The sequence below is a fragment of the Mixophyes fleayi genome, chromosome 12 (assembly GCF_038048845.1).
Source record: "Mixophyes fleayi isolate aMixFle1 chromosome 12, aMixFle1.hap1, whole genome shotgun sequence".
NCBI classification, from domain to species: domain Eukaryota; kingdom Metazoa; phylum Chordata; class Amphibia; order Anura; family Limnodynastidae; genus Mixophyes; species Mixophyes fleayi.
Window position 1 is genome coordinate 22,585,271 of NC_134413.1, and position 144,179 is coordinate 22,729,449.

General features: G+C 39.2%; 2 protein-coding genes across 4 annotated transcripts; one reads left to right on the forward strand and one right to left on the reverse strand.

Moving 5' to 3' along the window:
- Positions 1 to 2,747: 2,747 nt before the first annotated feature.
- Positions 2,748 to 5,760, reverse strand: SIX6 (SIX homeobox 6). Its single transcript, XM_075193092.1, has 2 exons — positions 5,009 to 5,760; positions 2,748 to 3,398 (listed from the first exon to the last, which is right to left on the reverse strand). The coding sequence occupies exons 1-2, from the start codon at positions 5,578 to 5,580 to the stop codon at positions 3,236 to 3,238; spliced, it is 735 nt and encodes a 244-aa protein (XP_075049193.1). The 5' UTR covers positions 5,581 to 5,760; the 3' UTR covers positions 2,748 to 3,235.
- Positions 5,761 to 39,292: 33,532 nt separating this feature from the next.
- On the forward strand, positions 39,293 to 99,028 carry C12H14orf39 (chromosome 12 C14orf39 homolog). Of its 3 annotated transcripts, none has more exons than XM_075193331.1 (18): positions 39,293 to 39,343; positions 47,653 to 47,707; positions 47,844 to 47,900; positions 52,022 to 52,148; positions 63,922 to 64,011; positions 71,915 to 72,102; positions 72,477 to 72,519; positions 74,938 to 75,058; positions 79,267 to 79,337; positions 81,103 to 81,239; positions 81,392 to 81,480; positions 85,439 to 85,509; positions 85,591 to 85,643; positions 88,480 to 88,544; positions 88,745 to 88,944; positions 90,938 to 91,064; positions 97,576 to 97,630; positions 98,568 to 99,028. In XM_075193331.1, exons 2-18 carry the CDS (start codon positions 47,659 to 47,661, stop codon positions 98,762 to 98,764), a joined length of 1,740 nt encoding a protein of 579 aa, XP_075049432.1. In that variant the 5' UTR covers positions 39,293 to 39,343; positions 47,653 to 47,658; the 3' UTR covers positions 98,765 to 99,028. The 3 variants fall into 3 exon arrangements, with proteins under 3 accessions (XP_075049432.1, XP_075049433.1, XP_075049431.1); XM_075193330.1 differs by lacking the exon at positions 39,293 to 39,343 and adding an exon at positions 39,952 to 40,023; XM_075193332.1 differs by lacking the exon at positions 47,653 to 47,707 and having other exon boundaries at positions 39,299 to 39,343.
- Positions 99,029 to 144,179: the final 45,151 nt, after the last annotated feature.

A 144,179-nucleotide genomic window follows, 5' to 3' on the forward strand; every position in this document is an offset into this window, starting at 1 on the left:
AATCCACAAAGTGTATCTAATGTGTTTATGGTGAGTGGCTACTGGGTAAAAGCTAACGGAGCCTGATCCTTCTAGGCAGTTAATTGGATGCCTCAATGGTAAAAAAATTAAAAGCTCCCTTTTTTTAACATACAAATCATCTGCAGATTTATAAGGGCTTAACAGATGTCATTCGTCTTTCTAAATTGCCAGCTTATGTTCCTGATATAAAAAATGTAGAAATAGCACAGCAGGGAGACAAAATAAAATAATGGTTAATGTTGCTCGTGAAGGTTGATTTCAATGCAAATATTCAACTGGCGGAAATAAAAACCAAATATTTTATTCTGGGGTGGGGAAGCAGTGAATATGTTTGAAACAGCCACTTTATTATGAATGTTACTAAATGAGCTATTAACCTCCCTCCCCAAGCCCTCTCCTATAGAGTTTCATACATTTACAGGTAATTAGTGATGTCCTCAGTTGAAGTGTTTGGCAGAAAGGGAACACAAACCTCTAATCGCTTTCGTGTGCATTATTCACCCTTAGCTGTTTTTACAGGGAACCTTGCACAGTAACAACTGTTGTAGCTACTGCACAGTGAATACACTTTACAATTTTATACTCACACTTTAGAGGGCTCTACTGTCCCCAGCTGCATTAGGCAAGGCTGGTCTCAACCTGTAAGACTGCCTTTTCTTTGGCTAAATCAATCTGTTGACAGCTAACTCATTTTTCCCCTGAAAACTTATTAGCCATTCAGCCTCACAAAACACTCTGAGCCCCCTTTTGTCCAGAAGAGGACTCCAAACCCCATCATTAGCGCTTATTACCCTGAGCAGTTTGACAGCCCCATAGACTGCTTACAAGACGTCCCATTCATGTCTGCCCAGATCTGCCCCGGCTTTGAAAAGAAACGGAAATATTCCACCATGTTTCAAGCTGAATAGAGAGAGGGGGGAGACGTTGCCTTTCTCCACTCTCCTTCACATTTACTTTTGACACAATATTTTTTCTTTTTGTTTAAAAGACACACACTCACAATGCACGCACACACACACACACACAATACACACTTTGACTACCTTTCGGCAATTTGCAGGACTGTTGACTGTCAACAGCAATATTCCTGCTCAGCCACATGAATAGAATAATGAAATGTTTTGCCACTATCGTGGATTTGTTAGGGATCTTCTCTACGCGACATCAAATCGCGTGGAACCTATTTATTGTCAATCAAAAAAAAAACAAAAACATATGAGCATTGGATTTCACTTACCTGTGGAAAGCATGTTTTTAAGGACAACAGCACTTACAATATATTTTAATATGTTTCACTATGTTTTCTAATTATATTATATTTCTGTTTACATCCACATGTTGGTACTTCGTGGGTTAAGCAAAATAATAGGCAATGGATCTTTCTGCTGGTAACCATCTTTACAAAATCCTTTAATATTTTAATTGATAGCCCTCCTAGTATAGAGGAGACACTACCTGTGAGAGGTCCATGTACCTGGTCTCCTCTGCATATTTCAAATGTGGGGCAGCCACGAAAACAGACGCAGGAATTTGATTAAGCAGTGAAGGGGGATTCCACACTCAATGATGTATGTTTTCTTTGTCTTTCCGTCTGACTAAGCATTCTTCCATCCACAGACAGATATGTGGTAGCATGCTGATTATTAACACGCTTTTTAAACATTGAACGGGACACGAAACTAGCTTTCCAGTGTATTAATTGTTAATTTACTTGGGATTCTCATCAGAATAAGCTCAGTCAGTAATTAAGCAAAAAAACCCAGAACAAGTCTGTGTTCAAAGTGCTGCTATAAACAATATTCACACATTTGTTTAGTATGCTGCTATGTAGGTGTTAATAAAGGGCTCGATTATTGTAAGATATAATTGGAAACATTGTTATTAATCATTTTGACAGCAGGTGTTTTTGGTGGAACAGAAATGCTATTATATAGATTATTATTTTTTTAAATAACCAACATATCATGCGGATAAGCATCAAATACGCAACAATGTATGTATGTAGTATTATTTTTTATTTATTATTATTATTATTTATTATTATTTTTATTATTATACCACGTGTGCTTATTTAAGATTCCCAAATCAATGTTGCATAATAAAATAGACATGTTAATAAAATATCTGGCAATACAGAACGTGGAAATCGCTAAATAGCTAAAATATTACCAAAAGGCTAGAGCAAGGTGGTTTTTCTTTATCTAATAGTTACATTTTATTTGCTGACGAAAAGAAGGCATGTGCCAATAGCTCATTTTTTCCGCCTCAGACCACTTGCAGTGATTTTTAATGTGATTGGTTGGATATTTTACATGTATGTAGTACTGAATGAAAATAATGAATATATATGTTGGATTCAATCATTAACCCAACTTCAATTCCGTAAGGTTTGTTGTTTGTCTTGTACTAACAGGACAAAAATTAGGGAAATACGTCTCCATAAATCCACTGCTCTATTCCAATAACCATAACTTTGAAATAAAATAGCAGAGTGGGAACACACGAAAAACTCACCCCATATTCCGAGTATGTTACCAGGTGGTCACTAGTGGCTGGTCGGCAGAGTGTAAAATGTATCGAGTGTCTTATATGCACTAACTATATATAACTATATATATATATATATATATATATATATATATATATATATATATATATATATATATATATATATTCTTATAGTAGGTGTGGAAATATAACAAAAAAATGCTCATTAAAAATGAAAAGATGCTCACCACATATTTTATTTTAGCTTCTTCAGTGGATCCATAGATTTGGCGCACATGCGTCCACAAGTCACCTGCGCACATAAAGACAAGCAAAGGAGGTCTAACATTGGCAATCCCTTAAATAAGTCATCATATAATATATAAAAACAAACTTGAAAGTAAAGCGAAAAAAATAATATAATAGCGTCTTTTTCATCATGAAATACCCACAGAACGTATAGGGCAGGCGCTCAGACACTTGGCAACTTGGCATTTGAGGCATTATCGAAGGTCCTCAAAAAGTAATGGTGTGATAGGCCTTACAGTCTTCTACTGTGAGCTGTAAGCAATTAATAATATGAGGAGTGCGACATTATGATCATCACTCCTAGATATTGTGACAGCCCCTGTGTGACCCCGTGGCCAAGGCTGTAATGCTTAGTCAGGCACTGTTCTGAGTTTGATCTCCTGGTTTTTTTTTTGCTGCGTTAAGTATGCCCCATAGGTCAGATGTCACATTCACTGTCGCTGGATGTGATGGAAATGGCAGAGGTGGCTGCTTTGCTGGACAGGCTAGCTGCAGGACTTGAGGCTGAACCCAACTGTTCCCCTCGTTCGTCTGGGCCCAATGAGCGTCCAGATCCCTGGGACAAGACCTGCTGCTGCAGCCTGACAAAACACAACAGGAGGGGACAGTCACCATAAGCCACAGAACATTTTAAGACAGGACTCTACTTGCACTTCAATGGCTTTATCTTACATAGAACCATGCTGCGTATTGTGATACAATATTGAAGTTTAGCTGATCAATAACATCCCAATAATTGACAACATACACACATTTCACCTGTGACTTCTAAGACATGTTAAATAAATATAGATGTGCATAAATTATATCAATAGAACGATAAAAAAAAATCTGAGGATATTCGTGAGGCATGTTACTGGGTCATGATCTTGACAGTAAACTCAGTGTATGCAAAGAGATGGCCTTGCATTTTCCTTACAACAGATATGTAGATGCTATGTGCTTCAGAAACCTTAATGTGTATGAAATAATTAGATGGCCAGCAAAACACTATAGATAAATGGATGAAATTGTCTGTATAATGTATATGTTAATGACCACCACAGTACATGTTATATGGGCTACGAGGGTATGTATAGGTAAGCAGTATTAAATGTATATGAAGAGGTGTAGATATATGTGTGTGTGTGTATCTCTATATACATATATATATATATATATATATATATATATATATATATACGAACACACACATGTACACATTGTTTCACCTACTTCTAAGACACTAGTCTAAGGCCAGATAGGTATAAATATTGAAATGAAAAATAATTTCTTACAATATTCATAAATTAATAGGATTACAGAAAAGATTGATTCACTTATATTCCATTCACTTTAATGCAAATAGATTAGGTGCAAACACAGAGCGATTATTTTTTTTTACAAAAACTGTATGTGACATGACAATGTATCCAAAAAAAATGAAAAATTCAGCTGTCCAAAGGATAAATGGTCTACAAAATGGTAAATATGGAGTTGACAGCAAACCATTGGTATAGCGCATGTTCCGTGTAGTTTAGTAGAATCAGTATCTTCCAGTATCAGCTTTGCTTAATATATAAATAGATACGTTCATATCCTTCATACTGTCAATTTACTTAGGTTTGAGTATATATATATATATATATATATATATATATATATATATATATAAAATTTGTGTTTTAAATATTTCCAGATCTGCTAATTAGATGTTAGTATTGGATATTGAGCCAAGTTAAGATACTGAACTACTTGTAATTTTATTGTGGAATTTATTCTATCCTGATGAAAGGATTATCAAACTGATTATAAAAATGAAAATATGTGAGAAGTGTAAGAAACAAAAACAACGTAATTGCAATAAATAAAAATAAAACACGTTAAAAAAAAACTATGCTTCTAAAGAGAAAGAGTAGATTGAAATCTGTCTATTATATGTTCATACTGTCTTTTAAACTATCATCTAAATAATTTGAAGACCCAGGCAGTATGCATATATAATATAAAGGAAAGTAAATATTACGAAGAAAATGCATAGTGTTTTTAAATCATATCATATTGCTATTGTTTTTAAATGGAATCTGATTTTACTAATCACGTTGTGGATATAAACATGTTATTTACTGGAAGAGGGGTACATTTTTATTTCCATATAATATACACAATAATGTGCCAACAGTGCACAACTGTGTAGTCATTTTTGTCATACCTGTTCTTGGCTGCTGCTGCTCGGTCTCTTTGCCTTCGGTTTTTGAACCAGTTTCCTACTTGTGTTGGTGTAAGTCCAGTTGCCTGGGCTAGTTCTCTCTTTTTGCTGGGGTTTGGATAAGGGTCCTGTAGATACCATTCCCTAAGCAAATGCCGTGTTCGTTCTTTAAAGCAATGTGTCTTCTGCTCTCCATCCCAAATAGTTCTGGGAAGTGGGAACTTCTTCCTTACTCTGTACTTGTCTACTGGTCCCAAGGGTCTACCCCTCAGCTTCTCTGCTTCCTGGTAGTGAGCTTCCAACCACAAAGCCTGGAGCTTGGTATGGGATTCCTTGGTGAATTTGTGGTTTTCCAAAATGTGGTACAGTTCTCTGAAGTTGCCGGTGTGAAACGCCACAATCGCCCTGGCACGGAGCACAGACTCATTTTTATTGAGGGCCTCACAGGCTGCAGGGGCCACTGGCAAAGACCAGAGAAAGCGACCTAAGCGCTCAATGTCCCCACTCTCCTCCAGGGTCTCACACACCCCAGCAACCTGCTGGGGGCTGAAGTTCAGAATAGGCAGCTGAAACATTGGCGCTGCTTTTATCGCAAGCACGACAGTGCTTGACGCAGAATCCAATATAGACCAGGAGACAACACGAAACGGCAAGGAGAACCTCCTTGGTGATGATCTCTGGATGCACTTGCTAACTCCAAGAGCCAAGCTAAGGTATCACAGTCGATCTTCTGTTAAAGGAAAGAAGCTGCCCTGAGCCAACAAACGATTTTCTATTGGACTTGGCAGATTGGCTGCTGGGTTGCCATGGGTTCTTGTCAATCAGTGTCAGCCTTTGCCAATCAAAGACAAGGAAGAGGGAGATGTTTCAGCACCTCCCAGGGCTCGACAGCGCCCAGCGTTCTGCTTTCCCATCTACTGTCCCAATGCACAGGGAATGCACATCCATGCCTGGATCATTTTATGTGATACACACGCTGCACATAGAAATGAAATTAGATATAACACCTAAAGCATTTCCCATCTGAGGAGCAACTGGCATCCAATTAGAAAGGTGACCGTGCTACTGAAAATCTACTGTAATAAAGCCTTATGTGGTACAGACAAATGCTAGCGTCATATGTGCTGTCCGTTAAATGTGCTATCAGAACCATTACTACGGTAGGCAAGCATTGAATCAATTGTATTACACCTTGCTACAAACTGAGATCTTATAGATTATTCCATGTTTATTCTATACAAGAACCGTGCACTACAATGTCAGTGTATCAGCCTACATACAATCCTATACAAATACTTTGCAAGTCTATGGTACTGCATTTGCATAGTTGCATTGGTTTAGATTTCCTTTTTACTGAAGGCACCTTCGTGTATCCTCAGCTCTGACACTTGAGTTGTTGAGCCATGTAAAATATTATCAGTTTAATGTTCAAAATGTATTTTTCGGCTGAATGGCGCAGAGTAAAACCGAGAATAGCCAGAGAGAGTGAGAAGTCATTTGTAGGTCAACATACATAAAAAAAAAAATGTTGCGCAGCAGGGGAAAGGAAAAATCAAAACCTTTAACCCTTCGATAAGAACAAGGAGTCTCAGCGTTTCTTTGGCAGGCAGGGGTTAAAAATAAAGCCAGGATAATTCATTTAGCACAGCGTAAAGAAGATTAGCCACATCTGAGTAAATAAAAGGGAATTACAGAGCAATTCGCCCCAATAGTGACAATGAAGATGACATTCACCATGAAAAAGTAGGAGACGTGTCTTTTTTATTTATGATTGGTTTTGAGACCAAACAATGTACATTAATGCAGTAAACACATATACAATATTTGTGTGCATAAGAATTAAAGTATACATGCTATCTATTTTGTGTAACACAGAAAGAATGTGAAAAGCGACCTTTCCTATACACTGCATCCAATATGCTATATCGCTTTTGCCCTTTTCAAAGCAATTGTTAAAGATTATGTCAAGAATAGTCTTTCGTATGATAGGAGCTGCATCTTCTGTTGACTTGTAACGAATATAGAAACATCTACACAATTTCTACACTCCGACCTACAAAAGGAAGGAAGGGATCTAAGCCTATTATTTGCATCCTATGTAGGCATCATGATTCTTTCTATTTCCAATGCATTATGTCAAGAATGTTCTTTATTTTTGCCTCTCAGAACGTGGCTTTTTCAGATAGACCATTGCTTATGCCACAGAAGATATGAAAGGAAAAAAACAAAACACCCCCTCTCTCTGGATGAAAGCAGCAATAGCAAGGAGATATGCAAGCGTCTTTTATTTAGTATCAAGAACAATTTGTCTTTTGCTCGTGAAGATTTGGTAAATAAGAAGGCAGATAGATACCGCAGATGGTTGGAGGTGTCGGGTCGGATTAGGATACGCCTCAGTACAGTGCTAAGATCATTCTGACGGAAAACCCTGATATTATTTTCACAGATCCATGCAGTTCACTTGAAAAAAAAACCTCCGAGCCATTTACATCATTTATGGGAGGCTCACAGCTAGCGGTATGAAAATGCTTTCAATACTGCTCATTTTCATAAAATCAGACAGCAGAGCCACAAGATCCCATGCAAAACATCCGGATTTTTTAGTGGCGTTAATCAAATGTTGCAAATGTGTAAAGGTTCCCTTTTATCTTCTGAGCTGCTAGAGAGCTTTGAGACAAAATTATTTGGAAATGGAATGTGATAATTAAACAATTTGTAAAATCTGAGATGCAGCTAAACTAATCGGGATGGAATTATTTTAAAAATGATAGTATTAAACCAATATGTCTTATTAATTGAAATGAGCAATTCCCATAAATGTCTCTCAACCGGATTCCCACCATAAACTGATGCTTCCTGTAGACATTTCGCCCTTACTTAGGGGTGCACACAGATATATATATATATATATATATATATATACATATATATATGTAGATATAAAAAAAATATGAATCTGTCGCATAAAGCTGAGTCGGTACTGCATTATGCTAACCAGGCGATGCAAGCACACATCGGCATATGCCCCACTTATACATGTTTGCATAATTGTGCTGATTAAAACGCTATGTGACTTCCAAGCGTAAATTTTGTACTGCAGAATAGAGAAAACTAAAATCCTTCCGACCTCACGCTATTGTTATTTTTTTCTGACGCTATAAACCACAGCAATGTGAAAACAAATTGCGCTTTCAGCAAACACAATATAAATATTTGCACGGTGAGCTGATTATTACATTTTGACATTATATTAATGTCTGCTGACATCTTAGAAAAATGCATAATACAGTACACAAGGCCTCATCTGAAGACACCGATAATAATTAGATGTACAGATAAGGAAATGTCCTTCAATCTCTGCGATGATATGCTTATCAATGCACATCTGGATACTGAGAGTGTCAGTTAGGGAACTTACTATGGAATTTTACAAATATAGTTAAATGATTCATTTATTGAAGGTCAACGTTCTATAGAACGTTTGCTGGAAACAGAGATGTGCATTAGTACAGTGAGTTAAGATTGCCCCTGATGTATCCCCAGCGTTGCTGAATCGCTTGCACAGCCTGACCTAGCAACTGACACACAACAGCATTACTTATTTATGCCTGCTTATAATAGTCTGCTGCTGCATAATAGGACACGGATGATTGAGAAACATTGTATTCGTTGAAGTAGTAGTGAATCCATTGCATTGATACTATATTCTTATCTAAATCTGGACCTATTGGATTAAATCGTAATAGATCCATGGTCATCTACAATGTTGTACCAGCCTACTGCATGAATTATATTGTTGTATATGTCATGTAACCGAACAGATAGGGTTAAATATTACATTTGCTACAAGATGTGAAATCTTGTTACATAGATTAAAATATAGAATCTTAATTTGCACCTCTTTTTACAAGTCATTCTACAGTTCACAACACAAGCACATAACTATGTAGGGTACCGATATGTCTTGGGGGTTCAGTAATTATTTCATGTTACCCCATTTGATCTTTGATCAGCCGGGGAAGTGCATTACATTGATGTTGATGAGCAGGAACATTAAGACAGAATTATTGCTAAATATAGAAGTCCAAAATTATTATTACAGTTATGCTCCATCTAAGCAACTTTTCGCATAAAATACTTTTGAGGGGTACAGCTTGTATATATTATTGCAAATCTAACGTTGAATTAATGCTTATACCTCAAAAATAATAATTGGCGCTTAAGAAGTAATAAGCAAAGGTGATATTTGAAGACAAAAACGGCTAAGGTTTTATTAAAGCAGAAAAAAGCAACATATGGTTTTCCAAGTATTCTGTTCTACAAATCACAAATTTGCTATAGTAATATGCTTAGATACTTCCTGAAGGATGTTCCCTACACTAAATTGCTATTGCTCAGCACAGCTCGTGGAATCGGCTTCTAGCCTTATTCCCCATAATGTTCAATCAGTTCTTTTTAGCTACTAAAGTAGTACAGCCAATCAAGAAGCTATCTTGAGCAGTACCCCATTAGTGACACACAAGCGTTGCTTTTTAATAACTAGAGTTCATCATAGGTAACATTTCATTCTTAAATACACATGTAAACAGGCTGATGTGAATTATACAGCAATGGGATGCCATGTCAATAAAGAACCAGTATTCCCCACAATACAATTTATTATATAAATTCTGCAAATTCATTTTATTTTCTTTCAAATTCCAAAATGTCTATAAATAAGGATGGGAGACTTAAGCTTCGTTGCCTGATCTTGGAGTCTCATTCCCTATGAGCCTCTGAAGGTGTTCCTGTGTTTCCAGCTCCTGCTGATTCCTGTTGTTCGTTTGTGGTTTCCAAACCACTTCAACTCTCGTGTTTCATCATGACTGCACCAGCTGATTCCTATCCGCTGCCTCCGTGCTTCTACAGTTTCCAAACCACTTCAACTCTCCTGTGTTTCATCGTGACTGCACCAGCTGATTCCTATCCGCTGCCTCCGTGCTTCTACAGTTTCCAAACCACTTCAACTCTCCTGTGTTTCATCGTGACTGCACCAGTTGATTCCTATCCGCTGCCTCCGTGCTTCTACAGTCTCCAAACCACTTCAACTCTCCCGTGTTTCATCGTGACTGCACCAGCTGATTCCTATCCGCTGCCTCTGTGCTTCTACAGTATACTGCTCACCTCAAACTCTCCCGTGTTTCATCGTGACTGCACCAGCTGATTCCTATCCGCTGCCTCCGTGTATCTGCAGTGTCCTGCTCATCGCAACCCTCCAGTACTCATCGTGTCTGCAGCCAGCCGATCCGCTGTCTCCGGGCTTCTACAGCGTTCCTGCTTGTGTCAACTCGCCTGTCTGCATCGGATCAACGCTCCGCTGCTTTCATCTCAGCTAGACCGCCTCAACTCTCCCGTGTTCTCCAGGTGTCCAGTTCTATATACTACTGCTTCCTGAGTATTGTGTACATCCCTGCTGGTCTACCTAGCGTGCGCTGCACCTACTTGGTTACCGCTTCCACCCTCCTGGGACTTCGCATCCTGCCGGCCTCCAGCCGTTCAGGTATCCCTGCACCTCTCTCTGACAGCCTGCTCTCCTGAACCACGGTATGCATACTTCTCATTGACTGTGCTGGTGTATTGCATATCTAGCTGGACTGAGTTGTTCTCCTCCGGAGTTTCCTATCCACTGAGACTATTGCTATCATTTGACTGTGTTACCGTTTAGCCTGGATAGTTCTCGTGACTTTGTATATTTGTGCAGTGCTGCTCAGTTATTATTATTGTGTGCATATCATCGTGGGATCAAGTTCAGTGTGCCCGCGTATACTCTGCATTGCATTTATCTCCCCGTGCTCCTCCTCACTTATATATTTCAGTGGTACAACTTGCTAGAGGCAGACCACTGTTCCCTGTTTTCTGAGTCACCAGTTTCCAGTATCCTTTCACATAGCAGTGGTACAACTTGCTAACGCAGACCACTGACTCCCCGGATACCTTCACCTGGATTCCATTCCTTCACGCAGACAGCGGTACAACTTGCTATATGCAGACCGCTGACTCTCATCACCTCCTCGTTACTCCTGGACATTCCTCCTCACTATAGCAGTGGTACAACTTGCTATACGCAGACCACTGACTACCCTCACGTTTCCTTGTCCATCCAGTTCCTCGTGTACAGTTATCTACCTATTACCAGTGCTGCTAGTCATAGACTTTCCTCGAGCATTCTCTTATCATCTGCTGTCTCCTGTTCCGTGATCACCCCGCTACCAGAGTACCATATTACCACCTATACTGCTCTGATAAGTCTATCATCTGGTGATACCTGGGTAAAGACTCCTAGTGCCCGTGACAGAAATGGATATATTTATCAAATGTGAATACTATTATTTTGATATTGGGGCTGGAGGGAGGCCTAATTTTAAAACGTGGGTGCTATATTGATTTAACACCAGGGCTGGTTGGAGTTTTCTAACTTTCATGTACTCTTTTTTTTCCAAATAGGGCCCCCAACATTCCAGGACAAGCAGCAACTGATCTAAAGACACCAGCAGCCACAAGTGGTGAAAGTGACAAGACAGGTGGGAGAGACCAGGACAGTCTTCCAACTGCCCTAACTGCCTCACAGGTCTTATTTCCAAACCCACAATAGGTTTCATTGCAGCCCCCACGCCTATATACCTCATTGCCACCCTCCCCCACAGGTCTCATTGCAGCCCCCCACACCCCCAATAGGTCTAATTGCAGCCCTCCCTTCCCCATAGGTCTCATTGTAACCCCCCTCATAGCTCTAATTCCTTCCTTCCTTTCTGTGTAGGACTCATTGCAGCCCCTCCTCCCCGAAAAGCATCCTTGCAGGGCCCCCTCTTCCCTCGTAGGTCTAATTGCAGCTCCCCTCCTGCTGCATAGGTTTCATTGCACCCACCCTTCTCCCCCAAAAGTCACATTGCAGCCACCCTCTTCTCCCCCAAAGGTCACATTGCAGCCACCCTCTTCTCCCTCATAGGTCTCATTGCAACCACGCTCCCCCCTATAGGTCTCATTGCAGCCAACCTTCTGCCCCATAGGTCCCATTGCAGACCGCCCTCCCAATAGGTCTCACTACAACCTCCTCCCCTAGGTATCATTGCAGTCCATCCCTTCCCCATAGCTCTCTTTGCACTAATGTCTATCAATATATGGATATACACACACTTCACTATAGGTCTTATTGCTGTCCTCCTGCTCCACCATAGGACTAATTGCAGCTCCCTTCCTCCCCCATAGGTTTCATTGCAGCCCTCCTCCTGGTGTTTGTCCTTATGCTTTGTGACATATTAAATATATGGGCAGATGAAAAAAGTGCCAAACATCACAATAATACCTTCTAAAGAAATAAACTTATTCTAATTATGGCAATAGTATCACACTCAAGAAATGGTTCGTTAATATAAATACATTTATTAATACCTTCTAAAGAAAGTAACTTATTCTAATTATGGCAATAGTATCACACTCAAGAAATGGTTCGTTAATATAAATACATTTATTATTAAAATAAACAAATTCTAAAAATGATATTCCATAGAAAACCATTTAGAATATATGTAAAACAGATCTATGTTAGATATGAGACCTAGAACAACTTCATTCTGGAGGAAAAAAACTATATTCGACAAGAATGCAATGAACGACTGTACAATGATTTGGAAAAGTTCCGTGTTAGATTATAAATAAATTCCTCTGTGTGTAGAAGTAAATCCAGATGTTCAATACTCCATCTTTTAAAAGCAGGTATCAATAGTGATGGTAGCAGGTTTCGATTGAAGCGCATTAGATACCTGTGTCATAAGAATGCATAGGCTGATGCGGTTCCACCCTTTGTTGCTACTGTGGAACTGAATCAGATTATACTTTCTTATAGCTATAAGAAAGGCCAGCGCTGGCAATTCTACTAGCCTGACCTCCTTGGAGTTTTGAAGGCAAGTTAATATAATTTACCGTTATAGAACTTAAACGGTTAATATCCATTTAGCGGATTTGTACTTTTCCTAGACGATGGTATAATTTAACGCCATCAGCCAGGAGAGACTGACGCAGTGAGTCTTTTTGGCCGAAGAGGCTGTCATGTTATTGACATGAAGCAATCATGTGAGTCACATGATGTGACCCTTCCATCTAATGATGCACCTCCCTGCTGCTTCAATTCTGATGATGTAAACGGATGCGATCAGCCAGATGTTTCCAATAAATACTGCTTAGAAATAGTATATACTTTCCCTTTAATATATATATATATACATACAATGTTCTTCCCAGAAAATGTTGCCAGCAGGGTGGCATTATGAAATAACCGAGTTAGGCCAGTGTAATAGTTAGCAATAATAATTGTTGGATGTTATTGGAAACACTTATATTATTTATAAAGACTATAGCGGTTATTGCCCACTTGCTGGCTAGACTGGACATAGTTATATTTATAAAAACTTTTTAATGCATGTTCAGCGATCGATTCAAGGACAGCTGGTATTTCTTACAACAAAACACAGATGTGACTACCCTGTGTTGTTTATCAGTTTCCTGCATCTATTGACCCCCTTGGACAGTTGTTAGGAAGTAAGAACAAGCCAATGAATGCCATTGTAGCACATGATGTAGACAGTACAATAAGGGTCACAGGTAACGAGCACAACATGGTGAAGAGCCCACACTTATATTATTTATAAAAACTCTGCAGGTTATTGCCTGATTGCCGGCTGGACACACTTATATTTTTTTAAGAATTTATAAAAAAAATTATGCCTGGCTTAAGAGACTCTGCAACCCTGATCTGATTGGTGATCCGCGGTCTAGCACACTCTGCTGGCTGCAGTGCTCAAGCAGTGCCTATTATAATAGGAAAAACAATGGTGTTGGATGGCTGGAGCTGTGCTGGACAACTCACACAGGTCTGCACTCTCTAACTCTATGCACAGATGTGTTCCCGCCTTCCAATATGCGCCTTGTTTCGTAACATCACTCTAAAAGAGTGGCAGGGATCTTTGGTGCCTGTCACAGTAACGCAGATGCAGCACAACTCTGATGTAAGCCACTGGACACCTAGTGCCGGGTGGCAAGAAAAAACAGGGGAGAACATTGTATTAAAAAATACTGAGAGCCCTTTGGAAAAGGGAATTATAGTACAAAAGTATGTGTGTGCTTGTGCAATGTACACACATTTCTATACACACTTTCAGTGTGCATTTGGCTATGTGTACTTGAATTTGTTGTAAAGTGGCTCTTGAAATGGTTTGTCAAAGCGGTTTGAAAATACACAATGGGGCATATTCAATTTGGCGGTTTCCGCTGCGGAAAAACTATTACCGTAATAGTAAGCCAGATTTCAGCTCGCAGCTCCCTGAAATCCAGCGAGAAAAGTACCGTAATACCGGTATTTACGCGCACTATTACCGTAAATTTGTGCAGAGAGAACAGGTTCAAGCCTGATGAGTGTACATAGGACTGAAGACTGATTCGAATATGCATATCTATGCTATTGTTTTTAATTTGATTACTACACAATAGGTCAGCTGCTATTGTTGTGATTAAATACAGCTATTCATTGCTTATTACCTAATCGATTATTTTGAGTGTGAGAGGTGGTGCCTCCCACCACCACTTTTATGGTCTAAATTTTGTAGCAGCTCGGATACTGCTAACAGCCCCTACGCCCTAGGTTCCCAAAGTGTGCGCCACGGCTCCCAGGGGTGCCGAGGCACTGTCACAGGGGTGCCGTGGCCTGGAGGAGAAAAAGAAAACAACTTACCAATCCGGTAGCGCCCGGGACCTAGCATCCTCCGCACTCAATGTCGGGTGTAACGTCAACACGCCCAACATTCAGTGACAAGCGGCAGGAGAGAGGATGCTGGGTCCCAGGCACCAATGAATTGATAAGACAGAAGAAATAGAAGAAAGAAGGTCAAGCATGGTAAGTAAAGAAATGGAGGGGAATGGTAATAGGAAACAGCAATGGAGGGACAAAAGAATGAAGGAGGGGGCAGAGCGAGGATGCAGAGGGGGCAGAGTGAGTGGATGCAGAGGGGGCAGAGTGAGTGGATGCAGAGGGGGCAGAGTGTGTGGATGCAGAGTGAGTGGATGCAGATGGGACAGAGTATATGGATGCAGGGGCCACATAGTGTGTGGAGATGAAGGAGGGCACAGAGTGTGTGGAGATGAAGTGGCACCGTGTGAGTTAGCTGTAAATTATTCTTTGACAGAAATATAATTGAAAAAATATATAAAAACATTATTTTCCCTTGGATTTATGTGTATTATTTTTGCATAAAACTAAATAAGTATTTCTGCGCTGACCTAAATACTTAGTACGTTTTTTTTCCCCAGCTACTTATAAAACGGGACTGCTCAGTAATTATTTTGGAGGGGTGCCTTGAAAAAATGATGGAGACTCTAAGGGTGCCACGAACTGCAAAAGTTTGGGAACCACTGCCCTACGCTATACATTGGAATGTGCTTATGGTATATTTACGATTGTATCAGTGATAGGCGATCACCACTAAACTACAAGCGAAGCGCTATTTCATCACTTTTTGTAAAATATCTTAATATGTATAGTTTGGAGCAAAGAAGGGAAAGGGGGGACATGATAGAAACGTTAAAATATATCAAAGGTTTTAACAAGGTGCAGGAGGGAAACATTCTTCTAAGGAAGAGAAGTATTAAACCACGAGGACATGCACTGACACTGGAGGGAAGTAGGTTCAGAGTAAATTTGAGGAAAAATTACTTAATCGAAAGGGTAGCAGATAAGTGGAATAGCCTCCCATCAAAGGTAGAGCAATTTAAACATGCTTGGGATAGACATAAGGATATCCTTGCAAAGAACTAAGGATCGAATAGGGTTTGAGGTTACCATAGGTTAAAAAATGGGCAGACTAGATTATTATTATAATTTATTTGTTAGGCGCCACAAGGTATCCGCAGCGCCGCACACAGTACTAACAGTAGACTATACAGGGTGAAACCATACAGAACAATGAACAAAAAGTACCAATACTTCAGAAACTCCGGCCAGTCATATGCAGTAAAGACGGAGCGGAAGAACAGGTATGGAGACAGGAGGGGAGGGGGCCCTGCTCATACGAGCTTACATCCTAAGGGAGGGTAAACAGACCAGGCACAAGAGGAGCCAGTTGAGGCAATAGGAGAGAAGAGAGGACGAGCTAAAGGGAGGAGATGGGGGTTAAGTAGATGGTTGGTAGGCTTTGAGGAAGAGGTGAGTTTTGAGTGCACGTTTGAAGGAGCACAGAGTAGGAGAGAGACGGATGGAACGAGGGAGGTCGTTCCAGAGAAGGGGGGCTGCATGGGAAAAGTCTTGGATTCTGGAGTGGGAAGAGGTGATAAGAGTGGAGGAGAGGCGGTGGTCGTTGGCCGAGCGCAGGGAGCAGGCAGCAGTGTCAATGGAGAGGAGGTTAGAGATATAAGGGGCAGTAGAGTTGGAGAGAGCCTTGTAAGTGGTGGTGAGGAGTTTGAAAAGGATTCTGTAGGGGAAGGGGAGCCAGTGTAAGGCAAGGCAGAGAGGGGAGGCAGAGGAGGAGCGGCGTGAGAGGAAGATAAGTCTTGCAGCCGCATTGAGTATAGAGCGGAGGGGAGAGACGGGAGTGGGGGAGGCCAGTGAGGAGGAGGTTACAATAATCGAGGCGGGAGATGATGAGTGCGTGGATGATAAATGGGTCAAATGGTTCTTATCTGCAGTACAAGTCTATGTTTCTATGTAACATCCAAGTGTACACACATTCCTATTGCAAATCTGACCAAATGTAAACGTTAAAAATCTTCAAGCTTGCCCAGTCACCTCTTATTTTGTTCATTTAAATATTAAGCTTACAACTCTAGCATAGATTCCACCTAGTTACCTGTATTGACTGTCATCTTTAGGACTTTAGGATAGTGTTACACTTGAGGTTTTTCAGCTGCAATGGATATCTATAAAAACACAATTGCAGATCCTTTCAGCTGTGATTTTTTTTTTTTTTACTGACATGATTGTTGTGTAAAAATGACAAGTGGCACTACCTTAAGGGGCAGATTGAAGTCTAAAAAACAGCATTACATAGTATCTCAGAACGGCCGCGAGACACTACACGCAATTTTTTTTTGTGTGAAAGTACCGCTCACTTTTGCTCGTGCCCAATAAGCCCCTAAGTTTGCTTGCATGATACCACCATCTGTGTGGATAGATGTAGGCTGAGTGGTGTAAAAATGGTCAATCTCAAGTTATGCATAGTACATGACTAGTAAACTACATAAAGTTAGTGAAGGGAATTGTGGTCATTATGCATGTACCATTTGAACTATTACTGGTGGAAATACAACCAGGTTATTTCATTGTACTCCTGTAAACAAAAGTGGATAAAAAAAATTGCTCTATGACTAAAACATATTACAATACATATTTAATAGCTTTGTGTATACTTGATGTCACTTGAATATAATTTTAACTAATACAGGCACTTAGGGGTCTGAATATCGGCTTTGACCTAGGTTCTTTTTTAGAGACCTAGACCACTTTTAGTATTTTTCCTATTACAGTGGCTTCCGCATGTTTTTTCCACTTCTGTATTTAAGATACATCTGTATTCCTTTATTTCTTTTTTATATTATCTAAGCTTTACATAGTTCTTATGGTTATAGAAGTTTTACATATGCTGGTAACAATACTAAAGAATAAATATTATCCCCTTTATTATTACTACATCCACCATTCCATTCCACCTAATACCAAGGCTTTTCTACCTTTATTGATTGGTTTGAAAGTTAGACCTGGGGCTATGGACCAATGAGATGGAGTAGGGACGGCCTTCGGGGGTGGCTCTTTACTAACATAAATCCCGCCCCATTTGAACTGACTCTACTCTTGCTTTTTATCCTAAGGATGCCCCCGTTTGAGGGGTGAAACGCGTTGATTTGAAGGCATTTGCATTCTATATTCATTGATTTTATCATTAAATTTTTTGCTCAAATGGCATAATTTATATTAAAGGATTTGTTAGAAATACTTTATATAGAAGTCTTTTTAGTCCTGCATGAGGGTTACCTAACGGAATTAGGTTTTCCTGCCCTTACATGTATATTTATTGGGGAAGTTTCTGGAATTCGTTCCGCACAGTCCCACTTTGGCAGCCACATACATTATACATTTCAGAGTAATGCTGTTGTCCCTTATTCCCTTTTCCACCTATGGTGAGGCAGTATAATAATTGTGAAATGTGCCTTGATATTATCTTGTTCTGAAATGTGACTGAGGTATAAATTTTCTCTACATTCACTGCCCCTTAGAAAAGCAAAGTAATACCTGTCACTGTGAGTTGATTGCATCATTAAATAAATATGCAGACCCAATTATAATATTCATTATGGCATTGTACAAAATAGAAGAGCAAATCCTTGATCATTATTAGTCTGAAAAGCCAGATAATTTATTTTTTTCCTTTGCTATACACCCAACACCCTTGTTTAAAAAGCCCTCACTTCTTCTGTGCCAATACTATCCTTAATGTACTCCTTAACTCAATACAGGTTGTGCATTAAATGATTTAATGCTTGCCCCTTTCCTTGTGAATGCTTTTAATGCACACTATGGTTTTATCATGTCAAAACAATGATAATGTGTTCTCTGCTTTTAAAATTCCAAAAAGAGAACCTTTAATCCTAATATGTTCAACTTTCATTATGCCACACATGCTTTTTATCAAATGTAATAAATTGAGACAAAGGGAGGCGTTTGCTACATGTTTCTAAAAGAGGAAACAGGTATTTAGTTGGCAATCTGCAGAGTAAGGCTGCAAACAGAGTGACACATTTGTACAGTAGTTCACCTAAGTTAAAGAGATACAGGTGGAGGATATGTGTGACAAAATAATAGTAAAGAGTCTAATGTCATTTACATATTTTGAAGTGGTTTAAAAAACATATTTTCCACAGCAAGCAGCCTGACATGATGTGTCTACAACCAAACTGAGTACCTGCAACAAATTCCTTTTTAAAGGCAAGGTGGGAGTGTTATCTGTCCATCAAGTTAGGGCTGTGGGAGAAGTGTAAATCCTGTGTTTTCATTACTCAGTTGTGACCGATGCCACATAGTGTCCGGTGGCTAGGGAGTTGGTCTCTGTCAATCTAGCATTAGGGTCACATGAAAGAGTGTAGAACTCTATTATGTCAATTTACTTTACCATCCTGACTATAAAAGCAAAGTAAAAAAACAAGAAGGTATTCACCTGAATGTGCCCATGTCACAAAATATATATTAACAGTGTGTATTAATGGAAGCAACAATGCATGGGTTATGAGCACCAAAATACCACAAGATATAAAAGAAACTTATCAAGTAAACTGATTAAAACATCATGATTTGACAGCCAGGCTTGATGTAAGTGTAAATTGCATGCCACAATTTACATAGGATTCCGAGTACCATGTATCTTAAACCCGAGCGACTCAAAATACTATGCAAATTGCACAGACATACCTTTTATCTGCCTTACGGGCTTGTTTGCATGATACACTTAAGTGTCAGCCGCAGTTGCCCAGAAAGACAAATAAGTCACCAAATAAATAAATGTATAAAAAGAAAAATTCCCTAGGGAGATCGGGTCTGCGGCTTCACCCTTCTAGGTGTACCGAGCACCTGATAGCACTAGCGTTCTTCTCACACCCCTTGTGTTCCATCCATGGGAAGTGTCCATGTTATAAATATGAGTACTGCCGTAAGACCTCATTTTGCAACAGGAGCTCTTAGGAGCTAGTCTTGCATCATCTAGCAATGTTTTGTTTTTGTTTTGCAAAGGATCCTTGGATGCATTACAGATGAAGACACTGGATATAAGTGAGAAATAGAGAGGAAATGAGGCTAGTTCAGGGGCGTTTTTATTTAAATTAAAAGACATTTTTCCTTGGGTGCCAGGTCATGCAGGCACTTTTCATTCCCCAAGGGGCAGCATGACTGGCAGCCATGGGTATACTGGTGCTTGTAATACTAAAAGAGCCAGCATGCCCAGACACTTAATGGCAGCCGGGGCATACTGGGACCTGTAGTGCACCAGGCACAAATGCTCTATGATGATTAAATCATGATTATTCCCCCACACTCACTGCACAGGGTTTAGGGAAGAACCCTCTTGCTATCAGTAAAGGGCTAGGTACACCTAGGGGGGGTGGGGTCCACATTTTTATTGCGGACCCAATCTCCCTAGGAAATCCAGGTCCTGGCTGAACAGCCTGCGGCTGGTTTGGAATTATGGCAGAGAGACCCCACGCTGCAGGTTTCCCTGCTATAGCACCACCAGTCCTGGCTGGCAAAGCCTAGTTCTGAGAATAGTAAAATTGGGGGGAACCCAAGCTTTTTCTTTCCCCGATTTTGCCGGTACCAGCCTAGGTTGGCAGCTCTAGCGTTGGTTAGGCTGTTTGGAGGGGGCACACCATTTTTAAAAAAAAATTTTTATTTATTTCCTCTTTTTTTTAATACAGTAAGGTCTGTGCTGATAGTCATGGTCATCATCACCAGTACAGAACTTACACCAGGGGAAAGCACAGATATGTTTCCTAGAGACCTATCTGCTGTTACTTCCAACTCAGAATCAGTGGCGGATCCGGGGGGGGGGGGGGGCGATCGGGGCAACAGCTCCGTTCAGCAGTGACAGTATGCTGCCCGGCTGCTCTGATTGTGTTTTAAAGCACACTGTCTGAACGGACCTGCACATATTGTGCAGCCGCCGGCAACCTTAGAACACAGAAAGGGGACGGGGCCTAAATCGCCCCCCCTAAAATCGCCCCGGGTAGGGCAAATGTCTGGGTCCGCCCCTGCTCAGAATAGCAAGTAAAGAGCGCCTTTACTCTGCTAGAATTGCCCACTACCTTTCCCATTTTGCCTCTCTAAGCGTAGAGAGGTGCAAGAGTGAGATCCGTCTCAGTCTGAATGCAAATTGATTGTTGACTACTGCATATGCGCAGTAGCCAAAACACTTTTACCACTTCTGAGTTGGGCTTGCAGCCGACTCTACATGAGGCCCTAGGTGCTCATTCATACCCGTCTGCTGTTAACTCGCTTTTCATCCGTTAATCAACACCTGAAAATTGCTTTCAAACTAACATGAGGTTTCGTACGCGCTTGTTCCCATTGTTGCATTAAAATTTTTAGAACATAGCACGACCCATTTCTCATGCATTAATGTGCTGTACATCTACATGTAGAATGGAATTCTATTGGTAAAAGCAAAACACATGAAAAGCACAAGGAAATGTGTTAAAATTGTATCACTAATACATATCTAAAGCGAGCATTAGTGTTCTTCTCTATTTAACATTTTTGCGCATATGTATCAACAAGCCCTAAAAAGGCATTATTTTCTAAGAAAGAAAAAGGACAAAATGTGTGTCATGTACCCAGAAAGAAATGATGTACAGTCCAATGCCACAAACATAATATCTACCTCCAATGTTCATTGTTCAGGACATTTGTGCTAACAGCCACTTTAAGAGTGTGAACTACCCACATAATCTTTGAAATGTCCAGGGACAGGGTCAGAGAGTTTTTAAATCAAAGATCATGTTCTGTCTCCTTTTTAAGATACATGTTCATATTGCAGAACATGTGTAGTCCACTATGTGATGAAAATCAGTGGGTGATTTTTATTTTTTGTAGGCAGCCAAGCATTCACAGATAATGTTCTATGTTTACAGAGAAACAGATATATATCACTTTATTCTAGTCATGCTTTTTTTAATGTGATTATTAAAACCATTGTTTAGTAGCACAATTATTTATTAACATACATCCTTTGCAGCATCCATTGTGGCTAGAATAATTGAATGATTAATCACAGCCTTAATTTAGTTCAATTAGTTTTAACATATAGAAACTAGAAATTAGTGAAGACAATACGCGCTTCTTTAAACTAATGAAATATGTATAAGTAAATAGAAAGACAATTTTCTTTTGTAATCACATACACAGTGGTCTTAATTGTCCTGGCTGCAGTATTCAAATGATTTTGTTCACTTGTACACATTTCATTAATTTAAAGAAGAACCTCGTTTCCAGTCATTTCTAGTCTTTTAGTATTACAAGCACCAGTATTCCCTTCAGGTGCTGCAAGGTTTGAAAATGGAGGCTCAGGGAAATTTTTGAATGTGACCCCTTGAATATAAATTTATTTCAAATGCTAGGGACTCAGATACAGAAGATGTCTTGACGTTGGCAGATGAGCTTATTCCAATATAGCTATATCAGGCACAATATTCTCCTATGTGTGTATATGCTGACACATAGTGATTTATATATTGCTTCATTTTAGAGCGCCGGACTATATTTGCTTTGGTTCTCACATACACATTGGTCTTAATTGCCCTGTCTGCATTTTTCAAATAATTTTATTCACTTGTACACATTGCATTAAATTACAGAAGCGCACCTTGTTTTCACTAATTGATAACATATGGGTTTAGCAATATGATTACATGGAACTATTACATCACAGCTGTGAGTGATTTTTGTTAGCAGATCCCTATGAACCTGCTACATAAGTATCTAATTTAATTGGACTACTATCCAATAGATATACTCTTGTGTAGTACATAGTGTATATATATATATATATATATATATATATATATATATGAAACAATGAAAACACTTAGTTTTAACTAGAGATGGTCACTGACCCCCGTGTTTTGGTTTTGGATTCGGTTTTGGATGTGGATTACCGTCGTGTTTTGGTTTTGCAAAACCGCCATTGCGTGTTTTGGTTTTGGTTTTGTTTTGCTATTTTGTTGGAAAATCAATGTTTTTGGGCCTAAAATAACCCAATTTAGTGCTCTAACTGTTTTAGAGATAAGTACTCTAATTGTAGAGGTAATAAATCATCCAAAAAGCAGTTTAATTCTTCGTTGGTAGGCCTTCATTTATTCTACACACAAAACAGATTGTCTTTCTCTCCATCTATGCATATTGGCAATGCAGCCATCCTCTTTGGATGTATATTACACCCTACACTTATAGTTAAATATGTAAATAAATGGAAAAAGGCAGTTTGCTTTCTGTATCTATAGGCCCCCCTCCACTTGTTTAAAAAAACAAAAAATTCAGCCATTATAGACTGTACAATATTAATTGAAATGGACAAAGCCAGTTTGGTTTCTGCCTCTATAGGCCCCTCTCCACTTGTCAAAAATACAAAAAAATTCAGCCGTTATAGACTGTACAATATTAATTGAAATGGACAAAGCCAGTTTGGCTTCTGGCTCTATAGGCCCCCCTCCACTTGTCGAAAATACAAAAAAATTCAGCCGTTATAGACTGTACAATATTAATTTAAATGGAGAAAGCCAGTTTGGTTTCTATCTCTTTAGGCTCCCCTCCACTTGTATAAAATACAAAAAAATTCAGCCGTTATAGACTGTACAATTTTAATTGACATGGAGAAAGCCAGTTTGGATTCTGTCTCTCTAGGCCCCCCTCCACTTGTATAAAATACAAAAAAATTCAGCCGTTATAGACTGTACAATATTAAGAGAAATGAACAAAGGCAGTTTGAGGTCACTCTGTCTATGACACCCTACCCTTAAGGATAAATTGCAAAAACAGCAGCCTTTCAAGACGGTACGTGATATGGAAATGCCACAAGTCCCTTTCCTCTTTGGGGGTAGATTGCACCCTACACTTACATAGAAAGTTTTAAACAGATGTTATCGTCATCGTCTTCAGCTTCATCCTCACCAGTGTGTACGTCATCATCACAGACTATCAATTCATCGCCGCTTGAATCCGCCATTAGAGAACAGTCAGTGCTTGGATGTCTTGGATGGTGAAGGCCTTCCTCGTGGAAGATGTAGTTTATTTTTATAAACATCATTTTCTCCACATTTTTGGGAAGTAACCTTCTACGGCGATCACTGACTAAGTTCCCTGCTGTGCTGAACACTCGTTCAGAGTACACACTGGAGGGTGGGCAGCTTAGGTATTGCAAAGCAAGTTTGTACATGGGTTTCCAAATGGCCTGCTTTTCTTCCCAGTAAGGAAAGGGACTGTCTGACATTTCCATATCAATTACCTCTTGAAAGTAATCCTCCACCATCCTTTGCATGTTTATACTCGTATTGGATGGAGTTATGGGCAAAGTGACACATTTTTTTGAAAAATCCTTCAAACCAGCCCAGATGTTAAATTGTTCTGGTCTGCCCCCTGCCTCTTCCGTGCTTCTTTTTGGGAAATTAGATTTTTTACGAGCAGCAGCAGCTTGAGAAAGTGAAGGAGGACACGTCGTCAACCCGAGGCCCAGTTCAGCGGCCAACTTGCTGAGCAATAGCTCCTTGCAAAAGTTCACATCTCGCTCATTTACAAGTAAAGACTCAATGTAGGTTTTAAACCTTGGATCAAGCACAGTGGCCAAAACGTACTGATCCGAGTTCAAGATCTTAATAACTCGAGGATCATTGTGAAGCGAATTAAGTACTTGATCGACAAGGCCAACATACTTTGCTGAATTGCTTGCTTTCAGCTCCTCCTTCATTTTCTCAAGCTGCTTTTCCAATAGTCTAATTAAAGGAAAGACTTGGCTCAAACTAGCAGAGTCTGCACTCACCTCACAACTTCAAATGGTTTCAGCACCTTGCACAGGACTGAAAGGATTCCCCACTGTGCAAGAGTGAAATACATCACCTCTCCTTTCCCAATGTCATGGCTTCTGCAATATGCTTGGATGGCTTTGCGCTGTTCCTCCATCCTCTGAAGTATGTACAGGGTGGAATTCCACCTAGTTACCACCTCTTGCTTAAGTTGGTGGCAGGGCAAGTAAAACTGCTCTTGGAGCTGCTGTAACTCCTACATGCTGTGGCTGAATGCCTGAAATTTTACGGGCCACCGAAAGCATCTCCTGCACCTCACGGTTATTTCGTAGGAAGCTCTGCACCACCAAGTTGATGGTGTGAGCAAAACAGGGAATATGTTGGAAATCATCCAGCTGTAATGCGCGCACTATATTGTTGGCGTTATCAGAAATGACATATCCTGGGGAGAGTCCGAGTGGTATAAGCCATGCATCAATCACATCTCTGTTTGCGTAACAAATTGTCAGCCGTATGCCTGTTAGTGAAGCCGGTGATACAAAGAGTGGCCTGCCTGTGACAAATGTTACGTAGTGGTGTACATGCTGCTGCTGTTCCTGCTGGTGAATGACCAACCCAGTGGGCTGTCACAGTCATATAGTCTTTGGTTTGGCCACTTCCACTTGTCCACATATCTGTGGTTAAGTGGACAGTGGGCAGAATGGCATTTTTCAGCGCAATCTCTACATTTATACACACTTTTTGGTATACTTGTGGAATTGCTTTACGGGAGAAATGGTGTCGCGATGGAATTCTGTGACGCGGACACAAAACCTCAATTAACTGTGAAAAACCAGCTGCGTTTATTGTGGAGATTGGACGCAGATCTAACACTAAAATTGCAGCCATGGCGTCTGTGATTCGCTTGGCGACTGGGTGACTGCTGTCATATTTGCTTCCCCTCGCAAATGATTGTTTCACAGTTAATTGCTGAAATGTAGGACTGCTCATTTTCTTGACCTGCCTCTGGGATGACGATTCACCCCCAGCAGCAGCAACAGCAGCAGCAGTGGGACTAACGCTTTCTTCAGAGGAATCAATAATAGTGCAGGAGTCATCCAGCCTTAAGTGGGATGCCGGGCTAACTCCGAGCGCTACTGAGGATATTGATGAGGATGGTGTGGTGGGTGTATTTTGTAGCCGTCGGGATGTCGGTGACCGGAGGGTCTTAGCTGATGATGGCGTGCTTGTATTTTTTTGGGAAGAATTTTCAGCTTTTCCCAAAACTTTGCCATGAACTCTCGTTTAATGGCGTAACATAGACGAGGTTCCAAGATGGTTAAGGTCCCTCCCTCGACTGACTGTGGCTTGACATACACTACAAATGGCTATACAATTGTTGTCTGGATTTGGGTAGAAATAATTCCACACATAAGAAGTGGATTTTTTTGTTTTATGCCCAGGCATGACAATGGCCTTTTTCTTGTCACGTGCCAGAACTGCTGCCACTGTTGCAGGACTTACACAAACAACCTTATCCTCATCAACATCCTCATTAGCGCCCTCGTCGCCTACACAAATCTCCCCCTCATCCTCTTCTAATTCCAAAGTGGCATCCTCAATTTGGGTATCACCGGCTACACTCAGGCTATTAAGGCACACATCAGCAGAATGCTCACGATTAGACATCCCACTGTTGGATGGACTCTCCACAGGGATTGTTGTCATTTGTGAATCAGAGCAAACATTCTCCTCTAATGCCTTACTGTTATCTTGCAGCTCGGCTTTGACGCGTAACAGTAGTTGTGCACCAATTGTAGGCTGGGTAACTTTTTGGGATCTGCCACTAGTAGGCAAAGGTGAAGGCCTCATTCTCTCTTTTCCACTGCGTGTGTAGAATGCCATGTTTGCAATTTTTTTTTTATTGGCACTTAACTTTTGCTCAGTAACACTTCTTTTTCGCTTCAATACAGTAAAAAAAAAATGTTTTTGGATTTTTGCACTGATTTGGAAACACTCTGTTGTTTGATATCGCCTTGGCCAGATGACGTACCGGGAACACTAACATCAGGACTGGTGACAGAACCTGGTTGCTCATTCTGATCATATGTGGACTGCTTTGAATCCATTCTGAGCGCAAAGCACTTGTAGTGCTAAAAATTACTTGGTAGATACTGCTGACAGATATGACTTTTGACAGCCAGAAATATTTATGCACAATTATGGGGGACACCCCAAAAGCACTGAGGAGTGCTAAAAATTAGTTGGTAGATACTGCTGACAGATATGACTTTTGACAGCCAGAAATATTTATGCACAATTATGGGGGACACCCCAAAAGCACTGAGGAGTGCTAAAAATTAGTTGGTAGATACTGCTGACAGATATGACTTTTGACAGCCAGAAATATTTATGCACAATTATGGGGGACACCCCAAAAGCACTGGCGAGTGCCAAATATTAACAAAACAATAATAAACCTCTATCCTCCTCTCTTCTCTAGCGATTTTGGTTAGAGCAATTGCAAGAACAATATTGTATTCTCTGTCCCTGCTCTAATCAGCCTGTGACTACACCCTGCTCTCTCCCTCTGTCAAATGGCGATGGATTTCTGTGGAGGCGTGTATTTATAATAGACAAGTATGGCGCTTATACTCTAACAGATGAACAAAAGTATAAATTCCAAAAGCATACAGTCACTTTGAAACTTCCTAGAACGAACCAATTTAAGTCCAGAAAAGTATTGTCCCGTACAATATCCTCAATGTTCCCGAATTCAAAGTTCTCAGTTCATAGGAAAATAATATTTATCCTAGTATTATGTTCTCCACCGATGTTCATCCATACAAAAAATAAAAAGATCACATTACCATAGGTCAATACAATTCCCTATGATCAATGCATATATAGCACCAGTGTGGTATTAGATTTAAATTAATCACCACCGTGTGTAATAAATCACTTTTTCATTAGGTAATACACTTACATAAGAAGAGACTTCTTGTCCAAAGTAAAAGCATATATGGAACTCTTCAATAATTTTCACATTGATCTCTGGATTTTATCTCAAAGACAGCAAAAGAAGAGAAAAATGCTCCACATAGTCCATTATCCAAAATGATTCTATTTAATGTTTACACACCATAAAAACAAATAAATTAAGTACATAAGAGGATTGTCGCGGACGGTCCCGATAAAGCTGGACCCTTACCCTGTGTAAGATGGTATCAGGCGTGTAGGGAAACCTCTATGTCCCTCTCCATAGATCAGGAAGCCGGCTGGTTACCGTTCCACGCTCCACAACACTAGGGTTTCAGATTCCAAACCGTCTCAGGTAATCCGCGATTTTCCTCCTGGTCACCACATCTGCCGCCAACGCGTTTCAATTTTACAAAATCTTTATCAAGGCTGTGTGGTGAATACAATGGGCAAGTGTCACTCACCGGACTGTGAGTGCTACTTCTAAGGTAGCTAGGAACCATGTCCGTCCATTATAATGAGGTACTGCGCATGTGCAGTCCCTTTTAACCTTCAGTTCTGTTCCTTTAACTTAATTGGCTGATCAGGCAACACTCCCTATATTAAGCACCTGTGGTCAATACCACGTTGCCTGATCTTGGAGTCTCATTCCTCATGAGTCTCTGAAGGTGTTCCAGTGCCTGCTCGTGTGTTCAGCTGATGCTGATTCCTGTTTGCCGTTTGTGGTTTCCAGACCACTTCTATTCCTCGTGTTCCTAGTGTCTTCAGCAGCTGATTCCTATCCACTGCCTCCGTATATCTACAGTTACAGATTACTGCAAACTCTCCTGTGTTTCATTGTGACTCCAGCAGCTGATTCCTATCCGCTGCCTCCGTGTATCTACAGTTACAGATTACTGCAAACTCTCCCGTTTCATCGTGACTCCAGCAGCTGATTCCTATCTGCTGTCTCCGTATATCTACAGTTACAGATTACTTCAAACTCTCCTGTGTTACATCTCTACTGTTCCAGCTGATTCCTGTTAGCTACTTCAGCGTGTCTACAGAGTCCTGCTCGTCTCAGCGCTCCTGTCTGCATTCTACCTGCCGTCAGCTGACCCGCTGCCTTCTGCTTCTACAGTGTGTCCATTTGTGTCAACTTGCCTGTTAGCATCGAGTCTACGCTCCTCGGCTTCCAGCTCTGCTACATCGCTTCAACTCTCCCGTGGTCTCCTGCTGTTCAATTCGATATACTACTGCTTCCTGAGTATTTGCCGTCCTTGCTGGCCTACCTACAGTGCGCTGCACCTACCTGCCGCTTCCATTCTGCAAGGACTTCTCATCTCGTCTGTTCCCTGCCGCTCAGGTATCCCTGCAGCTATCTCTAACAGCCTGCTCATCTGAACCACGGTACGCATACTTCTCATTGACTGTGCTGGTGTATTGCATATCCATCTGGACTGAGTTGTTCTCCTCCGGAGTTTCCATCCTCTGAGACTATTGCTATTATTGACTGTGTTTCCTTTTGCTGGACTATTCTAGTGACTTTGCTTATCTGTGCAGTGCTGTTCATTCATTATTATTATTATTGTGTGCAGTTCAACGTGGGATCAAGTTCAGTGTACCCGTTTAGACTCTGCATTGCATTTATCTCCTCGTGTCCTTCCTCACATATATATTCAGTGGTACAACTTGCTAGAGGCAAACCACTGATTCCTGTTTCCCTGTGTCACCAGTTGCATATATCCTCTCACATAAGCAGTGGTACAACTTGCTACACGCAAACCACTGACTTCCCCGTTACCTTCACCTGGATTCCATTCCTTAACTACAGACAGCAGTACAACTTGCTATACGCAGACCGCTGACTTCCACCTCCTTATTACTCCTGGACATTCTTCTCACTATAGCAGTGGTACAACTTGCCGTGCCCAGACCACTGACTACCCTCACGTGTCCTTGTCCATCCAGATCCTCGTGTTCAGTTACCTATTGTTTACCAGTGCTGCTAGTCATAGACTTTCTGAGCATTCTCTAACCATCTGCTGTTTCCAGTTCCATTATCACCCTGCCATCAGAGTATCATATACCAACTCAACTGCTCTGATAAGACCATCAGCGGGTGATACTGGGTAAAGACTCCTAGTGCCCGTGACAGCAAGTCTTTAAAAAACACTTCCATTCAATCAGGGCTTCCCAAATTTGCATAGAGTTACTATGGTTACCCGTCCAAGCTCGGGTTATTATATTTGAAGATGATAAGTCCTGGAAACTTTATAAATGCCTTCTTAATAATCACAATATACCCCAATGAATCATTGGTTTATACATACATAAAACATCTAAAAGATTTAGAAACTTTGTCCCGATTAGCTCAACGTTGCCATGGCAACCCGTTAGAACCCGGGTTCAAGCATATAAAGTGAAAACCAAACATTTTAAATTTATCCTCTCAAAGGGGATATGTACATAATATATTTAAGCAAAGGACTTAAAATAGGGAACAAAACATATAAAAAGAATAGTACCAAATGAATGGAAAAAGATATGAATGGTTACCATGGTAACCCGTTAGATCTATACTACTCCACTTAGAAGGATTTCGGAAGATATCATTCCTCACATTTTTATCAACAATTCTTCAAAAATCCACACAATCTTCTAGGTTACACCTTATGTTGTACCATAAAGAAAAACCTAAACACTAAAATTCATGAAATCTACAACATTTGAAACTTCCTTATAAAAACCATTTAACTTCGAAGTCCAAATTTAAACCCTTCGGTATCAATGTATCCATTGAGTAAATAAATCTCATTTCTGTCTTAGCCAGTTCTTCTTTAGATTCTTTTTTCCTCCAATCCCCCCAGATCTTTTTAAGACCACAGAAATATTTAATTGATGAAACATTACATTCATGTTCCGTCTTAAAATGCAATGATAAGGAGTGTAAATCATATCCCTTTCTGATATTCCTTATGTGTTCCGCCCAACGTTCTCTCAATTTTCGGCTTGTTCTCCCTATATATTGTTTTTTACATTCACACTCTACTAAATAGATACAATTGTTGGTATTGCATGTGATAAAATCTTCGATGTTGTAAACTACCCCAGTGCTACTAGATTTCACTTCCACCCATTTGGAGGATTCAGATTTTACATTCCTACATACAATGCATGTACCGCATCTAAAAAAACCTTTAGACTTATTCAATGTTCTTTGGGGTTTAGAAGTTACACTTGTCACGAATCAGAGTAGAAATACAGCTGAGGAGTCATGGATAGGTGGAGAAAACAAACAATGTTTATTGCTGGTGAACAGTTGATGAGATAATATCTTGCAGAGTTTACCAGATATACAGCTGATGCAGGTAAATAGGAGGTGAGGTAATATTCCAGACAGCATGCACAGGGAAATACACGGATAAGTCCCAGGTACAAATAAGGAACAGGTCAGCAGATAGTATGCTGAGATAGATCCCAATGCAGCATACAATCACAGGAGCAGGGTAGGAGAAAGAATCACAAGGTGGAACCACAGGATATGACATCAGGATGACAACAATAACCAGCAATGACTGCTGGGAGGAACAGGTATATATATGGGGAATGAGACACACCCAGGTGCATGAGATAATTAGTGAACATACAGGTTAACTCCTTAAGCACAAGAATAATGCACAATAGCAGCACCTCTGGGGAAAAGAGGTACTGCTGGAACACAAAATAGAAATACAAATAATAGAATGACAAAAAGGCAGGAGCTGCCATGCAAAGCAGCATGTAATGCATACGCTGTAGGCAGATCATGACAGTACCCCCTCCCTTAAGGGCGGATTCCAGACCCCAATTACCAAAAATGTCTGAATTCATCGGAATCATAGTCCAGAATTGGGGGCCCGGCAGAAAAGTCCTCGTCCATGGGTGGATGGGCAAAGGAGACTATGCCAGCTGTCAGTTCAAGCTCTGTAGACCTTGCTCTCTTCTTTCGCTTTTTCTTTTTGCGAGAATTCCCTGGAACAGCAGTTTGAACCAATTGGGTGGAGCACAAAGAAAACTCTAGGCCAGGTGAGATGGGTGGACCTGCTGACAATACAGAGGCCCCATAACAAGGCATAGCGGGAGGTGTTGGTGAAAACTTGTTGATCACTGCCTCGACAAATAGTTGTAAGTCAGAAAGAATGGGGTGATCAGACTCAACAAAAGGGTTTGCCCATTCCATAGCCTCTCCTCTAAAATGTGTTAACAAAAACAAAACTTGCCTCTTTGGGTCACTGGCAAGGCTAGGTACTGAGGGGAAATAAGAAGCACAAAACCTCAGTAGAGCACTAAATTGAGAAAGGTGCCCCTCAAAGGTAGATGACAGCTCACACTTGGCACCCTTGGCAACGGATGGTTCGGACTTGGCAGCAGGCTTGACAGGAGACCCGGACTGGGTGGCAGGCTTGACAGCAGGCCCGGACTGGGCGGCAGACTTGGGAGCAGGCCCGGACTGGGCGGCAGACTTGGGAGCAGGCCCGGACTGGGCGGCAGACTTGGGAGCAGGCCCGGACTGGGCGGCAGACTTGGGAGCAGGCCCGGACTGGGCGGCAGACTTGGGAGCAGGCCCGGACTGGGCGGCAGACTTGGGAGCAGGCCCGGACTGGGCAGAAGGCTTGCCAGCAGGCCCGGACTGGGCAGAAGGCTTGCCAGGGACAGCGCTTTGAGAAGCCTGAGGGCAGACAGCGCTTTGAGAAGCCTGAGGGCAGACAGCGCTTTGAGAAGCCTGAGGGCAGACAGCACTTTGAGAAGCCTGAGGGCAGACAGCACTTTGAGAAGCCTGAGGGCAGACAGCACTTTGAGAAGCCTGAGGGCAGACAGCACTTTGAGAAGCCTGAGGGCAGACAGCACTTTGAGAAGCCTGAGGGCAGACAGCACTTTGAGAAGCCTGAGGGCAGACAGCACCAAGTGGTAACTCGGGCTGAACCGCATGGACTGGCAACTCGGGCTGAACCGCATGGACTGGCAACTCGGGCTGGACCGCATGGACTGGCAACTCGGGCTGGACCGCATGGACTGGCAACTCGGGCTGGACCGCATGGACTGGCAACTCGGGCTGGAGGGACAGAACCCCCTCTGGAGCAGACTGTAAGAGCAGCGCCCCCTCTGGAACAGTCGATAAGGGCAGCGCCCCCTCTGGAGCAGACTGTAAGAGCAGTGCCCCCTCTGGAACAGTCGGTAAGGGCAGCGCCCCCTCTGGAGCAGACTGGAAGGGCAGCGCCCCCTCTGGAGCAGACTGGAAGGGCAGCGCCCCCTCTGGAGCAGACTGGAAGGGCAGCGCCCCCTCTGGAGCAGACTGGAAGGGCAGCGCCCCCTCTGGAGCAGACTGGAAGGGCAGCGCCCCCTCTGGAGCAGACTGGAAGGGCAGCGCCCCCTCTGGAGCAGACTGGAAGGGCAGCGCCCCCTCTGGAGCAGACTGGAAGGGCACCGCCCCCTCTGGAGCAGACTGGAAGGGCAGAACCCCCTCTGGAGCAGACTGGAGCTCAGGAACAGAGACAGCGGCTGAAGACTCAAAACTGGACACAGTGGCAGGAGACTCGGAACCGGACACAGTGGCAGGAGACTCGGAACCGGACACAGTGGCAGGAGACTCGGAACCGGACACAGTGGCAGGAGACTCGGAACCGGACACAGTGGCAGGAGACTCGGAACCGGACACAGTGGCAGGAGACTCGGAACCGGACACAGTGGCAGGAGACTCGGAACCGGACACAGTGGCAGCAGGCTCCAAGCTGGAGGCAGATGATGTGACCTCAGAGCTGGAGACAGAGGCTGGCACCTCGGCACAGGAGACAGAGGCTGGCGCCTCGGCACAGGAGACAGAGGCTGGCGCCTCGGCACAGGAGACAGAGGCTGGCGCCTCGGCACAGGAGACAGAGGCTGGCGCCTCGGCACAGGAGACAGAGGCTGGCGCCTCGGCACAGGAGACAGAGGCTGGCGCCTCGGCACAGGAGACAGAGGCTGGCACCTCGGCACAGGAGACAGAGGCTGGTACCTCGGCACAGGAGACAGAGGGAATGGGTGCCTCAGGACAGGCGGCTGGAGCTGGCAGATTGGGTCTCTTCGCAGAGAACAGGAATGCTGGAGCATAAACAGATTTGGAGTGCCGAGAGGAAACAACAGGAGATGGTTCAGTAAGCTGACGTGGTCTACGGACAGGACAGTCCTGCAAGAAATGTGCATTGCTGGCACAGTAGAGACACAGTTTGTTGGTTACTCTGCGCTGTCGCTCCACTTCGGTCAGATGGGGGCGTGGCCCACTTGTGAACCGGGCATTAGTTAAACTGCAGTTGTTAGTTAAATGCAAATTTGACATGGTATTATTGCAAGGTGTTGGCGGCACGGATTCAGCAGCAGACAGGGTTGGCTGGGTCAAATCAACAGTGAAACCGTCTCTGATAGTCTCCTGAGTGGGTCCAAAAGCAAAGCGGAAAATCCGGCCAGCTGGGAGCGCAACAATATAATGTCCATTTGTAAGGTTTGTAGCAGGGGTAATTCCATGATTGGTAAAACAGACATGTTGCAAAAGACAAATGAAAACTTGATTGCAGCAAAAAAAAGTCCCAGAATAAAACAAAACTTTCACCTGACTCCAAAGCTGTTTTTTGGGCTGGTTATACTGTCACGAATCAGAGTAGAAATACAGCTGAGGAGTCATGGATAGGTGGAGAAAACAAACAATGTTTATTGCTGGTGAACAGTTGATGAGATAATATCTTGCAGAGTTTACCAGATATACAGCTGATGCAGGTAAATAGGAGGTGAGGTAATATTCCAGACAGCATGCACAGGGAAATACACGGATAAGTCCCAGGTACAAATAAGGAACAGGTCAGCAGATAGTATGCTGAGATAGATCCCAATGCAGCATACAATCACAGGAGCAGGGTAGGAGAAAGAATCACAAGGTGGAACCACAGGATATGACATCAGGATGACAACAATAACCAGCAATGACTGCTGGGAGGAACAGGTATATATATGGGGAATGAGACACACCCAGGTGCATGAGATAATTAGTGAACATACAGGTTAACTCCTTAAGCACAAGAATAATGCACAATAGCAGCACCTCTGGGGAAAAGAGGTACTGCTGGAACACAAAATAGAAATACAAATAATAGAATGACAAAAAGGCAGGAGCTGCCATGCAAAGCAGCATGTAATGCATACGCTGTAGGCAGATCATGACAACACTTATGACTAAAATGTCCTTTAGTGTTGGTGCTTTTCTATATATAAAGCCAGGGCGGTTTTTTATCGAATCTTCCAACTCCCTATCTTTTCTCAAAATGGGCCAGTGTTTTTTAATAACCCTTTCAACCTGTTTATAATAAGGATTGAATTTCATGATGAACGGAATGCCCAAATCCTTATGGATATCCCTCTTATTGGTACTCTGATTTGACTTAGGTATAAGAAGTCTATCTCGTTCTATATTCTGGACTTTGTCAATATTTAAATCTAATTTATCATTCTCATATCCCTTTCCTACAAATTGTTTTTTTAAAGAAAGAGCTTGTTGTTCATATCTTTTTCCATTCATTTGGTACTATTCTTTTTATATGTTTTGTTCCCTATTTTAAGTCCTTTGCTTAAATATATTATGTACATATCCCCTTTGAGAGGATAAATTTAAAATGTTTGGTTTTCACTTTATATGCTTGAACCCGGGTTCTAACGGGTTGCCATGGCAACGTTGAGCTAATCGGGACAAAGTTTCTAAATCTTTTTTTATGTATGTATAAACCAATGATTCATTGGGGTATATTGTGATTATTAAGAAGGCATTTATGAAGTTTCCAGGACTTATCATCTTCAAATATAATAACCCGAGCTTGGACAGGTAACCATAGTAACTCTATGCAAATTTGGGAAGCCCTGATTGGATGGAAGTGTTTTTTAAAGACTTGCCCATTGTATTCACCACACAGCCTTGATAAATATTTTGTAAAATTGAAACGCGTTGGCGGCAGATGTGGTGACCAGGAGGAAAATCGCAGATTACCTGAGACGGTTTGGAATCTGAAACCCTAGTGTTGTGGAGCGCGGAACGGTAACCAGCCGGCTTCCTGATCTATGGAGAGGGACATAGAGGTTTTCCTACACGCCTGATACCATCTTACACAGGGTAAGGGTCCAGCTTTATCGGGACCGTCCGCGACAATCCTCTTATGTACTTATTTTATTTGTTTTTATGGTGTGTGAACATTAAATAGAATCATTTTGGATAATGCACTATGTGGAGCATTTTTCTCTTCTTTTGCTGTCTTTGAGATAAAATCCAGAGATCAATGTGAAAATTATTGAAGAGTTCCATATATGCTTTTACTTTGGACAAGAAGTCTCTTCTTATGTAAGTGTATTACCTAATGAAAAAGTGATTTATTACACACCGTGGTGATTAATTTAAATCTAATACCACACTGGTGCTATATATGCATTGATCATAGGGAATTGTATTGACCTATGGTAATGTGATCTTTTTATTTTTTGTATGGATGAACATCGGTGGAGAACATAATACTAGGATAAATATTATTTTCCTATGAACTGAGAACTTTGAATTCGGGAACATTGAGGATATTGTACGGGACAATACTTTTCTGGACTTGAGTTGGATCGTTCTAGGAAGTTTCAAAGTGACTGTATGCTTTTGGAATTTATACTTTTGTTCATCTGTTAGAGTACAAGCGCCATACTTGTCTATTACTTTCAAAAGTTTTATCTATATACATACATAGATGGGTTGTATGCCAATAGACAGGGGCAGCTAAATACCAGTCAGCGCAGACATATCCATAATTTTATATAACGTGTATTTATAATGTTGAAGTATCGCGAGAACCGAGCCCCGACGACGTCACAATGACGTTCGGCCTCGATTCCGATTCGGAACGGGAGGGAGAGTACCGAGCTACTCAGCTCGGTACTCGGATACCCAAAGTTCGGGTGGGTTCGGTTCTCGGGGAACCAGACCCGCCCATCTCTAGTTTTAACATGCACTAAATATGAGCTCATATATTAAAAAATAATTTATTTCCCTCATTAATACCCTTCAGTGGGCCATACTAGGCTATCTGAAGTATCATATCTGAATACTTGACAAAAAGTTCTCGATGATTTTGGCAGTCGCAAAACCATTCTCCAACAGTGGGTTCATGCTGCTCTGCCATCCGTAGACATGGTCACCTCTAGATTCCTTTCTATGTTTCAAATGGATTGGTTGGAAACCACACATAACAAATAACCCCTGACTCACTGTTTACATGTTTGGGGAAATGCATACACACCCTCCCATCACATACAAAACTTGCTACCGAGAAATGCTTTCATTATATCTCCTGGTAGTCATATAAAAATCTGGAAAACCGCACTCTCATTGTCATTTAACTCCCCTGCCCATCACTTGGTTGACGCATGCACAGTAGAAAAAGTTACACCGATCTTAAGATATGTAAGTGTAAGCTGCATCCAACTCTACATGACCCCCATAATTGTGAAATAACTAGACATGGACACAACCACAGATACGCCTTTTAAGAGGCATATCTTTTGTGGGTAATTGAGGGCTGGTGCTATGCTGTGATAATGCTTCTGATTGGCTGATTGACTGGACAAGCAGCTAGTAGTTAAATCGTTGGCATACCAGCCATCTGTTCGCAGTCCTTAATTGACACTTCCATTTGGACTGTTGCAGGAAAGATTCCCATTTGTTATTTAAGGGGTAAAACAGATGTGTAGGTGTTTATATTTAATAAAATTTTATATGGAAAATGCGACTTTTGCATTTATTAACTATCAGGACAATATTATGTCTTCTGTATATGACAAACTGCATTACAATATTGTGCACAAACAGGTTAATGCAACTTTAGCATCTACTACTAATACTGTCAAGCCACATCTCTATGCTATCATGGGGGGTAAGTATACAACTATGTGCATCTGATTCAAATGCCACACATCTTGAGAAAATACTGCATGCTTTTGCCTCATCTGTGTTTTAAATAAAGAGAGCAAGGGACATCAGGGCTGTCTTCATAACATTTGAAGCACTTTTATGTGTTCAAAGGTTTTTACTACATTTGCCTAAATTAGCATAGAAATGTGCTTTTCTGTACAAAGTGCAAACCAAACAGATGCTTGTTTTCCACCAGCGCCATGGAAGTGTAGAAAAACAAACAATATGCAAGTAAACAAAAATGCCATTTTTTGGGATTCAAATGTTCCCCTGTGAAGGAGCAATCGCTCCTGAACACGCCACCTGTGATGTCATCATGGCTCATATTGGTGCATCTTTAAATGCAGGCTGCACATGCTCCGATTGGCGCATGTGCTCGCTGCATTTTCAGAGGCCAACTGCACCTGCACAATATTAAAGGCATGGCATTAGTGCTCACTTGGTGCAAAGTATCGCAGATCTACAGGGGGCCAGCAAAGCTGTACCCTGTCCCCCTTCTTTCTTAACTTGGTTTCTGTTGTAGAAATAGGAGCTACTTAGGCCATTGCTTAATTAACATGTCTTAAGACCAAGGCATCCTGTACGGAGACCCTGCCCATCTTTGGGGATGAACTGGGAGAAACACATGCTGTTCTCTTCACTTCACATGCAGGGCCATCTTTTCCATTGGGCACGATGGGCAGCTGCCCGGGGGCCCCACGGGCAAGGGGGCCCCATAGGCACGGGTCTTAATGAGAATAAATAATCCTGCAAAAGAAAAAAACCTTCAAGGGTCACTGAGCAAGTACATCTATCTATCTCTATATCTATATGTGTATCTGTATACATCTATATATCTATATCTAGGGGCCCCGGTGCACTGTTTTGCCCCGGGGCCCATAATGTTGTTAAGATGGCCCTGTTCACATGCTGGACACAGAGAAAGACACATCAGTTTTGGAAACTCCATTAATAAGCCAGTATTTATGGCTTACATATAGGAGCTGCAAATTCAATAACATATCATAGGAAATATTGTAAATTGTATTTTTGGGTGGTTTGTTATGAGACTTGTCATTACTGCTATTCAAGCTTGGTAAACTAATGTAAAATAATTAAAAATAGACATATTTGGATAATAAGAGCAAACAAATGCAGACAAGGTTGCACTTTCACCCAATCAATTCATCAGAGGACTATTGGGATTTGGGAGCGAGTTTTATTCAATTACGTTTTTTTGCAATGGACACAGCCATCAGCCATGTAACGAAGTTGGTCATCTTGTAATTTTAATCATGACTGGTCTATGATGGTTACTCAAAGTGAGAGGGGAAGTCTTAGCTAACATCATTCAAGATGTAATACGTCGCTTAATAAAAGCAGCTCAAATGTCAACCACGAGAAAGAAGAACGATTTCCGCCCTTCACCGTCATTTTATACGGACATAAATGACGCGGTGCCGTGCAGGTACTAGGGTCACGCCGCTCACCTGACTGACTGACCTATCAGTACACAGTGGGCATGAAGCGGTCTCCGTGCAGGTACTGGGGTCACGCCACTCACCTGACTGACTGATCTGTCAGTAGACAGTGGCGCGCGCACTAGCGGCTGTCACGTGACGGGGATCAAGCTTTCCCGCCTAATTCCATTTACCGCTCGTTCCGAGTGACCCACGCCCTGTACCTCACCTGAGGCTGTACCACGTGCTTACCGTGTGAATCCTCCCGTTCACTCCATTGCTTAGCTCCGGAAACTTATTCGGCTTCAAGGTGTGGACAGAGAGAGAGGGGGGGGGGGGGCATGTATAGTGGTCTATGGGAAGCTTTAGTACTACAGCCATCTGGTATGTGACAAGTTCCTATTGTTTTCACTATAAATTACATTTTGCAGTCATACTTATCGATTTAAGTGCATTTTATGGTCTAATGTCCCTTTAATTAAGATGCAGTAATGTTTCTGGACAGGTGATAATATTAGCTACTGTACACTAGGGGGGGGGTTAGAAGCCAAAAATGCTGGTATTGCTGTACATTAAAAAGTTAAAACCACCTATGGATGTTTTTGTTTAAGGATTTTATGTGCAGAATAACCCCTATACACTTTTATTTTTCTTTTTTTTACCATACCTCACAATATTTGAAATTAGGACAGGAGGCGTAACCATATTACCATGAGGGGCGTAATTGTGTCATGCTGTGAAGCACTAGGCTGCCCCTTATGCACCTCTCTTTCCATCCAAACACCTATACCAGTGTTGGCTAACCTGTGACACTCCAGGTGTTGTGAAACTACAAGTCCCAGCATACCCTTCCAGCAATAAGCTGCTATATATTGGCAAAGCATGCTGGGACTTGTAGTTTCACAAACACCTGGAGTGTCACAGGTTAGCCAACACTGACCTATACAATGCCATGTGCACCAGTTACAGGGGCGCACCTCTCAACTTTTCCACCTGCTGTTCAAGCATGTCCACTGCCGGGACAGACCACTAAAATGGGGACTGTAATTCTGCACAGTTGGGAGGTAACCTTTCTTATATATATTTGCCTACTCTCCCGGAATTTCCATGAGTGTTCCGAATTTTGGGGAATCTCCCTGGATCTTGGTGAAGGTGGGGCTTAATGGAAATTTCATAGCATGGTGGGGCTATGGTGACTTGATGGTGTCACCATGCCCCCTCCATACGTGTCCTAATGCTACTGCCATATTAAGGGGCCCAGCCATAGTGACTCCTCCTCTTTCTGCAGTCAGCCCTTCTGTGGTGTCACAAACGTGTTGGTGATGGCAGACTCCTTCCAGCTGGATTTTCTTTTTCCCTAATTGGAACATTCTGATGAGTGTTTTTTTTCCCTGGCTCTCAACAACTTCACATCTATATCATACTTCTCGAACACCCGGACGAGTAGGCATCCTCCTGGACTTGATGGATTTAATTACACAATTTTGCGTCATTAAGCCCTGACCCCTGCTATGAAATGCCGTGAATTTTGGCGTTTCCTAGCATAGCAGGGGGCTACTGTGACAGAATAGCAGCACCACACCCCCCCCTACCCCCTGTCACATGACCTCTCCTCCGGGAGATTCCGGAGGAGAGTTTGAAAAAGTCGGCAAGTGTGATCTGTATGGGATAAAATCTACATGCCTATTACTATCATCTATTTGGTAGCAGTCCTAATATACTTGCTTGAAGCAGTTTGTTCTTAATTTTTATTTGTTCTTGTGATATTAAAAATGTCTTCAAATAATGTGTTCAAATAATGTATTTCAAATAAACTACACAAAAGGATATTTATCCTTCTTTGTTACATGTTGCTGGAGATTGATACATGCTTCTAGGACTAAAGAGATTTCCAGGAAAGGCTGATTACCGACATGCTGATTTACTTCTATTGTATGTTCATATGAGTGTAAAATCGTCATCTACCACATGCATTTACAATCTAACAATATCACACTATTGTATATTTTTCCTTTGTTTGGGTATGTAACCAAAGAGCTATTCAGACAATTATTATACAGTACAACTAGCATTCTATGCTTATCAGCTTTTCAGTGTATGAAACACAGTGGTGTTGTCACTGTTTTTCACAATTGACACAAGTTGAATCGGTATGTGGAAAATTTGGAATTTAATCTACATGCTGTATTTTTATTTTTTTCTCTATTTGCTTGAGATATATTTTTACACAAACAACAACGATACATCTAAGTAAAATTACCAAACATTTATGAACTATAACAATTATTTATACAAGAAAGACATTTTATTACTTTTTTATACTGGATTTTATTTTTATTGTACATTATTTTTTCTTTTTGTGCATGTTACAAGAACATTAGCGCCGTTATTCTCTTCATTCTGTTATTATAATTCTATATTTGAGTTTTGTGGGTGTGACTCAGAGGTGACGTAGGCTGCATTTGTCCTTTTGGAGAGCATTTTGGTTTGGTTGTTTAAAGTTCATCAGTTTTGTGGGCAGATTCAGTTCTCAACAGCATTCTGAGCTGCTAAACATCACTGCGGCTGCACTTATTTATGGGTGCAATGCTACCTTAATATTACGGATTTTCCTGCGCATGGACTGCCAAGAAAAATCTGTGATGCTCCATCGTCGTGGAGTACGATTTTGTGACCATTCCACAGACATTCTGCTGCACATCACAGAAAATTGAATTGGCCCCTTGTAGACTTCAGCGCCAGTGAAAATCTGAATTACTTTTTTTTCACAATTATTACCAGTTTTCTCCACGATAATGGGAATTTTTTTTCCACAATTTCCCAGAATGGTGCTGATAGGAGTTACATTTCCCAGTAACAAGGAAAGGAAACAGTAAGTGGAAACACTGGGGGACAGCCATTGACAGAGGATTCAATGTTATCTCCCCTCACCTGAAGATGGTAGGAGCTTAAGGTCAGGAATTTACAGTGTGCTAGATCCTGTGTATATAGAAAATGTATGAAAGATAGGCTAGGGCAGTGGTTCCCAAAGTGTGTGCTGTGGCGCTGTCACAGGGGTGCCACAGCCAGGAAAAAAAAAATATATATCAATCCGACGGCACCCGGGACCCAGTATCCTCCTCTCTGTTGGCTCCTCACTGAATATGTCGGGCGTGATGATGTCACGCCCGACATTTAGCGAAAAGGGAACGGAGGAGGATGCTGGGTCCGAGGCGCCACAGGATTGATATTTTATTGTTGTTGTTGTCTTGTTGTTTTTCTTATTGTTGTTTTATTTTGTTTGTTCTTATTCCTCTTAATGATAGCTGTAAATTGTTCTCTGACAGAAATATAATTGAAAAAAATATATAAAAATATACTTTTTACTTTGGATTTATGTGTAGTATTTTTGCAAACAACTTTCTAAGTATTTCTGTCCTGACCTAAATACTTATTATGTTATTTTGAGCCAATTACTTATAAAATGGGACTGCTCGGTAATTATTTTGATGGGGTGCCGTGAAAAAATTATTGAGACCCTAAGGGTGCCGCGAACTTAAAAAGTTTGGGAAATTACTAAATTTTGGGGCATAACACAGAGCCGTCTTTACAAAGCAGATGCTTTAACAGGAAATGAACTTGCTGTACTTTTGTCATTCATATTATAATGTGATGGTTGTCACGGGCACTAGGAGTCTTTACCCAGTATCACCCGCTGATGGTCTTATCAGAGCAGTAGAGTTGGTATATGATACTCTGATGGCAGGGTGATAATGGAACTGGAAACAGCAGATGGTTAGAGAATGCTCAGAAAGTCTATGACTAGCAGCACTGGTAAACAATGAGAAGTATGCATACCGTGGTTCAGATGAGCAGGCTGTTAGAGATAGCTGCAGGGATACCTGAGCGGCAGGGAACAGGCGAGATGAGAAGTCCTTGCAGAATGGAAGCGGCAGGTAGGTGCAGCGCACTTGCAGGTAGGCCAGCAAGGACGACAAATACTCAGGAAGCAGTAGTATATCGAATAGAACAGCAGGAGACCACAGGAGAGTTGAAGCGATGTAGCAAAGCTGGAAGCCGAGGAGCGTAGACTCGATGCAACAGGCAAGTTGACACAAATGGACACACTGTAGAAGCAGTAGGCAGCTGGTCAGCTGACGGCAGGTAGAATGCAGACAGGAGCGCTGAGACGAGCAGACTCTGTAGACACGCTGAAGTAGCGAACAGGAATCAGCTGCTGGAGTCACGATGAAACACAGGAGAGTTTGCAGTAATCTGTAACTGTAGATACACGGAGGCAGCGGATAGGAATCAGCTGCTGGAGTCACGATAAAACACAGGAGAATTTGCAGTAATCTGTAACTGTAGATACACGGAGGCAGCAGATAGGAATCATCTGCTGGAGTCGCGATGAAACACAGGAGAGTTTGCAGTAACCTGTAACTGTAGATACACGGAGGCAGCGGATAGGAATCAGCTGCTGGAGTCACGATGAAACACAGGAGAGTTTGCAGTAATCTGTAACTGTAGATACACGGAGGCAGCGGATAGGAATCAGCTGCTGGAGTCACGATGAAACACAGGAAAGTTTGCAGTAATCTGTAACTGTAGATACACGGAGGCAGCGGATAGGAATCAGCTGCTGGAGTCACGATGAAACACAGGGGAGTTTGCAGTAACCTGTAACTGTAGATACACGGAGGCAGCGGATAGGAATCAGCTGCTGGAGTCACGATGAAACACAGGGGAGTTTGCAGTAACCTGTAACTGTAGATATACGGAGGCAGCGGATAGGAATCAGCTGCTGGAGTCACGATGAAACACAGGAGAGTTAGCAGTAATCTGTAACTGTAGATATACGGAGGCAGCGGATAGGAATCAGCTGCTGGAGTCACGATGAAACACAGGAGAGTTTGCAGTAATCTGTAACTGTAGATATACGGAGGCAGCGGATAGGAATCAGCTGCTGAAGACACTAGGAACACGAGGAATAGAAGTGGTCTGGAAACCACAAACGGCAAACAGGAATCAGCATAAGCTGAACACACGAGCAGGCACTGGAACACCTTCAGAGACTCATGAGGAATGAGACTCCAAGATCAGGCCACGTGGTATTGACCACAGGTGCTTAATATAGGGAGTGTTGCCTGATCAGCCAATTAAGTTAAAGGAACAGAACTGAAGGTTAAAATGGACTGCACATGCGCAGTACCTCTTAATAATGGACGGACACGGTTCCTAGCTACCTTAGAAGTAGCACTCACAGTCCGGTGAGTGACAATGGTACTGCATTCCCAAGATGACATAACTGCTATGTGCACAAGCCCTAAAAAAATGTACCTGTGATCGTACTGTACATAATTTTGTAGGCCCTAGTTATCCATCTTTTAAAATTTATGGGGTCCTACTTCACTATTTCTGGGCCCCTTCATAAGTTGTACCCCTGTGTAAAATCTAAAACTATCCCAAGCCACTAAAACAATGCCATATACCTTCCCTGCCAACCCATACCTTTCTCAACCTGGTAGTCCCATGGCATGTGTGACCGGATGGGCTTACTTCGTCTGTAGGAGGGAAGGAGGAACAGAGGGATGTTCTTCCTGCACAGTTTATCTTGGCTTCCTTCTCACATCAGTAACCAGCTGTTACTGACCACTCCTACTGGTGTTACCTTGCCAGCAGACACTCGCCGACTGCGCAATAGTTGTAGGAGAGTTCGGCTGCCACCACTGCTCCTTTGCAGCACCCAGAACCGCTTACTTCTGGGGTAGCTGGTATAATTGCTGTGATGCCTCTTTGCTGTGGGCTGGCAGGTGCCTCCTGACTGCTTACTATGGATCAGGCCTGGGTAGCGGGCAGAGTTTTGATGCAGAGATGCTGGGTTCAACACAGGACAATCGGAACAGATTAGAGTGTAAGCTATTATCTGTTGGTCACAGGATACAGCAGATAATAGTCGCAGGCAAAATCTTCAAACAGTGATGGTTTATTGCTCAGGAGTCCTGACAATTTTAATGTACTGGTGATCATCCAGAAGTTACAGGAAATTCTACAATACATGGTAAAACAGAGCTCCTTTTTATACAGATTCTGACACATATGTTGTCAGGGGGTAGCCCAGCCCCCTGATCCGACCAGGCAACGAAACATCAGATAATTTAACATCAGCATGTGATATTTCTCTAGATGTAGAGTTAATGCAATTTAACTTACAAAATTCACATAAATCTGTGATTTTTAACAAGGCAGGATACAGGTAACTACACCCTTCCTGTGCTTTCTAGCTGAAAAGACCTGTTGTCTACTGAGCTGAAAAGGTCTAATTAACATGGGGTCCTTTCTTCAGACAGTTGCAAAAACACATTACCTTCACACACATGTCTATTGCATCAGGAATCAGTACATTAGAAATATAACACAGTATCAAAAATCAGTACATTTATATAGAGCGGTGCACTGCACCCTTAATTAAAATAAAAATCTGCAATAAGTTATTTCTATGTGCTCCAGCCACAACATGTCTGTTGCTTATACTGGCATGACTCTCGCTGTGCACACAACATCTCTGAACATCTTTTCCTGGGCTTTCTGTTCACTGGTAGTAGCGAACAGAAAGTTAAAATGATGTTCAGAGCTTCTACTATAACTTATAAGTTAGAATGATGCTCAAAATTTTAACATTATCTTAAATAAGCCAGATTGCACAAAATGAAGGAACAATATGAAAAAAGAGTGACTACACAGAGAAAATGAGGACCACAGCTAAACTTAAATCAACTTGGATCTAAAGCGGTTACTGGACTACAACTTCAAACAACCACCTAAGACCTATTATAATGAGTTGTGTAGGCCAGTAACATCATGCATAAATACTCCTGATTCAGGAGGAATAGAGAGAATCTAATTCTTGGTCTTGCAGATTATGTACATTCATTGATGTGAGACCTTGCCCATACTCATTACCCTCTCCATTGTGATACAACCGTAATACTGCCACCCAACTTTTTACCATCTCCTTGTCAATGAGGATGACCTTCATCCTGGGCCCACTGACCTCTATCATTGTGACAAGATCGGTCTGATAACCACTATCTTCCCCATTTGTCACTTTGAAAATTTAAAGTGGAATGTGTGCATATGGACTGTTTAAGCATTATTTTGTGTTTCAATTTTATTACCATTCGCTGTGCAACTTTGGACTATGGACACACATTTTGATGAACAGAGGAATGCTATCATATTAAATATGCCAGGTGGGTTACAACTATTCATCCCATTCATTATATCAGACTACAAAATGGTGGCTTTGCTGACCTGAGGATAACCCTGCAGGGTGGGCTTTTCAGAATTGGAAAATTTTGTCCCTATAAAAAGGCATGCGGGAGAGAATTCTGGGTGTTCCTGGATTCTGTTAAGTTTGGTATTAGGAGTCCTGTCTCTTACCATATCTGAAGTGGTTCCTGATCCAGTTCCTGCTTCTGATGCCCATCTTTGCTGCTGCATCTTACTGCAAGGAATCTAAGCTCCAGCGGGAGTTGCTTGCAGAACTGTCCACCTTGAGCCTGCTGGAGCAGGGAGACTTGAGACCTTGGGCCTGATTCATTAAGGTTCTTAAATGAAGAGGATTCTTATTTCAGTCTCCTGGACAAAACCATGTTACATTGCAAGTGATGCAAATGAGTGTTTTGTTTTGCACATAAGTTAAATACTGACTGTTTTTTCATGTAGCACACACATATCAACTTTAAATTTTAGTGTACAAATAAGCTATCAAGTATTTGTTACTTGAGTGCCAGATCTGTGGACAACAATCTTTTGAAGAAGTTCCCACCAATGAATAGAAGGTTCTTGGGAACCTTTTTATAGCATTTTGCCTGGTTTGGTGAAAGCATATACACGAATAGTTCAAGATAGAACTCTTTTTCAAACAATTTAGGGCGTTTTCAGATATAATACAATATTAAACAAGCTTTGACCTTCTCAATATAGATCATATCTTGTGTTATTATATTGTGCTAAGAAATGTTGTTATTCATGTTAGCTTGGACTAGTTGGTACAAAAGATCCTATTCTATAAAACACTTAGGGGCATATTCAATTCCGATCCGATTCGCGGTAACGCGGAAAATGCGCACTACTGCAGGTAATACGGTATCGCAATAACGCGGATTTTCGTACGCAGACCAGAAAATCCACGTTATTGCGGTACCGCGGATTACGTTCGCGGCCGTTCCGGCGCGATCCCGCGAATCGGGGATCGGAATTGAATATGCCCCTAAGTGCTGTCAGAAGTATAGGTTTGGAAGACATCCTCTAGAATACAGATTTTAGACCAATTATTTTGGTTCAGTGGGTAAGTTGTAAGATATTCCTTTAAGCACATGGCTAAGGGACTTATCCACAACATGGACAATTCTTGGATGAATCAGCAATTTATGTCATTTAATGCCCGAGTTACTGTGAACAAGGTAAATGTTGATACCAACTGTTATGGCAGGCATTAATTACTGGAGGTTTAAGAAACTGCCTCTTTGTTGCAGTTCACTTTAATGACGCAAACAGTGTTTTGTTCAAAGCATGGACATATTTTAACATTATTTTGCAATTGTTGATATGGTGTACTCCAGTTGAACAGTTACACATTGTCCTTTTCATGCTCATTTGTGACAGATTTCACAATTTTCTTTAATATTTAATTTTCTTGATCATTGCAGTCGAAAATGAATAGGGAAGATTTTAGCGATTTTGACAAGCTTCTATTAGAACTAGGTATGTAAGAGATCTCAAACCCGTGCTCTTTGTTTCCTGTTTGTCTATTTGAATATATATATATATATATATATATATATATATATATATATATATATATATATATATATATAATTTATTGATATAAAATCTTTAGTTTTTCAGAATGAGCAAGAATCGCAGAATAAGGAAAATACTAAGGAAGTGATACAAGGTAAGTTTCAACTAAACAATTTCTGTGGATTAACAAAAACAATTTGTAAAGTGTATTTAGAATGAAGCTTGATTTACTGTAGTTTGCAAACCCATCAGCGCATAATTGCTGTAATTGGCCCTGATTTAGAGTTGAACATAAAGATGCACCGCTTTCATATGAGCATTTGCACACTTGTATTTCCATGTCTGTATTGTATGAGTGCATGCATCTTAAGATATGTGATCCTTAAATTTAACGTAAAGATGTGTCTGGAGCAAAGATGAGATATTATCATTAAATCAAAAAATTGTGCCAGGTTTATGTAAGTGCAAAATGTACTTCTTGTAGAAAATGTATTTCAAGATCTGTGTGTTTCAAACTAAGATGCATCTCAAAGGGGTGTGCTTAACTTGCATTTGCTGGCTATTACTGTACTACTGCACTTGCACATTAACGCCCCTGATCCATATCTCACAGCACAAGGGGCTGCAAATGTAAGATACATGTAACTCCATGCATCACTTTGCACAAAGATGCATTTTTACATTGCGCAACTTATTGCATGCGCAAGTGATGAGTTTACAATCTTAATTGTGTGATAATACTAGTTCTATGCTTGCAGTATGCATACTGAATGACCATTGTAAAAAAGACTATTAAGAATAACAGACGCATCAAGTGTTTCTCTGAAATAGTTTAAGTAAGGTAGTTAAAGTTATTCAGCAGAACCAGAATCAGTATCAAAGGAACATTTTTAAGATTGTTGGTCGATTTATTTGAAGCAAATCAAAGTTTAAGGATATTTTTAGAAGCCCTATTATCGATTCCTTCTAATGAGCAATCAATTTTCAATTTCATGTTTTGGTTCAGACAGGGAAAATATTTTGCCATCTTAAAGCTTCCTGACTGCCTAAGGCAGTGATAGGCAACTTACACACACATCAGGGGCCACATGGGTGGCCCTCTAACCTTCCACAGAGCCCCACATTACCCTTAATGTCTAATAAGTTTAAACAGTACATTTAATCAGAGGAAGTGACACCTAACTGTAAGAACATATTAGCAGACATTTTAATCAAGTTTTTCAAGCTATGCCAACACATCTGACACTAAAGCAGGAAGGGGCAACGTAGCTACAGGTGAAGGCTCGGAGGTCCGCCTGCTGCCCATCACTGGCCTCAGGTGTCATGCAGTTTCTCAGGGTTGTAGTGCATGTAAGGGTGACACAATTCTATAGGTGTAACCTGCACGTTTTAAGCTAGAAACTATATACCTATTTGTAATAAGAAGATACCAGTTTACAATCATATGTAATTGACATGGTAGATTCAGGGCCAGCCATTTTAGTATGCATGAAATGCTTTTGAAACATTAGAGGTAGATTTTGAATCGCAATGTTCAAAATATCTTAAACGGTAGTATATTTTGTGGATCCTATGTCAGTGAGTAGGATTAATGACACATGGAATCACTACACACCTGGAAACTGTATCAAGCATGTCCATATACCAAAGACACTATGCTCGTTCTTTGAAGATTATTTATATTCTGTACAGATCAACCATCCCTTATAACACTATCAGGAGTGGCCCAAACACTGGAATAATACTGGGCCTCCTTTAGGAGCAGCACAAAATTCTCTTTGGCAGTGCTGTGTACCTAGATTTACGCCAAAGCTCATAGATTAACAGAGCAAGATGGACACATTTGTAGAAGAGCAGAAGTTTAATCAGCTGGTAAAAGAGTAGGGGTGGTGAGGAATTTTTTTGCGTAGTACAAAGTAAGTGCACCTTTGTGCCTAGATTTCCAGAGTAGTGCAAAAATAAAATTTAATTTTGCAAAGCAAAGTTATTATGAGATCAAGTTTGGAAATAGTGCTTTTTTTTTCACCAAATGTTATTATTTTTTTAAGAAAATATAAGAGAGATACCGAATAAAGAAGAGGAAAGGGGTGGGATACAATGATATGTATATAATATGACCAGGCATATTAATATCTAAATAAGTCACAGCTTAGAAGAACGTTTTAGAGAAAAACAATATGTTATAATACAAGGAGGAAGGAAAATATTATGGGTTTAGCAGAGGGAGGAGACAGGGAAGGGGAATAATTAGCGACAAAATAAGGGTGGGACCAGACTTGGATGCAGGAATTCTCGGTAAATTGTATATTGATTGCCTTATATAGTTATATGTTGTTGATGAGGCATTATGATAAGAAAGCCATGCAGCCCTTGTTCTGTAGAAATATTTTGGAAGGTATACTATTAGTATGCCTAAGTTGATATAACTGCCAGATCTTACTGAATACAGGTAAAAGAAGTTGATGGAAGATTATTTTTTTTCGAGTTAGAGGCTATCAGGCCTTTGGTTGCATTTAAGATGTGCATGGTGAGCTTTGTAGTGTGTTTAGGTGTATCCGGAAGTGAGCGTTGAAGTAGAAAGTATGAGGGAAACACGGGCAGATTTACTCCAGTGATCAATTGAATAAGATTATGCCCATCCTGCCAAAACCTAGATAAGCTTGGGACAATACCACCAAACATGGGACAGGGTTCTTTCTATGCCGAAGTGCTTCCAGCTTTGCAAGTGGAGTTGGGATAAATAGCATGTGAATGTGAGGGAACTAAATACCATCTATTGAAGATTTTATAGGAATTTTCCCTTATTTTGACAGAAATTTGGCTATTTTTCCCTGATTTTGGACCATTTGGAAATCTCCAAGGTCTTCCCTATTTTTGCCTCCCATTTCAATTCAAGTGGAGCTTTAGCAGGTATAGGAAACCAGTGATCAGTCAAATGTGGAAAATAAGCCGGTAGAGGAAACCCTGTGTAAGCATAAGGTTTATAGTGGACATAGTTGTATATTAGATGTCTAATCTGCAAATACTTGAAGAAAGACTTTGAGCCTCCCAAGGAAGGAGCAAATGGAAAATGCATAGGGAAACTTCTAGGGTTAACCCGCTACATGCTTTAACTTTCCTGTGCTCTTGTAAGTACATTTTTACCTTATGAGTAAAAGTTTGTGAACACTCTTGATCTGTGGGAGTTCTTCTTTCTTAGTGCTCTGCTTGTTTGCACATATACACAATAATTTTAAGTTGGATTTACTCCCCATACCAGCGAAAGTGATCACTGAAGCCGATCTCCAGTAATGTGAGCCTCATGAACGGACATGCAACCCTATCAAAAGCCTTTTAGACAAAACCAGGGCAGTAGTTACATTGTTACTTGCAGCGTGACTTAGATCCACAGATCTTCTAGCGTTGTCTGCTGCTTGTCGAACAAATAGAAAACCAAGTTGGCCAGGATGAACTAGGGACAAGATGACAGAGGTAAATCTATTTGATAGGACCTTGGTGAACAATTTTAAGTCAACATAGAGGAGAGATATTGGTCTATAATTAGCGCATAAAGGAAGAAATCATGCTTTTCTTTTTAAGTTGTGTTCCTTGCTGTGGAGAGGAGTGCCACACTGCAAAAGGACTGTCCCAAAGTCCTTTAACTCTTGTCATTGAGTTAAGCAATAAATGAAGCTAAATCGAGCAGTATTAAGAGAAAAAGAGAAAAATTGATTTTAATGAAAGGGGTATCTTTATTAATTGGGGCATTTTTGTGTGTTTGAATAATCATTTTACACTGAGCAGCAAAGTGCACCTAGAAATACACTTCCTGTCCTATAAAATTATTGGACAAGACCCAATCTCTTCCACTTAGGAGTGGAATCGGCTGTGCGTCCCTATGCACAGTAAGGAACCCCACTAAAATGCATACAACTTTGCATTGACTGCAGTAATATGTCAAATGAGATTGTTTGTAAATTTGGTCTGACGATTAGCAATGATGATGTGTGATCATCATCCTACCATGTCTGAGCACCAAATTGTCAGATATTTCAGATTTGAACATACACTTGTTTGTTTGTGTGTGTTTAGTGAAAGCTGGCTGCTGGAGGGCAGACCTGGCATCCGCATTACCCTGTCTATGGGAACCTAAGGAGAATATCTGTATTGAGGGCTCCAGAACAAACACCTCTTCTGTATTATCTGTTCTGTGTATTTAGTATTATTAAATTGCCAATTTAAAACTCACGTTAATTTAGTCAATGGTTGTTTTTATAATTTATTTTCAATTCACAGACTATTCTGCTAAAACTTTGCATGAAAAACAACAGATATTTGCTCTACAAAAAGATATAGGCTTAAGTGAAGAAACTATTTTGGATTTACAAAAATACTTAGCGCAACCTTCACAGTTATCTCTGTTGTAAGTATGATCAATAATAACTAGCAAAAATACCTGAGTTAAAAAGTGTTATATTTAGGAGGGAATTTAATTAGCTGCAAAGTGTCTCCCAACATTTCCTGAGACACATTTGCTGATATTTTTACAGCAATATCTGCTCACTTTTCCTCATGCCCCATAGAGGTGCGAGGAAAAATGAGCGGATATTTATACCGTAGTAACGGTAGGAGTGCTCATCCGCAATGTTCTGAGGAACTTCGTGGCTAATTGAATTCCCCCTTAATATAGTATAGTAATAGCATAATTAGTAAATTGTCTTTTATAGTATAATTATTTTAAATATTTTTACAACGTATTTAAATATTTTTTTTTAAATATTTTATACAAAGTTTATTTGTGTCATTGTAAGAAATTTGCTTATCACATGAAACCAAACCACAAAGCGTGAGTTGTATTTTTGGAGATTAAGTGCTAGAGAAATATAGGGACTGTTGAGATGTAAAATATTGTCGATAAAGTCATTTTTGTTGTGAATTTGTTGGGACACTAGAAATTTCAGGAATAAGAGCATAAGTATTTGTGATGTGTGTAGCACAATGTGTGAGGTGCTGTAGCCTAGTACAAACTAGCATGTAATATCACATGGTGGATGTGAACGGACAAAAAAAACTCAGTTAATTGTTTTTTCAGTTTGACAATGTACAAATAACATAAATGTGTTAAATAAAATGGTGGATTAATTTGGCATCATCCTATTCCATTTGTATGGTCCAATTGTCTAGCAAGTAGAAAGTATCATACTGAGATTCCAGAGGAATTTGTTGACACGTCTCCAGTGTTTTGCCTATCACCAGATTATTGGTACTGTGTACTGTAATGCATGTACACAGACTGCAGTGGTGGGATTTTTTGCTTCATACAGTGTGTCGGATAAAGTAAGTCATAATGTATTGAAACTTTGCAACATCATTACATCGCTACAGGGTCATTCCACATCAAATCAACACAGGGTTTCAAACCGACAATTTCAGATTGTAATGAAACTTGGTATAATAAATGCTGTCATGGGTGTAAAGAAAATCCCCAAATACTAGCCTGATATGTGCATTGGTTTTGAAGTTATACACCTTTTAAAGTTGCACTTTTTTAGCGAAAAATTAGCTTTTAACGTTTTTTTAATTTACATTTGTAGCTCTTCTTATTACTACATATCACTACCATTTGGCACTGCTGCTTTGGATGAATGGTGCTACTTTATGTGTTGGAACTGGCTGAGGGCTTCATTTGTTTTTAGTATTTCTATTTCAGATAGGGTGTATATTCAACCTGTTGGAGTTAACGGATACACCTTACACAGAACATCTACCATAGTAATCCATAAAACATTTGGTTTCCTTGGATATGATAAAGATGGTGATGGACCAGCTGGATGGTGGAATGTCACTTTCACTTGATCAATGTTTTCATCTTTCTCCAGAATAAATGCAAGCCACCATTTGTTGTCATAGAGAATGATTACATACCCTCTGATGTCAGCAAGTGGGAGCTAATACTACATTATCTTGAGGAACTGAACAGTGACCCTCTGCTCTTTTCGAAGTGTCCCAAGTTGTTTTCTGCAGCTGGACCAAATTTTTGGCATTTCAGAAAATAATTTAAACATCCATTTTGAAACAGTTCTCAACCCCTTCTTATTAGAAGTATGATTAGCCTTTTTAAATGGGTTGAAATAATAAGTTACCTGTCACTTTCCTCCATCCTTATTCTTCTTGACTTCTCTAAACCAATTTAAACACCAACCACTGACAACACTGCTCTAAACCAATTTAAATACCACAGTAGGCTTGGACTGGGCTGCCAGGGATTTGGGGAAATAATTCCCATGAGACTCTACTGAGGGGTAAGAGGAGCCTGTGCTAAGCTCCAATTGGAGGAACATATCACATGCTCCTCTCACCCATGGAACTCAGCAGAAGCCTCATGGGCTGTGCTTTTTCTTCTCTAGCTGGCTGGGTGACTGAGGCTTCTTGAGAGTACAGTGTTGCTCCCAATCTGCTGTGTCTCTCCCTCCCAGCACCACTTCGCCAAGTTGCTATTCGTCCGTGCTCCTTTTACACATTCCCCCAGTCTGATACTCCATTGTAATTAAACACTCCGCTTTTTCAAATGTGACACGAATGGTCCAGGGTCAGGTAAGGTTTGGGTGGGCTTAAATTAGTGGCAAAGGGTCTTTTCTTCACTAAGTAAAGTCCACCCAAACCTAACCTGTCCATGTAAAAGGCAGGCCTATTCAACACAATTGAAGTGTTTTTCCACATAGAGTATCTTTCCATTTAAGTTTACACGCCTGTGCAGAAGTGGGAACCGGCGCTGTCTGTAAAATCTCATCACCAAACGCACCTGAAGAGGAACGTGCATTCCTCTAATGAACTCAACTGGAAACAATATTGTTTTGTTGATTTTCTCAGATATATAGTGCCTCAATAAACACTATTTTAAGGAATTGCTCAAAACTGAAAGCTCTTGCAGCAGATGATCCCATCATGATCCCAAAATAAAACTTTGGGGATTTATTAACAACAGTATGAAAAATTGATGTTTTTTTAAAAAATTCAAAATGTTTTTTTTTAGAAAATCAGAATTTTGATTTTGAAAATGTTACATGTTAAATTTTATTCAAACATAATGCTGTGTTATATATTATATTATAGCCTTTAAAAAAGAGGTTTAAAATGAGACTTTGCCCATCTCTCTAGCTCATTCGGGTGAGCTACAAATGCAATTTTAAAAAGCGTTAAAATCAAGTTTTTTGTTAAAGAAAACAGCTTTAAAGACATATAACTTCAAACCAGTGTACATATCAGCCTAAAATGTAAGGGTTTTCTTTAAACCCATGGCAGCATTTATTATACCAAATTTAATTGAAATTAGTGAATGTAAGTAATATTTTTTTCTAAAATTGTGTTGATTTGACGTGGAATAACCCTACAACTATTATAAGATACCCACTTATAATGGCTATTAAAGCACAGTATTGTTTCATTTCATGTATATTCTGGGTAGAGTTTTCTGTGTCTGTTCTTATATTGCATAGTGCTGTTTATTCTGTTCTGTGTCCTGGGTGTAATGCTCAGGATCTGAACTCAGTCTATATCTTGTAATAGTTGCAAATACCCTTTGTAAGGATTATCTATATAGATTGTAAATAGAAAGTTATTTTTTTGTATAGACAGAACTAATTATAATATCTCCAATATGGAACATATTGGAATATAGATATCTCCAAATAATATTTTATAACTAAAAATAACTTTGTTCATTACTCTAAAGACCTGAGTCATTAAGGAGAGCAAAGCATAAAAAAGGAGTAACTTTGCTACTGGACAAAACCATGTTGCATTGAAGGGGGAGATAAATTTAAAATGTGAGGACAGATTTATAGTTGGGGTAGGACATGTCCTAGATCAATTTTAAATTTCAGTGTATAAATAAAGCTATCAAGTATTTGTGTGCTAGATGAGAAAACAGGCAATATTTAACTTATGTGCAAAATAATAAACTAATTTGCACCCCTTGCATTGTAACATGGTTTGTCCCGGAGAACATTTACTTCTTGTTTTGCCTTACTTTCCTCAATGACTCAGGCCCTAAATGTGTAACTGTAAATACTAAAAAAATCATAAAACCTTTCAAGATACACCATTTCACCAATGCATAATATTATTATTATTATTATTATTATTATTATTATTAATGATAATAATAATGATAATATTAATTGTCAGTAGAAACCAAAACTTGAAGTATGTCTAGGCTCAAAAAAACTGTAAATACTAAAAAAATCATAAAACCTTTTGAGATACACCATTTCACCAATGCATAATAATAATAATAATAATAATATTATTATTATTATTATTATTATTATTATTATTATTAATAATAATGATAATATTAATTGGCAATAGAAACCAAAACTTGAAGTATGTCTAGGCTCAAAAAAACTGGGCTAGAGGTACAGAGGGTGATGGAATAGTAGAAGGAGAACACAAGGACATTTCTTGAAAAGAAACTTCTCCATACTCATTCTTCTGGAACTCTCTGCTGCTTTTGATAGTGTTGATCACCCTCTTCTCCGTCACACCCTTCACTCCATTGACCTTCATGACACAGTTCTTTCCTGGTTCACTTTCTTCCTATCAAACCACTCCTTTAGTGTTTCTACCTCTGGGACATCCTCCCCTCCACTCTCACTGTCTGTTGGGGTCCCACAAGACTCCGTTCTTCGCCTTTTACTTCTTTCATTGTACACCTCTTCTGTTGGGGCACTAATTTGCTCATTCGGCCTCCAATACCATCTCTACGCTGATGACACCCAAATCTATATCTCTTCCCCTGACCTCTCTCGTTCTGTACTATCTCTTGTAACCAACTATCTTTCTGCTATCTCCACATGGATGTCCCAACGGTACCTAAAGCTCAATATGTCCAAAACTGAGCTTATTATCTTCCCTCACTGTCAATAACACCACAATTTCTTGGTTTTCCAAGCCCACCGCCTATGTGTCACACTTGAATCCTACCCTCTGCTTTATTCCTCACATCCAGACTCTCTCCCAGTCCTGTCGACTCCTTAAAAAAAACATTGCCAGAATACGTCCTTTTCTTACTCAACCTGCTACCAAAACTCTTATCCATTCTCTCATCATCTCCCGTCTTGACTATTGCAACCTCCTGCTATCTGACATTCCTGACACCCATATATCCACACTTCAATCCAGCCAAAATTCTGCTGTAAGACTGATCTTCCTCTTTCACCGCTCCACATCTGCTGCACTACTTTGCAAATCCCTACACTGGCTCCCTGTGTCTTTCAATATCAAATTCATATTACTCACCCTTACCTACAAAACCCTCAACAACACTACCCCTGCATACATCTCAAATCTCATATCAAAATATTCTCCCTCCCGCCCTCTTAGATCTACCTCTCATCTTCATCTTGTCTCGTCTCTGGTAACCACTTCATACTCCCGTTTCCAAGACTTCTCCCGTACTGCTCCCCACTTATGGAATTCCCTACGCTCAGTCAGACTTTCCAAGACAGCCTTCATATCTTTAGAAGCTCTTTGAAAACGTATCTCTTTTTTAGAGGTGACCTTATCCTCGATAACACTATTCACACTAATGCACCCTCACAACTATCCCAATCTCCACACTAGCTCCTCTTGTTTCAGCTGTGCCCTCTTCCATTTAGAATGTAAGCTCTCTATAGAGCAGGGTCCTTCATACCCTTTGTTTCCATGTCTGCATTTATTTTGTCTACCTTGTATGTCCCTGTTTTATGTATGTACTGTTTTCCATACTGTCCAGCACTGTGGAGCACTGTGCGCCTTACAAATCTACAATAATAAGGAAAGAGGGGAGCAGCCTGGCCGAAGTCTTGTAAGCAGGAGTGGAAAGAGTTAATCAGTGTGGTAGTACGGGGGCCGTTTGCAGAGTGGGAGGGATGGCAATGAGTGTGGGTAGAGATGAGGTTGGAGATGTAGGTGGGAGAGGATTGGTTAAGAGCTTTTTTAGGTGAGACTGAGGAGTTTAAATGTAATTCTGTAGGCCACGCAAAGCCTATATAGCGACTGGTATAGAAAGACATCAGAGACAGAGCGGCGGGAGTGAAAATAAGGTGGACAGCAGCATTGAGTTTAGACTTGAGAGGGGCAAGGCGGGAGTTAAGAAGGTCAGAGAGAAGGAGGTTACAGTAATCAAGGTGAGAGATTGCAATGGAGTGAATAAGCATTTTGTGGTGAGATAAGGATGAATCTTGGATATATTCCGGACATGGAGATGGCAGGATTTGGAGAGGGACTGAAAGTAAGGTTTGAAATAGAGGGAGAAGTCGAGGATAACCTCCTAGGAGGGTTAACTTGAGGGATAAAAAAGAGGTTAGTATCATCAACAGAAAGAGAGAAAGTTGAGGTACACCTGGAGACGGCGAAGATGATTATTTCAATTTTGGAAATATTGACTTAAAGAAAGCTCTGTGACAACGAAGCAGAGATAGCCAAGAGACAGCAGGAGACACGAGACATAAGGGAAGGGGATAGTTCATGGGAGGAAAGATAGATTTGGGTGTCATCAGCATACAGGTAGCACTGGATGCCAAATGAGTTTACGAGGTCACTAGGAAAAAAGTGTAGAGTGAGAAGAGCAGGGGGCCAAGAATGGATCATTGGGTAACTCCGACAAGTAAGGGAAGGGTGGGGGTGTGGAGTCGGGTGTAGAGACTGAAAAGGAGCGGAAAACCAGGTGAGGACAGTGTCACAGAGGTCTATACATTGGAGAGTTTGCTAAACGGAGGTATTGGTCAATGGTATCGAAGACAGCAGTGAGATTGAGAAGGATTAGAAGAGAAAAGTGTCTCTTAGATTTAGCAAAGAAAAGTTTGTTAGTGACCTTAGTGAGAGCAGTTTCGGTGAAGTGGAGGGAGCAAAATCCAGGAGTGGGTCAAGGATGGACCACAACAGTGGAGTTCTTAGATCACAACTGATTCAAAGACCAGTTAAGTAGATTTCAATAGCTCCAACATACCTACAAAATGTAAATATTAAATATATATCTACATCCATATTTAATACAATAACCAACTGACCACTAAATAATTTTTCCATTGTTGTTTGTGGTCAATGGCAATACTTATTATTAAATTAAAGTTTGGGATATCTTCTCCCCAAAAACACTAATTCATAATATTTTAATTCTAACATTATTTTTATCTTTTTTGAAAAGACGTATTCAGAAGAAGTCTTAAAAGAATAAATACATTGATTGTCCTACAGATAGTGCTCATATTAGCAGTTTTATATTCTAAGATTAGTTGAATGATTCTACTTAGCCCACCATAACAAATCTGTCATGACCCTGAGGGAGGAGTCATTTTAAAAATACCCATCCAAGTAATGTTTACTATATTAAAACTAAATCTCTCTATCCAGAATAATTATACATAGAATCAGGGCTACTTCAAACCAAGGGGATTATCTAAATACAAATACATAATATAGGCTTTATGTATAACTCACATATTTTCAATAACCCAGTAATATACAATAAAAATTGTACATCAACATCAGTTAGAATCTAAATAAATCACAAAGCTGATAAATGATGACCAATGGGGCTCTAATTATGACTAAAATGTGCTTTAAGATAAAACTATATCTACTCTGCAGAAAGCAAAACAGAGGGGAAATAAGTGATGCATAATGTTAGATAATAATACATAATGTTCTAGTTGTACACATTGATGTTGCTAATGATGTTTATCAATACACATTTTAACATACCTCATATCTCGATTATAATGTAGGCGTTCACTACTAATGAAAAACCATTTGCCATAGACAAACTAGATGGCCATATGGCTCGTTAAGAGAGCAATGTAGGGGGTAGATAATAAGTAGAGATTTGGGAAGTAGGAAAAAGGGGAAAGAAGGGTAGAAGACGTCAAAGTCATGGTGCTGTTGTCGGAATATTAAGTTGATGCGACTGGTGTTCATAGTATTAGGAGCCACCATTTTATTAAGATTGTCTTTAAAAAGGGAGGTAAACCACATGATTATCAGGAAGATACAACTCTAAACCTGAATCTTGTTTTAGCTTTGGAAAATTCTTGCTAATTTTCTTAGTGTCATGGGAAATTTTATTGTAGTTAGAAATGAACACTAAGTTCTGCTTTTGCTTTGTTAGGATGATTAAGACCAGAGCTTAAAATATCTCTATCTACAGTACTGACTTGTTTATAAGCATTATTTACTAGATCAAATCTCTAGCTTGAAATTCAAATTTCTCTTTAAGGATCAATTTCTTTTAAGCCATCTTAATTGTCCATTTGAAATATTGATTTTCTGAGGCCTATGATGGGAACTTTTTAAAAATTTGGTGCGGTCATCAATTCTTTAATAGACAAAATAAAAATTCCTCTCAATGTCAATTTAGATGTGCTCTTATGTAACTTCCTCTCTCCCCTTTTTCTCTAAACATTGGGGATGCGCACAGTCAGAGGTTGAAAGGGATTTGGGTGTACATATTTGTTTTGGCTTTGATAATCACTGGTCTTTTAGCTATGTGACCTGTGTGTGAATATTTCTGGTCTGGCACCAAGATTTTGTACTCTACCTTTCTTTTTTGCATTCATCCTAGAAACCCCTTTGTATTTCTATAATTTCACCTTTCATCAAAATCACTTTTTTTTCTCTCCCCACAAGCACAAAGAAACAAATTCTAAAAGTATTAAATACATAGTGCAGCAAAAATAATAAATAATATGATTTCTAATTATATAAAGTGCTCCATGCAAGTTAGCATTTTACCAATGTGCAGATTGTGAACCAAGATTATCTCAACAAATAGTGACATAGGAGTCACCAACTTTCACATAGTTCCAAAAATGGAAGAGCAGACATAGTGTAATATATTCATTATACATTTTAATAGTCAAAGTAAAAATAATGTATGTACAGCAAAATATAATAAAACCAGCTGATCTGTTAGGATGTTGCTTCCAGCCAGTACAGCATACACCAGATTTCTTTTTCTGATGAGGTCATGTTAGCCTTTCTAGCCTGGGTAAAACATGCTGAGGAACTGTGGTAATTTGGCTGCCTACTGCTATTTTGGAGATTTCCTTGGACTCTTATGGTTTTACCTCCACTAAGAAATCTTTTGTGTGATGTACTAGATAATACGTACTTAATTAAATCATCTCGTGATTAGTCTCTCAGATTGTATAATAGAATAGTGAGCACAAACTTGTATGATCGACTATTTAACATCCCCTCATTTATTGGCCTTCTTAAGGTAGGGAAACTTGTACATGGGCCACTGGGATTTGGGATAAGTATGCACCTGGGGAAAACCTGATATCCTGGTTCCATTATATTGAAAATATTTTTTTTCATCCAGAGAGGAATGAAAGAGGAGTTGGATTATTTTGTACAATAATTCTGTCAATATCAAATTGACATATTCTATTAATAAAGTAAATATATATATATATATATATATATATATATATATATATATATATAAAATATTGATATATGTATTCTAGAGTCATACGAAAACTACATTAATCCCACAGACGCCTGCTCAAACGTTTTTAATGATTCTTATTCACTTGAATAAGTGGCTCAAGGGGTCAGCTAATAAGAAAATGATTGCACTTTAACGCACTGTTTATGTCACAAGCAGAAGAATTGAAAGGTCAATTTGTAAGAAAAGGTTATCCCTCCAAAATAAAGCCTTTGAGGAGGTGAAAACCAGAGGTGAAGAAACATTGTTAGTTCCCAAAAAGAAGGAGGGTGGGGCAAATAGATATGAATTGCCATTTATTACAGAGTACAATGTACAGCAGAAACAAATTTAAACATTTTTAGAAAACATTGGAATCTGATGTGTAAAGATCAAAATTTAGCAAAAATTATTGCAGAAAAGCGCATTTTCATGTGTTGTAAAATACATAATTTAACAAACAAACAAATTAGTCATGAGTGCTCTGTACTATAAAGAAAAATATTATATTATATTAAATTAAAGTGTTCCATAGATGTGACACATGCATTGCTTGTAAAAGTTCAAATAGAATAGTAGTAGAATAGTTTTCTACCTTGAATGGCCGCATCTTTCTCTTAAAACAATCCATTGCCTGCAATAGCAAAAAAATGTTTACCTAATAGAATGTTCATGTGGAAATCAATATATTGGGAGAATTTCATGTCCTTTTAAAATATGTTGGGCCAAACATGAGGAACATAAAAAAGGGGGGTCACAAATAACTCTGTACCACACCATTTTAAGGAAGTCCCATCAATTCTCTAAAAGCCTCCTTGACTAAATATTTAGGTATTGAATCAAATAAAAAAACATTGAAGAAATATTACAATGACCAAGGGACAGATGGAGTGTATATGTTCAAACACTGACTCCATATGCACTCAATACAAATTTTTATTTGAAATGTTTTTTAGAACAGAAATGTGGAATAATTTTTTTGCAAATTCAGTCATGAGGAACACCACTGCAGTAAATATAAATGTGTCATCTTAACAATATTTACCAATAGAGCACTATGTGCTTACTGGTAATCAGTTGCTCCCTTATCTTGTATAGTAGTATAGGTTTAAAGAAAGACTGGTCCATATAAAGATAAATTAGAGACTAAACCCTGAGCTGTAAATAGTGGTAAACTAAAAGTAAGACAACATAAAATGGCAAGAATAGTCAGATACAATCCAAACATATCGGAGACCCATATGGTCCTGGGCTGCATATGTAGATCATATTATCCGCAAATTGGCACTGGAGGAGGACTCAAGTGAGAGACCTTGTGGTGCGCTGCTCTTTAATAAGCAAGTAGTGTCAGAGGGCACTTAGTACTAGGGTTGTTCTGAGGAAAATATGTTTGATGCACACTATGGCACAAGTGTTTCCTCTGACTCATAGAGGTGTCATTATAATATAATGAATAAGATTGCTGATACTTTTGTAGTCTAATCGCAGGTGGTGAACAAATGGCTTAAATTGCAGAGTTTGAAAACCTGTGGTGGTTTAGGGTGGATGTTCAGGATTCTTGTCAACTTAGGTGATTATAAGAATAGCCAATTTTGAATACAGGCAACATTTGTCTAATTGATATTTCTTGTACTAGAATCCATTCATTTAGACCTAAAAGTTAATGATTTAAAACCCAGTCCTCAGGAACCTTTAATAGTGCATGTTTTCCAGGTCACAAGTGAAATAATAGTACCATCTGTGGATCTTTCAAAACGTGTCAGTCAGTAATAAATACACATGTGCTACAGCAAAGAGATATGGAAAACATGCACTATTGGAGGACTGGGTTTGGAAACACTGATTTAAACTTGGCTAATAGAATCCAACATGGATGGAAACAAAATAGACATAAGACTATGTAGTTATAGGTTATTTGCTTGTGTAAGATGTTTTAAAAATAATGCTAGACGTAAATTACTATATTTTAGAAAGATGTTTTTATCAAATTATGACTGAGCTGGTAGTTTCAAATCTGTAAGATGTTTTCCTTTTAAAAAACATGCAGCACTGTCATATTATTTTGTCACCTTACTTATATTTACATATATATATATATATAAATATATATATATATATATATATATATATATATATATATATATATATATATATATATATATATATAAATGTACAGAATAAAGTAACTTGGCAAGTATCAAAGGCAAAAGAGGTTAAAAAGGAAAAACTTTATTCTGACTTTGGTAATAATTATACAGTTTGGGACTGAATAGCCCCTTTAAAATGTGCCCCATGAAGCCTTGGTTGTAAAGCATCCAAAAGATACTGGAAGGAAAAATTTCTACTCATAAGATAATGGTGCTGCTTTGGCTGAAAGATTCTGACTATAAAATACATAACCTGTTTGAATAGATAAAAAAACAGATTCCGGTTCCATCATCATAAGAGCATACTCAAATCAGACACTATCCTAGTACACCTCCATCTGTTAAAGCTTTACCGGGTGTGAGAGTGTAGATCAGACTTGATCATCTTGTTCATTTAACACATTAATAGTTTGTGCATATAAAGTACCAAGGAAATATTGTGTAGAATATAGTACTATTTTCAATACGCCGAAGCCCAAACACACATGTTTATGTTTTAGATTAAATAAAAAGCGAAAAGTATTAGCATTTTACAGAAGTGGAACTTGGTGGTTATATTTTTTATTTTAATTTTTCAGGTGTACACCTACTTGCACACTTTTTTCCAGAGAAGAAGCATTTCTTCAAAGTCAGTTGGACAGTGCAATAAATACATCTGAAAATGATAAGTATGAATATACATTTTGTATGATGACTTTTAATTATAATGACAATGGCAAGAATAGACTTATGCTTAACATCAGTAATTATGAGGGAACATGGACAACCTTTATACCATGCTCTTATAATAGCAGCTCTTACAGGGTCCAGTATGTAATAATTGTAAAATATATTTATATATGACAGGTTCCTATGTTCATATAAAGTCCTAAGAGGCCTATTTATTAATCATTATTTTCACGAAAAACTGCAGTTTTTCAGGGAACAGATGCAAATCTAAGTATCATGCAAATGTATTAACACTGCCTCTGCTTTGCATTTTTTCCAGAAATACAAAGCAATCCCCATAGATGTCTATGGGGACTGCTATTTACTGCAGTTTAATAAGTAATAAAAAGCTATTTACACATACAGTAATGTATGCCATCTCAGTCTGGTGTACATTACCATGTGTGTAATTTTGCAGCTCTGCTCTATGGGGAGAGCATTGCAGTATAGGGATCTTCGGAACCCTCACCGCATCTTATTGCTCTCCCATCCGGTCACCATCGCAAAGGTGGCCACTTTGCGTTAGTGACCATAAAAAGATCGTATAAAAGTCTTCACAGGAACAGCAGTTTTTTGTGACTGCTGTACCTGTTTGAAGTTTTTTTAATAAATACACACAATCATTTAATCCTTATCTTTGCGATAAGGATTGGAAGGGATAGTGTTAAAAATGTGGTATTTAATAATTATGCCCCACAAATATGGTAATGCATAGTTATGTGGTCACATTCAAGAAAAAAACAACAAATGTGTTTAAAAAAAAGTATTACAGTGTAAAAAAAAAAAGTTATTAGAATGTCTCTGGAACGTCAAGAGTCAGTATGTTGCCATACATTGCTATACATTGTGTTGACAGCTCTCACAGCCACATTGTACACTCAAATGTGCTTTATGAGAATATGATCTGGATTAATGTAATGGTCCATTTTGAAATGGTGACATAATCAACACACAGTTTAAATAAAGATGGTATATAACTCATGCTAGCTACCCTCTAAAAGTCTAGCTTTGAAATACATATTGCAAACTCGTTGAAGAAATGTTTTTCATGGTTTCATCAATTTCAGATATATGCCATTGCACTCTATAAAATGTGTAATACTGAGCAATTTAAAACTAGCTTTATTTGGCAAGGGCTGGGTGAGTCTCAGGAGGTTGATTGTGGTAGAGGAATTGATGCAAACCACTCAGAAGCCTCTTCAGTATAGTACATACCTTTTCAAATGAAAGGGAAATTGAATCCCAAGAGAGACTGGATTTATTATGGAAAATTTATTTTTTTTCTTCAAGTGGGCTACAACATTATTGAACTCTTAACATTTGCAATCAATTTGTGCAAAACAGTGATTGATCTTAAAAATAATATCCGTATAGTGTGCAACAATCGTGTACTAAGGCAGCACGCATTTGTACAAATGAGGATAAAGAATTGGTTTAGAAAATACATTTTAAAAGACTTATTGAAAACTTCTATAAACTTCGGAAATATAATTTATTGTATTTCTGTTTTATATACTCTATACAGATGGAGCAGACTTTAAAATAATCGGGGTAATAGAGCACCCCTTAACTAAAAGCATTAATTGCCCCATTCACATCTAACTGTTCTGCTTTGTCATTGTCTCGCACAGTGCAGATGGCAGCGCTAGTTTGGTGCCATATTGCCCAAAGTAAATCGTTCTATCTATAGTTCATTCAGAATATCTTTCTGACTGCATGAGAAATACTTTGTGTAAAAACACAATTAGAGTAAAGGTATTTATCTTAAATACAGTTTTAGAATAAATCAATGTTTAGAACAAAAGCAACATTTTGACCGATTTCCAGAGTATAATCCACCATCTGACCCACAGAAATTTTAACTCTTCTTATATTTGTTATATAGTTTTGTTTTACTTACTAAGACCTGCACTGATGTCTGTCTACTTGAAATGTACCAAAACAACAATGATTCCTTGCATAAATCAGCCAGCAGGAACTTTTCACCTATGGCAGCTTTTTGCTATAGGTCTCACAGTCAGCATTTGAAGGCCTAATTTTGCATTTCAATATAAAGATTGTTAACACTGAGGCAAGTAAACCGCCTAACAATTGATGCCTTCTGTTGAGTAATGCCATTTAAAACAGAAATAACAGAAGTCATTGAAATAAACAGACACTTGTTTGCTTTGATTAAAGGTCACAGCATTTATTACATTTGGACGAGGATATTGAATGGCATAGAACAGCATTGCAAGATGCCAGGCCTAGCCCTAAACATAAACATGGGAGCATTTTTCCATCTCCTTTTCCATCTCTCTTTGGGATCTCACTTATCTCTTCCCTGGCTTTAACTCCCCCCTTTAGATCAAATAGATTGGTGCAAGTAAGTAAGTGTTCCTTTCAAATGGGCAAATTGTACTCTAAAAGATGTTACACTTTTACCTGAGCTTTGTCACAAGTTCTGGACAAACAGCAAAATGCTTGTGAAAGATGTGTAGTAAGATCCACTGTTAAGACAGGGGACCCCTACTTGTGGAACGCTTAACCAATGCAGGACTCTGTTCATTTCAAAACCAAAGTATGCAGTGTTAAGGCTCTGAAATCCTAGCTGAACAGTAAGGGAACAGTGGATCATCATCTGTATGAGCTCAAAAGTTCACTCAACAAAAATGCATACAGGCGTGGCATAGGTGCCTGGGACACATGCATCTAGATGTACTTAATTAACTGCTGAACAAAAACATGACTTCTGGTTTGGCTATATCACCATGCAATACTCTTAAGAAATGCATCAAGTCAAACGCTTCAAGTGGCCACTGCCTACAGCAAGTCAGAGCAGAGCAAGTCATCCATTAAAGTTTGAACCAAAATTATGTGTTTAGGAAAATAAGAACAGTAAACGTAGCTGGAAACAAATATTTTATGACTAGGTAACTACTCATATACCCAAAAACATAGCTTATAAAGGAAACCTTGAGATGCTAGAAATACTCATAAGGTTTAACAAATTCAAGCACAAACTTACAGTGGAGTACAGTCATGGCCAAAAGTTTTGAGAATGACACAAATATAATTTTTTACAAAGTTTGCTGCTTCAGTGTTTTGAGACCTTTTTTTTTCAGTTGTTGCTATGGTATACTGAAAGCCTTTGACACTAATTATATGCAAAGAGTCAATATTTGCAGTGTTCACCCTTCTTTTTGAAGACCTCTGCAATTCGCCCTGGCATGCTGTCAATCAACTTCTGGGCCACATACTGACTGATGGCCGCACATTCTTGCCTAATCAATGCTTGGAGTTTGTCAGAATTTGTGGGTTTTTGTTTGTCCACCCACCTCTTGAGGATTGACCACAAGTTCTCAATGGGATTAAGGTCTGGGGAGTTTCCTGGCCATGGACCCAAAATTTCGATGTTTTGATCCCTGATCTACTTAGTTATCACTTTTGCCTTATGGCAAGGTGCTCCATCATGCTGGAAAAGGCATTGTTCCTCACCAAACTGTTCTTGGATAGTTGGGAGAAGTTGGTCTTGGAGGATGTTTTGATACCATTCTTTATTCATGGCTGTGTTCTTACGCAGAATTGTGAGTGAGCCCACTCCCTTGGCTGAGAAGCAACCCCACACATGAATGGTCTCAGGATGCTTTACTGTTGGCATGACACAGGACTGATGGCAGCGCTCATGTTTCCTTCTCTGGACAAGCGGTTTTCCAGATGCCTGAAACAAACTGAAAGGGGATTCATCATAGAAAATGACATTATCCCTGTCCTCAGCAGTATAATTCCTGTATCGTTTGCAGAATATCAGTCTGTCCCTGATTTTTTTTTTTTCTGGAGAGAAGTGGCTTCTTTGCTGGCCTTCTTGACACCAGGCTATCCTCCAAAAGTCTTTACCTTACTGTGCATGCAGATGCACTCACATTTGCCTGCTGCCATTCCTGAGCAAGCTTTGCACTGGTGATGCCCCGATCCCACTGCTGAATCAACTTTAGGAGACTGTTCTGACGCTTGCTGGACGTTTTTGGGCGCTCTGAAGCCTTCTTCACAACCATTGAACCTCTCTCCTTGAAGTTCTTGATGATCCGATAAATTATTGATTTAGATGCAATCTTACTAGCAGCAATATCCTTGCCTGTGAAGCCCTTTCTGTGCAAAGCAATGATGACTGCACGTGTTTCCTTGCAGGTAACCATGGATACCAGAGGAAGAACAATGATTTCAAGTACCAGCCTCCTTTTAAAGCTTCCAATCTGTTATTCTAACTCAATCAGCATGACAGAGTGATCTCAAGCCTTGTCCTCATCAACACTCACCTATCTTAATAAGACAATCACTGACCTGAAGACAGCTGGTCCTTTTGTGGCAGGACTGAAATGCAGTGGAAATGTTGTTTTTGGGATAAAGGTCATTGTCATGGCAAAGAGGGACATTGAAATTAATTGCAATTCATCTGATCACTCTTCATGACATTCTGGAGTATACGCAAATTGCCATCATAAAAACGGAGGCAGCAGACTTTGTGAAAAATAATATTTGTGTCATTCTCAAAACTTTTGGCCATGACTGAATATGAGCAGAAAAGTTCCAGCATATTTTTTTCTTTTTGCAATATAGTTTTTGAGAGAGCAAAATAAGGACAAAGGAAAAAACATGTCACATGGTAAACACAAGTCATAGAACACAGGGTTCATCACTATTGTCTAACATCAGAAGTCCTAATCAGAATTTGAAATATTAGGGGAAACTTTATTGTTTTAAAGACAATTGTTTTGAGTTAAAAAGGAACCAAGCAAATAAAATGAATGACAAGGTATCTTCACAAAATCTATAGAGATCAAACTCAAAGATAATTAAACAAATGTATAATACAAAAACACATAACAAAACAACTACATGGGAATAAGGGTGTGGAGGCCCCCCTCCACACCCTCAGAGAAAACCAGGGTGATCTCGGGGGTCAGTGGTCAAATCTTTGATGAAGAGGGCTGAACAGGTTAAGCTCCTGTCACTGAGTCCTAGGTAAGAGCATTTGATTTGACAGAAATTAAACAGGTTCCTATCTTTTTGGACAGGGTGGCATATGTATCTGTGTCTTAAAAGTCTAACCAATTGATCCAAATGACACACTAATCTGTGAACCTGTCTGAGCACAAGAGTATTAGGTTGTCCTAATTGATGGAGGAGAGGAGGATCTCCAATGGACTGGGATTACTGCTTTTGCAATACTGTTTTTAAGTGTTTTAATGATTTATTGTATTGGACAACTGGTAATGAGGTCAGGTTTAGGAGCCAAAAGTCAGGAGTGTCTGAAATATAATTTTGAATAATTTATTTTAGATATACAGATCACCTCTCCCCAGAATGGTCGTAATCTTGGACAGTCCCACCATATGTGTAGGGGTGTCCCAATAGCCTGGTTAAGAGTTCCAACATACATTCTGGCAAGAAGGCTGGGAAACCTGTACCACAGACATAAGACATTGTAGTGGGTCTCAATTACAGAGACACTTAGAGAGCTCATCTGGGTTATCTGAATTTTTTATAAAGCTATTTTCTTGGATTAAGTCACATTGATCCCTCTCCCAGTCCTTGGTAAATTTAGGTAAGATGCTGAAACTGTTTTCTGTTAGGACCATATTAGTGCACGATAGTGTATGTGAGGGGCAGGTTAACGCTGTACACATGACCTCAAATTGTGTGAGTTCCCTGTCTGTCTTTTCAGAACTTATCTGTATATAGAAAATGTTACAGCTGGATATAGTGGCAAAATTCAGATTCAGGCAGGCTCCATTTGGCTTGAATATCTTCAAAGGTATGCCCACCAGCTGGCTGTTGGGCATTATAACAGCTTGTGGCCATAGCCTAAAGACGGCTTCTTGTATTCCTGGAGGAAAGAAAGGGTTGGCAAACAGTGGGGGTCAAGAAAGAGACTTTCGAGAAAATATGTTTTTTTTCCCCGCAGTTCACTCTATCGTGGTCAATGTAGAGCTAATTGTTGGGTGTATCTTAGAAGGCTGGATAACCACGGCAGAATCTTAATGGGGTTCGCAAGGAACCAGTCCTCTTTCGCTATTCAGTGTTTGTGTTCACCTGCCGTCGTTCAGTCCAGTATCCTGTTAAGCATGATGGGAGTTGAAGACCACCCAGATGTCTACGTCTGAAAAGTATATCATGCTTAAAGCGTGCTTTCTTCCCACCCCACACGAAGTCCCGGATCAGACGATGGAGATCTACAAACCATTTACAGGGATGTGTATTGGAAGTTCCTGTTGGAGGTTGAGGATAAGTGGGAGAATATTGATTTTTAATAATATTAGTTTTCCTTATCCAAGAAAAGTTCTTATTTTAACACTCTTTTAATGTATTGTGTGTTATATTGAATATGGGATAAAAATTGGCATTGAAAGATTTGAAAAATTTCTTTATTAACAATCACCCCTAGATATTTGTGTGTTGAGTGCCATCTAAAAGCAGAGTTTAAGTTTAACTGATTTTGAGTAGTTTATTTAGAAATTGGAGAGCTCTCGAAATATTTGAAATTCAAGTACTACATTTTGAACCAAAATTACTGGGTTGGTAATTATCGCCAATAGATAATCTGCAAATAGAACTAATTTGTGGGCAGTGTTACACACTTGTATCCCTGTGATATCTGGATTGGCCCTGGTTGATCTTGCCAAGGCCCCCATGCACAGCACACAGATGAGTGGAGAAAGTGGGCACCCTTGTCTGGTGCCATTGGTAATCACACAACCCAGGTTATGTGAGATCTCCATTAATTTTAGCTGTGGAATTGTTATACAAAGCAATTATCCTATGTATCCCGTTCTGACCCATACCCAGGTGCCCGATGACACCCCACATGAAAATCCAGTCCATTCTATCGAATGCCTTTTCGGCACTGGTTGATAGAAGCATAGACGGAGCAGGTTTCAGCAAAATGGACTTCAACCTATCAGCGATGAACTTTGCGTAAAGTTTTACATCTGCATTAAGGAGCGATATGAACCTATATCTTGGACATCTGGAATAATCCTTTTCCTCATTGTGGATCACTGAAATATGTGCTTCCAGCGACTGTTCCGTGAAATGAGAGTTCTCAGATATAGAATAAAATGCCTGAAGCATCAGGGGGACAAGTTTTCCTTGGAAGGATTTATAATAAGAGACGGAGAAGTCATCTGGGCCCGGTCTTTTCCCAGATGAGGTGGATTTAATTGCATCTATTAGCTCTATAGAAGTCAATGGGAGGTCAAGCATGAGTCTGCCAGCCTCTGAGAGAGTTGGAAAGCCGCTTGCCTTTAAGTAAGAGGTAATTTATTTTTTTTCTCAGTGGTTTTAATCTTGTGGCTGATCAGTGTATATACGGCCTGTATATGAAATTATTTAAAAGTATATATAAAATATAAAGTCCTGAAATGTGTCAGCAGTGACATTGCCTCCTCTGCATAGCTCTCTTGACCTATGACAGTTGCTTAAGCCAAAACTGAATACTTTTGATCACTCAGAGTTGCCGATCAGCCTTACGAGTGCCGTCTTAGGACGGCACTCATCTCTCCTGCATGCTTCAGCTACTGGTCGCCGTTTGTTTTGCCCGTGGAGTGGTGTGTATATGTTAACAACAACTGCATGATTATTCCATCTTTATTAGTGCATTATATTTTTCATTTTGTGTTGTTAAAAATCTGTCATCCACATCATGAACTTGCGTACGTCTGTCTTATTAATTTATATAATAAATTATTTTATTTCCTACAGCATAATTCTACTACTTTTGGGTGATTTAATTGAAATACTAAGCACAACCTAAACTTACATCCTCAGTGATTTTGAGCTTTCTTCACCTGGACATATGATTCTAACTACTTTTTTATTTTACAGAAAAACATACCAAGACTCAGTGAATAAGTATAAAGAAATATTAAAGCAACACCAAGAAAAGTATATGGAATTCACACTTGCGAAGAAATATCACTCATTAAAGCAAGAGCTTGACGATATTCAGAATGTGATTCTGAAATATGACATACAGTGGAAGAGAAAAGACAAACGCATTCTTGATATTTTGGGTAGATTAATATTCTTTTAATAGTTATTATTATCCTTTATAAAGCACCAACATATTACTTGCACTACACTGGGGTCATAAAAAAAGATGTATAAAATACAATAACATGAGACAGAAGCTACATATTGTCTTGCCTAACTGAGCTTACAATCTAAAGTATGGGGGACAATTGATATTCCATAATCATTTACATACATAAGGGAGTAGGACGACAATGATAGCTGTTGTTGGGGAGAGATGGTGTGGCTACTGTATGGCAGAAGCATTATTAGTCACAATATTAAAACTACCATTTTAGAAACCTGATTCTGGAGAAGGCAGAAAAACAAATGAGAACTTCTAAAATTTAATAATGTTCCTTTTTTTTCCCCCCAGAACCTACATCTTTTGCATCTTACATTGACTGGAGTTTGCGACTGTATCCATTTAGCGGTTTTTAATACTTAAATTCTATTAAAATGAGTATTACCATCAAATTCTTTTATATAGAAGCTGTGACTGGATCACTTACAAGTAACTTATGGTATAAATTTAATTAAAGTAAATAGCGCAGGGCACTTATTTATATAATTGCCAATGCACTTATTTGCACTTATAAGAAATCTTTATTTATGAGACCAGGGGAGAAAATGCGTTTTTTCTGTTTTAACCTTGCTAGAGGAAATGCATTATTTCTGATGTATATATCTGATACAAAAAGCCTTTGTTTAGAAAGTCTTTTGTATATCTTGGTGTAAGGAAATGCCTTGTTTGGGGTTTGCAACTTTTGTTGGGAAATCTTTTTCTTTGGAGGAAATGTGTATTCTGCAATTGTTAGGAGAAAGACCCCATGCTAATCTCATGTTGATTAGACCTTTTGATGTGAGTGTCTAATACCCTTTAAGGGAAAGGAAGGGGTAATTAGACTTGCTGTCAGATGTCCACTGTAAGATGCAGGAAATCACAGCAAGGTTTTAGGATTTCAAAGATAAGCGTAAATATTGCGTAAATATTGTTAGCTTTGCATTGCATGTAAATCCATGTTTGGATAAACAAATTGTATCCTGATTCTAAAAATAGCCTGTGAGGCTGTTTCTAAAACTGTATAAAAAGAGAGCCCTTGTAAACTGAAATGTATCTGTCACGGAATTGCAGAGATGGCGGCTAACCGGTATTGGCACAACTGAACAGAAAGGCGCAGAGTCTAACGTACCCCCGGTATTCACCAGGTAGGCAGGTCGCAGGTTCTCCAAGTCAATCACCGGTGTAATGACAGTAGTAGACAGGCGTAGTCAGGCAATCCAGGTCAGAGCCATTCGAGCGGTGCAGTACACAGGGAGGATCCAGAGAGAAGTCAGGTTAAGCCAAATAGTCAAATCAGCCGGGCAGCGAGGTACCAAAACGAAACACAGGAGAATAGTAGCAGGAAGCCGAGTCAGAACCAAATAACACTGGATCAGAAGTTCAGGAAGCGCTGGAGCAGGAGTGATCCAATACTCTGGCACTAGACATGTGTCAGAGGGTGCTTTATATAATATAAAGTGCATCCTGATTTGGTTAAGAAGATTTTGGCGGTCAGACATGCTGACTGGCGACAGGTGAGCGAAGATAGCGTCCTACTGGTAGGCAACGGGACGCGGATGCTGAGAAGGTGCAGGCGTCTGTCTCCTGCACCAAGTGTCAGTGCGGAGACGGCGCCTGACAGTATCATTCTGATGTTCCATCTGACCTAACCACTGATACCTTTAATCAGTAGAACTTCACTTAAACTAAATAGACATCACTCTTTGCTTCAAGACCCTGCTTGGCAACTTCTTCAATATTACTGTAATTCTGTGACCTACAGATTAGACCTTAAATCTAATCCGTCCTCCGGTTATTTCTGAGGTTTGGACCCAGCTCTCCAGTACCACCGCTCTGCCGCTACCCAGCAGCTCTGGCCAGTGTGATAGGCATTCATTATTAACGAAACTACAATAGTTATTATGAATTCCTATATTAAAGTTTTAATAATGCTAATACACAGAAAACAATGATTGAATGTCAGATGAATATGATATGTTTCACTGAATCTGTCAATCTAGACACACACACACACACACACACACATATATATATATATATATATATATATATATATATATATATATCTATATCCGGTACTGTTATCCAGCTCTTGTTAACTCTTATTTGGAGTTGAATAATTTCAACCACTGTATATAGACAGTTTTTTTTATCTAACTATTTTTATATATGTCTTTTTTTTTTTTTTTTATAAGTGTTAATTTGATGTTTTACTAATAGGCCTGATTAGTATTCTGTTTTCATGATATTGCTATTGCTGTAGGTTTAGAAATGCCCTACTCTTTGCTTGTGTTTGTTTGTGGTATATTTTAGTGCCAGTATAGGGAAATCTCCTTTTTGGGATGTACTCACCACTGCCAGCATTGCAGCTGAAAGTTTTGCTAGGCTAATAGCTAAGACATGTTTGAAAATAAACTGCAGGCTTTTAAATCCTGTCTAAGGAGCTGATTTGACAGCTGCCACACTTGTCCAATCAACTTCATTGATAACCATTAACTGACTACAGTTTACTTTCAAACTTTTCCCAGGTGCTAAACTAACATATTAGTTGTGGGGATGAGTATCTCCTGGACTGCCGAGATCATGGACACGTGAACCCTTCAGTTTTACAAGGCAGGACTAGGCCAGTTTGTTGTGAATATACATATTTTTACTCCAAAAATTGTACTTATACAAAAGTGCACTGCAGACTAATTACTGCAAATGTAATGTTTTTTGCCACACATTATATAAATAACTATTTTATTTGTTATGCTTTAACATATATTGGAAGTGCAACACTGAGGAAAAATACTAATGAAACCCTTGAACAGATTTCTCAAATTTCACGCACGACTTCTGAAATGATACCCAAAGTCCATGAACTTGAACAGAAGATAAAATATATTAGTGAGGTAAATTATATGTTTTTATTGAACTTCTAAACTAATCTACAATTCAACACTAAAATGGTATTGGAGTACATCTGACAACAAAATATGCAGGTTTGGATTTTCTACAGTAGCTGTAAATGTGCAGATGTACAGGTATTAGTAAAATATATGTATCCTTGCAAATAATATTTTACTGTACAATTCATACTGGGAACAAAGTTAGTACTTTATATAATATATAGGGTGTTCAATTATGTCTTGCTCCCCTCCTTGTCATCTCTCTATTTCTGTTTCCCAAGGCTCTGTTCTTCTATATCTACACCTCCACTCACGCTCATTCGGCCTCCAAATCTACCCCTTAAGTAAAACAAAAAATATAACTAGCGCTATAGAAACAGTAATTCCAAAAAGCTCCGCTGCAAAATGAGGTAATGACCGGTAAGCCTACCTAATAGAGGGGCAGTCAATCATCAGCGGTTCCTCTCACAGATGAGATACTGTACCTGACAGCTCATCTATTAAGTAGGCAGGTTAACCAGATATTAACTAATTTCACATCAGATCAGTATTTTTAAGAACACTACAGAAAACTTTAGGGGGGCAATAATATACAAAATAATGCAGACAAATTAATTATATCTTAGGTAAAATTAGGGGGGTGCAATTATTTCTTATTAAATACAATGGAGGAATCATTTATTATGTCTAGAAGAGACTGCCCACATTGTGTCTTAAATACAGTAAAACTCACACAACCTAAAAACACCCAAAAAGTCACTATTAAATAAATCACTAAATATAATGCAGATGACCGCAAAATTAAAGCTGCAAAAGATCTTTACAATCTAAGCTGATTTATTGAATCATCACGATTTATTTTGTAGTGGCTTTTTTTAAAATGGGCAAACTAGATGGGTCAAGTGGTTCTTATCTGCTGTCAAATTCTATGTTTCTATTTCAGATTAATATATTTTTCATACAAAAAACACAATCTTAAAACCATATACAATATTATATAGAAGGAACGATGAAAGCAATGAATAATTAAGACTTAATCTTAACCGACACGCTGTGCCAGAATCTCAAAAGAATATTCACTCTTCTCATGGAGAAGGAATCAATTTCATCAATATATAATCTTGTCTTCAAACATAAAAATTCTCAAATTTAGGTACAAAACATAGTCCCAGGTAGAGGCAACAACCACCAAGTAATAATTACACACTCGATAGGATCCTTATATGTACATACACATGGTAAAATTCTCTGATGATACTAGGACTGTGGAGCAAATACAAGCTGGCCACCTGTAACAAATTTTTGCAAACCTTCCAATATCCAAACTCCAACTGAGATGATAAAAGTCACAAATGGAACTTCAATAAAGGCACTAAGCGTGTCACAAAAATACTGTTCCTCTATCCTCTCTGACGCGTTTCGTTAACAGAAAACTTTATTAAAGCATATCCTTGGGTGTGCTTACAGGGCCACCCTGTCAGGGTTCAGTCCGACAATGCCACGGCTGTGGCATATATCAACAGACAGGGAGAAACCAGGAGTGCAGCGGCAAGGAATATTGCAGCTCAGATCTTGATTTGGGCAGAACAATATGTTCCAGCAATATCGGCAGTATTCATTCCAGGAATACACAATTGGGAAGCCGACTAAGTCGCAACCAGATGATGCCGGAGGAATGGTCACTCCATCCGGAAGTTTTTCAGTCTCTGGTTCAGAGGTGGGGTCTTCCGGACATAGATCTCATGGCCTCCAGACACAACAGGAAGGTCCTCAGGTTTTGCGCAAGGGCAAGAGACCCCTTAGCGGTGGCAGTGGACATCATGACAATGTCATGGGAGTTCAGGATGGGATACCTGTTTCCTCCGATTCCCATGCTTCCTCGCGTTCTCAGACGAGTAAGGCAGGGCGGTCTGCCAGTAATTCTAGTAGCTCCCTCATGGCCGTGCCGAGTCTGGTACGCAGACATAATCTCTATGGCGGAAGGACCGGGGTTCCGTCTTCCGTCTCGAGACGACCTTCTTCTGCAGGGTCCCTTCCGTCACCAGAATTTACCTCAGCTCAGTTTAACGGCATGGCTGTTGAAGCCAGCCTCTGGAGGGCTAGAGGTTTTTCCTCCAGCGTGGTGAACACTATGATGCGAGCTAGGAAGCCAGTTTCAGCTCGCATCTATCACCGGATTTGGAGAGCCTACATTAGATGGTGCGAAAATAGGACATGCCACTCGTCCTCCTTTCGCCTCCCTCGCTTGTTAGCTTTCCTTCAGGATGGCCTGGAAGCAGGTCTTAGGTTAGGTTCCCTAAAAGTCCAGGTATCGGCACTTTCAGTATTTTTTCATATGAAATTAGCAGATTTGCCAGATATTAGGACTTTTCTCCAGGGAGTCTTGCATATTCAGCCTCCCTATGTTCCGCCTACAGCACCATGGGATCTCAACCTGGTACTGGATATGCTTAAGGGGCCCCCCTTTGAGCCTTTACGTGTGGCAGAATTAAAGTGGTTGACCTGGAAGGTCCTTTTTCTTTTGGCTATCACATCTGCTCGAAGAGTTTCGGAATTAGGAGCTTTGTCTTGTCGGGAACCATATTTGGTTTTCCACGAGGACAGAGCGGTGTTAAGAACCCTCCCTTCTTTCGTTCCAAAAGTAGTTTCGGCTTTCCATCTTAACCAGGAAATTGTAGTTCCGTTTTTTTCATCTACTTCCCAGTCGGATCATCAGTCTATGGAAAAGTTAGATGTGGTTAGGGCTCTCCGCATCTATGTCAAAAGAACTTCTCAGATTAGACGTATGGATTCCCTGTTTGTTCTTTATGATGCTAATAAGAGAGGCTGGCCAGCCTCAAAACAGTCCATCGCAAGATGGATTACGGCAACCATTAGGCAAGCTTACATAAAGGCTTACCGTCCGGTGCCGGAGAGACTTACGGCCCATTCCACCAGATCGGTAGGGGCGTCGTGGGCAGCAAGAAATGGGGCTTCTGCAGACCAGCTTTGCAGGGCAGCCACCTGGTCCTCTGTCCACACCTTTACAAAATTCTACCAATTTAATGTATTTGCATCTGCGGATGCAAACTTCGCTCGTAATGCTTTACGAGCGGGATTTTCAGAGTAGTCCCACCCTTAGGGGGCTGCTTTAGAACGTCCCCATGGTAAGCAGTGTCCCCAGACTGGATAAAAGAGAAAAGAGGATTTATGTACTTACATTAAATCTGATTCCGTCTGGGGGACACTGCGATCCCTCCCTTCTGCTGTTCTTCTGTGTGCTCTTGTTTGACTGGCCTTTTCTCCTTGGGCTTTTTGATTAACTGAACAAGAGAGGGCAGGGGGATTGTAGAGGGGAGGGGTCTGTCGGCAGTACTAAAAGTTAACTAGTTAGGTGCCAACTCCCCAAGCTCCCTCCACAACCCCATGGTAAGCATTGTCCCCCAGACGGAATCAGAGAAACGGATTTAACGTAAGTACATAAATCCTCTTTTAACTTACTCTCTATTTATACTATTATCCATTCGCCTTTAGGATTCTGTTCATCCAGGGTTGCCGCTTGGCTGTTTCCAGTAGGCTGACCTCAGTGACACCACTTATATTTCCTGTCCCAGCAATGCTCTCACTACACTTCACAATCCCTCTCTGGCTCCTGTGCCGCCACGCTTTGGCAGATAAATATGGCATTGGCAGGAAAGAGCATGTAGAATCGGTGTGTGTATGTGTATATATATATATATATATATATTTTTACATATATTTACATACATACGTGTAGAGAATCTGGGGTCTGGAATCTTATAGGTCCGTGCTCTGTTACTATTTTCATATTGTCTGCTTCAGCTACCTATTCTGTTGTCCTGTCTGGCATGCCAACACTGTAAATTGCACATTCACCTAGGTGGAGCTGCTGATAACAGTCATTGGTGAGGGGGAGTTGGGTTGTTTCACGTTTCTCTGCTCAGGTACAGCTGTATGTAGGCATAGGCTTCATCTGGCTAGTGTCAGTCCTGGGTAGTGGAGCATTATTTTAGCAACTGTTAACTGTCTACCTCATGATGATGGCAGATATACCCTAATGAATCTTGTGTCCTTCACCCAATGTATTCTGATAGAAAATTATTTAACATTAATAGCATAACTTTTCTGTTTAAATTATCTATACTATTGGTGAAAAGATCATATTTATATTCATTTCATATATATCATATGAAAGGTGTTTTACATTCCAGCATACTAAAGAAATTCCAGAATCAGAGAATTACAATAAACCTAAACGTAAAACAGTGGAATTTCAACAAAGGTGAGGCTAAAAATACTTTTGATTATAGGTCAATTGTAAAGAGTTTTTTAGATAATGACAGAAATAGTGACACATATCATGATAACGCTTGCTGTGCGTCAAATCAGTTCCCATGAATACACATTTTATACATGACATTTTTTTAGGACTAATCCAATGTTTGCATAATGCCACAGTTACATTTAATGACCTAATGAATGAAAAAACAATGTATTGTCTTATAAAGATATATATATATATATATATATATATATATATATATATATATATATATGTGTGTGTGTGTGTGTGTGTGTGTGTGTGTAACAAAATATATTTTAATGTTTATAAAGTTAATACTAGTTTAAATATAAAATTGTGAAGGTCTCTTGTGTACACTGATACAAGATAATAATTTGCATTACACAAAGAAGGCCAGAATTGATCAGGGAAAATTCAGTTCTCAGGAGACACTTCTGCAAATTAGAAGAGCAACAAGGTGTATGGAGAAGGGGAAATATCTCCAGAGGTGCCTTATGCAAAAGTGCAAATGCCTCTTCAAAGTCTGATCTCTCATCATTCAATTTTTTTCCTAAAATATTACTTGCTTTAGCCTCATTTATGGCTTTAATTAAGCATGAGAGTTAGGGAATATTGGGACTTTTTATGGCATGTGACATTTCTGTGTGTGTGTATGAAACCTTTTCTTACATGTTTGCTGTGTGTCTGAAATTGCATTTTCCACTGAAATGCAACATGGAGATCAGAATGGTTCTAAAAAATGTAGGATGAGACTTGAAGATTCTGAGTTGGTGTAAAATGCAAGCCTTTTTACATAGTGGAAGTGTCCATGCGCCCTTCCGTGGAGCAAGGAGCGGCCTCTAGAAATACACTCTCTTAAGGCCTTTATCTCATTCTATTAATCCAGCACAAATTTTATTTCTTCCCTGCTCCACAAAACTTAGTACAGCAGTGCGCCTGCTCCGTACTTTACAAGGCATGCCTTCACCCCATCCAACTCTTCCCCTCAGTCTGTACAAACTGCTGCCTTGCACACCCATGCACCTCGGCAGAGATCTATGTACACTTGTACACTGAGGCATACAGCGGCTACAAAGTGGAATATATATAATATAAACACACACAGAATTAGCAAATTTAACAGTTAAGGCTGTGCTATATGTTTATATACATTTTTGAATTTAATAAAGTGGTGAAGAAAAATTTGGGGAAGTGAAGTCTTTTATGTTAACTTTTATTTGAAAGCTGTGTGTTTTGGGTTTTTTTATTATTATTTTGGTATAAAACAAGTAAGGTTACTTGTCCATCATACTTGATAATGTAGTTCTCCAATGAAGTGGCAGATCTAGACATTTTCTTAGGGGGAGGTGTGACACTTTGATTGATGGGCCCTCCCGTCACTTCTAGCAAGGGCAGGCTTGACAGTCAGGCAGTCAGAGGGTGTTGCCCAGCCGCTCGCATTGTGTTTAAAACAATCAGAACGGCTGGGCAGGATTCTCTGCCTGCCTCTCGACAGCCTGCCCCTGCTAGGGAAAGGAGGCAATCGGGGCAGTTCGCTAGTGCTTCACCGTGCACACTAAAGCTTATTTATAACCACACAAATGTCAAAATCCACCTTGCAAATGCTCTTTTGTGACATCACTTCCCTAACTTTGTGCAAATGTCCCCAATAGAAGTATGCTTTACTACTATCCATTTTGTCAATTTGTATTTGTCAAATGGCAAATTACATATTCTTAATAAGAATTGTTATTTTTTTAAATAGAATTTTCAGTGAAGGAAAAACAGGATTAAGCCAATCAATTCAAAACCGATCACAGCAATTTCACCTTCCTGACTTGCCTCAGAAGTTAGTGCGATCACCAAGAGATGCTAGATTACCTTCAAACTTCAATGAAATAGGTACATTTTATTCCATATCATTGTGAAACTGTAAAGTAATATTTTCTCCATTATGCTTTTACATAAACCAGTATGTAGCATTATTGTTGTAGTCATAAATTTGCATTGATAACTAACATATCCTGAACATTTGTACAATATTTTTTATGCAGATAGAGAAGGCAAGGAAAATGTTGGTATCCCCAACAATTGTAGCAGCGTTTTCTTAAGACAAGATCAGTGTGTGGAAAAAGACAAACAGGTCTTCTTTTAATTTCATAACATAACAATGTGCATGTTTTTTAACTGATGTACGGATTGATATCAAAGTGTTGTAATACAGTAAATGTAATCTAACATAAACTAATAAGCTTAAGTGTCAGTAGGAGTCCTTGCCTTATGCTGCCCATGGAGTAAGTAATCTAAACTAAGAAAAATTGTCACATTTAACAATCACATTGGTCATAATCAATATCAGGAGAGAGTTGGAATCTATAGGCAGGGATGTGTCAGGTTGCTCAGTGACATCTCAGTAAAACAATAGAAAATAAATGTATATAATAAATATATTACTTAGGTTCAGGTATGAAAACAACCTACAGTGATAGAAGACAACAGTATCAATGGCATGGGAACTCCCATCTAAATACAAAAATATTCCACAGAAAAGAGGAGCAGCTATTGACGGTATGTCCTCAGAAGAAGTTCATCAAAGGGCTTTCCTACTGTGATGAAAAGAGGGGTTAACTTTGCCCACTAGTCATTTCACACAGATAATGGATTATGGTCAGGGTACTTTTTACCCCTTTGTTTTCCAGATCCCCAGGTTCAAGTAGAGGTGAGTACCGGTCATGTTAAAGTTAAGCTAGCTGGGACACCCTTTCTTTCAGATACGCCACTAGTGTTTTCCCCAATATGAATGTTAAGTATGTGATTAAACTATGTCTCTATGTATCTTCTTATACTATAAGAACTATAAAAGAGCTGTAGCCTCCCTGGGAAAATACCAAACTTGCAAAGAGTGCCACATAGGTGCGCTAAGCACTGGCTTTTGCAACTGCTGGTGGCAGGAGTGTGCATACAGAGGGCCGGCTAACACCCATAGGAAAGTGCAATTTTAGCCTGGAGTTCTGAATCTAACTAGAAGACCCAGAATTCAGGTAGCTTACCAAACCTACATTAATTAGCAGTGATTAGGCTCCTTTGTTGAGAACCATTGTGCAAACCGGTTATCGCCAGACTTTGTGGTGCCAGTGCCAGCAGGGGGTCCAGGAGCAAGATGGGTAGCTGTTAGTCCTTGTCCAGCCCCTGTGGGATAAGGGCTGCCAATCAGGCAGCCAGCAGGATTATCTCCCTCCTTACACCCAGAAATTGCAGGGTGATTTCAAAGGCTATGCCCGGATACCAGAGGAAACTTGGGGATTTAGGGGGAGGATTGTGGAAGCTGTGTGTTAGGACAGGCAAGGGGTTATGGCACCTACTTGACTGACCAAGCGATGGAGGTTACAACAAAGGACTGCAAGAATATTCTTCCTTTTTTTCTTGTTACCTGTGGGTCTTGTGGACCTGTGTGCCCACTGAAAGCAGGGGGTTATTGAATCAGGAACACTGCCATGCCAACAACGGCAGAGGAGCCTCGCTAACACCAGATTGATCCCTAGCACATGGTTGGCTATAAGGAGACCAGTATAGTATTGTATTCCCTGTGTGTTATTTTACAACTGTTATAGTGCAGTTTAATTAACGTTTTCATAAAAGTGCTATAGTTCTATTGATTATTTGTGTTAAACTTAAGCATTATTTATTTAGATATTTGCCTGAGTGTGAAAATATATTCAATGGTACTGGAGGTGTAGGTAGCCCGGTAAAGTGCTGACTTGGTGAGAGTCTTTGCTGGTGAATTCCAGGTACACTCTCTGCTAGTCTGTGGGGGCAAATAGCCTGTGGGTGCCCCGGTATTGTGACACCTAACCTATATACATGTTACTTATCTCACTGTGGCAAAATATGACGAATCATCACTAACTGCACTGAAAGAAATGTAGTGCTTAGCCAACGATAAATATTCTTAACTCTAATATGCCTACTCTAAACAATAGTAAGCCAGTGTCCAACAAGGAATAGCAGACACTGTGTAGTTTTGAAACACCTTTATTAGCATAGAATGCATACAGCTCTAAATACACAAGCATACACACATAGCATGAATCGCTGTTAACATTCTGGCTCCTTTTACAAAGGACATGTACAAAACGGGGATGAGTTTAGAATAGGAGCAGAATAGATTTTGAGAAACAGACAGGAATAAGGCATGGCAAGAGCACTAAGTTAACAGTACAGCATTGCAGACACAAATGAGGCAACCAGAGGCGAAACTAGTGACAACAAAGGTACCTATACACTACACAATATATTTTGTGATAAGACACAGGACACAGCTTTATATATATATATATATATATATATATATATATATATATATATGTGTGTATATATGTATGTGTGTGTATATATGTATGTATGTATGTGTGTATATATATATATATACATATATATATATATATATATATATATGTATGTGTGTATGTATATATATATATATATATATATATATATATATATATATATATATATATATACATATATATATATATATACCCTCAAAGACCACTGAAGTCATCTTCACATCAAGCCCCCAGATCAGAATGGACTATCATGTCTGCCTCCTCATCATCGTTTGCTTCAGCCCCCCAGGACCTGACTCTATGCAACAGGTTTTTTGTTCTCTAGTTTTCTCTGGTAACAAACTTTGGATAAGTTCATCGAAACAAAATGCGTCAGCAGCAGTCTTAGGAGAAGGAATTTTTGTTTTGCCATACATCGTTCAAGTGCTTTGCTAACTTATGCAGATGTTTCCCCTCGAGCGAGATTAATTGGAAAAAGGTACAATAACCGTTAATTGAAATGTACCTATGCTAGAAGCAAAGGAGATCTTATCTGTATGGGTGGCCACCCAACTTAAGTATCACGTCTAAGAGGATCATATTACGGCTTCAAACGGGGAGTGCTGTTCCAGAATCTGGGTAAGGAGCGAGTAGCCAGTATTGATATTACTTGACTATGATTGAGGGAAATATATTACAACTTCAAGTTACACAATTGTCCCAGAATCTGGGTAAAGAATAAGCAGTCGCTAATTTGACCTATAAAGGATTTGCTATCTTGCATTTGATGGACAATTGACTCTATACTAAGAGCTGATGCTTTAAAATTATATCCGGACTCTGGTTAAGAACAAGAGTTATCTCTGTTAGGAGATCCCTATGATTTCGGACGTATGAGCTCAATTTGCAATTAGACTATCGTAGCTTTTGGATTATTACTTAGATTGAAGGTTATGTAGTAAAATTGGTTGCCAAGGATATCATCTTTAATAAAGAGGTCTTCTAAAATACGGAGTATGAATTATTTTACCTGATTTTATTGAGGGTATGTTAGTGTCAATTGTTATTTCTTTATAGGATATGGATCCATGTATATATGTGTATTTTTATGAATAAAATCTTTATGGGAGTATTTGAAGTATTTGTGGCTACCATTTCAGCGCTTTTTTTTTTTTCTTTTTCAGTTTATGTAGTTTTTCATATTTGTAGAGATACATTGGTGGTCTTGATATTAACAGCAGCTTAAATCTATTTTCCAATTGTGCTGTTATTAGATTGTACCGTTTAAATTTTAATTTATACATTTTTTATTTATATATAGATATTTTTTAAAATTCGATAACTGATCCAATCTGCGCCTGAATTTTTTTTTTCAAAGCAGAAATCAAGTCAGTTTGGGAGCACAGAGGTAGGGGCCGCAGGTGAAATCTCACCAGGCCACTGTCGGCCTGCAGGCTGCCTGTTGCCCACCAGTGTGTTAGACATTGACAAAGCAGTTTTTCACTGTCCCTTCTGATAGTTGTCATTAAGAAATATTACAGGTTTAAGCAGAGGCAGGGTTAATTACATTATCAATTGAGTTCTTGATATTATTATGACAACATTTTACTAAAGCCATTTTTACTTTTATTAAGTTTTCTAATGTGCACCAATGTCCTTTATTACATGCAATATTAATCAATAGCCTTACAACTCTATGGAATATGTCCAGTGCTGTATTAATTGATCAAAAACACAAAGTTGTGTAAAGTTGTATATGTTGCTTTATTTTCTTAGGAGTCATTTTATGATGGAAATAAAGACCATGCCCCATCAACAACCCATTTGCACCCTAAACTTCAGTTAAGGTAATAATAGTAAGTTTTTGACATGTTTCTTTAGAAAACAATGTAACAAAAAATATTTATGGAAGGTTTTAATTTTTACAGGTTTGTTCTTCCTCAAAAACAAACAAATCCAAAGCTGGATGCAAAAGAAACAGGTACATGTCACGTCATCTTCATAATAATACACTTTAAATGCATCCTATAGACCCTTTACAAACTAGTTTTATCTATACATGTTCTTGGATCAATATAGCATACAGTCATGTGAGAGAGAAAGTACACCCTCTTCTAGATCTGTGTTTTTATGTATCAGGACAAAAGTAACGATCATCTAGTGCTCACCAAGCGCTAAAATTTCATCAATCTAATCTCATGTGATAAATAACACATAAATAGGTTCTACTTTGTCATTAAGTAAGCCAATTTAAAGAAGCCATATATGAAAAAGTACACTCTATAATTCAGTAGTTTGTAGAGCCACCTTTAGAAGCAATAACTTGAAGTAATTGTCTTCTGTATGAGTTTATCAGTCTCTTACATGGTGTTTAAGGAATTTTGGCCCGCTCCGTCTTATAACTCTGCTTTGATGTTTGATGGCACTGGTTTATGCACAGATCTGTAAAGGTCCCTCAATAGCACCTTCTTTTTCTTTTCTTTTTTTTATAAACTTTTTTTTAAATAAAATTACAACTTGTACTGACAGTAAACATAAGTAATATAAAATGTGCAATGGTGTAGTTTTGTTTTTTTTTAATCTTAGAAAAGTGTGAAAGGATTAATGATCGGAGCACGTGGTTTAATTCAGTAGCTAATATTTTAGAGAATAACATCACATCATTATTTATCAGATAAATGGGACGATAACAACTGCAAAGGTTTGGGTCCAAACCCGGCGTGTGTTTTAAGACATATTTTGGCCTCTAGAGGTTTAGAAAAAAATATTTTACCTTTTAAAATCTCATTAAAGATATTGGGCTTGATTCATTTTTGAATGCACGCAAGTTTTGTTTTTAAAACAAGCATGGAACTTGAGCGTACTTGCGCCCGTATTCAAATCAAAGTGGATCTCAAGATACATTTTCCATTTGAATCTGGCTATAAGTACGCGTCGTATGTTAACAGACAGAACATACTGCTGGATACACACATGCATATGTGCAATATTAAGTCCCATCAGAACATATGAAGAAAATAAATTGTCAACTCATAATACTATAATCATTAATGTTTTGGTTTTTTTTTAAATGTATTTTTCTATATTAAATACATAAATCAGGATGTTCTTAATGCTTACTGTACATATTTACAATACATTTTTATAGTTTCCTTTACTTGCATACACTTTTCTGTGTTACCTAGTGGCATACATGCATGTAGTTTTTTAAACAAAGACTTTGCCAGTCATCATTATCATTCAGCACTTCACCTGCCCTGTAGCTGATGCAAATGATAAGACTAAAAAACATATTCTTAAGAGAAACCCAGAACTTGAATCAGCCGCATCTCCGTTGTCACACCCTTCTCTCCCCTCTCTTTCCTGTTGTGCTCTTCAAGTCATGGGCAGTAGTAAGTGTCATTTGTGTTCACTGAATTGCCATGCAATTACGTTTATTGGTGTAAAGTCCGTTTCTGAGTATGCACAGAGCTATTTCACGCAAGATACGGAACACAAAGGAACTTAAGTCAGATGATGAAGTGTTGATTTGTGTAAATTACAAATTTTTGTTGGTTTTATGGTCAATTCTATGATTTTTTCTTTTTATTATGCTCCCATTTATGGTGGGAGGCAATCTGTATTAGGTGTCCTATAATTATTGCCTTGTGGCTGTTCCATAGTGTCATATCACTAATATGAGGGACTTGATATATAAATTCTGGTGTATATATTATGAATCTGACAATAAAAGGTAAAATCAATGCGTCTCTGACCCTCAAGAAGACATAAAGAGAGTGATCTTTTTTTAGAGTAGCTGTCAGGCCTTTAGATACTTTCTCTTGGTAGGATAAAGAGGAGGAAGATGGAGGGTTTGAGCTACATAATTTGTAATCAAGAATGGCGTTGTCTTCCCCTGCCAAAATCACTTCAACTTTTCTGTGTTGTAATATTTTTTGGTTAAGTGATGGAAAAGAGGACGATTGATTTTGGTTTGGGGTGTACACAGTTACCAAGGTGACCAGATCATTATTAGGGGATATCTTCTGGCTACTTTTCCATGAAACCATATTGTCTTTTTCTGATAGTATGTTGGCATAGGCCCGTAAATTTCTGTATGTAGCTTTTTGGTTTCTCTGTGATTTCTCAGAGCACAGTCTGTCCTTTGGGTGAATTTGCACGGAAGATTGGCAACATTCTTAAGTGTTCTCCATTTGTAACTAACGTTCCTCGCTGTAGAATGATTGACTTTAAATTGTTTGTAAATAGTGTTATAACACTTTCCATATTGATGAAATCTTTTATGATATATTGATGATTAGCAACAATTGCTAGTCTGAGATCATTGCAGATGCCTTGGCATGGTGTTAACCTGAATGCTCCAGACCAAGCTGCCAAAGGTTCTGCTTTAAAATAGAGGTGGTGACATTTACTTTCTGTGATTAATTAATGAATATCACTTGATTAATAGTGCCTATCTCAAATTACCTCTTTTAATGATATGGAAGCTGTAAGGGAGTACTTAAGTTTTTCACATGGCTTCTACATATTTGCTTATTTTTGTTAAATAATGATCAAAATCAGTTATGGGTTGTCATAGTTCCTGAAAGCCCAAATGGGTCTTAACCTATTTTCTTTCGTGCACAAAAGACCAGGGAGTGAACCGTGATAGCCCAGATAAGCATTGCTGGGCCCCATCCCAAATTTTGCTATGGAACCAGTCGATTAAATATTGCGCCCCCGTGTGGTTAGGTGAAGAAAAGTTTCTTGTTGAGGTGTTTTGGGTCAATGTGAACAGTATATTGTAACTTAATTAATTTTATTGTATTTAATATTAGATATCCGAAAAGAACAGATCACTGATGTCCCAGATACCTCCAAAGATTCAGGTTATGTTTCTCAGGTGCAGTTTATGTTTATGATGATTTACCTTTTATAGCGATGATTTTTTCCTGTCATCAAAATTATTACAAAACAGATTTTATACATTTCATCCTAGCAATTTTGACTAAATCTTGTCTTAAAAATGTTGCTCTAAAGCACACATGTCATAGCAACATGCAAATCCCTGATTTTCATGGGTTGCCTTTTTGAATTGTACAGATTTACTCTGGAAGTTCTGAAGAAATGGAATGCAAAACGTATGCAGAAGTATCAACAACTGAAGTCTTTGCATTACCAAGCATTCCATCTTCATTTGCTATACCTGACACTCCTTCAACTACAGCGAGTACATCTGTTAGAAAATCTGAAATTAGCAAAGGAAGAAAAGGACAGAATTTCAAAAAATCGTCAATGAATTTGTATGTATTTCGTTTATAATATAAACAAATTTAAATAAAAAATTCCACTTTACAAGGTCTACTTAAAATATATCTAAATATAGATAATATATAATTTACATATTGTTATTTCTGGACCCTATAAAACATTTGTGAACAACTGGGAGCAGGCTTATGTGATCTTCAGCTATAAAGGGCCCTTTCAGTTAAGCTTACTAATACTCAGTTGCCCTCAGAAGTAAGCCGAGATGTTCAGTAATAAATTATATAGGAAGAGCCACACTGTTTGCCGCATTTGAGTATGCACAGGCAAAGGAGATGCTGAAGCAGGTAATTGGCAGCATAACAGCCAAGATCAGTTCCAGGTAAGATTCTCTTCCATGCCCTGTTACAAATCTTGCACATTAGGTCAGATAACACTAAAATGTTTAACACCTTATAGCAGTAGAACTAAGTGAGTTTTCCCATTTTAAAAAATATATATAGTCTTGATGACTTCATGAGTTGCTGATTCAATACACAAAAACAAAACTTCAACTCCTAGAGGAATATTTGTCTTTAAATTGAGACCCTCATATTAGTGATATGACACTATGGAACACCCACAAGGTAATAATTAGAGGACACCTTATACAGATTGCCTCCCACCATAAATGGGAGCATAATAAAAAGAAAAATCATAGAATTGACCATAAAAGCAACAATCCCTTACATACACTGCCTTGTCTAATTACCCAATACTTTCACAATCTCTTACATACACTGCCTTGTCTAATTACCCAATACTTTCACAATCCCTTACATACACTGCCTTGTCTAATTACCCAATACTTTCACAATCCCTTACATACACTGCCTTGTCTAATTACCCAATAATTTCACAATCTCTTACATACACTGCCTTGTCTAATTACCCAATAGTTTCACATAATTCTGGTGTATGATTTATTTGGGTCTAATTTGTTAGGACTGGCACTGTACCACTTGTATGAATGATGGATTTCAGAATGATTTATTAGTGTTAATCTTGTGATGTGTATTTTGTTATGCATTGTCTCCAGTTACCCTTTACATCTCTATTTTACCCTAACAAAAGTTGAATTCCCCTACATGTTAAAGAGTACTTACATAAAGGTAAAATCTGTACATATCATACCCAGCTGTCTACCATTTTCAGCACTCACATTAAAATCCCTAAACCCACCACCTATAGTTCCATTGTCTACCATGAACAGTTATATGACCAGCATAACGGCTCTGTTTTACCATATGAAGCCATGATTTCACAATATAGCATCACAATGCCAATACAGCCCCATGCCTAGAGTAGTTTTCTTCCTGACTCGACTTCACAATAATTCTGTGCCGGTTGATGTTAATAGGATAAATTTGTACTTCCCGTACAGAAATCCATTTTTGGTATTCACAAATAAATCAGAGTTATAACTGACATCAGTGTATTCCTAATAAGAGCAGCATTTTATTTTTTTACTGGGGAGTAGAGTATGCAGTGTTATTAGCTTCATTCACCAGGTGACTGTTGACCATGTGACATGTTCCTAAACTGTGTCACATGATGCTGTCAGGTCACCATAAACATACTATTGAATACATATATATACAAATGAACTTGGGACATTCTCAAGGAACAACACACTTACATGCAGACATATACAATAGGTAAGACATGTTCACAAAAACACATAAGGCACTTCTTCTATGATATTTCTTCTTCATCAACAACTTCATACCATGTTTATATATCATGGTTCCCAAAACACAGCAAATATTTGAAAATCTAATGCATGAATCATTAACTCACCTTAATAAACATACCTAAAACTAAATTATTGTCATTTATTTTTATTTTCACTTTATTACAATGAATGCTGCATCTCTTTATATTTTACTTGATTTTTCATATCACTACTAAATAACTGTAGTTATAGTTTATCCACTTTTCTACACCACAATGCAATTGTGTAAATTATGTTGTTTGTTGATTTGCTTGCAGATACTTATCACCCATGGAGCAAACCGAAAAATCGCCCTGCTTTAATTTTTTTAAGACCTCTACACCCAAAACACATAACTGTGGTAGTTTTGAATCCACATTTGGGTCAATAAATTTTCAAGATCAGGTAATATATAGCAGATGTATCTGTAAGGGGCAGTTATAAAATTAAATTGGAAGTTTAAAACATAATGGATATGGGAAGGAAAGAAAGACATCTGTTATAGAATTCAAACCTCCCAGAGAGGGTATAGAATAGATAGAGAAATATAACAATAACTGTACATAACACCTTAAAAACATGACAAATAATATGCAAACATATCACTTATTTAAAGTGACTTGCAACACTGGTGTTGAAAAAAGAAAAATGGATAATAAAAGCTAAATAAAATTAATCCCGCATATATTGAATAATAGAAATATAACTATATATTCATTGCCAAATATAAAGAGAAATGTATTGATTACTGTGGATATACATAACAATAGCAACAAAATATGTAATAAAGCCATTAAAATCCAAGTGAAAATATCCAGTCATAATCCTAGATTCCCATGGTGCTGTACACCAAAAATGGAAAGTTAATAAATATGTCACAGTCATGGAACACATGACTGCATCCAGTTAATTTGAGATATTAAATGTTAAGATGACATTGCACAATATAAGCCATTGTAGTGCAACCAAGAAGATATTTGTTTCAGAACAGTAAGAAACAGTTAATGCCTGCAATTCCCCTTCTTAGCATGTTGATTCTGACCACAGCATAATAAAAGCCAATTGTTCCTGCTGTCATTGGTCTGGTATATAAATGTACCCTAAGGTGCAAAGCAGGCCTGTTGTTTTCAATATAAGTAGAAGGATAAACATATAAGGTAAGCTCCTATTGCCTTTTTTAGGTAGGTACATTCGCAGTAGTTGGTAGTATGATTCTAATTCTAGACACTTATTTTAGACTCTGTGATAACAAAGCTTCCTATAACAGCTTTTCAGTAAGGCTTAAACAAGCAAGCCTGTTACTTTCAAATAGTGCTGAGGTCTGGCATGTGCAATGCTTATTATTATCAATAATAAATATTCTATACTGCACAACTAAATGTAATTGGTGTACACCCTGAAATATTGTGAGTAGATACAAAACAGCAAGTCCCTCATTGAGTCTTGCTCTAGACAAAATTGTGCCTGGACCGTCGTCATGCCCCTCGTTTCCTCAGGAGTCAAGTAACAGACTATGGGGCTTTTCTCAATGATAAAGGTGAGTCTATCCCATATGGATACAAAAGACAGCTAAGTTTTTATTCTGTTTTTCTGATTAGTGACTGGATTTTATGAGCATGTTTGTTTGTGTGGGAAAGGGAAAGGGAAAGTCCAAGTATGAATCTGTCAGGAAACTGACTAAAACAGTTATACACAGATATTTGGAACCTCTTGTAATTTTAAAGTGTATAACACTACCAGTAGATTGTGCATGTAGTGTATTATCTACATACCTTTATGCCAAGACTGATGTCAGCAGGAAAAACCGGATTTCATTACACTACTAAGGCCAAGGATTGCAGATATTACCAGCAACTTTATGTGGAAACCCTACATTTTTATATCCTCATAGAGATCGTACACCCATCATCTGTTTTTTCCTATATTACCATTTCTTACTACAGCAATTTATATTATGTAATACTATCTTATTATACAATTTCAGCTTAATTAGATGTACTACTCAATAATGGTTTCAGTGAGTATAACATATTTACTATATTTTTTGGTGTTGACAACCATAAGACTTTAGGATTATATCCGCACAGTCTGGACATTTTCACTTCTTTATTTATTTATTTTTATTTGCTACTACTATGTGTATCCACAGTAATTGTTGCTCTTATTATTTGTTTTTTTTCAACACCAGTGTTGCAAGTGCTTTTTAATAAATTAAACTTTACATTTTATTTGTTTTCTTTTCAAGGCACAGTTATAAATTTCCCTATAATGCTCGGTCACACTGTTTTGTTTTAAGATATTAAGTGTCATTTACGAAGCTACAGACATGCACTAATTATTCGCCTTGCTTGTTTGAGCCTCATTGGGGGCCTAAGCTCTGTCATAATTACATATGTTTTATGTAGACATTTTAATGTATTTTTGTATTTACATAAAAAATGTTCTTTGCCATATAAAAATCACCTGGTTGGTGCAACATGCTTTCATTAGAAAGTATAGGGTGATACCTAATTTCTGCCATCCCCCAAGCACTTGTAAAAAGAAAAAAATCAGGTCTCTTTGCAAGGTGGCGTAGATGCATGGTCCCGTCTAAATCCACAATATTTACTTCTTGAAACACATTTGAATATCTCCTCTCATCAGAAAAATTCTAAATTTTGCATCTCAACAATTGCTGCCATCTTTACATGCTAAACTTTGGCAAACCTACATAGCTGAGAGCAAAAATAGGCTGAGGGTGCATACATTTGATAAAGCATCAAATTGCTACTGTTTATGTCAGTATGCCTTTACTTAATAGAGCCACAGCTGTACCTTTCCTCAAAAATGTCTATAGGCTATTAAAAGAAAAATATCCCCCTGATCTCTGGTGGTATTATAATTCATACCTAATCTCTATTGTGATAAAAATCAGACCCCCTATCTCTGATGGCATTACAATTCATACTCCCCCACCACCACCATAATCTCTGTTGGTGATAAAAATGTGACCCAGATCTCTGGTGGCATTATAATGCAGACCAGCCTCCCACCATAGTCTTTGTTAATGCTAAAGATCACGCCCAGATCTCTGTTGGTGACCCAACTAAATTATTTATTTCTCCTGCGGTCCCTCTCTGTCTTTCGTCCTGCTGTAACTGTCATCTGTTGCACTGTGATTGGTAGCTAGTTTCAGATATTCACCAATCAGTGTGTATGTAGACCTCCCACCACTATAATTGTAAATGGCAGGCCACCAGTCAGCATGCTAGGAGCACTGGGCATTACTAAAGAATATTTTAATATACTCATTGTATTAGACCCAAATATTCTGGCTCCACTGCTTTTACTATTACAGTCTAAACACGAGATCAAAGTTGAGTGGACTGTGTTATCAAAGGGTTGCAAAGAGAACGTGCAACTTATTCTTAATAGAACCTATAAGGGTGTCATAAGCTACTTGTGTAACACAGTTGTATATGTATGTATGTGTGCATATATATTAATCAGTTTCAGCAAAATAAACGTATTCTTCCCAGAAGGTAAACAGAATCCGCTCTCTCTCACAGTAATTATGCCATAACGTACACAGGAAACTGAACTATATTCACTACAGTGTGTTTGCCACTTTTGTTTATATATATATATATATATATATATATATATAATATGTACACCTTTATAGGACCCCCCCCCCCCCCCCCCTCCCGACTTTGGCCTCAGAACAGCCTGAATTTATTGGGACATGGATTCAAAAAGTACTGGAAACATTCATTAGAGATTTTGTTTCATGTTGACATGATAGCATCTTGCAGTTGCTGCAGATTAGATGTGTCAGCTGCACATTCATGCTGCGAGTCTCCCATTACTGCACATCACAAAGGTGCTCTATTGAATTGAGATCTTTTCACTGAACTTATTGTCATGTTTGTGGAACCAGCTTGAGATGAGTGTGCCTTGTGACATGGCACCTTATTCTTCTGGAAGTACCCATTAGTCGATCGCTAGACTGTGGCCATAAACAGATGCACATGATCAGCAACAATACTTAGGTTGTGGAACTTATCTCAGTTGGTATTAAGGGGCCTAATGTGTGCCAAGAAAACATTCCCTACACCTTTACACCATCATCAGCACCCTGCAATGTTGACACAAGCAGGGTGGATTCATGTTGTTTACACCAAATTCTAAACCCTACCACCTGCATGTTGCAACAGAAATTAACCAGGCACACCAGACAACATTTTTTCTGATGTTCAACTGTCCAGTTTTCATGAGCCTATGCCCACTTTAGCTTCAGTTTCCTGTTCTTAACTGACAGGAGTGGAAAACTAATCTGATGTAGCCTATCTACTTCAAGGTGTGTTCAGAGATGCTTTTCTGCTTACCACTGTTATTTGATTTACTGTCACCTTCCTGTCAGCTTGAACCAGTCTGGCCATATTACTCTGATCTCTCACATTAGCAAGGTGTTTACGTCCACAGAAATGTCACTCTCTGGATTTTTTTGTTTTGCGCACCATTCTCTGTAAACTGTCTTGACTGTTGTGCTTGAAAATCCAGAAGATCAGCAGTTTTCGAGATACTCAAACCACCCCGCCTGGCACTAATAATCATTCCACAATCATAGTCACTTAATTAAATTTTTTCCCCCATTCTTGTGTTTGGTCTGAACAACTGAACCTCATGACTCTCTTGGCTCATCCTGGATACAGCTCCACGTACTGTATGGTATTGTGTATTTCATTTGTCCAGACACTAAAATCTGTACCCAGGGTGCTCTGAAGTAGTGTAACCATCATGGGTCTAACTCAGAATACTGCCTAACCCTGCCTAGTACTGACTGGACTTATGTAGAGATTTGTCACTCGCTTTGAAGGTTTTCAAATTGATAGCACTACAGGCTCTGCAGGTAAATGCACATTTTTTCATATAGAATGGAATACTTTTGTACAAGGAAAGTTACCCTATAGTGTCCAGACCTCCGGAGGTGATACATATTATATGATCACCCCTGAAATGGCCCAGGAATACAGTCTGCTCAATACAGATTCAATTCCCTCTCCTGTAGCTGCTATTGAGCCTGAAATTCATAAAGCTCAAAAACATGGAAGCGAAGTGCCCTAAACCTACCCAACAGTTTATTGGAATTAGTTACCATAAAACAATCTAAACCTACCAGAGGAGATGACCCCCAATGCGGTTATTCACAGTTTAAAGACGAATAAATAAATGTCATGATGTGCTCTGTTGATTACCAGAGATGCTACAACTACAAAAACAAGTGCTTACTTTAGCCACAATATTTAATAAATTAGACTAGTCCCAGAATTTGGATATTATAGCACAGGAACAATAGCTAAACCTCTAGAGAAATACATAGAACCATGCCTATTATTGCTGAATCTGAACAGAAAAACATAAAACCAATGGATGAGAAAGAACTCTTTAAAAACAGGATGTTAGTCCTGGTAAGCCAAATATTTCCTAAGTAAATACTGTAGGTCTGAAGTCATAACTGGATTATGGCTACTACAAAAAGTGCAACATTGCTGAAAACTTAAGGAAAGTGTCTGAACTGCTGTTAGCAGAAAATAAAGATAAGCAGGGAACTTGGTAAGCTCTTATGAGCAGTGCCGTTTCTACCATTTGTCTCACATCTGCACCAACTTTGTCAACCTTGTTTGTTCTCTGCCGAGTTTTGGGGCCTACTACAAATAAACAACGCTACTGATAATGATAAAGTAGCTCTTAAACGTCAGTCATGTAGCAGGTTAAGTGTAATTCTCTGAGAGAATCCAACAATAAAATGAGGCACAAAAGAAAGATCAGAGTGACAACCTTCAGTAAATTCCCAGTAAACCTGGTATAGCCAAGTTGGTGATCAATTAAGACCTACCTGAAGATATGGAGGGACGATTTAGCGATCTCTCATTTGACTCATACGTATAGAAGAGATGCACAACCAGACTATGCTTAATACAGGAGCCAAGATAACCATCTTAATACAGAGACTTTTACGGATATTTCTTGAAACACCTGTATTTGGAAAAAATTGAGAAGCTACTAATATGGAGCCAAAATGAATCCACATTCCACTATGGTATTTATGTATCCAACAGATTAGAATTTCCTTCCACTTTGCAGGTTTCACAAAACATTTCAGACCTTTTGCAGTAATTTGTCCTAGATCAAAAGAAGATATGTTTGACGAATGTTGTCTCCAGTGTTGACTAGAAGTGATGGGGTGAAAGCTGCCTTGTATCCCATGCTGCAGTTTTGCACACTATAAAAGTAGAACAAAGATAACTTTGGCCACATGTGGTACCTTAAGAGCTCTGATATGGTAAATCAAAGAGCTGAAAGCAGCTGGCATTTTTTGAGAGTCAAAAAGTCCATGTTTCCCTCATTGTGGTTGGGTTGGAAGAATGACCGGTCCATATGCATGCATATAGAATACTACACCTTGAATCAGAGAACAATTCCAGACCAATAAACTACTCCTAGTTAGCACCCTTTTGGAAATTACCTCAATTATTTTAGGTTGTTGTTCTCTGACTTAAATTTGATATGAGAGAGGCTAAGGTTTGGAGAAATCAGTTTGTGCTACATATTGCTTAGATATCGCACATGCACCCCCTACCTTTACATTTTACTTGTGTATACAAAATTGTTTTGGTTGGCCCCTCTGACCCCCCTCCCCCCCTCACAGCCTAACCTGCAATAACTTTAGTTTGTTGTTCTGTAGTTGTATTTAAGTGTATTGCTGGCACATTATATTATATACACATAAAGCAAAGTAAATAGAAAATGTAAAGTTGTGACAATTTAAATAACGGTAGCTACCCCCCCCCCCCCCAAACCCACTTACTGCGATGAGCTATTACTGTAAGAATAAAGGGCATTATTTTAAACTACTGTCTGTTTACATTTTTAGCAAAGTAGCTTTTCTGGTGTGGATCTGAATACAGCATCACCTGTGAAAGACATTGGTTAGTATCCTTATATTTATAGGAAATGTGATGGTGCAATGTACTCATGAAACGAACAATTTCTGCATTATTTTAACATGTGCATAACAGTCTATAAAAGTATAATGACGATACACCTAATATCTGGAATGTGAGGAGAAAATTTGCTGAGGGTGCATAGCAAAGCCAGAGCATTATCCCTATAGTGCCCAAACTCTTCCACAGGAAATAATTATTCTCTTATCCAACATGTAAAGTCCATCCTCCCACCAGTGGCAGATCCCGTGGGGGCGCTGCCTCCGGACGCACACTATGTGCGGGTTTGTGTGCGCAGTCAGAGAATCTTGCTTGGCCGCACTGAGTGGACGGGCAGCATACTCTGGCTGCCTGTTTGGTGACACAGACTTTAACATAGTGTGCGGCCACAGACAGCCCACATCTGTAAAAGTAAAAAAAAAAGGGGGAGGTGACTAAATCACCACAACACAAAAAAAATCTAGGTCCGCTCCTGCCTCCCACCACTTTGGGCCTGCACATGCACAGTGAAGCCCTATTTTGGATGATAGAAGGTGCAGGCTGTGACAGAGCTGTGGGCCCCAGAGCCACTGCACCCCCTGCAACAGTGGTTGCTCTGCCACTGTGCTTCTCTCTCTCTTGTAAATCCTGTTATTTTGCTTTAGATAAAATGAAAACTATCTAATATTACAAAAAGTTTTTTTAGGGAGCACAGAGAGCATACATGGAATGTTCACACACTCAGTGCTCATGAATTATATCTGCCTAGGCAATATCTCCCTTTACTGAACTTCATGAAGACATTTAAAAGGGGAATGTAGAAGAAACTGTACAGCTAATAAATAAATGCAGTATGTTAATTTTAAATGCTTGTTTGATAATGTGTGTTTCATGTGTAAGATACAGTTGCAGAGTCATCAGTGCATTATAATTTCATTTTCAGGAAGTATATTTGGAAAAATGGAAGGAGATAATGAGTTTGCATTTACATTTGCATCAAAGCATTCGCAAGCTTCCGATGATGAAAGAGATGACTTTGGCTTTATGTTACCATTTGGAGAAGACCTAAAAACACCAAAGGACTTTGCTTTCAAGGAGTCTGAACCTTCACAAAGTAAAATGAAGTTCACATTCTTTTAAACTCATCTTTCTTCTCCAGTTTGTTGTCTAACAGTTGATATATTGATTTATGAGTCACTTCCCATACAATTATTCAGACCGATCAGTTTTCTTTATTGGTTCATTTTCAATATGTGATCAGTAGTTAACGTTGGCTCCATTTGACACTAGTTACTGAAGCTTTACAAATACATTTTTTTCTGAATGGGAAATCATCATTCCATTTTGCATTCCACTGTTTGTGTCTCACATAAGTAATGCATTTAATAAATATTCCTTGGTTAATTATGAGCCAATGATATACAATATTTTCAGGGGCAAACACAGATTTACTAGAGTGGAATTTCCTATTCTGTTAAGCTAGTATCCATTAAAAAAAATGCTTTATTCTTTGTAAAAAGCATTTCTTAATGAAATTATTATTTTTTATATAATTGTTAACTATTTTGTAAACAAACACAATGGAGGTAGAGAGAAACAAACATGACAGAAGGAGTATGAGAGAGGTGCATACACAAAATAGGAGAAAGAAACACTAAGGGAAAACAGAGTTGGTACAGACACGAGAACAAGGGCAAGAAACATATATGAGACACACAAACATGGGGGGGGGGTCAGCCATGAGCTGGGGAAAAAGTTAAGGACTCCCTTGAGTAAATGTGGAGGTGGGATTGTTGTTTAAACTAACTGGCTGCGTGCTGCTTTCTTTGTGGCAGTGCTGGTACTGAGGAAGAAATGTCCCTTTTAGGAGCTGGAGCCACCACAGCAGCAGTAATAGGCTGCATGGCTCCCCTGCCTTATTCTGGCAGCCCCATGACAACACTAGAGCTGCCGGATTACAGAAAAACCTCCAGAGGTGTCAATTTCAAGACCCACTAGACCAGGCTTGGCTAACCTATGGTACTCCAGGTGTTGTGAAACTACAAGCCCCAGAATGCTTTGCTAATATACAGCAGCATATTGCTGTAAGGGTATGCTGGAACTTGTAGTTTCACAACTCCTGGAGTGCCACAGGTTAGCCAAGCCTGCGCTAGACCATAATTTGCATCAGAATTTTGGATATAAAAAGTAAGATTAAAAATATACTGATAGCACACTTGCTGCTACGATCAGCATACAAACACATAAAGGCACACATTTAAATAAGTCTTATTGTTAGAAGATGAGATGTGCACACCTCAATCCAACCAGAAATCACAGATGCACAGCCAATGACAGAGCTTTCTTGCCACTCAAATTTCAATCTGAAGTCAAACACAGCGGGCATACTAAATTTATTGTAGTATTAAGTTTTCTTCATCATCCACTTTGGGGGACACTACTACCAAAGGAGTAGGGGGGGGGGGCGTTGTCTGAGGGCGCTTGGAGTTGGCACTTAAATAGTTAATAACTAAACTTGCTGCTGACTTCTCCCCTCTGCAACCCCATAGACCCCAGTTATGTTTAAGTGAGGGCTGTGTTTAGTACTGCTTGGCAATACTTGATGTTTATTTTAGGTTTTTTATTAATTTTCTTGTACTTTTTAGTTATGTTAGGTGAGAATAAGTGTTCATTAACATTTTTCCTCTTAGGTTTTCTATGGAACGATGTTCTGTTTTTTCGTATTTTATTTTTTTTAAAAAAAGAGAAGAAGAAGGCCACTGATGAAGAATCTTCAGAATATGTGGCCAGTGACAGCACTATAGCGTCTGTCACTGCACTTTCCCGACGGGTCCGACTGCTGCTGGCTTCTCCTCTTAATCCCTCCTAGTGTCAGCTAAGTACCCCATAGAGGATATATTGGCACATTGCTGTTCAGTCCTCAGCATAAAGGGGGTTTTATTCCAGACTCTGTATGTAGTTAGGGCTGGTTTCTGTACAGTGTAATTCTCCTTTACTGTTTTAAGGGTGGTTTACCAAAGTCAAAACTAGTAGATGAGTTTATTATCACTGTGTCTTGAGTATATATTATTTTACTATTTCCCTTTCTCTTTTTTTTTTATAAAAAAAAAAAAAAAAAAAAAAAAAGAGAAAGAAGGAGGTATTGGGGGTTTTTGTATTCATAATGTCCGATAAAGGAAAGCATGTTCGTGTTAAGTTTTATTCTTCTCTAAATGCTCCGCAAAGCTGCTGATGTGACAACTAGACCAGTGGGCCATGTATGCACAGTGTGAGGTGGGGGACCAGGGCGTGGAGACCCGGGGTGTCCCTTCCACTGTGGTGGAGGAGCCGATGTCGGTTTCCTCCTTGGTGCAGTCTGTGTCTATGCTCACTCAGCTTATCAACCAACAGGCAGAGGCTACTGCCGCGTCTATGGGTATAAATTTTGGTGCTTCTTTGGGTGCTTCTGTGGAGGTAGTCAATTCTGGGACTTCAGATGGTTCAGGTGGGCGACATACCTCCGGTCATCCCTTCTCCATCTCAAGTCGCTAAGCCTGAACCTGCATGGGCCTCCACATTGGGAAAGCGTTTGGAATGCCTGAACAGATATTTAGATTCCTCTTATTATTTGGTGATTAAGGCCAAACGTTCATGTCTTTCTAATCCTTTGTTACTCTCGGAGTCAGAGGGCTCATCGGGAAAGGAAGGTGAGTTAGGAGAAGATTCAGATAGTATGCATTTAGGTGACCGGGATGACAATTCCAGAAACCAGGGAATTCAGGATTTGGTGATGGCTGTGCGTCAAACTCTTGACCGGGTGGAAGAAGATCAGGTGCTTCCTGTTCAGGGCTTGTTTAAACGCAGTAGACCTAGGACTGTCTGTTTTTCAGCGTCGACGGAGCTTATGGAGATCGCAGAGTCTGCCTGGAAGCAACCGGATAAAAAGTTTTCAGTTCCTCGCAGGTATTCGATGCTCTATCCTCTGCTGGAACAGGATGTAGCTCGTTAGGAACAGGGTCGGTCCTCATCCGTCCTGAATTATATAACGATCAGTCAGACTACTGAAGGTAATAGCTCTTTTCTGCCTGCGAACTCTCCTAAGCCTAGGATCTTTCGGTTTGGTTCCTTTCGGCAGTCCTTTCGTGGTAACTCAGCCTCAAGGGGGCAGTCTTCAATTAGAGGCAAACCTCTTGCTCTCAGGGGACAATCTCGGAAGATGGGCGCTTCTTAGAATAAAAGTCTCTTCCCTTCTAAGATCTCAGACAAGACTCCCGCATGAAGGGATTTCCCCTCTCCTCGCTGCTTTGGGGGTGGGTGTTCACCTTCAGTTATTCAAGAATCAGTGGGCGGTGTCCACCAGGGATGTTTGGATCTTGGAAATAATATCCAGAGGTTATTTCATAGACATCATGGGTCTTGCTCCTCAGCGTTTCTTCCAGGCTCCATTACAATTTGATCAAAAGAAGGGCGATACTGCAGTCGGTCGCTTCCCTTCTTTACGCTGGGGTCATTTGCCAAGTTCCCGACGATCAGAAAAGCAGGGGTTTTTACTCAAACCTGTTTTTGGAACCCAAGCAGGATGATTCATTTCGGACGATTCTGAACCTCAAGAGTCTCTGTCTTCATCTTCGGGTAACCAAATTTCGTATGGAATCGGTTCGCTTGGTGATCAACGGATTGGAACCCCTGGGGTTTCTGGCATCTATAGATATCCGGGACGCCTACCTGCATGTTCCTATTTGGGAGGGACAACAGTCTCGGCTTCATTTCACCGTAGGGAGTTCTCATTTTCAATTTCGGGCTCTTCCCTTTGGTATTTCAACTGCACCCATAGTATTTACGAAGATTATGGCAGTTATGGGGCAGTTTTACGTGTACAGGGAGTAAATGTAGTTCCATACTTGGACAACTTACTCATCAAGGCTTCCTCTGACCTGCTCCTGTTTCAACATCTTGCTCTTTCCCTTCAATTTCTGGAACGGCACAGATGGATAATCAATTATCCGAAATCTCAACTGGATCTCTCCCAAAGGATGGTGTTCTTGGGACGTTTGATGGATACTGTCCTTCAGAGAGTTCTTCTACCAGAACAGAAAGTTTGCTCGGTTCTGAACTCTGTTCGGCTGGTCCTGGATTTTCTGTACCTTTCCATGAAGTTGGGCATGTGGGTTCTGGGACTGATGGTGTCAGCATTTGAGACTCTTCCCTACGGTCGGTTCCACTCTTATGCCTTCCAGTGGGATCTCTTGAGTCAGTGGTCGGGATTCCCTCTTCATCTGGAGTCTCAATGGATTCGCCTTTCCAGAAGGACTCCCAATTTCCTGGGTTGGTGGCTCATTCAGGATCATCTGATGATGTGCAGGTCCTTTGCTCCATGGGACTGGTTTCTAGTGACTATGGATGCCAGATCTGGATTTGATGGCGTCCAGGTACAGCCATCAGGTGCCGAAGTTTTGCGCAAGGACCAGAGATCCTCTGGCGTCTGCAGTGGATGTGATGTCAATGAAGTGGGATTTCCAGCTAGGATATCTTTTTCCTCCAGTCCGCATGATTCCTTGAGTACTTCAGCGAGTAAGAATGGTGTGTCATCCAGTGATTCTAGTGGCGCCAAATTGGCCCAGATGAGTTTGGTTCGCAAATATATTATGGCGGAAGGACAAGGTTGGGCCCTTCCTCTCAAACTGTTCTGTTCAATCAAGGACCTTTACATCATCTGGACTTAACTTGGATGGCTTTAATGGCATGGCTGTTGAGGCCAATCTCTGGAGATCCAGAGGTTTCTCCCCTAGGGTAGTGAATACCCTGATGAGAGCTCGAAAGCCGGTGTCAGCCAAGATCTACCACAGGGTATGGAAAATTTATGTACAATGCTGTGAGAGAAAGTGTCATAATCCTGCATCTTTCAGCTTAGCTCGTTTTCTAGCTTTTCTTCAAGATGGATTAGAGATGGGTCTTAGGTTGAATTCCCTGAAAGTTCAGGTCTCTACGCTTTCTATTTTCTTCCAACGCCGATTGGCTTCCCTGCCTGATGTTCATACTTTTCTTCAGAGAGTGCTGCATGTTCAGCCTCCCATGTTCTTCCGTTGGTTCCGTGGGATTTGAACCTGGTCCTCGATGTCCTTCAGCGGCCTCCATTCGAACCTCTGGAGTCGGCTGATCTCACATTTTTGAAGTGGAAGGCGGTATTTCTGTTGGCCATTGCTTCTGCAAGAAGAGTTTTGGAACTAGGGGCCTTGTCATGTAGAATTCCTTATTTGGTATTTCATGAGGATAGAGTGGTCCTCAGGACCGTACTTTCCTTTTTGCCAAAGGTGGTTTCAGGTTTCCATATAAACCAGGAGATAATGGTTCCCCGCCTTTTGGGAAGAGGTGCCTTCTTCTGGGCCTTCTTCTTTTGTTGGTCTGGACGTGGTTAGAGCCTTGAATGTTTATGTGGAAAGGACTTCTGTTTGTCGGAGGACTGACTCTCTTTTTGTGCTTTTACGGTTCCTCTAAGAGAGGTTGGCCAGCCACCAAGCAAACTATTGCTTGTTGGATTAGGTCTGTGATTAGGCATGCCTATGTGAGCATGAATCGGGCTGTGCCTTGAGTTCTCACGGCGCACTCTACCTGTGCGCTGGGAGCATCCTGGGCTGCTCGTCACGGGGCTTCTGCGGATCAGCTGTGTAGGGCGGCTACCTGGTCCTCTGTTCATACCTTTACACGTTTTTACCAGTTCAACATTTTTGCATCTTCGGACACCAGTTTTGGCAGAAGTGTTTTACGGTCTGGTAGACCAGATCATTCCTTCCCTTAGGTGGTACTTTAGAAGGTTCCCATGGTAGCCGTGTTCCCCAGAGGGGATGATGGAGAAAAGAGAATTTTTGTACTTACGTTAAATCTCTTTCTCCGAGTCCATCTGGGGGACACTGCATTCCTTCCCTTTTGCTGTCCTACTGTTTGATTAGATTTGTTCCATTTTTTTCTTGGGACTTTAGTATTACTGAGTTCTATAAGGTTGCAGAGGGGAGGAGTCACCAGCAAGTTTAGTTATTAACTATTTAAGTGCCAACTCCAAGCTCCCTCAGACAATAGCCCCCCCCCCCTCCATGGTAGCAGTCTCCCCAGATGGACTCGGAGAAAGAGATTTAACATATTTATTTATTATGTAGGGATTGCTCAAAACCACTAATGCTACTATTATGGGCAGTCTATAAGACAATGACATCAGGTTGAGCCTTTAAGGGACCGCATTCCGTTTTGTTAGGTACTAACTATTACATCAGAATCCCCACCTACTGCAGGACCATGATGACTTAAACAATGGTTAAACAATAAATAAGCAAGTAAAGTTCAAACAGCCTGTATCCTAAACACACATTTAGTAGTTTGTTTCACTGTGTTTCAAGTACTGCTGCTCCTCTTTATGTGACCTAGATAGATCCAAGAAACACACTCATACCGAACAAGTGCTAGGCTAGTCCTCCTTAAATAGGCATAGTGCATAGTCAAACAAAAGGCAGAAAACCTGTACTGGAGTGGACAGAGTATCCAACCCACACAAAATCTTGAACATACTCCGAATTTCAGTACCCAGAAATTTAAACAAAATGCCTTAGAGTGGAAATAATCCACTGCTCATTTTTATCCCTGAACTTTATATAACATAAGATAGAAACGTAGGACAAGTATACCTCCACTTTAGTACTTTGCGTGTAGTCTTTCAATACTCCCCTCTGTTCAAGGTTGTACTTGTGAGTTGTTGTTTTTTTGAGCCATCAAACAAAGTACCCAGTACGAGGGATCTTCATTTTCTTGTAGTCTTCCTACCCTGTGAAAAGCCACAAACCATCAGGTAATGCGGTTACTTTGATTCATCCATGTGCAGGGAGAATGGTCCATTACAAGTTTACATCTTCAATCTAGCAATTGTTATTTAAACAGTTTACAGCAACCACTTAATTGCTAAGCATTCCCTTCCTATGGTGGAATATGTTCTCACAAGAAGTGTTCATACTTATGTTTACCAGTTAGCAATCTGTTAGAGGACTGCTAATCATCTGTTTGAATTTAGAAGATATTAAGATTGGCTGTTGGCATAAGACAGACATTAATTCCTGGAAGACCATCTCTGCCTAGGAACTCCACTTTATCTTGCTTCCCTTTTGTTGGAAACCCCACCATACATAGGAAGGATCTAACCACATTTTTTGACACCAGCTGTGACCACTTTTGGTTTTGCTTATTAAGGGTTTAACCACTGCTCTACCAATGTTTTTCTCAAGATAATATGCTTCTTCTAACCCAATAGCTCATTTTTAGGGGGTGGCAGTTAGGCTGACTTCACTTATAGAGCCTAACACTATGAGTGACAGTAAAACTGACTTCACTAATATAGCCTAACACTATGTACTTTAGGAAGGTGCTTTGTCAATCAGTGGCAAAGTGGACCTGTAACACTCTGGAGTAGTGATCGGAGTCCATTTGTTTTCAAGGAAGGCAGACCAAGGTCTAGAGCACAGAATGGTCAAAGGTAGCCGGGTTCAGTACAGAGCAAGGCAGATTACTGTAAAAGTGTTGAAGCAGAAGCAAAGTCGTGGACAAGCTGGTAACGGTACATGTGTAGCGGATGACTGTAGACAGGATGCAGCAGGAAAGCAGCAGCTAGATTACTGGGCAGGAGCACAATAATGTGGCAAGGAGGAAATTAATGAGTCTTGGAAGTCAATGGGTGGTGCGATAACATTCTAGAACGACATTAACAATTAGACTTAGCTGGACACAAGGCAAAGGCAAGGAGCAGCTTCAAAATCTCATTCAGCAGAACAGCAGCCTCCTGTTCAAAGATTCCTGCATTCAAATCCCAGGCACATCATCAAATATGATGCATATCTGTGGTGGGGCTTCAAAATGTGATCCTTAATTCTGTAGAATGTAGCAGAGGTTCCAAGCAACTCAAGGAGTAACTATCAGGCGCCGTCCCAGCTGATCCCCTGTCAGTCGGGGACGGACGCCTTCTTTCTTCCGGCCGCAGCACTCTGTTGCTAGGCAACCATCTGAGAGGTCTGTCGGGCCTCCTGGCTCCTCCAATCATCGGTGTACCTGCCCTCTTTAAACCTGGCTCTGGTGCCATTAGGGTGCCAGAGTAACAGGTTCATACCTAGTGCCCTGGTTCTCCTGCTTCATCATCATCATCATCATCATTTATTTATATAGCGCCACTAATTCCGCAGCGCTGTACAGAGAACTCATTCACATCAGTCCCTGCCCCATTGGGGCTTACAGTCTAAATTCCCTAATATACATAGACACACACACACACACACACACAAACGGGAACAGACAGAGACTAGGGTAAAAATGTTTTTCTTTTTTTTTTTATAGCAGCCAATTAACCTACCAGTATGTTTTTGGAGTGTGGGAGGAAACCGGAGCACCCGGAGGAAACCCACGCAAACACAGGGAGAACATACAAACTCCACACAGATAAGGCCATGGTCGGAAATCGAACTCATGACCCCAGTGCTGTGAGGCAGAAGTGCTAACCACTAGGCCACTGTCCTGCTTCCTTGTTTCCTTTTGTGCTCCCATTATACTGCTCTCCGTTGTGACCCGGCTTGGCGACCATCCTTATCTGTGTGACCCATATTGTACTGCGACCTCGGCTTGTTGACTACCCTCTTGGACTTTCCCTGGTACCATATATTCCTGATTGGCTCGACCCGGACCGTCTGACCCTTCTACACTACACCGGCAACTGGCTAGTAGGACCGCAACCTGCGTATCCTGTGCAGCGAAGTCCAAACCTCCTTGCGGGGGTCCCTGGCGAAAACCAGGGGTATGTTAGACTCCGCACCTGCTAGTTCAGTAGCGCTAATTCCGGTTAGTGTTCAGTTACGTTATACTCCTCAGAAGGCCTGCGGCCTGACAGTAACATTGTATATTGGAACAGTCCATCTGAAGTCAAAAAAAGCTTTTTTTTCTTTAACACGCCCTCTTAACTGTACCTGCCAATATTCTTTGTTGAGGTCAAGTGTTGTAATTTACTTTTCAGAACACAAATTATCAAAGAGCTCATCTACAGCATGAGATATGCATAACATTTAGAGACGTCATTAAGCTTCTGAAAATTATTGCAAAATCACAACAATCCATCTGGTTTTGGAATAAACACTAAGGAACTATTACACTCACTGTGAGATTCTTCTTTAACAGCAGTTTTAACATGTCCATGACCTACTCAGAAATAGCCTTCCTAATGGCTTCTGGAACCTGATAGACTTTAAGGTCCAAAGAAACATGGGTTCTGTTGCTACATCATGCTTTATTATATTTGTATGCTTGGGTGACTCAGAAACCATCTTCCTTTTTATTGGAATGTCTCAGTGTACTTATCAGCAGTATTTAATAAAGTCCAGAGAATCCACACTATTCTGAGACCGGCCCAGAGTCCCTCAAACCAGCCAGCCATAATAGCACTTGAAGTAGTACAAAAGTCAATGCAAATTCTTACCACTCCAATTGGAATGAGGGGAACAACACAACTGATAGCCAGGATGCAGGCTGGAATGGATGTGGACTGGCTGAACATCAGAGAGAACTACCACCAGACATCAGCAAACAGAACAGGTTATACAAATGGTAATGGTACAGCTGTCATGGTTTCTCGAGATACCACCACCTCAGCCAAGAATGAATTGCTGAGTATATGGCAGCAGGGCAGGTAACAAGAACACAAATGGTCAGGCAGAGCATGTGCTATGTGAAAAAACCCAAAGATGTGGTACACAAATGGGTGTATATCTCACTCTGAATCAAGCCCTTCATTTTCAACAATTCACGCAGCTCTTACTGTAGAGTTAGATGTATGTCTGTTCACGTCGCATAAAAATGCTCTGCGTATGTGCAAACAAAATTCACCAGAATTTAAAGTTGTAAGTATCTTTCACTTGAAGTCTCCTGACAATTTCCAAATCTGTCTAGGAGGATGGAGCTTTTCTATTTTGTATCACTATTGGCAATGCAAAAGCGTGAAGCTCAGTGACATGCTTGCAGCCTTTTAGTAACTTGAAAGAGCTGTCCAGATTGCTTGATTCATAGACAGACATCCTTAGAATGAGGTGTTTTTCACTCCATATATAAAATGCATTCTCTAATCCTTCAAAATCGAAATAAATCATTTCTGAGTAAAATGAAGAGAATGTCACTTTCATTGCTTGACCGTTTTTTTTAAAACATTGAAAGAAGACCCTGTCAAGCAGAGTTTCAAGTGCATATTATTATAAAAATTAGGCATAAGCGCTTCTGAAGCAGGAAAGGCTACTGTTATATTTTCCTTGAAAGAGACATTTAGGGCTAGATTTCCTAAACTACGGGTTTGAAAAAGTGGAGATGTTGCCTATAGCAATCAATCATATTCTAGGGCCTGATTCATTAAGGATCTTAAGAAACTTCTTATTTCAGTCTCCTGGACAAATCCATGTTACAATGCAAGGGGTGCAAATTAGTATTCTGTTTTGCACATAAGTTAAATACTGACTGTTTTTTCATGTAGCACACAAATACTTTATAGCTTATTTGTACACTGATATTTAAAGTTGACATTTGTGTGCTACATGAAATAAGAAGTTTCTTAAGTTAAGATCCTTAATGAATCAGGCCCCTAGTTATCATTTATTTAGTACATTCTACAAAATGACAGCTAGAAACGATTGGTTGCTATAGGCAACGTTTCCATTTTTCAAACTCGCAGTTTAGTAAATATACTCCTTAGTCTCTAAGTCTAAAAACAAGTATATCTCCAGTCATTCTCACATAGAAGCTAATAAAGATGCAGCTCTAACAATGGTATTTTGTTGCTGTAAAGGAGAAACAAATCACCTGTTCAGACTCATTAGTGTCTATGAGGTTTTAATGACCTACTCAGTAGCAGTAAATGAAAAAGTAATCCTTATTTTATTTCATTGGCCGAAGAGGATTAACCAACTTGTACTACTGGTGTAATCAACCATGTAGTGGAGAGATTACAATTTCTAATACAGTAAATCTACACATTTCAATCTGCTACAAGTAGCATTTAAGGTTTATTTTCCTTGAATGTTTAAGAGCATTAAAACAGTAGTTGTTTCACTATTGTTACAGAAAAAAAAAAGGATTACAGCACTGCATATGCTACAAAAATAGCAAATTGGATGTGTATTGAGTAATTTTTCAGCATATGCTCTTTCTAAGAACAATGTAACTTGTTTGGACTCTATCATGGAGACTCCATAGGTATCATTTAAACAAAAATCTTCCATTGTAGACAAAGCTATACTCCAGGGGCAGCTGTACAATTGGCGGTAGGCTTGTGTTAAAATTGTTTTATAGTTGTGTCACATAGCAGTGATTGCAGCATTGATATGCAGTATCTTCTGAGCTGAGGTGCACTTTTGAGAGAAGAGTTTTTTGTCCTATAGTAATATGTTACAATGCAAGCAAGTAAACTCTTGTGAATACTCTGCTCCTCTAGCTAAAGAATTATGTCATGTCTACAGACAGCATTTTGGCCACATTTACGTTCCTCTTTCTTCACTGTGCAATGGGTATATCATAACCTAAAACCATACATGATGGCAATATAATAGTGCATGCTGCATTCATTATCAGTCCTGTGCTCAAAGCAAACTCTTGTCAGATTGCATGGATTTCTTTATTCATAGTTTAAGCTTACTCTATGCTACTATCACCACAAGGTTAACAAAACAGACCTTAAACGTATCGGAGTCACCATGTCTACATAGCTGTAGAAAGTAATAAATGTAAGTAACCTGATTCAAAGTCTCACATTTTTCTCATGAGTTAGGATGCCTAAAACAGTGTAGGGAGTCTTTACTCTGGACTCTTCAGTGGACAAACTAAATTATAGTTCCTTTGTATAGTGATGATAAATGTTACATCAGATCGTTGACAATAATGGTATCATTCCAGTATAATACCTATTGGCATATTGTGCAAATGGTATCTATATGTGTTATGTGTCGTTTGTTTGTTACCTACTTTGTCAGTTACTGTGATGATTTTGACAAGGCATTGCTGGTAGCGTAGTGAAGTGATCCAGGGCTTCAAAACTAGTTACATTATTTGCTCATAATGTTATATGAGGAGTGACAGCAACTGGCCAATCCTCTACCATGGCTTCATTTGTAAATCATAATAGTAAATGTAAACTTTGAACATTTTATCAAAACAAAAACATGTTAATTTTACCTATTTTACCTATTTACAACAAGTCATATTATTTAGGATAATGTTGAATAAAAATCTACATAACATACCAAATAAAACAACATTTTGTAATTCACAAGGATATGACATTTTTACATTTTAAGATATTTTCAATTAAATTTGAATTATGTGCATTATTATTATTATCCTTTATTTGTTGAGCACCTTTTGAGATCTGTGAGGATAGGTAGGAGTGGAGCAGAAAAGAGTCAGGTCAGATTCCATAAAGCCTCCACCCAGAAATCTCTAGTAGGCTCAAATCTCGAGGACCCATGGTCCTTTTAACTATGCAAAGTTACACTCCCTCTCACATCTCACTTTTAAAGGAAAGGCAGATGCTTTCTGATTATCACAGTCATGTGTGTGCCCTAATTAGCTTGCCAAATGTAATGCTTTCATATATTAAAAGACAACAAACGTGAAATAGAAAAACGTATAAAAATTTTATTACAGCAAATTAACGTTTTTTAGCAAAAAATGTATTTAATAGGACTCAGCTAAGCAGAATACATTCACAGTGAGTACAAGTAAAAAAACAAGAGTACAAGACAGCTGTTTTGTTTCACAATAGAATAAAAAATATTTTCTTTTTTAAAAAATAAGAATTTTATTTAACAAGATTCGAATACAAAATGTAATTACAGTGATTTGAAATCACATAAACAGAATCTTAAGTTTTACAAATATATGGAATTTAATATTTTGGTGGTTTGGAAACTGTTAATTTAATATGAGGCTGAATTGGTGGCAGTGAGGCCTATTAATTTAAAGAGGGGCTGAGTTAGTGGTGGCATATTTATTAAATGCGAATGTCATTAATTTAATGTCTGTGCTGAGTTGGGCGTGACTATTAATCATGATTGCTATTTAATGTTGGGGCTATTTGGGTGAAAAGTGGCCTATTTATTATATGTGAATGTTATTAATTTAAAATTGGCAATGCTGGAGTTAAGGAGGCCTATTTGCCAATGTGAATGCTTTTAAATTAATGTCAGGGCTGGAGGGAAGGAGGCCTATTTGTTAAAAGTGGTTGTTACTTTAATATTGGGGTTGGTGGAGAGGAAGTAGGCCTATTAAATAAATATGTGGGGGAATAATTGAATGATGAGGCTAGATGCTGGGAAGGAGGACTAATAATTAAACACAGGAGTTAATGATTTAATGTGAAGAGTGGTTGGCTAGAGGGAGGCGTAGAGTATTCCCTTATTGCTAGGCTTTCTAGGAGGTGAATAGTGCCCATATCTTTTCCAAAAAAGGGTCCCAACATTCAAGGATCCAGACAAGTTGCATCTGAGATAAAGACACAAACTGTAGCAGGTAATCAAAACTGCAAAAACAGGTAAGGGAGAGCAAGCTGTCTCACTTTTGGGTGACTGTCCCACACATTCAGGACTTTGTCCCAGTTCACTCAATGTGACAGCCCAGGTTTCACTCCAAGATTATCTGCATGCACGTTGCACGCATATGATGAATCTGGAGCTGCACTCTCTCCTCCGTAGGGACAAAAGCACACTTAATGTCAGAGAACGACAACATGGAGCTGCAATAAGCTCCATGCTCCGTAACTGTTGCCACTTTAATCAGATTGATGCCCCAGAATGCTGTGCATGGCATTTTAGCGTAACAATTTAAAAGATGCTCAGAGAAGTGCTCATGATATAAAGATTGTCTTCTGCATTTAAAAAACATTTCACTACTTATTGCATGGTTCTTGACAAATAGTTCTGTTTCAAGCACTAAATAATAGCATGTACACAATTTAAAAACAATATATACACTTATCTGTCAGTCACTGTTAAGGTGTCCAGGCCAATAGGAATTTACAGCTGGCTCCTCACACGTGGTCCAGTGGAACCTGAACCGCTTTGAAGTGTAGTAAGATGTTACAAACGCTTGTCCCAATACCACTTCACCTCTCTCCAGCTTCTGACATCAGTTTAGGCCACTCTTCAGCACATTTTGTCACAGAAGGTACAGTACCAATAAACAGGCTGCAGCACTAACTGTGACAGGTTTAGGCAGGTATAGCTCACTAGCTGTGGAGCTACATTACCTAACAGTGTAACTGAGAAAACTGTGGCAGGTAGATCCACAAAAGATGTTTTACACAGGTTGTGTGCCTCTGAACTTTAGAGATCATTCATGCTGTTCTACAGGCTCTGAAAAATGGATTGCCCTGGCAAGCTGGAGGTCGGCTTCTCTTTCCTGCCTCTAGGATAAGGGAGAGTGCCTTTCTGTCAGAAGCCATTTTCTGGATGGCTGAACAATGAAACAAAAAATTTAAGTCATCACTTTTTAGTATTACTTGAATATGGCTGTACTATATAATGTAGGGTGGGACACTATAAATGATTGTATGTTCTGTTTTAGGAACAAGTAGGGTTTATAGCGTAGTGTACAGACAATGCAGTGTCAACAATTATGATTATTTGTTTTGTGTGTTTTTGCATGTATTCTGTGTCCTGTTGTATATAAAAGTGCCATTGTTCTGGTGACAAATTTGATGTTATTTTGTGTACGTGGGTGGGTACCATGCCGGAGCTGCCACCTGGCAGTTTTTAACAGGAGAGCCTGGTTTGAAGCAAATTTTTATATGTATAATTATCAGCATTGGTCTTGTACTTGAAATTTATAAAATGTGGATATTTGATATATAATAAAAAGCTATTAATATAATTTCAATTGATAAAATTGCTAAATTATTTGAGAGACTATAACGACCTATGTAATTTAGAATGTGCCAGTGTACTACATGACACATGCAACCGCTTAGATTCAAAATAAAAGGAAACTATTTTCAAATATTCAAATGGTGTTGTAACAATATATTCCATTTACCTCAAATCATTACCTGCAGCCAAGGTACATTTTAATCTCTTGCAAAATGCTGGTATTTTAGGGTTTATTAAACCCTATGAACAGGGCCTTTGCTAGCTCTGAGGGGGCTCCTCGGAAATGCACCACCTTGGGTATTGCACCCCCACCTCATTGCTTCTTACCTTAGCAGGTGAGAGGTAGGGGTGGCATACCTTGCTCAACAGAGTGGGTGTGTGGTGATCCATTTGACTTGAAATAATGTGTAAATTACAGGATGTACATTCTACTGTACATCAGGCCCTCAGTGTTTTAGGTGACCCTTACCATTGGACCCCTAGGTTCACCTACTGGTAGGCCATGTCTATGATAACACACTTGCCCACTCACAGTTGCTCCATGCTCCAGAGGGTTGCTCCATGCAGCTGTTTTTCCAAGAATTCCGAAGGTCTTTACTACATAATATAATATTAATATGGCAAATTATTTCCATTTTATACTTTAAAATTGTGGTGCACAGAATGGCATGTAGCAGCCACAGGAGCATGTTAGTCAAATAGGTAAGTAGCTGGTAGTGCAGCTTTAATCAGAGTTTGCTAAAAACTATACTGACAGGATAACTGACTTTAACTTTTTTACTGATAATCTGAACTTTAAGCCAGTTATGCTGTCACTATAGTTTTATGAGGTTTTTTTTTTTAAGAAAAATATTATTATGGCCACTATTAGTTTTTATATATTAAAAATAGTGTCCTTTACATGATATCTGTGTTTCTCTTACTTAACATTGTATATGCTTATTTACATTTACAATTGATACAGCAAGTCACTAGTAACCTATCAAAGCAGTATAGACAGGCTCTTGATTATTGTTGTTAATTTATTTCTAAAGTTTGCAGGGTTTACCTTTTCTCTCAGCTGCAATTATCCCACAACAACAAAAATAACCGCAAGAAAAGTCTTTCAGGCTTATAACTCTGTGTAGAAGATAGAAAGTAACTGATTAGGATACTGCATCTCCTAGTTACTCACTGGGGTAAATTTATCAAGTTGCGGATTTCAAAAAGTGTAGATGTTGCCTATATCAACCAGTCATATTTTAGCTGTCATTTTGTAGAATGCACTAAATAAGTGATTGGTTGCTATAAGCAACTGTTAAGAACCCCTCCAGCCAGTACAACAACACCTGGAGTCTGCTCCGAAAGTCTGATGTTCACTGTTGCCCCTAGTGGTGGGGACAGACTTGGCCGCAGACAAACGGAGGGTCGTGTGATGTGTACCGATTGTGGAGAACCCACGAACAGAGAGTAATGGCAGACAGCGTATCCAGAGAACTAGCCGAGGTCAGGGGTCACTTGCTTGATAGAATAGTCAGAAAACACGCCAAGGATCAGGGTCACGAGCAAATCAGCAGTATCCAAGGTTCAAGCCAGAAGGTCAAGGGCACAGGCAGAAGGCAAATCCAGGGTACAGGCAGTGGTCATACACGGTAAACGAGAGTCCAAAGGTTTTCACACCAACAGCACAACAGCAGGCAGCAAACAGGAGACTGGAAGCTATAACCGGCAGGGAAACTAAGCCCTCCCCAGTGGCCCCGATCGCCCCCCCTAGCAGGGGCTTGCTGCCGGCGGCTGCACACTGTGCAGGTCCGTTCAGCATTGACAGTGTGCTGCCTGGCTGCTCTGATTGTGTTTTAAACACAATCAGAGCAGCGGGACAGCACACTGCCACTGCCGAGCGGACCTTCACATACTGTGCAGCAGCCGTAGAAATTAGAAAGGGGGCGGGGCCTAAATCACCCCGGGTAGAGCAGTTGCCTAGATCCACCCCTGGCCCTCCCTGCCTTATATACAGAGACTCTCCAATCAGGGCTTAGCCCTGTGATCACTACCAGGCCCCAGCTAATTAATTCATGAGAGATTTAATCAGCCCACAGGCTTGTGCAACATTATCCCACGCGCCCAGCTGTTTAGTGTTGCTGGGGCGTGCTAACGGAGCGCTTGGCGTCCGACCGTTGCCCTGGCAACTGCCGGGCTGAGTACAGGAAGTGACGTCCCGGTCGTCATAGCGACGGCCAGGACGCAGGTGAGAGAGTTTCGGCGGCTGGGCACCGCCGCGGCTCGTAACAGCAATATCTCCACTTTTACAAACCCACAGCTTGATAAATTTGCCCCACTATGTACAGTGCAGGTCACCCACCTAATATGCAAAGTGATGTCCATCCTTTATGTCTAGGTTCAGCCACAGCTTGTTGCAGGAAAAGGATGTTATGCAGGGTTGAGATTATGCAGCAAGGAAAATAAAGTCAATTTTGAGTTCAGCTGTAATCCATAAACTCAATAATATATCCTATTTATGTTTGTATTATTGTCCACAATTGCTCCGATTTTTTTAAATGAAAAGTAGTATGTATAAAGTGTACTAAGCGCTACGGAATATGTTGGCGCTATATAAATAAATGATGATGATGTATTAAATGTATGGTTAAAAAATGTATAGTATAACTGAAAAAAACACTGACAAAGGGTGAACACTCTAGGATGTGTCAGGATATATCCTGTTCATTAACAAACTACCTAAAGTTTTAAAAAGTTTAACATTTCCAAGAGTGGTAATTAACTACTGCCTTATTTCAGTTCTTTTTTAGCAGCGTTTGAGAGAAACTAAGATGAATAAAATGCCACTGACAACTTCAAAAGTGTAATTAAATGTCTAATGATTTGCTTTGATTAATAGGACAATCAACATCTGCTCTCGGTAATTGGGATTAGTAATCCCAGACTGTTTTTCTCACATCGGAAACTCATTCCTGCTATTCTGCCGAATCTTATATCAACATATGTTTACACACAATGAGCTATACATGGAACTGCATCATCTCTTTATTATAAAACATATGCACGTCTATCATATGCACTGATATATATTTTTTTTATTTTGTTTTTCATAAAAAAGAATAAAAATAGTACTTTGGAGCTGCAGTAAAAATTTAAGCCACTCTAGTTTTACAATTAAGATGACTTGCTAACATGTTTAAAAAGTAATTCAATAGTTTCTTGTTACATATTAAACAATAGTAATGACATTGATACACAGTAAACTCACATACATTATACATTGTAAATAGAAAAATTTAGTCCTGGGAGTCTCTGCAGAGACAAATGTGGGGTTTTCCCTTTTCCCTCAGCAACAGTTATCCCACAGCAACAGAGAGAATGGCAAACAAATCTTTCAAGCTAATAATTCTGGCCTGGCACTCATCTCCTTGTTAAAGTATTGATTCTAAAGTCCTTCAGATAAAGGATAGTTGGATTCAAGAGCTAATCCAATCGGATAAGAGATATCCCCATATGGTCAGTCACCAGATTTTCCTTAAGCCAATCAATAATCACTTGATGAAGAAAACAGAAGATATTTCTGTACGGATACTGCTTGATTTTGTTCCATCAGCAATCAAGTTAGTTTTATGCATCACTTTAACTATAGTAGAATGTTTGGAAATAATGATAATCTTTATTATAGATCTACAAAAGCCTTACTTAATATAGTAGTTTTATGCTATGTAGCTCTTTCTTTGAGGAGGTAGTCTTACTGATCACACATTGAATTATGATACAATACTAAATACATGCAATTATGTAAATATTATGAATTATCACTCAAAATACAAATAATGAGTAGTGGTCCTATAAAAAGATACAAAGGCACAAATGTAATTTGGAAACATGAATAATAAAATAAGTGCTGCAAGAACAATCCCACCTAATATTGCTTTCTGTGCTTTTATTGCCCAGATCCAAACCTGAGGCGGGGTTTTGTTTGACACTAGAAATATGAAACACATCACATACATAAAAAGTGCACACATCACAACTACCTTGATTTTTACCACCTGTATGCCTTTGTCAGTATTTATGTGACTGAAGTTGGGTCACATGACTGTGCACAGGCATTGTTAAACAGTGCCGGATCACCTGCTATGCAGAAGCCTAGGGCCTGGTGGGTCCTGCCACTGCCTAAACTTTTTCTTAATATAGTTCACTCTGTCTGAATGGGGCTTAGCTTTGGAAGTGTAAGAGCAATAGGAGACCTAGATCCCTGGTCTGGGCTACCCGGGATTGCTGTGCTTTCAAAAGGCCAGCTCCTCATCCTGGACCAGCCAAGTATGAGCTGTGTTGTGGGTCAGTGATCTGTTCATCCCCCAACCCTCCTCTCCTGTTTCCCAACCTCTCATCTCCACCCATCTCCTCCTCTTTCCTGTATGGGGGGTAATTATGTTATGTGGGGTTGTTTTTAACAGTATGTGGTGGTATTAATGTTATGTGGAGGTTTGTGGGGGCTATTAATGTTATGTGGGTTATTAAAGCTATGTGGGGACTGATAGGGGGTATCAATGTTATGTGGTGGTTCCTACATTATTAATTTAATGTATGGTTTGTGGAGCTATTAACATATAGTTGGATCTGTTAATGCAAAATGGGATCTCTGAAATGTGGGGGCGATTAAATGAATATTGGGACTAATTGGTGGAAATAGACCAAATTATTAAATGCTATTAAATTGATGAATGAGCTGGTTGGGGGAAACAAATCTAATAAATGTGAATGTCAGGATTGTTTGGGGTGAAGGATGCCTTTTTGAGTGCTGTTTATTTAACGTCAGAGCTTCTTTTGTAGGGGTGAATAGGTGTATTTATTAAATGTGAATGCTATTAATTTAATGTGGAGCTCATTGGGGGAGTCTATTTATTAAATGTGATTGCTGTTAATTCACAATCCTGGCTTTATTTACTACAATATTTAAACATTGGTATGTCACAAAAAATTTATTGTGAGACATTTGTATAAGTAGATGTGTCACAGTACCAAACATTTTGGGCCCAAAATGCAATAGTATACAGTTGCTCAGAACATTACATGACAAAGCCGTATTTAGTGGTTCTGTACTTTACAGGAAACTATGTGGTATCATATGTAAGGGAAACTTTATAAACTGGCTTTCAAAAGTTTTGACTTGACTCTTAAATGATCCAGTACTTTTTGCTGCTTTAGCTGTCTACATTTGCTTTTTCTTCATTTTTTACCTGGACATCTGCCAAGCTGCAAGCATGGTTCTGCCCTCATGTATAGCAAATAGCGGGGACCCTCTTGAGAACCGCCACTGTTAACTGGATCACGGATGATGCTGCAGAGAAAATAAGTTCACAGAAAGCCATTTATAGCGCTTCAATATAGCTCTAAGTCCTCCAGAACCAAAAGCCAGGGAGAGAGAGATTCTCTATTTGCTATGTAGTCATTGCCAAAAGTTTTGAGAATGCCACAAGTATTGGTTCTCACTAAGTTTGCTGCTTCACTTTTTATGATGTCAATTTGCATATACTCCAGAATGTCATGAAGAGTGATCAGATGAATTACAATTAATTTCAAAGTCCCTCTTTGCCATGACAATGAACTTTATCCCAAAAACAACATTTCAGTCCTGCCACAAAGGACCAGCTGACATCAGGTGAGTGATTCTCTTGTTAACACAGGTGAGAATGTTGATGAGGACAAGGCTAGAGATAACTCTGTCATGCTGATTGAGTTAGAATAACAGACTGAAAGCTTTAAAAGGAGAGTGGTGCTTGAAATCATTGTTCTTCCTCTGTTAACCATGGTTATCTGCAAGGAAACACGTGCAGTCATCATTGCTTTGCACTAAAAAAGGGCTTCACAGGCAAGGATATTGCTACTAGTAAGATTGCCCCTAAATCAACCATTTATCGGATCATCAAGAACTTCAAGGAGAGAAGTTCAATAGTTGTGAAGACTGCTTCAGGGTGCCCTGGAACATCCAGCAAGCGCCAGGACCATCTCTTAAAGTTGATTCAGCTGCGGGATCGAGCACAACCAGTGCAGAGCTTGCTCAGGAATGGCAGCAGGCAGGTGTGAGTGCATCTGCACACACAGTGAGGTGAAGACTTTTGGAGGATGGCCTGGTGTCAAAAAGACCAGCAAAGAAGTCACTTCGCTCCAGGAAAAACAACAGGGACAGACTGATATTCTGCAAAAGGTACAGGGGATTGGACTGCTGAGGACTGCGGTAAACTCTGATGAATCCCCTGTCAGATTGTTTGAGGCATCTGGAAAAACGCTTGTCCGGAGAAGGAAAGGTGAGAGCTACCATCAGTCCTGTGTCATGCCAACAGTAAAGCATCCTGGGACAATTCATGTGTGGTGTTGCTTCTTAGCCAAGGGTGTGAGCTCACTCACAATTTTGTCTAAGAACACAGCCATGAATAAAGAATGGTACCAAAACATCCTCCAAGAGCAACTTCTCCCAAACATCCAAGAGCAGTTTCGTGACGAACAATGCTTTTTCCAGCATGATGGAGCACCTTGCCATAAGGCAAAAGTGATAACTAAGTGGCTCGGGGATCAAAACATCGAAATTTTGGGTCTTTGGCCAGGAAACTCCCCAAACCTTAACCCCATTGAGAACTTGTGGTCAATCCTCAAAAAAGGCGGGTGGACAGACAAAAATCCACAAACTCCAAGCATTGATTAGGCAAGAATGGGCGGCCATCAGTACGTATGTGGCCCAGAAGTTGATTGACATCATGCCAGGGCAAGTTGCAGAGGTCTTCAAAAAAAGGGTCAACACTGCAAATATTGACTTAATTAATTGTCAATAACAGTCTTTGACACTTATGAAATGCTTGTAATTTTACTTCAGTACACCATAGCAACATCTGACAAAAAGGTCTAAAAACACTAAAGCAGCAAACTTTGTGAAAAGCAATACTTGTATCATTCTCAAAACTTTTGGCCATGACTGTACATTGGGGCCAGTATTGATTTAAGAAGTGGCTTTCCAAAGTGAAAAAACTCATGTGTCCCTGTTTGGCTATTTGAAATGTTGATAAGTATTTTGTTTCTCAGAACAATATGTAAAATGGCACAAGGTATGTGGAAGGAGTATGTATTATTGTGTATACATAACTGCATTCCTTGTTTTCTTGGTATCTTCAGCCATGGTGATTGAGGGCATCAGGCAAGATTTGTTGGTTTTGGTACAATCAGCATATCTTCAAAAATGTGGAATCCAATCGAAGCGTGTTTTCGTAATTCCAAGACTACAAGATTGAAGGATCATTTCCTTTATCCTATTACAACATAACATTATAAATAAGAGTGAATGACTGAGCTCTCCGTAAAGGTCACCATTTACGAAATAACTGTGCCATTACAGTGCTTATGAACTATGCAGTAAATGTATTCTTTAAGAAGATTTTAAGCCACTTTATGGACATCTTCATAAACCTACTATCGGGTTGAACACGCGATAAACCCATTAAGTCTTATATATTATAATTGATAATGTAACACTCTAGTATTGACTCAATGTCAGTTTCTTTTCTGCACTCATTGCTAATTGCATTAATCAAAAATTATATAAATCTGCCTATAAGATAATGTGACTAATATATATATATATATATATATATATATATATATATATATATATATATTTATGTATATTCACACAAATACAGACATCTTTATGTAAAATAAACTACTTTCTTGTTGTGAACACTGGAATGACCTTCACCCAGCGCAATCTAGTTGTATCTATTCATTCAGTCCCAACACAAAACCTGTAATAATAATAATACTAATAATAATAATCATTAAAGCGTTTATTATACTTTTTTCAACATTGATAGACAGACATAGATTCAAACTTGATGCAACATAATTTCCAATGGATGAGAAGGTAAAATCTATTTTCTATAGGAGTATGTCAGTTGGTGGGACAAACACTTTACATCAAAAAAAAGAATACCCAGCACTACAGGCTATTTAAGAAAATATATAATTAAAAGTGACTGACCTGGCAAAGCTTTTCAATGCAATTTATTAATATTTTATCACCGGGGCAGCCCAGCGATACTCATCTGTACTGTTAATATTGGCCTGCAGTAAGTGTTAGTTGTTACTTTGCTGGGCCTATATGCGCAAGCGTAAGCCTTAGCATTTTTTTGTCCGTTGATAAATTGACCTATTACAGTTAAATACTTGGGAGTATCTTATTAGAGCAAATACACCAACTCGGTACCGCAAAATTATATGATTCTGTTAATATGCTGGGAACTGGACCTGCCCGGCCTAAAACGCTGGATTGTGTGTTGCTTGTCTGCCTCTGAGACAGTTATTCTTTGAATTGCAGTTCTTGAGAGACTATTTAATGAGCTTCACCTGTTCCTAATCAGTGGCCAACCAGATGTAGCACTGGGCTATTTAAACTGTAGTGTGGTCTCTGAACAAATGGAAAGAAGATCACTTAACTACTCAGCAAACAGGTAAGTCCCCAGCAGTTGCAACATCCTCTGTCCCTGGACCAAGTGAATGTGAGAAGATTCACTTTGGTCCAATCAGAGGTTGCACTTATTCAAATAGCAATCATTAGTCAGGCTCCCCCTTAAAGGTAGGTTTTTGGTATTTGACCTTAGGTGTACTGTCTGTGTTTTTATTGTATTGGCTTTATTGTATTGTGGCTGTCACAGTTAGGGGAGTATACTATATCTAGTGGTAGGAGATAGCTTTGCGCAACAAACTATTCACCTAGAACATTGGTAGGACCAGGGTCCTGCTCTTGTTGCATTGTAGCTTGCAGGGGATTGGTTGGCAAATACTACATGAGTAATAGTCCTGTGGAATGGCTATTGTGTCCCACCCCTTTCTTTTAAGGCATCTTTACTCGTAGACAACACTCAAGAAGATACGGTGTACTTTCAGTGAGTGTCCCCCGTGCAGTTTCACTCTTGGTTAGGTCCTCACACTTGATGAGTAAGGTATTCATGTGGGAGTCCTACCTGCAGAAAATACATGTAGCCCTGTGCCCAGGCCTAGGTGTCAGCAACCGGATTGGGATGCAGTTACCCAATTTCAGCCTAACACGTCAGACATTCCCTTTTCTCCTCCAGTTGGCTACCTCTTCCCAAATAATTGCTGTTGTCTCCTTTCTAGGCTGGACTGGAACAGTGTGAACAGAAGAGTTGCTGAAAGGTTAGTGCTGAGTACAAGGTAGGCCCTCTTAAAGTAGATGGTTCCTTACAGAACTGCTGGTATTGTCAGTTGAGCCATGAGAAATCTGTCTTCATTTAATCTTGTATAGTTCCTGGTATTCTAGACCAGACGTGGCAAGCTGACCACTTTTGTGTGGCACGCCAGCGCTGAAGCTGCTTCAGTAAAGCAGCCGATGACGGCCGAAACGAAGCCTCTACGCATGCGCAGAAGCTATTCTTTATAATAAATGAGGAAATCTCATTTATTCTAAAGAAAGATCAAAAGGGAAATGTTTTAATAATGTGTATTAATATATGCATGATATGATTTGACTTTACATTTTAGTTTTTATTCTTTCTTGTATTTAATTGTTTTTTATTTGAGCTTTATGGCGTTTGTCTACTGGTATTTACATTCATAGCCTTCTTTGTAGATAATAGATAATATATTTACTATGTAGATCAAAGGTTTTTCAATCAAGAAATATGCAGAATTTGGACTCTCCTACATCGCTTTAAATAGAAATTTCTTGGAAGAAGTCAAAACTAACGATAATCCTCAATGGTCACCGTAGTCAGGAAGAGGCTGGAGATATATGTGCTCACATTAAGCGTAAGGAATCAGAGACTTGAACTTGGCATCTACCAGTATGCAGGGACTTTCATATGAACTGTACCTTTTACATTTGTTTTATTTGATTTTATTTATTGTTTTTTATATCCTATTAGCATTTTAATTCTTGTTTCTAATACACTTTCTTTTACATTATTTTGTGCACTAGTTATCTCAGTGTAAATTCACCAATGATCTGAGAATTTGCATTGTTTATAAACTAGAGAGTAGTATTAGGAATTGACATCATCTGATATTCTCTATTGCATTATATACATCTGACTTTCTTTTGCTTATTGTATCCACATGTTGTTTTCTGTTAGTGTGACATAAGGTGATTTATCAGTGGCCTGGTATCTAACTATGCTAATCTAGATCTTAACGTCTGTTCCACGCACATTTTTTATTTAGCAGCATTGCCTGACTTGCCTATTTTTTTATTTTACATCCTACTTAAGCTATAGTGACTCACTAATGAAGTTGTGAGGATCTGCCACCATAACGGCTATGGATGACAGGTGGTAGTGATCTGACAACACTGATGAATGCAAGACTTATATAGATAGCACTTGTATAACACTTACTGCACACACATCACTTTTACTAAAGGTCAAGAGAATCACGATTTAGAGACCGCACCTGTATGCAAGGCTGAGGTAAGACCCTTACAATTGGCAATCATTGCATGAGCAAAGTTTGGATTTGCATTTCCTTGTTGGTGCTGCAAAGAGACTTGTTTGTTTGTTGCTTGTTTCAGCTTTCAGAACTAAGAGCAACTTAGTATGTCTCTGATAGAAAAGTGGTTCTCTCCTGGGAGCAAGTAGCATCATTACATTTTGTTTGTGTCTTAATACGGACTATGTTGGGGTAGAGTTGCAGTGTGACTCTTTGGTTTGTACCCCTTCTCAAATCATCTGACGACAGCATCTCCGATTTTTTCTGGGAACCAACTTAGTGGCACCCGTTTTTGTTCGGGAGCCTGAAATTTCTGCACCCTTGCATTTTAATCACAAATTGTGCAGGGAATTCCTGACCTGCACAATTCAGTAAGTTTTACAAGCAGCATCTACCTGGATGATATCCTTATTTTCTCCAGCACGTTAGAGGAAAATCACAACCACGTGAGAGAGGTATTGCAAAGCTTCCTGAATAACCGACTATTTGCCAAGATAGAGAAGTGTTCCTTCAATCAGTCCAGACTGAACTTCATGGGACACATAATTTCTTCACAGGGCAGAAATGAAACCAGGGAAATTCTCTGCTGAACTAGGTTGGCCAGTGCCCAGAGGGATCAAGACAATCCAGAAGTTTGTTGGGTTTAGCAACTTCTACAGACTTTTATCCAGATTTTCTCAAGAGCTGTAAGCCTTATAACTACCTTGACCAAAAAGGGGATTCCTAAGAACACATGGACTTCTCAGGCACAACAGGCTTAAGACACCTTGAAATGTCTCTTCACCTCAGCTCCCATCCTCAGTTGACGCATACCCTCGGGGGACTGTGGTCTCCCAGACTGCTGACAAAGACGTCATTGAACTCTGAGTCTTCTTTATGAAGAGGTTCACCTTCACCAAGGTCAACTTCAACATTTGAAACCTGAAGTTGCTGAGCATCTTCATGTCCCTCCTTGAGTGGTAGTACCTGGAGGGGACTAGGTACCCCATCTAAATCCTCACTGACCACAATAACCTTCATAATTTTAAGGGGACAAAGAAATTAAACTCTTGGCAGACATGGTGCCACACTTTTCCTAACCAGTTTCGACTACATCATAACATACCATTCTAGATCCAGAAATATCAAGGCCAACACACTCTGCTGGCAGCTTTTACCCAAACAATCTGTCATGGAGGGCAAAGCCTATATCCATCCAAGCTTGATTCTGGGAGGAGCCATCACTTCTGAATTGCTGTACAGGGTAAAGATCAAAATTGCAATGCTCATCATGGTGCATAAGATACCCGAAGGCAAGAGGTTCGATCTCTATCACCATCAGCTGCAAGTCTTGTGGATGATTGTAAGGGAGGATGTCACCTCCTTCATCCAATCCTCCAATCACATCAGTGAATGCACCAAGGTGCCATGGACCCTATCTTCCAGCCTCCTGATGCCCCTGCATATTCCACAAAGGCCATGAACCAATGTCTCCATTGATTTCATCACCGACCTTCCCAGCTCCCAAGGTAACGCCATTATTTTGTTTGCAGTGGATCACTTATAAAAGCAAATCCACTTAACAGCCTTATAAAAGCTGTTATAGGCCCTCTAATTCTCACAGAGCTTCTGGCTTCATGAGCTTCCCTTGGAGATTGTCTCTGACTGATGAATCCAGTTCAGGGTTAAGTTTTGTAGGGCCTTCTGCATGGGGCTGGGAATTTCATTAGAATTTTTGTCTAGCTACAACCCCCATTGAAATGAACAGTTTGAGTGAGCAAACCAATCCCTTAGCATCTCCTATGGTGTTTTGGCTCTGATGCTCATTACTTGTGTAGACAGAGCTTTCAGTTGCAAGATGCCACAGGTTATCCCCCTTACACTTTAAAAATGGTTTCCACCTGGTGGTCATGCAATCTTCCTACAGCCCCTGTGGGATTATATATATATATATATATATATATATATATATATATATATATATATATATATATATATATATAAATAAATAAATAAAAACACTTGCTGCATTCAGCACTTCTACTCAAATTCAAGACAATCAGGACAGGTGAGACATCACCTGTAAGTAGTCTTTATAAAGTCCTCACTATTAGCAAGCTTTGCACAAGCACGAGCGACGCTAGCCAGAGCAACTGAAGGTAAGTGAGCAGGGAAGGGGGCTGCCTATACTGAAGTATTGTGAAAGGGGGCTGCCTATACTGAACTATTGTGAAAGGGGGCTGCCTATACTGAACTATTGTGAAAGGGGGCTGCCTATACTGAACTATTGTAAGGTGGGCTGCCTATACTGAACTATTGTGAGGGAGGGCTGCCTACATTGAACTATTTTGAGCCTATGCTAGACTATAGTGAGGGGGAGGCTGCCAATGCTAGACTATCGTGAGGGAGGGCTGCCTATGCTAGACTATAGTGAGGGGCAGGGCTGTCTATGCTAGACCATAGTGAGGGGGGCTTCCTACACTGAACTATTGTGAGGGGGGCTGCCTATAATGAACTATTGTGAGGGAGGGCTGTCTATGCTAGACTATTGTGAGGGGGGCTATCTATGCTAAACTATAGGGAGAGGGGCTGCCTATATTAGACTATAGGGAGGGAAGGAGGCTGCCTATGCTAAACTATATGCTAAACTATAGGGAGGAGGGGTTGCCTATGCTAAACTATAGGGAGCAGGGGGGAGCTGTACAGAGAACTATAGGGGTGGGGAGATGTACAGAAAAAACTATAGGGTGGCTGTACAGAGAAAATTATAGGGAGGGGGGCTACACAGAGAAAACTATAGGGAGACGGGTTGCTATAATGTGTGAGGAAATGGGAGCGCTATCTTAATAGTGCATGGGTGAAAGGTTCAGCTCTGCATCCATCTTATTCCTAATCGCACTATATATATATATATATATATATATATATATAAAAACTATGTGGCAACAGTTTGGGGAAGGCTCTTTTCTTTTCCAACATGACTGTGCCCCAGTGCACAACTACAAAGACATAGTTTGATGAGTTTGGTGTGGAAGAATTTGACTGGCCCGCACAGAGTCCTGACCTCAATCCATCCAGCACCTTTGGGATGAACTGGAACGGATATTGCGAGCCAGGCCTTCTCATCCAACATCAGTGCCTGACGTCATAAGTGCACTACAGAATGAATGAGCACAAATTCCCACAGAAACACTCCAACATCTTGTGGAAAGCCTTTCAAGAAGAGTGGAGACTGTTATCGCTGCAAAAGGGGGACCAAGTTCATATTAAAGTATATGTATTTGAATACAATGTCAGTACAGTCCCTGTTGGTGTAATGGTCAAGCGTCCAAATACTTTGTCCATATAGTGTGTGAGAGTGTGTTTGTGTGTATGTATGTGTATATATATATACATACACACACACACTGTATGGACAAAGTATTTTGATGCTTGACCATCATCATCATCATTTAATTTATATAAATTACACCAACAGGGACTGTTGATTTACTTCATCCAATTATTTGACTTCAACAATATATATGTGTATATATATATATATATATATATATATATATATATATTGTACATGTACATATATTGTACATATTTATATATATATATATTGTTGAAGTCAAATAATTGGATGAAGTAAATCAAATTGATGTCGTTTTACCGTGCGATTGCGATTAGTACGCCACGTGTTATGAGGCAAACGCACACATACATTTACACTTACACACTCACTTGTAATTCACCTTAAAATAGTTCCAACACATAGTAATTTATAATCAAATGTAATAGAGTTTATAGTTAAATAAACAGAGAAATCTAAGGTTCAGGATACAGGAAACATATCATGTCTAGTATCATTCTAATCCCCTATTTATCCTCAGACATCCGTTTCTATCGGCTAACAGATCGCACCTTGCATATGCAAGTTATGGATTATAAGGAATAAATTATCCGAATGGTATTGTGGGTGTAATGCAAATAGATCAGTTTGAACCAGCTTTTCGGCGGGAAGAATATTATGCATCTGTTGGAGAGCTGACCCCCACCCTTGGAGGGCATCGTTTGAACTGACCAGTGACCTGCATTATACCAGACTGTGTCCTGAAGCCTGAACCAATGGAAACATGCCAAATCATCTCTATTATTTTCAATGCAACACCAACTGTATATAAGCAGGAGCTCTGGGACCAACAGACAGTCTTCTTGACCACAGACTTCAGGATTAAATGACTGTATGCTGGATCCAGGGCGCCTGCGTATGTAATCGGCTGTACTTATTTTGTTATTTGTTACTCTGCTACTGGTTGCTATTAAATCTAATTGTGTGTTGGAACCACAACATTTCGCAGTGGACAATGTTCATTGGTAAGCGATGAAATAACTTTAATAATATATATATTTGTACACAATAAATCTTGCCAATACAATGTCACTGCTTGCTTTGATTTCTTAGTCACTACTTAAAATGGCCAACCTCATACCATGATTTGTTACAAGCACATGTATTGGCAGCTTATGACTCAGTGGTGGCCATTTTCCTAACAGTGCATCAACAGGCCCTTAACTTATTACAACCAGTATTAGCAAGTCCACCACAAATATCTTTAAGCATCACACATTGTCCACTAATCTACCTTTGGTCTCGCAGTGGGAAGGGATGTCTACAAACATCCCAGCAACATTCACTCAATACACTACAAACATTTCTCACAAACAGGATAACCAGAGAATGTCCTAAATAACAATATATCTTACTATTCAATCACTTACAAATGTACACTTCTTGAAACAAACCTTACAAAACATATCTTCTCTCCCACAATCACCTCTTTGCTATCTTCCATCTAATATCACTTAACAATAATCACAAACAATGTACCATTAAAAGACTAGCATTTACTACAATATCTAATTCTATGACTCCTCTAGCTACTTCACTTTCTATGCTTACAGTGTTACACTAAACAAAACTGCATTACCAAATACCAGAACTGTATTATTTAAACTATTTAATTTTCTAAGTAAAAATATATATTACAATAAAACACATTAAACACTATGGAAATATATTTAACCATTATCTATTCCCTCATGATTAAATATTACCACCGCCCATTAGGGCCCATGTGAACCCCACGCATGGTCTCCAGATAAGGGATAGAGATGTTTCTCCTTGTGTTTCCAGTTAGCAAGACAACTATCTCTTCATTAAGGTTAATTACAGGAACCTTTTTTTACCGATTGAATGGCACTGCAGAGTTAATGATGATGAATGCAAAGCAACCTGGGTTTGCAGATTCTGGTGCCACTCACAACATAAAAACACATTAGACAACCTACTTTAAGAAACTGCAAAGTTGTATCAAGCAGAAATGAATGGTTAAGAGGGGATGAAATGTTGTGCAAAGTGATACAGCTGCCAATCGACAGATACAGGATAATCATAAAAGAAATATTTTGTTCCATCAACTGCAACTGAGAAGAACAATTCTCCCTTTCCCACCTCCCATAAAAAATACATTATACTGGGCAGGGAAGAATAATTTATCATAGACTGTGAAACCGATAAAGCAATAATACTAAATACTGCCATGGCTGCTAGTTTTCCATCATCTACAATCTTACAAACAAGCGCAAAAAAAGTTCCCAATTTGATAGATGAAAGCCATAACATTATGGAACACAAACTACAATTTTCTAACTTTTAAAGCACCCTTTCTAGCTTTCCCTTGCTGTCATGTGCTACCTGCTGCCAATGGGATCTTAGATAGCTGATAGGAAGGGTGGGGCAAATTCCATGTATTCCATGTTTGCATTACACGCATTTATACCTCTCTTTATGCACCTCAGGATTTTACTTGCTTTTGCTACCCGGCACTGTGTGCTGCTATTTGGCTTTCAGTCACAAAGTATTCCCAAGTCCTCTCCATCTCAGTTTTTTTCAATTGTATCCCATTTGATGAGTATGTAGCATTTCATATACACATTGTCATATACACATTGCATAATCCCGATTCCCAGGTTCAGAGAGGTATAAATAGGAGCATGGTTGGTTGGATCAAAGGTCTTGATTTTCCATTGGATCACAATTTTACTTTTTAAAACACTATATTATTATGCTCTGTGGTAATAATCCTTTAAATTTTAGTGTCATTAGAAAATATGAACACCTACAAGGACATCTACTGGATTATTCATAAGAAAATTGTAAAGAACAAGGCCCGATACTGATTCCTGTGGTCCACTACTAATATCTGTATTCCAGTCTGAATAATTTACATTTATCCTCTGTCTTCTATCATTCAACCAGTTCTGTGCCCATCAACATACATTTCCCCCAACAACTAATACCGTCATCTTTTGGACCATAGTATTATGTGGAACAGTAGTGAACACTTTCCTTAAATTTAAATATTTAACATTGATCCAAATATGAACTTATCGCCTCTTAAAAAAATAATCATATTTGTTAGAGTGTCTTTGTGAAACCATGCTTACAATTATTAATTATTATTATTATTATTATTGTGTTGTTTTTTTATTTATAACTTGATGCTGCTGTGTTCCACAGTGGTAAAGCAGGGCATACATAAAATAGGAACATACAAGTTAAACAAATAAATTAAAGCAAAGAGCAGGGAGGGCCCTGCTTACAATCTAGGGGTAAATGTATCATACTCCGCTTTGTACAAGTCGCCGGAAATCGGCATGTTGACAGCTAAAATTTAAAGCGGCGCTGCCTTGTAAAGGGAAACTTGCCTTTACAAGGCAGCGCCGCTTTAAATTTTAGCTGTCAACTCGCCGATTTCCAGCGACTTGTACAAAGCAGAGTATGATACATTTACCCCCTAGTGTGAAAAGAGCAGAACTGAGACAAGAAGAGTGAGTGTGGTGCAAAATGCATATTAGGACAGTGTGTACTCACAAGTGTGCTCTTTCTTGACTAGGTATGAATGGAATACTTAGACTGTTGAGCCACAGAGCCACAGTTTGCCCGAGCCTGTTTCTACATGTGTAACTATTTTTCTGTATGAATCTGCAATAAATAATCTCCTTATTATTTACTTTATCTAAACCACAAAAGTGTAAAGTAGAGGTAGGCAGCTTGTGCCTTCCCATTGGTTTTGGAACTACAAGTACCAGTATGCTTTTGTAGTTCCACAACAGCTGGGGCATCCGCAGGTTGAGGAGCTTGGTTTTCAAAAAATAGGAACCAATTGTTGCTTTATTATTCTTCTTATGTACATGAGTGGAACAGCTGGTCAAACCCCTCTATGGGCAGATGCTCTGCAATACATTGCACTGCAGTGTTTCTTAATCCTGGTCGCCGGAAAAAAAAATTCAATGCATGGAATTAGCAGAGTTAGTTAAAGAAACCGATTAAAAATAAAAAGCAAGATTGAGCAGTGGAAGAAAAGGACAGAATAACCTCCGGCATGGAGACACAGACATGCAGCAGTTGTCAGTCACCTAGCAACAAGTTTCCTATCCCCGCTGTGCTGTTTAATTCAGCAAATCTGCTCAGGATGTTGGGCTGTTCTCCTGACAAAAAGCATTATGTAGTAGACTGAAGGATACAAAAATCCACTGTACACAACACTCTGCTCCCTATTGACCACTGATCCTTTCTCTCAACCCACAAAAGAGCCCTGTACAATGCCCTGAAAAGGGAAAAGTCTCAACAGAGAAAACATTAGCTTGTAATTGAGATTGACTACATAATGAAAATGATGTTCTTTTTTAAATTCTGCTTGTTGAAGCCACACTTTTTTGTCTCCTGGCACTCAAAGCACATCCCTGCTGGGAAAAGGGGCAAATATTGAAAAAACTCAAAACTGTGCTTTTTATTTTCATTGAAAACACACATTTTGTAACAAGATGTCTGGGTCTGTCTACCAAGAACTTAAACAAGAAAAGGTAATAGAGGGAAAACTTGTATAGAACGCATTTACAACAGGCCTGTTTAAAGGGAGAGCACAACAGCAACATATAAAGTCATTCATTTCCCTGACAATGGACAGAGACAAATCTGTATTTACCCAGTTTGTAGACATAGCATTGCAGCTGCCAATTGAAATTGTGGCAATCAAAAGCATGGAGAGCCATAAACACAAGTAAATTCATTAAGCTAGAATATAACATCGCAAATAAATATTAGTATTTAAGGGTACCTGATTTATGGTTCTATCTCTTATGGGTATGACATTTGAATGTAAAGTCTGTTTCCACTTTATTTATTTATAGATGTGTCAGTAAAAAAAATTGGGAGAAGGTGCAATAGGGAAGAATAGGGGTAGGGAAATTATTCTATATATGGTGCCAAAATTAATAAATGTAATAATTTCTAACTGGGTATCTGTTAGATGTATTATGTTCATGCGAGGATTCCTAAACAAACACTGCACAATTCAAATCGGTTGGTATCAAGGTTTCTTAGGTACAGAAGCAACAGTCTATTCGGATACTCCTATCAGTACCTATAAACAATCATTATACATGTGTACAAAGTCTTTTTGTTAAAGTCACTCGTATACCAGGTTTCTTCGTTGTTATGACATGCAAACAAAGAGAGATGGAAACTCCAATAGTGTTATATCGTTAAAACAATTTATTCTAAAACAGATAAAAAATGTAAACTTACATTTGGTAAGTCGTAACGTGCATATAACGGGTTTTTGGCAATCCTTAAGTCTGGAGACTCTCACTGTGGTTAGGGGTTAGACAGCGCTTTCCCCTGGCAGCTCGTCAGCTGTTTCTCACTGGTCGGCGCCTCAGTGACTTTCGAGTTTCCTGTTGCCTAGTGTCCGTCCTCAATCCTCATTGGACCATACGCGTTTTGTTGTTTGACTTCATCAGGGGTGTATTACCCTATATATACTTGAGCCCTAATTATAATCTGTGGATATTACTGCATTGCTATAAGACTGGGACATGAAGGACCCACCAGTAGGATGCAATAGTAGGGTCCCATGACATGTGTACCGCTATGTAGCAAAAGGGGTTGTGGCCTTCCTCCACACTCTCCCAGTTCTCTCCAAAACACCAAGTGAGATCTTAAAAGAGTGCACATCAATAGGAATCCTGAATATTAACTTGGCAAATATTTGGCACAATCCTCTTCACTATAGATGCAGTAATTTCACAAAAACATATCTCAAACTTTCTTGACTTTGAAATGCAGGAGACTTAATAAAATAAAACTTTTAAACTGAACATAAGTATGTTATGCTATATGTTAAAAGGGGTTAATATTTACACAAAATCATGCATGCTTACAAATTAACACTTGAATTCTCTCAATAAATAAGTGATTTAAACATTTTCTGCCAAGTTGATTAAGTTGACGACTTATGAACATTATTCTATAGGAAACATAAAAGCAATGCATACAATGTTCTCATATTGGCATTTCCTAGACAGTGTTAACCTGTAACTTTGGAGAGTTATATTGGAAAATTAAAGTTCAACTTACAATACGGCCAAGGTTGACAGCCTGAAAAATGAGCCAGCCACTTGCCTTAAAAAAACAAACAAACATTTTTCTTAACCTAGTGTTCTGCATATTAGTCTCAATGTGCAACATAATAACAACTCCAACGAGCAACATTAAAATTCTATAATAACCCCCTACCGGTTCTCTCCAAACTGCAATATCACTCCATAAAATTACAAAAGAGACATACCTTAATATCAAGAAGAGGGATCTGTCTTAGGCTAATGCCAAACAGGTGATCAATATGCTGTTCATGTACTAGTTCTGAATCTTCATTCTTTAATATTTAGAACATGTTATAACATATTCAAATTGCCCAACTGACATTAGCCAAACACATAACTAAAATAATAACAAAGCTACAACCGCAAAAACAAACTAGTGACAATTTTTGCACTTTAGCATGAATTTACTCAATTTATTTAGCTATTTCTGCATCTTTTGTATTTGTTCAAAAGTGATGAAAATCTCAGGCATGGATAAAAGTAATCTGATGGAGTGCGACTTGCACATTCTCTGCATCAAATTTGTCTTGGGTCATAGCTGTCACAATATTGGGGCAATTGGCTGATTTCTCCTGCAATCCTGCCACTCAAAAGCAAGTCCATGTAGTAATGCATTTCTCTTTTATTGCAAAGTATATATGAAAATTATAAGTCCATACACTTCCAGGAACAAAATCTGCTTAAATACACTCATTAAAGTTTCAATGCTATTAAAGGTTCTTTTTCTATGAGCTCTTTGTTTACAGTAGACTCAGTGCTAGTGTCCATCAATTCTGCACATAGCATTTACCCTTGTAAAAACTGAGAAGAAATTAATTTCCATTAAAATGAATGTAATGTGCACTAGGTCTGACATATTGGGACTAATTTAATAAAATGGTGCTGTTGGCACATATTTGCTGTGATCCATAGTAATAAATCATATTCAAGCTGCCACTACAGAAAAATGACAACTGATATTTATTTACACACAAATAATTTTAATAAATAAGCTGTTGGACTGTAAGTAGTGTTCGTTCAGCGCTCTTCTTATTGATAGGTAAAAAAAAACAACTCTTGTACATTTTTAAGTAGCTTTTATACACAAAGTTTTCAGTGTAATTTTAAGCAATTATAATTGTGCTACAATGCTTTTGGGAAGTGTTTGTAAATAGCTAAAAAAATAACAGTAAGACACAGCTAATTATGGTGGCTAACACACAGAGAGATAAGATTGCCACTGTCTGAAACCAGGTGCCAAGCAAGTCTTACAAATTTACAGGCATTAGTTATAAGTTAACTGACTTGTTTCCTTATTAAAGACCTGCATTCAAATGAACCCGCTGAAAGAAGACATAACATTTAAAATATGATTAGGCCCAAAAGTGGTTTGGAATACTAGTTTTTACTACGTGAGCTTCTACTAACTTTCACATTACTCAATTCCACTTTTTTCCCCAAAAACTTTCAATAGCATTGTATTTGTTGCAATGCCCAGTTTACATGGAGATCAAGACATATGTGTTTATGGTCTAGTTTCATGATAAATGCTTTTTTGTAAGACATAAAGTTAGATTTATAATTTCATGCACATTTGCATTATGGCAAAACAAGGTAAAGATGCTGTTCTCCTATACCATTTGATATTATTTTACCGGTGCTGTGTTGTACTAATGTAATTTACCAATCAGTCTGTGCCAGACTTTAATCTGAGATTACATGTAAAATCAAGAAATTTGGAGAAGTAGATAAATTGTACAATCGGTGCTGGTTTTTGACCTCCAAACTTTGTTTCATCAAATTCATTTTCTGCCTACTCCCTAAAGGTAAAACGTGCTTATATTTCCTCTTGTGCAAAGTATTGGAAAATAATAAGCAAAGCAACCTGATCTTTGTATGCAAAAATATCTGGAGGAGCAATAGGTGTATTTTAATTATATGAAACCATTCATTATATTTATTAAGACCATACAATATTAAATATTTCCTATCACTGCCTATTGTGTCAGTAGATAATCTTCTATCGTACAATTCCTAAATAAAAGGCTGCCGGGGAAGCAAAGTGATGTTCTGCTCTCCGGCGATGCTGGTCATACCACTTGCACGTATTGGCTCATGCATGTTCACTGGAACTGTAAGCCACGACTTGGCCATACAGTTGCAGTTAGTATTAAATAAAAGAATGTAAAACAAACAACAACTTTTAATAATAATAATAATAATAATAATAAATAAAAAGAACTATTTAAAAAAAGGAAAAAATGCTTTACTTTACTAATAATGCATTTTTTCCTTATAGTACCCCTGGCTCTTTCCATACTGAAATAGTGGTCGCTATAGGAGGACAAAGGTAGCACTTGTACCGTCGCTATACATGATAAATAGGGTTCAGCTTAGGCCCCCCGCGAAGGCTACTGATGGCAACAGGCAGTGATAGCCTTCACTGACCTGGTGGGGCTTTGGAAGATAGGTAAAAGATAATTTTCGGCAGATGTAGGGCTTTTCATCTGTTGATAAATAGACCCCCCCCCCAGACAATATTAATTACATTAAAACAATATTTCATCTAAATCCTGTACATAATATAAAAAACATTTCAGTGAAATAGAGAGTGAAAGAATTTATAAATTATGTTAAATGCACATAATTTGCAGATGATACATATAAACTTGTTGTATTAATTTGTAATGACTTTGTTACAATTACTTGCTTATATATCATGCACAATTGCATGAAATTAAAGTGTGTATATGACTATATTTCTTATGCCTGCTGCTCAATTATGTGTCTTCCGATGCAAACAAAATCCATTAAAATAGAGACACTTACATTCTATATCTTTTTGAGTGTACAGTGAAAAGATTGCATTAGTGATCAAGGACATTACTAGATTTACCTTTGTTAGAACCAATAAAAGATGAAATATGAATATAATGGTCAGGGATTATAAACATAATTACATTGAACAGGGAGGCTTATTGGACCCCACAGAGCATCAAGTTGGCAAAGCCACAATATTCACCCAAGTAAAGTGGCCTGTCTGTGATGCCAGGTGCATTAATTGAAATACCCCACACAGCTTAATGGTACATTTATCTGAAGGAGAGTATAATCTTTTCTCTAAATAAAAAAAAAATACAAAAGAAAATAATATTGTATGAAAAATATCATTCTATGACAAAAGACACCTTTGTATAAATAATAAATATAGTTAAAAAAAGATAACGGTTTTAATTTACATGGCATTGTTTTTTTAAAACTAAAAGTACTGTTTGCAGATTAACATTGTGATACTGTACATCATGTTAAGTACATAGCATAAGGATAACACAAGTCCCTACCCAATAGGCGCTTATATATATAAATTCCCTACCACGCACACTAGGGTCCATTTTGTCAGAAGCTAATTAACCCGCCAGTATATTTTTGGACTCTGTAATTTAATGTGTGGATAAGCATTGTCTGAAAACATAAAGGTAATTCAGTAATTAAACTTTGTATCCCATCCCAAAGTTGACTGCTGTATCAGTCTCCCTCTCATTTGCATATAGTGCCAATGAACATACAAATAATATAACTTTTTAGTAAAACAACACTACCATAGTAAAATAATCACCTATTGAACAAATGGGTCAAAACTAAGCTATTTAGATACTTTAGTATATACAGTATTATAAGGACAGGTGCAAGATTGCACCAAATGTTTACTGTATAAAAAACTATATGCCATAAATTCTGTAACATATATATAAAATATTTTATGGCAAATACACATTCTTGTAAATGTTGATTACAGGTGAAATGGTTGTTTTATCTTTATAACAAAATCACTTGTTTTTTTCTATGTTTGACTTCATTGAAGGTGAAAACCATGTTATTGTTAAAATGCATTATTGAAATCTTGTTCATAATTTGCAAATATTTGGCTATATATTGTACATATGCTTTCTATAATTCTGCAGTGATATCCCGTGTGAATACAATAGCATTAATAACTCGCCTTAAATAATGAGAAATTGCTTATAACATAACAATAACACAAAGAAGAATAAGTGCAATTATAAACAAACAATGCATACACAGTAACTGTAGCACGTAGTAAATGAAACATAAAACATTATATCAGTTTACCCTCTGTGTTGAAAAGCTAACACCCATATAATTTACTGAATATGTTTAGAATAATAAGTGGAAGTGATCCCTATTTATATGTATATTTTACTTTTTTAGGGTGTTTCTTTTTGTAGGGGTTCCTAGATTAAATAAACTATTCTTTGGAGAAAAAAAAAGTGACAAAGTTGACCGGTTTCTAGAGACTAAGTACACATCTTTATCCTGCTCCACTTGGCAATAACAACTGATCCTCTGTCATTTCAAATGTATGGTCAGATCTAAGAGTTCTTCCAGAGAGGATTATCTGTGTTTGACCTATCCAAGTTTTAGTTAAAAGGTTAACAGTTCATGACTTAATGCTAGGAGCAAACAATTAATAATTCCTTGTGTCTATGGCGGAGATGGAGGAGACTTAAGGCAAGGAGTTGTAATGAGCCTGTGGTACATTGTTTAGACTTGTTTCATTTGTTCAGTGAATGGGGCCAGCAAAATTATAGTCCGTAGGTGTTTTCCAGGATTCTATTATAAAGGGACCTCCTGACACCAATTAAAGAGATTATGTCATCTAGTGAAGAAAGAGTCATTGCCTTATTTGCTAATGCTGCGATTAGTTGTGGCAGGATCATTGGACTCTGTAGGACACTGGGTGATCTTGGTGCAATCACTTCCCCAGCTCAATTCCTAATTAACTGTTTTCACTTAACCTTTTGAGTGGTTTACTATTTGTTACAAGTCACCTTAATATTAAACAGAAGAAAGTAAACGGTTGGGCTGCCATAATATATATATATATATATATATATATATAAGGTGTTTTCTTTGAAGAGGTATATTAATTCTAATATATTACACTTAAAGTGAATTAGTATGTTCATGTTTCACACTATTTTCCATGTCTCCACCACATGAATTAAATTGCTTCCTTTTAATCATATTCATCTATAAAGTATTTGTTTAGATGGCTGTGTGTTAAAAACATAAATGACCTACTCTAATCACCCTTTGTAATCTCTTCACAATGCACAGTAGTATTAGCAGCAGTGTTTTCTTATAGGGCACCACAGATTCCGTAGTGCCAGAGAATGATAAAGAAATAGTACCAGAAAGCTGCTGCTGAGACTGCCTACTCCTTCCATTTTTCATACCGGCGCCATTAGACAGGAAATGTCAGCAAGAGGGGAAAAATAGAAAATAAATTAATAAAAATGAAAAGGTAAACAAACATGATAACATGTTATATTCTATTTAATGGAAACGCAAAATGTTAATTTATAGTGACAAACACAATATGTGCCATAAAATAATAGGACTACAATTTTGCAAGTTTTCTGTAGAGAATATTAAAAAGATTCTTGATCGTTACGGAGATAATTGATAACACTAGTCTGCAACCAAAAAGCTGTTTTCATAATTTTATCTGATTTTTATGTTTTTTTGGTGCGATGAATTCGAAAATGACCACCGTCTTTTCCTGGGACGTCAGGTTTTTTGACAATCAAAATGTGCCTTGGTCAAACATGTAGCTGGAAATCGCTAAATTTCAAATTCATCATACTTGAGAAAAAAAAACTGAACATGGAAAAACAAATTTATTTTCACTGCCAGTGCTCCCAAAAACATGAAAATACATGTTTATTGGTCCTGATGGTGATCACTGCATTGTTGAGTGTGCTTGCTAGGGCCTGCCCAGAAATGTTCTTTCTGGCATTAACTTGTTCTCTGATTCCTCCACAATCTTGTATTTCATTTCAGTCGTCATCCTGCTATTGTCTGTGTGGCTCAAAATTAGTGCAATGCCTCCAAGAAAGTGTGTAAATTCGCCTGACAGTTTCTGTTTTATATGTGGAGAGTTCATGGTGATTTAGAGGGGTTAATGGCTCAGTTCCACATTCAGTATGATTCTTCTGAATGGAGGCTTTTCATTGACTCTTCCAAAAGAAGCTTAAAAGCAGTTTTACTTCACAATGGTGGCCGTTATGCGTCCATTCCTGTTGCTCATTCGGTATACTTGAAGGAGACTTATGAGAACTTGGAGTTGGTACTCAAGAAAGTGGGTTATCAAAACCAAAACTGGTTGATATGTGGGGATTTAAAAGTACTATGTATGCTGCTGGGACAACAGGCTGGGTACACCAAATACCCTTGTTTTCTATGTTTATGGGACAGTAGAGACAGACAAAATCACTGGAAGCCAAAAAATTGGCCACCAAGAAGTCTAGTTGTTGGTGAAAAGAATGTTCTCAGAGATACATTGGTACCCCCTGAGAAGGTTTTATTACCACCACTCCATATAAAATTAGGATTAATGAAGCAATTTGTTAAGGCACTTCCCAAAGATAGCGAATGCTTCAAGTACTTGGGATCCAAGTTTCCAGGTTTACCGGAGGCAAAACTGAAAGAGGGGGTTTTTGTTGCCACGGATATTAGAAAACTCATATCCGACAAAGACTTCATCAGTTCAATGACTCCAACTCAAAAAGAAGCGTGGGTTGCCTTTACTGTGGTCATAACAAACTTTTTGGGTAACCAAAAGGACCCAAATTACAAGGAAATGGTGGAAACAATGTTGAAAGCGTTCCACAAGCTTGGTTGCTCCATGAGCTTAAAAGTCCATTTTCTCAACTCACACCTTGACTATTTTCCTGAAAATTTGGGAGCAGTGAGTGAAGAGCAGGGAGAACGTTTCCATCAAGATATAAAAGAAATGGAAAGAAGGGATCAAGGTAAATGGAGTGTTACGATGATGGCTGACTACTGCTGGATGTTGTACAGGGATCTTCCGGTAGCCACCTACAAGAGAAAAAGCTCAAAAAGAAGTTTAGAGTTTAAAAAAAGACGATTTCACAAGCAATCTACTTGTGTGGTGTTAATTTTGTCGTCACCTGTGCAAATGAGTTAATATTTTTCATGTAAATAAAATATTTGCGTAAAGAGATCTTTTTAAACGATGACCACCCATTTGTCTGAAAACCTGACATCCCAGAACAAAACAGCTGTCATTTTTGGATTCAGCGCACCAAAAAACGTAAGAATCCATCAACTAAACCAAAGCAGCTGTCCAAAAAATTTTTTTTAGCAGACCTTTGTCGTAATTTTCAACCAGTCATTTGCATGAGCATTGAATTTGAGCATTTAAAGGTAAATATATTTTTGTGCTCAAAGTAGGGTTGTTGGTTGGCATCCATATGTTATAGAATGAGATGGGTTAGCAACATTTATTTATGATTAATGCTTTTCAAAGTATATTTAATATATTGCTGTTACATATACAAATACCAGCTCTGTGAACACAGTACAGAAGCTGTAGTAGCCCAACCAACCAATGTGCTGTTATTTGGCCCCTATTGCAATAATTTTTTCATATATTTACTATCTGCTATTGTATTGCTACCCACTTATGGAATTCCCTACCACACCCAACCAGGCTTTTCCACAGCCTTCAAATCTTTAGAAGCTCTCTGAAAAGCCATCTCTTATTTAACGCCTACCTTATCCCCGATGATACTACGCACACTAATTCAGCCTCACAACTGTCCCAATCTCCACTCTGAGCCAAACCCGCACTTCTTGTTTCAGCTGTGCCCTCTTCCACTTAGAATGTAAGCTCTCTACACAGTGCCCAGGGCCCTCCATACCCCTTGTTTTCATGTCTATTTTTTTTATCTACCTTGTATGTCCTGTTTTATAGATAAACAACAGAAAGAAAGAGAAGAAGGCTGGATAAACTGGTGCACAAGATAGTCTAGCTACATTTAGGTTTGTGTACCTTGTATCCCCTGATATCAAAAAAGTTAAAAAGTATCTTTGATTGGTAGCAATGTTAAAAAATGTAAATAAATAAAGGCAGAAAAATTTGTGAGTGTTGTGTGAAAATAAAGTGATTTTAAAATACTTTGTGTGATTCCAGTCTATTCTTATCATTTGTAAAGGAAGCAGGGTAGAGTATTATCCTCAATATTGGATCATTTGGCTGATATCCAGTAAGAATAATAGAATTCAAGATTGGGCACAAAGTTACTACAGCAACTACTGGCTCAGATAAGCACAGTTTAAGTGCAGACTTATAGTAAAAAATAGATTTCCGTCTATTCCAATGAAGTCTGAGCCTACTTCACTCGCAGGAGCTAATATGCTATCCCATGCAGCTCTAAGAATAAATGGTAACGGTGGTGATTTGCTATCTTCCTACTGGAATCTAATCGCTTATTATCAAAATCTCAAATTGGCATGATCGCATTTGCTTCCTATTCCCATAATACTTAGTAAGCAGAAGTGTCACACAGTAAACGCCTACGCGCGTTTCGCTGTGTAGTTTCCTCTTTTGCCTCACAACACTCACAAATTTTGCTGCTTTTATTTATTTACATTTTTTTAACATTATTACCAATAAAAGATACTTTTTTGACTTTTCTGATATCAGGGATTACAAGGTAAAGAAACCTAAATGTAGCTAGACTATCTTGTGCTGTTTATCTTGAATATTGATTGGTGATTGCACCTCTACAAATTTTCATAATATAGGAATACTTTGAAATACCTGGAATAAACCACAAATGCATTCATTATAATATATAGAGTCTATAGTCTGCTGAACTCATCACTAGTGGAACTTATTTCATACATTTACTATGTCCCTGTTTTATATATCATCATCATCATAATTTATTTATAAAGCCCCACTAATTCCACAGCACTGTACAAAGAACTTACATCAGTCCCTGCCCCATTGGAGCTTACAGTATAAATTCCCTAACACACACACACACAAACGTTTTTTGTTTTTTTTCTTGTTTTTCTTTTGCGGTGGGGGGGCTCGGTCGTTGGTGGGGGGAGCAGGCTAGTTTAAAAAAAAAAACATACTGACCTGATCGCGGAGCCGGCATCCCTCCTCTCTGCTGCTCTGTGCTCCAATCAGACTGTCTGAATGCCGGGTGTGATGTCATCATGTCATGCCCAGCATTCAGTCAGTCTGGAGCAATGGAGCACAGAGCAGCAGAGAAGACCAAGAAAGGAGAAAAGGTAAATGGGGTTAAAAATGAGGGGGGGCACAAAGGGGTTAAAAAACGGGGGGCAGCATGACAGAGGGGTTAAAAAAATGAGGGGGGCACAGAGTGGTTAAAAATGGGGGGGGCAGCATGACAGAGGGGTTAGAAAATGAGGCGGGCACAGAGGGGTTAGAAAACAGTGGTCAGCATGGCACAGTGGGGTTAAAAAATGGTGGACAGCATGGCACTGTGGGGTTAAAAAGGGGGGGAGGCATGGCAGAGTGGGATTGAAAAAGGGGGTGGGAGCAGCATAGTATAGTGTAATGAAGGGGAGCCAGATGAAGGGGGCAAAAGCAGCATGGAGGGCGCAGTGTGATCATAAGGCATGGCGATGATGAAGGGGCACATTATTGTAATATTGGAGCTGGAGGAAGGCCTAATTATTAATCATGGATGGTATTGATTTAACGCCAGGGTTGTTTGGAATTATCTAAATGTAGCTATTTTTTCCCAAATAGGGCCCCCAGCATTCCAGGATCCAGACAAGCCGCAACTAAAGAAACATGCAGCAACAGGTGGTGAAAGTGAGAAGAACAGGTAGGAGAGAGCAGGACAGTAGGTGAAATGTTGTGATTCTAGTAGGGACAATGTCAATTTTTGGTGAGTGTTGTGCCCAATGTAAGGTGGAGGCCAAGACTGAACTCTTTGTGTACACACTGCATTTTTTCTATACTACACTTTGGTGCTATATGTCCTGAAAGTCAGGAGTGCTTTGACATATGTGACGCTCGGGCGAATTGAGAGCCTAGTGAGTTTGATGTGTTAGCCACGCCCCAATGGTGCATTTGCCATGCCCCCAAATGCATGACCACACCCCCGCAATTTTTTTTACCATACTCAACTATGAGGGGGGCCCCATGAATTTGTTGTACCGGGGCCCTGAATTCCTCTTGGCAGCCCTGCACACAGGACACACAGACAAGGGTCAATTAGTCAGCAGTCAATTAACCTACCAGTAAGTTTTTGGAGTGTGGATGGAAACCGGAGCACCCAGAGGAAACCCACGCAAACACGGGGAGAAATACAAACTCCTCACAGATAAGGCTATGGTTGGGAATTGAACTCATGACCCCAGCGCTGTGAGGCAGGAGTGCTACCTACTAAGTCACCGTGCTGCCCGTATGTCCTGTTGTTCCTGATGTACAGTGTTGTGGAGCACAGTGGCACCTTACAAATCTATGATAATAAATATCTGAGAACATTATCTTAAATAATACAGTGTATAAGAACAGACCATACCTATTACAGGAGACAGAGTCCACCAATGTTGAATCACTCTGGCCATTAATACCCCATTCATACTGCACCAAAATCCTGGGTTTTTCCCGGGTCGAGCTCAAACGACCCGGGTCTTGGTGCAGTATGAATGGTACAAGTCAAAAATCCCGGGTCTAAAAACCCGGGTCTTCAACCCGGGATTTATCGAGGGGTAATTCCCGGGTCGGACCCGGGTTGCCTGCACTATGAATGGAAAAACCTGGGTTTTTCAACCCGGGTTGCACAGAAAACAAGATGATTGCCTGTCTGCCTGTCAGTGAATCATGAAGAACTGTGGGGCAATGGTGAGGGGTA

Coding starts and splice junctions, on each gene's coding strand:
- SIX6 (XM_075193092.1), bottom strand. CDS start 5,580: ATGTTTCAGCTGCCTATTCTGAACTTCAGCCCCCAGCAGGTTGCTGGG. Junction 3,399..5,008: donor GCAGCAGCAGCCAAGAACAG/GTATGACAAAAA, acceptor GTGTTTTGTCAG/GCTGCAGCAGCAGGTCTTGT.
- C12H14orf39 (XM_075193330.1), top strand. CDS start 39,994: ATGGGGACTGTAATTCTGCACAGTTGGGAG. Junction 52,149..63,921: donor CCTTCACAGTTATCTCTGTT/GTAAGTATGATC, acceptor TTAATTTTTCAG/GTGTACACCTACTTGCACAC. Junction 79,338..81,102: donor ACAGTGGAATTTCAACAAAG/GTGAGGCTAAAA, acceptor TTTTTTAAATAG/AATTTTCAGTGAAGGAAAAA.